At 41.6% G+C, this 108149-nt stretch overlaps 3 protein-coding genes across 4 annotated transcripts in view; 2 read left to right on the top strand and 1 right to left on the bottom strand.

Moving 5' to 3' along the window:
• Nucleotides 1-30796: 30796 nt before the first annotated feature.
• LOC147326259 (uncharacterized) lies at nt 30797-34443 on the bottom strand. The gene is made up of 3 exons (XM_086297779.1): nt 34406-34443; nt 31372-31830; nt 30797-31121 (listed from the first exon to the last, which is right to left on the bottom strand). The coding sequence occupies exons 1-3, from the start codon at nt 34441-34443 to the stop codon at nt 30797-30799; spliced, it is 822 nt and encodes a 273-aa protein (XP_086153905.1).
• tnca (tenascin Ca) lies at nt 32918-92070 on the top strand. 2 transcript variants are annotated; one of them, XM_086301405.1, is made up of 30 exons: nt 32918-33203; nt 53402-53603; nt 59847-60408; nt 60912-62225; nt 62585-62848; nt 62940-63055; nt 63539-63692; nt 65234-65503; nt 65700-65885; nt 65997-66086; nt 66229-66492; nt 66986-67384; nt 68163-68612; nt 70117-70392; nt 76215-76487; nt 76638-76913; nt 77019-77291; nt 80146-80454; nt 81518-81790; nt 82048-82170; nt 84698-84841; nt 84947-85066; nt 85153-85296; nt 86516-86646; nt 87447-87579; nt 87972-88123; nt 88319-88415; nt 88503-88664; nt 90945-91108; nt 91306-92070. In XM_086301405.1, the coding sequence occupies exons 3-30, from the start codon at nt 59931-59933 to the stop codon at nt 91414-91416; spliced, it is 7146 nt and encodes a 2381-aa protein (XP_086157531.1). In that variant the 5' UTR covers nt 32918-33203; nt 53402-53603; nt 59847-59930; the 3' UTR covers nt 91417-92070. The 2 variants fall into 2 exon arrangements, with proteins under 2 accessions (XP_086157531.1, XP_086157530.1); XM_086301404.1 differs by lacking the exons at nt 66986-67384; nt 68163-68612; nt 70117-70392; ... (3 more) ...; nt 80146-80454; nt 81518-81790.
• A 13617-nt stretch (nt 92071-105687) lies between these two features.
• Nucleotides 105688-108149, top strand: part of LOC147326257 (uncharacterized) — a 3441-nt gene continuing 979 nt past the window's right edge. Inside the window, exons 1-2 of the mRNA XM_086297778.1 lie at nt 105688-105781; nt 107974-108107. Coding sequence (XP_086153904.1) covers nt 105688-105781; nt 107974-108107 — 228 coding nt within the window. The remainder of the gene's footprint in view (nt 105782-107973; nt 108108-108149) is intronic.

The following is a 108149-nucleotide window of genomic DNA, read 5'->3' as shown; positions in this document are numbered from 1 at the left end:
GACTTTTTAAAGTGTTCTCGTAATGTGCCAAACTCAAATATTACCTCCATGTATGAACACTGTTGTACTGCAAGTTGAATTTTATGTTCTATGCTAAAATATGGTGCCAAATATGTTTCTATTTAATTTTTCTATGAAGATGCGTGTGTGAGATTTTAATATGAGGCGTCATTACTTCTGTAAGCACCAGAGGAGCTGATTAATACTGTCCCATTTAAAATGTCCTCAGATGAGGTTTCTGAATGTAAGCTTTAATTAAGTTGGTTTTCCTTTTCAAAAAACACACAACAGCCGTTCTGTCTTGTGATGCAGTTGACTTGAACCAACTTTTTTTGTGCACTTTCTATCGTTTGTTTGTCCAGACAGGGTATTTTGTTGAGCGATTTATGTACCTTGAAATCAGAGCCATATATATTCTGATGTTGATAATTGATGTATTATGCTGAAAAAAGGACATGCAGTATGTAATAAAGCGTGGTGGTTTCAGCCTGTGTTGATTTTTTAAAGTGCATCTTTAATAGAAAGTATAGAAAAAAGAGCATTTTGAATCTTCAGTTAGCATTTTGATAATCAGCCTTGCCATTTTTTAGGGATAGATATTCTAGATAAAGTGCTATGGGTGGAACACTGAGACTCGCCTTGTTAGTGAGAAGCAACAGGCTAATCAAATGCTAGCTTTTCACACACCAGAACTAAAGCACAATCTACTGGAAAGTCCTTATAACACTGCAGCCCATTACATTAGATAATCCGATCGCAATGCTCCAAAAGGCACCGACAGCGCAAACACAGAGGAGAGCTCATTGACTACAATTAACAGAGGTGAGGCCTAGTGGACACCAAGTAGCTGTAAAAGACACAGCAACTATGACTCGCTGGAGGGGGATTTGCACGTCAGTAGAGATCACTCTGTGTGGAGTGGTTGTCTGATGCCACTAAGCACTGCTGTTTCAAGCTGAAAACTGCTGTTAACTTAATAAAAGAGAAATGATTTCGAAAAAGAGAAACTCTCATCCGAATTCTCTTCAGCTTATTTTTATCTTGTTGAATTACAGTTAAGCACTGGGGCTTCCATCTCATCTGCAACAGAAAGACTTGCTTTAAAGGGTTTTCTGAAGAAATGTTGTGATAACGGTTTGGCTTTGCAAGTTCAATAGAGAGGGACAGTCACACTTCCATGTGAACATATTAATCCTAAACAGACTTTCATTCACTATGTTGTTACAACCTGTGCTACATGATGAGCTGAGTCACTTTCGCATGTTTATCCTAGTCTCCAACTAAAGGAAGCTGGTTCCTTTATTCCCTGTGCTATGCAGACTTTCTTAGGCTGATATTTAGAATCTACTCTATCAGAATATTTGTTCATTATTTTTTAAATTGGATTTTGCACGTTGTTGTTGCATTTTGGAATGATTTTGTCAAGGCTGCCGGGGCGATGCGTGTGGTGTCGGAGGAAAGGACCCAAAATGCAGGCAACGACTAATGATATGAGTGAGAGTTTATTTACAAGTGGCAGAGTGACAAAAAACAGGCAATGAGACACGAGAAGCTACTGAAGAAACCTAAACTGGGAAAACTAAAGCGCAAACCTGAAATCATAATAAAACCCACTATATACACACACACACACACAAGGTAATCAGGCAATGACACACAGGAGGGAAGCACAGCTGATCCTTATTCACAAGCTGAACACAGTGATAACAGACACAGACCTTCAAAGTAAAACAGGAAATTCATAATACAAACTCAGGGACATGAACAAATCACCGGGGACGACACAGGAAATAAACCTTAGGACTGGAGACCCTGAGAATGAAACCTACATACATGAAGAAATTAATATCAAATCAGATAATAATAATAATAATAATAAACATAATGACAAACACAAAACCCTGGGCCAACGACTCAGCAGCATAACAGATTTTATAACAACTATTTAAGTTAAATGAGTCAGATCCCTTTGGGAGCCAGCCTCAAGTGGCCACTAGAGGAACACTGGCTTCATTTTTCAGCTCAGAAGAAGTGTTCTGTTAGACAGCCAACTAACTGTATCTTTACTGTATCTTTAAAAGTATTTAACAGTATAACAGTATGGAAAGTGTGGTGCATAACTTGCGAAGGATGGTAATGCAATGTAAGCTATAGTAGATGATCAAACAAACTTAGTTTTAAATGAAATTTAAGATCAAATACGTCTATTTAAATAAATACTGATAATCATACCTTTCATGTACTGAAATAGTTCCTTCATCCCTGAGAGTAAATAAGCAGATAACATTGTTACTGAGTGAACAGATGAGATACCAGTATAAAGTAAAGTTATAGTGGTTCACTATTCAATTCAGTTCAATTCAATTTTATTTATATAGCGCCAAATCGCAACAAAAGTCGCCTCAAGGCGCTTCATAGATACAGAGAAAAACTCAACAATCATCAGTGGGAAGGAAAAACTCCCTTTTAACAGGAAGAAACCTCCGGCAGAACCAGGCTCAGGGAGGGGCGGAGACATCTGCTGCAACCGGTTGGGGTGAGAGAAGGAAGACAGGATAAAGACATGCTGTGGACGAGAGACAGAGGTTAATAACAGATATGATTCAATGCAGAGAGGTCTACTAGCACATAGTGAGTGAGAAAGGTGAGTGGAAAGGAAAAACTCAATGCATCTAGAACTAGAACCTCATTCACACTCAGAAATAACAGAGTCATTTTTTATTATTATTTATTAAATTAATCTTAAAATAATTTTTATTATTATTGTTTTCCTAAATGCAAACTCATCATGTCTTGCTCCAAAAGCAAGTTCCTGAATGTACTAGAAGTTACGTGGATCTCTGCTCACTAGAGGGCAGTATATGACTTTCAGTTAATTTCTCTATGTGAGCTCTTCACTCTCCTTAAGAATAAGAGTCTTAGCAGCAATCATTGCACTATAACAGGCAGGGTAATTTAGATCTGACTCTTATCTTTGAATAAAGCCTTTCATTGCTTTAGGTAAACACCTGGGACATTTTCATTAGGTGTAAATTATGTACACAGGACAGTTTGACCCACACGGTACATTGTGCAAAGCTGAGTGCCTTTTGCGTAACCTTTCGTGCAAAAGAGAACAAATCTATTTTTGTTATATTACTTATGTCATCAATGTGATCTGAAGCGGTTGATGAGCTCTGAGTCACACGGTGTCAAGGAAGTAAATTGACGCAGAGTGGTTACTTTGACAGGATGTGGCTGTGTGTGAAGATGGGGACAGTCATTCAGTTATTTCTTCACACCTTGAGCACAGAAAGTAAAAAAAACTTTCTGCAGTCTTTTTAAAATCATATTACAAACTCCAATGCAATTTAACCCACTGCATATAGATCTGTTTATTTTAACACATACATAAATCTGTGATTATAATTCATTATGTGATATATATAAAGCGGTCGGTTTGTTTTTCCAACAAAACAAATTAGCTATGTTTAGGATTTTCATCTGTGATATGGAATTAGTTTTTATTTGGATGGCAAAGAAGCCTGTTAAAAACGTTCATGGCCTGCTCAGTAACTACAAAGTATCCTAAAACAAGCCCATGGCTTCATCCCTCCTCCAACATGCTTGACAGTAGATATGAGGTGTTTGTGCTCACTGTGCAATATGGCCAGAAATTTAAAGAACAATCATTCATGCTTTTGTGCAGCAGTTCCAGTGTTGCGATGCTCTGTGAGTTTGGGGGTAGGCCATTAGCGCAAGGACATTAGTATAGTCATTAGAAGCAGCAGTAATTAGCAAAATTAGCTTCTGCCACCTTCACTGTAATATAAATGTCTCAGTTTTGTCCCTTTTAGATTTGATGGAATCCTCAATTCCTATTGGTTCACCTTGTCAATCTAAGTCATCTGTTTTCTGTTTGTATAAATATCCTCCTACTACTATATATAGGCAGATTTAGGGCCTTTAAAAGTTGTTGTTTCTTTGACTGCTACTATCCAACCTGTTTATCTGTTGTGTGTTCATTTATTTTGACTTTGCAGTGATACTCTGCATTGATTGGTTGCTTACACAACTCTTCAGTGTGAAGGGCTCCAAAACCATCATTTTTAAAAACTCACTTTGTATTTGCAGCAGAACAACAGCACAAACTAGAGTAGCCCAAAGACAGGTTGTACCACATATTTTTAACCCCTGGTGACGATAAATAGCTACAACACGGAGAGTTACAAAACTGTGTTTGTATTCTGCATATGTTTATGACTTTTTGCACAAGTCTATGGATTTCAAGTGTTTTTTTCTGAGAAAAACATGACAATAATTTAATGATTGTATCCTTTAAGGCGTTGTTAATTGTCAAATATGAGCCACAGTATTATTGTTTTTTCTCAGTAATGACAGCTCCTCATGTCTGGTCTGGTTTCAAAACACAAAGATGGTGATAACCAAAATCCTGAAGCTGAGGTTTCAGGAAGGGAATTCACAATCAGATGAGTTCGCATTTGCCACGTCCATCTTTTATATACAGTTTATGGTGAGACAGCAATGATGGTCCCACAAAAAGCGTTTGTGGTGTTCAGGAGTTTTGACAACATATTGCTGGTTCATTTAAATCTGACGTCTGATTGAAACTATTACTGCTCTCATGAATAATTTAATTTCCTGGTTTTGTTGAAATAGTTTCAACATTTTCCATCCATTCGCTTCCGCTTATCCTTTTCAGGGTCGCGGGGGGTGCTGGAGCCTATCCCAGCTGTCATAGGGTGAGAGGCAGGGTACACCCTGGACAGGTCGTGTCACAGGCTGGGTCTCCGACCCAGCACTCTGAGTTTTCTTTGTATTTTTTAATATGTTATTAGTTTGTGTTATTTCCTATTTGCCTTTAGTTTAGGCAGTTATTGTTCCTGGGTTTTCTGTGTTTTGGGGTTTTGTATTTATTCATCACGTATTAGGTCTGTTAAGTTGTGTTGTCATGTTTAGTTTTAGTATTTCCTGTTTTTATTCTGACAGTGTCATGTGTTCTTTGTTCATTGTATTTAGCTTTCCTCTCCTGGTCCTGTCATTAGGTTTATGTCAGTCAGCTGTTCCCCCATGTGTCTCCACTTCCCCTGATCACCTGTATTTAAGCCCTTTGTTTTCTGCATGCCATTGTCGGGTCGTCTGTTTATTCTGCCCTAGTTCTAGCCTGGTTCTGTTTATTTGACCTCAGTCTTAGTTTCGGTTTTTGTCTGTTATGTATTATTAGTCTTAGTCATGGTCTTTGCTTGTTATTTTCCACCACAGTCATAGTTTAGGTTTTGGTCTCAGTACCGTTTTAGTATTTAGTTTCTTAGTGTCTTGTCAGTTTACTTTGGTTTCCTGGTTTACTTCTGCCGTCATCTAATAAAGCCTCACCTTTCTGTTAAAACCTTACTACTCCTCGTCGTCATCTGCTTTTGGGTCCTGTTTCCACACACATCGGCGCACCCCGCCGTGACAGGTCGTCAGTCTGTCACAGGGCCAACACACAGGGACAGACAACCATTCGCACTCACTTTCACTCGCACATTCACACCTAGTGGTAATTTGGATTATCCAATTAACCTATCCCCACAAGCTGCATGTCTTTGGACAGTGGGAGGAAGCCGGAGTACCCGGAGGGAACCCACGCAAACACGGGGAGAACATGCAAACTCCACACAGAAAGACCCCGGCCTGATGGTGGAATTGAACTCAGGACCTTCTTGCTGTGACCACCGTGCCACCGTGCTGCCAAAAGTTTCAACATTTTGCACCTTTATTTTAAATGTAATTACATTTTGTGGTTGTGTAGTTGCACAAGCATTCTGATGGTGAAACAACCAGGATGTAGCCACATGTAGAGTTGGGACTGCTAACATAACACAGTGTGGAAATATCTCCTCAGTATGTGAACCTGTGATATAAGTTGTCCTTACTTCTCAGTGGGTGACAGGAACACAGATGGAAAATCAAGGAATTGTTGACATATAAAATCTGCTTTTCCTCCCGCTTCTCCTTCTACTCTAAGGTGAAACTGTAAGAATGGACACTAGCTTTAGTAATAAGAGTAGGTATCCTGTCTGGCTTTTTGTACAGGATGATGATGTCTGCAGATGTCTCGTGTATGATATTTTTGCTCATTTGCCAGCTCCTAATTAGTGCATGAGCAGGTGTTGTAATTCTCCCATAGTGGGGCTAAATATTTTAGCAGAAAACCTCCAACTCTCCTGCAAACTTCTCTCGGGTGTGCCAAATGAGTCACTGCTTCCTTCTGATCAGGTTTGAAAGATGAATGGGGGCTGTCTCTGGGCGTCCTCCATTTCAACCACGGGTAGTTGGAGGCTCTTCGTGTCGCTGTCTGTTGTGGTGGGCTAGTGGAGAAATGGTGGAGGTGGCCATGGTGGACTGCGGTCATTAATGAGTCACTGGAAGAGTCTGGTGGCGCCACCATTATTGTATGATGGTGATGGCGGTGGTGACACACTGAGGCTCTAAAGAAGGACGCAGACAATTGTTTCTCTGAGAAGATTTATCTGCTTCGTCCTTCTGAGCCTTTTCTTTAGATTTCTTTCTGTCCCTGCGTTGTGTCATATTTCTACACATACAATGTCTTCAGGTGATTTTCCATTTTAGTAAAATCTTTTCTTCTCATTATTTTTCCTCGGCTTTTATCTTTTATTTTATGGCCTTATATTTTTCCTTCAAATAAACCACATTTGGATATATGAAACCTACCTCTTCATTGGGGTTTTCCTTTACCAAACTCATTTCCCATACTCACAGATTATCTATCTGGCATCTTAATCTCTGCACCCAAACCAAATTTTAGCAATTTATTTCAGGTCTTTCAGCTTTGAGGACAGCATGGTCTGTTCCTGGAAATCCTGGTGTGATGAGACTGTCTGAGGTCTAAGAGGTTAGCCATCTTCAGTGCTCAGTTACAGGCTGGAAATTAGGTTTTTGTAAACCAGCAGTCCTTCCTGTCCTGGATGTGCACATCCTCATCACTGAAGGAGTGGCCACTGGTTTGTAGATGTAAATAGATGGTGGAGTACTGGCCTGAAGTAGCTCTTCTGTGTTGTGCCATTCTCTTACCAAGAGTTTGGTTTGGTTTCCCTGATGTATAAGTCACAGAAATCCTCTTTGCACTGAGATACGTACACTGTATTGCTCTGTTACTGGTGGGTGACACGATCGGGCTGAAATTTTTGTTGTAACATGTTTTGGGGTCACAGAGATGCAGCGTTTTTTAAAAAGTATGTCAGCTGTTCATGCTGTTGCCGAATACCATGAAAAAGTCACATGGGTTTGTGCAGAAATTTATGGTGCAGAAATTTATGATGAGTGAAAAATAACCTAGCTTATAAGTGCAGTGTTGCAACAGAGACCTTTAACCGACAGGTGTTTCTAAGCTAAACAAAAGCAGCTGTAGCTTGCTCCAGTTAGTTTACAGCAGTTTAATTCCCCAGAAATTCACAAACCATCATAAGTCAAAAAGAAATGGGGATGAACCTGAACCTAACCTGTATCTTTAAAATAACAATACTATCCTAAATTAAAACATGGATATCCGCATGTTCTGTTTCAGACTTGGCTTGAATAAAACAGACAAGACAGATCATCCAGTTTAAAGGTAAAGCCAGACAACACAAGATCAAGCAGTACATTAAAAGCTCAAACACCTCACCACTTTGGAACGCTTCTTTGGTCAGACATTAAACACTGATGCCAGCAGCATGCTTCAGACTAAACAATCAGAGTAACAAATATGTTATTTGGTTTCATGGAATGCACTGATCCCCTGTGAGGGGTCACAGGCTCGATTGTTGGAATGACTGTTAGTATTAAACTTTGTGTATAGAGTTTTATTGACTTGCATTGTCCACATTTCTTCTCTTTGTGTGTTCCATCAGTCATTTTCATGGATGTTGACTGGATAAAATAACTGGTCACACACTTGATCTATAACATGAAAGCTAATTAAAGACTGTCTGAGACAAAGAAACTCAGTTAATTCCAAACAAAACTGGAATTAATTCATCTTTGAAACAAAAAGCTCTTGAAAAAATAAAGGTTTTTGGTATTTCAGCCTGTGACAGAGTGGTACAGGGAGTAGTCAGAAAAATGGTGGGGGCATGGAGGACTCTGTGTTATATTTAATTCAAATGAGGACCCAAATGCAGGAACTGAAGTAAGCAAAACAAAAACAAAAAAAAAGAACATTAATAAAACTGGAAGGAAATTATCAAAAGATACTACAGGTCAAGTGCAGGAAAGTACAACAGAAGTCCATGAAAATATAAAAAAGTTGGGTAGAGAGCACCATATTTCTCATATTCGTTTTGAGGCCTGATCTAAAAGATGAGCTCTTAGGTTTTGGTTTGAAAAGTTTGCACTGTAGAAGCTGTGAGAAAATCTTGCTTTTGAAAGTAAATTTAAGTGAATCAGAGACCCCTTTTTGTCTGCAAGAGGTCCGTTCTTCAAGGACTATACTTTAGGCGACAAATTTTGCCATCAGTTTCCACTGCATCCTAAAAGAAGCTGGACTCCAGCCTCACTAAAATGCCTTGCAAAGTGAGTAGCCAGGCCACCCAGTTATGTAATGGTAACTTAATCAGGCAAACAGCGGGAAAAAATGTCAGCAAATATTAGCCTAAATTAAAGTGTGACGCTAAGCTGAAGTACTTAAATGAGCCAAAAGGTATATAATTAACTACTTTGCCTGAACTGATGTTTGTCCCTTTGATCATTCTGCGCTCTCTCTCTCTTGCCTAAACATACGGTTAGGTGTTTTGTGCTTTTGCCTGTAATTGATGGAGACATGCAGCAAAGGGTGGATTCCACAGCGCTCATGCTCTCCTTGAGTCTACTGTGCTAAGTGTGAACTATAGTTAGGGAGGAACCAAAATGACTCAGATGAAAAGATCAGTTGCAGTACTTGGTGTTACCGCAAAATACAAATGAAGTTGAAATATTGCCTCTGATTTGAGTTATTTAAATGATCTGCATGCAAAAGACTCATTTTGGAGCCACATTGAGGCATAAGTTGATGTACCTGTTAATCTAGCCATTTTCTGATGCATCTCTGGTTTAAATTATGGAGTTAGTGAGGCCAGTAGGAAAGTGTAATGTTTCCCCCACATTGGCTTGTTTTCATTGGCTTCATGTTAAATCCATGATCATGTTAAATAATCAGGCCCATTCTTATTTTAAAGACCTCATAGTACCATATGACCCAAATGGAGCACTGTGCTCTCAGACTGCTTACTTGTGGTTCCTAGTGTTTTCTACTTTATAACTACTAGTACTTCTATTATTACTAAGGCTACTACTGGAGGCAGAGCCTTCAGGTTTCAGGCCCCATTTCTGTTGAGCCAGCTCCCAGTTTGGATTCACAAAGTGCTTTGAGGTGATTGTTGTTGTGATTTGGTACTATATAAATAAAGTTTGATTGACTTGAGCTGCCACTAACAGCAGTTCTCCCTTGCTGAATAACAATTCAAGACTATGACAGGTGGAGTCTAAGAGGTGAGTCTTTGCAGAGAATCTATTCTTCTTAAATTCAATATATTCAATACAAAAGTTTATTTGAATTCCTAATAAGCAATTATATAATTACTTATTTCATTTGTTTTAACTTTAAAAACAATGCATTCAGTGGACTGTGTTACTTTTAGCCAAGAAACACTCAGAAAACATGTTGGGAGGTTTTGATCATTTGAGACATTTTTTCACATTTTTAAATTTAAAAAAATGCATCAGTTCTACAAATATAATTTTAATGTAGTGCTTTTAAAATGAATGCTTGAAATGGAAGCTATCATAGCGGCTTATTGATGACCTTAACTTTTCTACGATAAGCACAACATTTAATGCCCTTGCCTGTGTGTTAATGACGAGTTTTTACACTTCAATACATATCAGGAAATACGTGGTTTGGCAACCATTAAAAAAGTTATTTTGTTCCATAAGCAGACCTGAAATATGGCACAAAGCGCTCAGTTTAGAAAAGAGCTTCAAAAGTTACTCCTAGGCGGCTTTCAAGGGTTAAATAATTAATGAAACTACTGAATGTAAAAAGCTGCTCAGTTGACATCATGTGCAATACTTGGCACTCCTTTGTTTATTTCAGCTTCGGCAGCTTGTTTGGTAGTATGGTTGGTTTTATGTGGAAGTGGATCCCAACATTTCCCTCGATGATGCACAGAAGGTAAGCTTTGTGTCATATACGTCACCTTCTTTGCCTTTGTGGGGCGGTCGTGGCTCAAGAGTTGGGAGTTCGCCTTGTAATCGGAAGGTTGCCGGTTCGAGCCCCGGCTTGGACAGTCTCGGTCGTTGTGTCCTTGGGCAAGACACTTCACCCGTTGCCTACTGGTGGTGGTCAGAGGGCCCGGTGGCGCCAGTGTCTGGCAGCCTCGCCTCTGTCAGTGCGCCCCAGGGTGGCTGTGGCTACAATGTAGCTTGCCATCACCAGTGTATGAATGTGTGCGTGAATGGGTGGATGACTGGATATGTAAAGCGCTTTGGGGTCCTTAGGGACTAGTAAAGCGCTATATAAATACAGGCCATTTACCATTTGTAATATGAGGCCAACAGTGCAAATAACAACAAAGCCTCAATAGTCCCAGTTACAGCGCTAACACAGAGAGACAGACAACCATTTGCACTAGTAGCAATTTATATGCCGCCCTTGTGGATTCCTCTTCTGAAACTAATAGTGACAAACCTATGGGAAAAAAATAGTCTATTCCTTTTGACCTGTATTGTTTGCCCTTTAAAATTTGAACATTTACTTGAACTGTCATGGTTGAAGTCATTGCGACACTGAGAAGAAGACACATTTCCGTAATAGTCATCATATAGGTATGCCTGGACTCTGATGTCTGTTGGCAGTCGGTCTAATGGGGATTATAAGAAACACCTGCAGTTCTTCTGTTTATTTAGCATTCATACTTTTGAAAGACATATTTCAAAGCAATGCGGTTAGAGCAAAGGACACAGTGGAGCTGCCAGGAACAACTGCGTTCAACTGAAAACAGACTGGAATGGGCTAAAAGTGCTATTATTGTCCTCACATTAATGTGCTGGAGACATCCAGCAAGTCAGACACAAACCAAGTCAAATGGTAATGTGTGTGCAATATGATCAGCAACATAAGCAAGACAAAAAAACATCAGGGGTGTCAAATATAAGGCCTGGGGGCCAAAATTGGCCCAGCAAAGATGCCAATCTGGCCATCCGAACAGCTTTGCATAATGTGACAAAGGGCATGAGGACATTTTGACTTTTAACTGTTTGTTGTTTATTATTTGTTCATTAAAAAAACTGTTTAACTACTACAACAAAGTAGTACAGTAACAGATAGCCATATCATTTTTTCAACAGTTCTACTGTTAAAAACCATGAACAAGTTAAGTCTATGATGAACTATGTTTCTATTTTATAATTACACACACTCTGAGTAATGAGCTTCCAGAATTTTCTATGTAGTTTTAAATACTTATTGCATATTTAAGCCCAAAACAGTCAAGCTGACACATTTCTTCATTCTCATTCACTATATTGCCAAAAGTATTCCTTCATCTGCCTTCACAAGCATATGAACTTGAGTGACATCACATACTTAATCCATGGGGCTTAATATGACGTCGGCCCAGCCTTTGCAGCTCTAACAGCTTCAACTCTTCTTGGAAGACTTTCCACAAGGTTTAGTGAGTTTGTGGGAATTTTTGAGCATTCAAAAAAGCACATTTGTGAGGTCAGACAGTGATGTTGGAAAAGAAAGCTCCTCTGATTCATCCAAAAAGCGTTCTGTTGGGCTGAGGTCAGGCCTATGCGCAGGCCAGTCCAGTTTTTCCACACCAAACTCACTCATACATGCTTTTATGGACCTTGCCTTGTACACTGGTTCACAGTCATGTTGGAACAGGAAGGGGCCCATCCCCAAGCTGTTCAGACAAAGGTAGGAGCGTGACATTGTCCAAAATGTCTCCTTTTACTTTGTTCTTTTTACTAAGGGGCAGAATCCATCTCCTGAAACCCCCCCAACCAAACTTTACGCATGGCACAATGCAGTCAGACAAGTATGGTTCTCCTGGCAACCACAAAACCCAGACTCAGCCATCGGATAATCAGGCGAAGCGTGATCTTCTTCGTCTTCACTGCTCCAGAGTCCAATAGTGGTGTGCTTTAAACCACTGGATTGTGCTTGGGGATGTAGGGCTTGGATGCAGCTGCTCGGTCATGGAAACCCATTCCATGACAATCTCTACGCACTGTTCTTCAACTAATCTGAAGTCCACATGAAGTTTGGAGCTCTGTAGCGATAGATGCTGCAGATGTCGACAACATCTCAGCATCTGCTGACCCCGCTCTGTGATTTTAGGTGGGCTATTGCTTCATGACTGAATTGCAGTCATTTTCAACCCCTTCCACTTTTTTTATAATACAACTGCCAAAATAATATTTAGTAATGAGGAAATTTCACAAAGAGACTTACTCCACAGGTGGCTTCCTATCATGGTACTACGCTGGAATTCCCTGAGCTCCTGAGAGTGACCCACTCTTTCACAAATGTTTGCTGAAGCAGTTGTTTCAGTCTGACCGGTTTCACTGGTCGAGCCCACTCAAAATCAAAGTGTGCTGTATGTGGCCCACAATGTAAAATGAGAAATCAAGACATCTCTGCCCTGTAGGAAATCACCTTTAATTGGTTGCAAAAAACAAAAACAAAAAAATAGAAACCTTGTACACAGCACATTGTATGTTCTTTGTGAAGATGATCTGTGGATTTAAAGATCATTAAGAAAAATAATCTACACATAAATTCAATGGACGCTTCATTAGGTACACCTTAATTTTCCATGGCATCAATTTAGTAAGGTGCTGGAAACATCGAAGATGTTTTGATCGATACTGACATGACAGTAAAACACACTTTCTGCAGTTGCTGCAGATTTTTAGGATGCACATCCATGACGTGAATCTCCTCTTCACCTCCTCTTCCAAAGACTTTTTGTGAAGTTTTGTGACATGGTGTGTTACCATGCAGCTTACTGACATGATGTTCAAAGTGTGCCAAGAAAACATCTCCCATACCCAAACCATCGATACAAGGCAGGTAGCATGCTGTTTGTTATTCTACCATCTGAATGTCGCAGAAGAAATTGAGACTCATCAGACCAGGTTAAGAGTTTACAGTCTTCCATTGTCTAACTTTCTGATCTGATCAGTGTTCTGAGTAGTCTGTTTCCTTTTCTTAGCAAACAGGAGTGATACCCAGTGTGGTCTGTTGCAAGGTTTGAACATGTTGTGCACTCAGAGATGGTCTTCTACATTCCTTGGTTGTATCGAGTGGTTATTTGACTTACTCTTGCATTACTATCACAATGGCCGTACTGAAGCAGTTTGCTTCACTGTTCTCTGATCTCTGGCACTCAGAAAACAGTCACTCTTCTTTTTTTCCTGTCCATTTTCTGTCAAACCTAGAGATATGTGGGAAAATCCAGCAGATCAGCAGTTACTGATCTACCCAGACCAGCCCAGCCACCAAACCCTGTTCAAAGTCACGTAAATCACCTTTCCTTCTCATCCTGATGCTCAGTTTGAGCATCAGCAGGTTTTCTTGATGACGTCTTCATGTCTTAATGAATTAGATATTTGGATTAACAAGCAGTGGTAGGTGAACGTAAAGCATTCTAGCAGCTAAATGTGAAAAGTTCTCAATAAAATGACATTGTGGTAATGACATTTTTCAGGAAATAAAAAACCCTGCCAAATGGTAGCTGGTACCAGATAATTACTAACAAATCCTTTTTATAACAGGGCTTCTGTGTAACTACATTTTATTTTTGTTCTTTTTTGCTTTTTGTCACCATCACCTTCTTCAGAACAGGCCATAAACCCAGGTAGTTTCTGCCGTTCTGTTTATAATGCTCTTGAGATATTCTAACAATCCTGCCACGTTAGGTCATTTTAGTTTCAGGAACATTTACAGACTCTAACATTGTGAGCTTCTGCTGCACGGAGTAGTAACAGCCACCTCCCCCAGTCCACCCCACTCCATCCATCTCCCCCTCTCAGTATGGGATAATCAGTTGTGTTAAATCACAGCCTGTCTTTCCTCTGTGTTCACTGTCAAACAAGATGACTGAGTTCCTCGAGGACTGGACCGCAGCTAAAGTAACCCAAACACAGAAGATCCAGATTGTTTGGCTTTAATAATTCACTTAATTCTGAGAAAGGGAACATACATGTTTTTGCACATTACCATGTCCCACACTGACTAAAAGCTTGTTGGGATTGAAATTGGGTCACTCCCTGGGGTCTTATCAATACATAATTAAAAAGACAGGATACAGTCACACTTCTTGTGCACTCTCTGCACAATGAACCACTGTGGTGTGTCAGGAATTGCTGTTGCATAGTACTGGGTTAACAATGGCACACTGTGGCATAATAACTTTTTTAAAAAAGCACCCCACTTTTACAGCGAGTCTATGGTTTCCTCTGAACACTGAGTATTTTTTAACCAGATGGAGCCTGTGTGCTGGGTAAGAGAAAAAGACACGAAAGTCAGTCTCTCGCACGTAGAAATACAACAGGATAACATAACTCGTGTTTATGGAGATTTGTCTCCATAAACACAAGTTATGTTATCGTGTTTAGAATATTGCTCTTTCCAAAATAGCAGTCTTTCACCATGAGGGCTCCTGCAGCTTCCAGGAATGGACTGCATTTATTGGTGTTGCTGGATCAAGTTGTGTTGTTCAACAATTTCCTGACTCTGAGGGTCATCCGGGGGATCCTGGGGCTTTGTTGTTTTTGGAAAGACTCCTGGAATTAAGTGAGGGAAGATTTATGGTTCGATCTTTTATATCCATTACGCAATTAATGAGATTGCCACGGGACATTCACACAGAGAGATATTGGTAAACAGAGGTCTACCTTCTACTCGGGTGTTGCATTAAATAAACTGTATCAGGGTGGCTATAAGATTTGTTCGTAAAGGAGTCTGTTGTAAAAACTGCACTTTTCAAGATTTTTAACATCGCCTAGTGGCGCTCATCACCCTGTAAGAAAACAACGAATTCAGGTATACAGGGTATTGACATTGCCACATGTTTATACAATCTGTAGTCTACTTTTGCAAATATTTATAAAAAGAATTGGGCACACTGCATCCAAGTTTGATACTGTAACAGTATCAAGCTGTTTACCATGGTTGAAAAAGTCAGTTTGTGAAATTCTTGCCTCCTAGAGGTCAATTTTCAACTGTAAGTGGTATCACTGGTACTGACTGGATCTGCAAGGAGAATGTTACCTGTCTGACTGCATGCAAAGAATAAAGTTTGGTGGAGGAGGGATAACACCATGGGGTTGTTTTTTGTTGTTTTTTTTTTGTTCCCTGAGGTTGGTAATAAAGGAAAATCTTATGTGTCAGCTTCCCAGGACATTTTAGACAATTCTATGCATCCAACTTTGCCGTAACAGTTTTTGGGAAAACCCTTTTCCGTCCCAGCATGAATGTGTTCCAATTCACAAAGCAAGGTCCATAAAAAAATGGTTGGATAAGTTTTGACCGGCTCACACAGAGCCCAAAAAAATTCCAACAACACACTCCAGGATCTTATGGAAGCAAATGCAATGCAAGAACAACTCCATATTAATATGTGTGGATTAAGAATGATGTGATAAAAGCTCATGTAAGTGTATTGTATAGGGGTCCCAATACTTTTGTATAATCTTTCACAATAATCATAAAGAAAATAATTTGGTTGATTATTTTTTTGTGTAACGAGGCTTCTTGGCAATAAACCTTATACCGTTGGAAAACCTGTTTATTTATCCTTAAATGGCACCACATTTGTGGGTTGAGCAGCAGAGTTGAGAATGTGGGATGCTCCTATGAAAACTGTGCAGTGGTATCAGTTTGAGTGTTTCTCCACTTAATTGATCTAGCAGGCTGGCTTATCTGATCAGTGTCAACTTGGCCATATCAATTCACAGCAACTTATAAACAACTTTATAAACACTGTTTATGTAGAGAGGTTTGATGAGAGGGTACTTTACAAAATTTAGAGAAGCATTATTACATCATCCCAATCAAAAAGCCAAAAGTTCTTCAGTAGCTGAGACTGTTTAGATTTATTTTTTTGTAGTTTTTCCCCATTTCCATTTGAGGATATCTACTAAAACTGTGTCCAACACTCATTGTGTCCAACATTCATTTCAATCTGTGGAGCTTTTGAAACGTGTATGCCATATTTTATCCAGATGTATGACCCTGATGGTTGTGTATAAAAAACTACAAAAGTTTGAAGATGAGCAACAGTGCTTCGGGGTAAGAATTCTTTCCTGAATCCAGTGAACCCAGGGACCCCGCAAAGCACTTTAAATAGTTTCATTTTAGCATGTGATCAAATTTTTCCATGAATTAATACAGTTGGAATTGATACAGACAGTGCTGGGCATCAAATGGCTACATTGTGTCTCTCTTCCACAGCATGTTTTTTATCCTGTCTTCCTTCTCTCACCCCAACCTGTCACAGCAGATGGCCCCGCCCCTCCCTGAGCCTGGTTCTGTCAGAGGTTTCTTCGTGTTAAAAGGGAGTTTTTCCCTCTCTCGCCAAAGTGCTTGCTCATAGGGGATCATATGATTGTTGGGTTTTTCTCTGTATGTATTCTTGTAAGGTCTATGTGGTGAACACAAATGTGCTACCACATTTTGGTAAATTTTATTATTTTTAAGAAAAACATATGTCAGCAATTAAGACAATTATTATTTTACATTCATTACGTGTAGTCCATAACAATTGAGGAGAGTAAAAGTGAGAAATAATAAGCGGAACTGTTGACACTGTAGTCGTTCGCCCGCGGTTGCCTAGAGTGGACCAACTTCCTGTCCTCTCAGATGCAATTCGGGAAAAGACACAAGTGCTCCTGTGATTCTTTCTCTGAGACTCTACCTTTATTTTTACAGATTTGTATTCTTTTTGTTATTGTGGTCTTCACATCTGGGACCCGTAACAAACTGTGGGGGCTCGTCCGGGATCTCTCCTCTACAGTCGTCGAGGGCAGATCCAGTGATACCAGAACCACGACACAATCGTGACAAGGCCGTTACTCCAGCCAAGCCAGCGAGTAGGTGTCCAGGTAGTGAGGTGAAAAGGGGACCTTTGCCTCGACGTGGAACCGTACTGCAGTGAGGGGAGTGTGACGCATCCTGGTCACTATCGAGCTGAAGGATAATCAGAAATACATACAACATGTCGACCGAGAGAAAGGAACTCGCCTGGAATATCAGGAGACGCTTGTTTTCACTCCAAGGTCAAGACCTCTTCGAACTCGCTAAGAGCCTCGCATCAGAAAACAAAGACACTACACAGCTCAGTCAGGATGATAAAGAAGGTTGTATGGACTATATCACCTCCTACATGCAGTCAAATACACTATTGCAACTTGAAGATGAGGGCATGAGTCATTTGTTGACGCTGAATGATTTGATTAATCTGGTCATCCAGGGAAGTAATCCTGCCGTGCAAACAGCTGGTGAGAATGAAGTACATGCCATGCCCAGTCCACAACCATCTAATACCGTGCTAGACCCACAACCGCCGGAAGATCCACCAGATATATCACCAAACCCCTATGCAAACGCAGAAACACAACAGTTAGAGGAGTTGAGGAAAGCGTATGAGATACTGGGTGAGAGGCTAAGACTATGTGGAACTGTAAGGGCCCAGTCACCTGCTGTAGCACGCCAGCAGAGCAATTTGCAACCACAACCAATCATACAGATTAGCCCTAAGCAGCCAGTCACTGTAAGAGACCTTTCGTACTTGCCACGCAGAGAATTCAAAGTGTTTGGAGGACAGATTGGAGACAACAGTTCCGAAATCAGCTACAACAGTCTCACCAAGCAGATTAATGAAGGAGTTAAAGAAGGATTTGTGGAGGCTGAAATTGTTCGAGGTGTGTTGAGAATTGTGAAGCCTGGCACTTTCCGGGACATGTTAATGCTCAAAGATGACCTGTCTCTCCATGAACTTCAGGGCTTTCTGAGGTCTCATCTCGGAGAAAAAGCGACAACTGAAATGCTCCAGGAGTTAATGTGTGCTAGACAAAGTGAACAAGAGACGCCCCAGCAGTTTCTGTATCGCATAATTGGACTTAAACAGAAGCTTATTTTTCAGTCGAAGCAGGCCAACACTGAGATCTCCTATGACCCAAGAACTGTCCAGGAAGTTTTCCTCCACACAATCTATCAAAGCCTGGGGGCTAAGTACGCAGACTTGCGACAAAGACTAAGACCTCTCACCTCAAACAACAATGTCACTGACGAAGAGATTCTTAGTGAGGTCACAAAGATTATCAGTGATGAAAATGAACACCAGCGAAGGTTAGGCCAAGTCGCCCGCCAAAAGAGTGCACAAGCCCAAAGTGCTGGGATCGAAGCAAACGACAAGATAGCCAAAGAACAATCCTCACCAACAATCAAACAACTTGCCGCCCAAGTAGAGACTCTAACTAACATGGTCGCCAGCCTAATTAAACAACAGGAGGCAAAGCCTTGCCAGCTGTCCCCACAACCACCTCCCAACCCGCTTTTCCAAACCCCAGCCAACCCCAACAGACCTCCTCAAAAGAAAGCGTTCCTTTGTCCAAAGTGTACTGAACAGAACTTGCAGGACTGTAGTCATTGCTTTGTATGCTGCGAGTCAGGACACCGAGCGGTGGGATGTTTAAAGCGGACCAAAACTCAGGGAAACAGGAATCAGTCTCTGTCGAGGGACAGCCAGAGGCCGGCGCAGAGTCACTGTACTGCCTCTGCTATGGTTGGGCAGTCAGCTAAACTCCTTCCCCACATCAAGACTCTGATGACACGATTCCCGGTTCACAGGTTTATTGACACAGGGAAAGGTGAAACTGTAACAAACAGTACAAGGCATAATCACTGTACTTATTCACCATGTACATATATAACGATGAAAATATATTAACCCAGTTTTTTAATATGTCAACATGCAATGTTCATATGAATTACTTCCCTTTTTAAGTCAAATACAAACATCAAATTATGATTTTAACAAGTCTTACTATAATGAATGCCTCCAATACGTTTGTCATTCCCCTTTAACTAGCTCCATAAGCGATTGCTAGCTTAAACTGCATAAGATTGGTTTTATCATTAAACTTACAAAAAAATGAACTTACTTGAAAGAAAGTGGTCTATACATGCACATAAAATATAAAACAAGTCTATACATACCCACAATGCTACCAAAGGCATAGGATGTATGTGGATGCCACTGGATTTATCTGGCTAAGGCCACCATGCTGCACATGCCTTCTCCTTAATTCACAGACTTACTTCCTGTTTACCGACGACATCATGTCCTATTACAGACTACAGGTTTTAAGGTGGCACCAGAGAGTTACAATTGCATATTTAAACATTTACCAAATCCAAGAAAACAGTCTACCTTAAAAACTTTTGATATCAGAACAGTCACAGTCCCAGCCAGTAAGGTCTTCCTCTGCACAGCTTACTACTGAGTGTGCAAGACGTCGCAGTAAGCTAAAAAGAAGGCAGCCAAAGCGAGACCAGAGAAAGCAACAGGTAACCTCTTGCCAAAGTTTAACACCAAACAGCTGTAAAGTCCCCCTAGTTGGAAAGAAAAGCCTCCTCAAGTGTTTGATTGGTGGCTATCCAGTGACAGTGTTATTTGATTCTGGCTCACAAGTGAGTTTAGTGGACAGACAGTGGGTTCAGCGGTTTATTCCTAACTATCAGGTGCGACCCCTCCAAGAGCTGTTAAATGATGGACTTGAAGTTTATGCGGTTAATGGACAAGCAGTTCCTTATGATGGGTGGGTTGAACTTACAGTCACTCTTGCTGGTCACGAAGATCCCAATCTTACTGTGCAAGCCCTTTTCCTTGTCAGTAAGCTGTCACTCCCTCAGCCCCTCCTGGGAGCGAACGTGCTTGGCGCCATTATCCAAACACAAGAGTCAGACCGAGAGGCCAGTGCTTTATTGTATAGTCTCCTACGCAAAGCTTTTGGTACAGACGAAGAGCAAGTGATGGCTATGGTAAACTTCATACAAGTACCACAAAGAGCAGAATGTGACCCAGCCACAGTGAGAATTGGGAAGAGCAATGTGACCATTCCTGCTGGAAAAGCAGTCCAAGTGTGGTGCAGAGTACCCCAAAGTTTTGACATTTGTGACCCCCTGGTGCTGTACGAACCCGACGAGAACACTGCCTTGAGACACCTGAGTGTTGGGGAAGGGCTCCTTGAGATCAACAACCCTCAAAGGCCATTTGTTAAGGTCCCCATCTCTAACCACTCCAAACACGAAATAATTCTACCGAAGAGAACAGCCCTGGGTACTATTCAACATGTCGCTAAAGTTATTGAGGCAGACCGACCCACAAACACATCAGAGCTGACTCAACCCACACAGAGCCCCATCACCATAGCTGAGGTGAGCGCAGCCACCCCTGTTTCTGAACTGTCCACTGAGTCATGGCTACCCCCAGTTGATCTTAGCCACCTGAGTCCGGACCAACAGAAGTCAGTTGAAAAGGTGTTAAGGGAAGAGTGTGAGGCGTTCTCTCGTAGCAGCACAGACATAGGCTGTATCCCTTCACTACAAATGGAAATCAGGCTCAAAGATGATACACCAGTCCAGAGGGCTTATGCTTCTATCCCTAAACCCCTTTACAGGGAAGTGAAGGAGTATATTCAAGAGCTGATTGTCAAGGGATGGGTAGTGAAGTCACAGTCGCCGTATGCTGCTCCAGTCATTTGCGTAAGGAAGAAGGATGGGTCTTTGCGTTTGTGCATCGATTATCGTCTCTTAAACAACAAGACTGTGCCAGACAGACACCCACTCCCCCGGATCCAAGATCTCACAGACTCGCTAGGTGGTTACAGCTGGTTCTCGATCCTGGATCAGGGTAAAGCTTATCATCAAGGTTTCATCGCAGAAGGCTCAAGGTACCTGACGGCATTCACTACCCCGTGGGGCCTCTATGAATGGGTGAGGATACCCTTTGGACTGTCTAATGCCCCAGCAGCCTTCCAACGGAGCATGGAAGAAATGCTTGACACCCTCAGAGACGAGTGCTGTATCCCTTACCTTGACGACGTGCTTTGTTTTTCCAAGTCGTTTGACGAACATGTCCAAGTGCTACAGAAAGTCCTCCAAGCCCTACAATGGCATGGTGTAAAGCTAAAACCCGAGAAGTGTGAGCTGTTCCGTAAAGAGGTTCGCTATGTCGGCCGATTGGTATCTGCAGATGGAGTAAAGGTGGACCCCAAAGATACCGAGGCAGTACAGGCACTCAAACACAAAAGGCCACAGACCGTCGGAGAAGTCAGGCAGCTTTTGGGATTCCTAAGCTACTATCGGACATATGTGCAGGACTTCTCCCGCATAGCCAAACCGTTGTATGACTTGCTCCAAGTCCCGTCCAACACACTGCCACCAAAGCCAACTAGAGGCAGAGCAAAACACACTCAGCAGCCTTCTCGAGCCCTGATACAGTGGAACAAAGAACACCAAGAGATCCTTGAGCGCTTGATCGACATGCTCACTCAGCCACCAGTGTTAGCGTACCCTGATTTCACCCGCCCTTTTATATTGCACACGGACGCATCCCAGAGAGGCCTTGGTGCCGTCCTATATCAGAACCAACAAGGCAAGATGAGAGTGATTGGGTATGGGTCTCGCACGCTCACACCTGCTGAACAAAACTACCACTTGCACAGCGGAAAACTAGAGTTTCTCGCCCTCAAGTGGGCAGTTTGTGACAAGTTTAAGGATTACCTCTACTATGCTCCACATTTCACCATTTTTACAGATAACAATCCCTTGACATATGTCCTCAGCACAGCAAAACTCAACGCAGTTGGACACCGTTGGGTCGGACAATTGGCAGATTTCCACTTCGACATCAAATACCGGCCGGGAAAAGTAAACATTGATGCAGATGTGCTGTCACGTTGCCCACTTGACATTGAGAGGTTCATGGGAGAGTGCTCAGAGGAACTGTCGGAGGAAGCCGTATGTGCGGTTTGGGAAGGGAGCAGAAGAGCGAAGCAAGGAGACGTAGCATGGATTGCAGCCCTTAACCTCACCGCACCAAACCTACCCCTCAAAGAACCTCTACAGTCAATCAGTCATGACCAACTTGTACAATCGCAGAGAGCAGATCCAGCAATCGGAAAAGTCATTGACATGGTAGAGAAGGACATAAGACCAACAGAAGATGACAAGGCTGACACTAACACAAAGAGACTGTTGAGAGAGTGGAGTCGGCTGCACATGGAGAATGACCTTCTCTATAGAAAGACTACAGGACGCAAGCAGCTGGTCCTACCTACTCTCTACAGACAGGTAGCTCTCACACACCTCCACAACAACATGGGCCATGTCGGCGTGGAGAAAGTCTTGAACCTGGCTCGAGAGCGGTTCTATTGGCCTTTCATGAAGAGAGAAATTGAAGAGTACGTCACAAGGAAGTGTCAGTGCATCAAGCAGAAGAAGCCAACGACACACGAGAGAGCACCCATGGGTAGCATAACATCCAGCTCCCCTCTTGAGCTTGTTTGCATTGACTTCCTGCACTTAGAGTCTTGTAAAGGTGGGTTTGAATATATACTGGTTGTTGTAGACCATTTTACCAGGTTCGCACAAGCGTATCCCACCAAGAATAAGGCCGCAAAGACCGCGGCAGACCGCCTCTTCAATGACTACATTCCCAAATTCGGCTACCCCTCCAAGCTCCACCACGACCAGGGTCGCGAGTTCGAGAATAAGTTATTCAAGTCCCTAAGAGAACTCGCAGGCGTTGGTCACTCAAGGACATCCCCCTACCATCCCCAATGCAACCCTACTGAAAGACTGAATCGCACCCTGTTACAGATGCTGCGTACACTGGGAGAAAAGGAGAAACAAAATTGGAAGGAACATCTACCCCATGTTATCCATGCTTACAATTGTACCAAGCATGAATCGACTGGCTTCTCTCCGTACTACCTCTTGTATGGTCGACACCCTCGTCTTCCAGTAGACCTTCTCTTTGGTCTCATGGCAGAAAACAACACTGAGACACCACATGGGTATGCAGAAAGATGGAAAGGGAAGATGACAGAAGCATACCGCATTGCAAATGCAAACAGTCAACAGTCAAGTTCCAAAGGCAAAGCAAACTATGACAAAAGATGCAAAGGAGTAATGCTACAGGCAGGAGACCGAGTACTGGTACGAAACCTGAGTGAAAGGGGGGGCCCTGGCAAACTGAGACCCTACTGGGAGCAAACGGTCTACATTGTGAGGGAGCAAGTGGGCGACAACCCCGTCTACAAAGTGAGTCCAGAGGCGGGAGGCCGTCCTGTTCGCACCTTGCACAGGAACTTGTTGTTACAAGTAAATGACTTGCCAGTGGACATTATCCAAAGTCAGGCTACAAGACCACACAAGAGAAACAAGAAGTCCACCGGAAGACCAATGACACCAAAGCCGAACCCTGACACAACTGACTCGGAAGAGGGTGAACCATTGTACTGGCTTGGTGTACCCAGATACCCTCGAGGGGGCCATTCTCCAGTCACACCAGTTCCAAGTGGAGCGCAACGGAGCTCCGGTCCAAGTGAACTAGGACAAGTCTTAAGGGCTCGTGTCCAACCTAGAAAAAAAAGTGCCATGGTTCCGGAAGAGGATCTAATTGTGTTAAGAGACCCAGACCTACCTCAGCTAAGTGACGATCAGGAGATGCCTCAGGTTCAAGAAGAAGTTGACGTCACTGAGTCCAGTCCTGATCCAGTAGAGGTTCCTGACCCAGAGCCGGAACCCAGGGTGGAGCCAGGGGATGACATCCATCCAGAGCCACCATCTCATCTTAGGCAGTCCAGCAGGCAGAGACGTCGCACCACATTCTTCACCTACCCATCCTTGGGTCAACCAGCCTATCAGGCTCATCCTGCGGTGAACACCATCAACGTCCAGCCTTCGCCATATCCTTCCCTCTACTACCCTCTTCTCTACTCCCAACCCCCCTACCCCTCTCCCCTCACCCTTAGCCCTTACTTACCTGTTTCATATGTTGTTCCTTGCTATTGAATCGAACAGAAATCTCAGGAAGAAGAATGCCTGAAGTCTAAGGACACCTGGGCAAGAGGAATATTCCAGGGACTTCTGTAAAGAGACTTTGTTAGTTTAAAGGTTTTTTTTAAATTCAAGTTAAGTGTCAGGAGCCACTTTTGCTGTTGGGGAGCGTGTGGTGAACACAAATGTGCTACCACATTTTGGTAAATTGTATTATTTTTAAGAAAAACATATGTCAGCAATTAAGACAATTATTATTTTACATTCATTACGTGTAGTCCATAACAATTGAGGAGAGTAAAAGTGAGAAATAATAAGCGGAACTGTTGACACTGTAGTCGTTCGCCCGCGGTTGCCTAGAGTGGACCAACTTCCTGTCCTCTCAGATGCAATTTGGGAAAAGACACGAGTGCTCCTGTGATTCTTTCTCTGAGACTCTACCTTTATTTTTACAGATTTGTATTCTTTTTGTTATTGTGGTCTTCACATCTGGGACCCGTAACATCTACCTTACAATATAAAGCACCTTGAGGTGAGTGTTGTTGTGATTTGGTGCTACATAAATAAAATAAAATTGAATTGAATTTTCTCCATTTTGCAGCAATAGCACAACATGTACGTATTTATGCAGGAAAATGATTCTCAAATGTGAAATGCAGTTTTTCGAGCAAAGGATCTCTGACCCATTGTTTTCCAATCCTGTCAGCACTGTCTGCTGCAAATGTAGCAGAGCAGCATCACAACTGAACAGATGGTGGAGCAGTCAAATGATGTCTTTGCAGCAAGATGCGATTTAGTTTGTGAAACACCTTGCCAACAGGTTAATCTACAGTGACTCCATCATACATCCCGGGTCTATATATGTATGAGCAGACATGTCAATAACATTACTGCCAAAGTCATGCTTTTATACAAAAATCCCCAAATAAAGAGAAAGCTTCTGAGAAGAACGTCATGCTTTTGCATTTGCATTAGTTTTGTTTCAGCTTTCTGCACAAGTATAATCCTGCCTGTATAATCAGATCATTATCAGAAGATTGTTGGCAGCCTTGTTTTCCTCTTAAAAACCTGCTCAACCTTTTACCTGGTCTAGTTGATTCCTTCTGAAAGTAAAGGCCTGGTGTTGCTGCAAACATTATAAACCATAGTTCAGCGCGGTGTCAAACATCTGATTGGTGCCAAGTAGGATGCTCTTCTATGGTTAGACCGTTTACAGCTTATTTAAAAATACACAGTAAAAGCACTGTTGTCTGCAACTTTTAGAAACAAATGATGCTTTGTCAGAGGGTTTTTCATGGAAACAACCTCAAAAAATAGAAACATTAGCCATTGGGGATTTTTGATGAATTGAGTGAATTGAGGGCTGTTGACTACAGATCATTGTCTGAATATTACAAGACAAGGGAACTTACTGGCTTAAAAGTTATTTTGTGGAACGACCTAACAATGGACATCATCTCAAATGGAGCATTCAAAGTTTCCAGTTGTTCCCAAGATTAGCTTATGGCAACATCAGTTAAAAGGCAGCTGGCTCAACACAAACTGTTTATGCGTTTCCATGATTTTTCTCTCAGGCAGGGAGAATCCCGGCGTGTGGTCATGGTGAACTCACACTGCTGAGAAAGCTAATGTACCATGCTGCTTTGTCAATGAATAAAACCCAGTTACAATGGGCAAACTATTTGCTATCCAACACTAATCATACTTACTAGACTGCCAGCAAATATCTGCAGCAGCGTTTCTTTGCACCACATATTAAGAATGTCACTCTTGCGCATTTAATTTGTCCACCACTTTTGCCAAACCTTCCTCCTTGTTTTCCCATTTTTCGTTCAATTCAATTCAATTTTATTTCAATACCAAAACATCACAACGGTAGTCCCAAAATGCTTATATTGTAAGGAAGAGAACTCAGACAACAGTCAGACCATCTGGTATGAGCGAGCACTTGGTGACTGTGGGGAGGAGGAGCTCCCTTTTAACAGGAAGTGACCTCTACGGATGCTCAGGGAGATGAGGCATATGACGCGACATGTGTGGGGGTGATGGTAAAAAGAAAAGAGAAAAGGACAACAAACAGGACAAAAAAGAGAAATGCAGGACAGAATAGAAAAAAAAAAAACTAATGACATGCAATAATGGCACAGAAAAGCACAGGAAGTGTTCAGTGCATTATGGGTAGTCTTCCAGAAGAGACTTCTTGTGCTTTATTTTCACGTAACTGAGCCTATAGCAGCATAACTTACAGATGCTGGTTCCACAGTAGACGGGCCTGATAACCAAAGGACTTGCCTTCTATTCTACTGGAAACCAGAGGAACCAGTAAGCCTGCGATCTGAGAGCGAAGTCCTCCTTTAGGGATAATATAATCGTTATAGGTCTTCAATTATGGAAGAAGTGTGACAACTAAGTGACTTGTCCTAAAAAAAAGACCACAAGTATGTGCTATGTCCTAATCATAAAAATGCTGTCAGTTTAATTCAGATGAACAGCGCTATTATCTTTACAGTGTCTGGAAAACAAATGGTACCTCCGATACCTCTGTTCTGTTTTCACCCAAAACGAAAACAGAAAACCAAAAACAGCACAACCTGACGTGCAGCTCATTAGAAATTTTGGTGACATTGGGCCGATGCAGCTATTGTGACTGTCCAGTTCAGTATTTTCTATGCCTCGTGTTGATTTCCAGCTACTTTTTCCACCCTAGTCTTTGAATCTATCAGTGAGAGAATCATCATAATACAAGCAACATGACTTGGACTTGATGGAGTGTATATAGAAGTTGAAACACACACACAGAAACACACTTGTTTTACTTGTTTTTAACAGCTGGAACCACAACGATGGTAATGACATCAGCCACTTACATTGTAGGCTCGAGAATATTCCCTGCAGAAGTCTAAATCAGACTTTACCATGTATCTTGTACAATATATTTCTGCAGTAAGCAGGAAAGCAAGCTCCACTGTCATGTTAAACTGTTCAAAATGTTCTACTTCAAACATCGAGAACTTTGACCGCTGGCCTGCAGGGCTGACAAAAGTGATCAAGACCTCGGGCTGAAAACTCCAAACTTGGAAGCCAGTTTCTATCCAAGTGGACATGTACAGTGTGTATTTAAACAGTCAAGCATTTAAACAAAACTCAAGTTTGTTACGTGTTCCCCCTAATAGCTCTACTGATCGAAATTTCTTAAATGTGGCAAAGAGGTACATTTTTGTGATGCATTGATATAAAAGTACTGGAAACAATTCTGTTAGAATGTCCTCCCTGCTCTGTGTTAGGACTGGCAGACTCTGAAGCAAGACGAAACACAGGAAGTCAGTTTAAAGTGTTTATGTGCACTACGAACTGTGGACTAAACTTAAGAGGTTGTAGGAATCTGAAGTACAAGAGTGCACCTGGTAACTTGGAAACAACTGGAAAACTGTTATCACTAAGTGAGCTGAACGACGCCACCATGAAGAGTGATGGAAGGACGTGGTGGAGAGCTGGTCCTGTTACACCGCAGGTAGGTGATGAGCAGATAGAGATCAGGTGGGCGAGTAAACACAAAGGCAGCATACACTCACATGTAGGAGAGACAGGAAGAGAGAGAGACAGAAAGTGGCAGGTCTATGGGGGGACCATAAGAATAATCGATGAGTTTTTGCATCAATCCTTGGCCCTCCCATTGTTGCTTCCATGATAGAGGCTGTTGGAAAGCATGACAGCAGGATATAGTGCAATTCCTGTGACTAATGCATGGAAGTAAAGTTGAAAAAGGGACCAATTGTTCCTTTTAGGAATATGAAGTCAAACATTACACTCAGAGGTAAAATTCAACATCTTTGGATTTCATGTAAAAAGGAAACCCATTAAAAAAAAGATTTATTCATCTGCTTTAGATAACCCCTGAGAAGCACATTTACAGTAGAGAGAAAAAGGAAAATTCTTAGTTTGCTCCTGGAACCTGTTCATTATCCCAAGTTTTTGTTTTTAAAAGGGTACAGTGTACTTCCCAGTGCCCTTTATTTGTCCTGACCAACAGAAATCAGTCTAAACATCCAGCTTTACCTTTGACTCAACTAAGAAACAAAAAAGAAGAAATGTTTAACGCAGGACATCAGGAACACATCAGTTACATGTTTTAAGTTAAATAAAAGGTATTTTATTTGCATATTTAATCACATTTTTGATAAAATAATTTTAATATTAGACAAAGCTAACCTGAGTAAATCGAACAATGCAGTTTTTAAATAATGATTGCATTTAAATAATAAAAACTATCCAAATCTATCACATTTAACCACATTTTAAGTTGAGATTAATTTCACTAACCATGATTACTGCTGATTATTGCCAGACCTGCTGAATCAAGAAATCATATAAAAAGAACCTGTTTGAGAAAGTGATGTAGGCTCAAAGATCTCCAAAGACAACATATTACAGCACATCCATACAGTATATCACTACGTAACCAAAATCACCAACATCTAACAGTCTGGAAAGGGTTACACAGTAATTTCTTAGGCTTTGGAACTCCAGTGAATCACAGTAAGAACCATTATCCATAAATGGAGAAATCTGGTATAGTGGTGAAATTCCCAGGAGTGGACAGTCAACCAAAGTTACTCCGACAGTGCATTGACGACTCATCCAGGAGGTGACAGAAGGACCAGAGCAACATCTAAAGAACTGCAAGCCTCACTTCCCTTAGTTAAGATCAGCGTTCATCATTAAACAAAAAGAAAGAGACTGGGCAAAAATGGCATCAAAGGGAAAAAATTCTGTGGATTGATGAGATAAAAGTTCTGCTACATCTGGCATAAACTAACAGCATTTCATGAAAAGAACATCAGACCTACAGTACAACATGGTGTTGGTAGTGTGATGGTTTGGGGTTGCTTCAGGATCTAGACAACTAGCTGTAACTGATGGAACCATCTCTCTAGAAGAAACTCCTGAATTTCCGGCCATTATTTGTCCTGAAGGTCAGGTGCACTTGAGTTATGCATCAGCAAAATGATCACTGTCACCTTGAGTCCACCAAATTGCTGCTCGATTGTTGGAAGATGTTTTCTTAGTCCTAATAGATTTCTTCATAATTTGATTTATTTGCCAATAAAAGTCAATTGAAGTCCACCCACCCACCCATCCATCCGTCCATCTGTCCGTCCGTCCATCCATCCATCCATCCATCCATCCGTCTGTCCGTCCATCCAACACCCATCCATCTGTCCATCCATCCATCCATCCGTCCGTCCATCCATCCCTCCGTCCCTCCGTCCGTCCATCCATCTATCCATCCGTCGATCCATCCATCCATCCATCCATCCATCCATCCATCCGTCCCTCCGTCCCTCCGTCCTTCCATCCATCCCTCCGTCCATCCATCCGTCCGTCCGTCCGTCCATCCATCCCTCCGACCGTCCATCCATCCATCCATCCATCCGTCCGTCCATCCATCCATCCATCCATCCATCCATCCATCCATCCATCCGTCCGTCCGTCCGTCCGTCCCTCCGTCCGTCCCTCCGTCCGTCCCTCCGTCCTTCCATCCATCCCTCCGTCCATCCATCCGTCCGTCCCTCCATCCATCCATCCATCCACCTATTCTCTTCCACATATCCAATTCAGGTTTGCGGGGGGACTGGAGCCTATCCCAGCTGTCTTAGGGCGAGAGGCATGGTACACCGTGGACAGGTCACCAGTCTGTTAAAGTATGAAACAAAATCTGTGCTACTGCCAAAACTTTTGTTTTGACTGTATTGAGTGTCCTGGAATCGTGTCATGATACTACTGTTGCTGTTATTGTTAGCAGCATATTTAGTCATTGGGTGGTTTCCAATCCCCACTGGATACAAGGGGCAAATTCTCAGCCCTGTATTTGACAATTTATTATGCTTACAATTTATTTTGTATATTTTAATTAAAAGGTCTTAGTTTCTAAACATGTTCATTCTATATTACCAATGGTAATTATCGGAGACCTGTTCTTTTACAGTTTTTCTCGCTTGGTTTGGCTCATTTCTTGAAACCGAGATGACATTCTCAAAACCATAAGGTCATTTGGCCAAACAGTCTTACAGTTCTGCCCAACATTATAGCTCACTAGCAAAATCAAATATCCTTCCCCAAACTCTTCGTCCATGCTTCAAAAGCAGATTCCTTTCCCATATAAAAGGTCAGTACAGTCAAAATAGCACAGATCCTTCTCGATTGCCTTGGCACATGTGCATTCATTTAGTGCTTTTGTCAAAATAACCTGGATGGTTTAGCACAACACCATGGATCGCCTGCAAAAGCTCATATCTCTCCCAAAAGAGTTTATCCATGTGTCAAAACTAAATATCCTTCTCTTATAAATAGTCAATGCCCCCAAAATGCATTATACCTTTGGCATTGTTTAAGCACTGCAAGTCAAAATGCTTAGACGTTTTGTCACTGAGGCACAGGTCTAGCAACAGAATACCACTATGAATAAAACTAAAAGATTCTACATTAAAATCAGCCTCCAATAAACCACTCATACTCAAGGAAACTGTAAACATTTTTATTCGTACAAAGAAATGTTAACATTAGAGAACATACTGTGAAAAGAAAACATATACAGGATTCTGTAAATGTGAACAGTTATAAACACAAACAAAAAACCAAAACAAACTCTAGCCTACCATACTGTAAATAAAGTTTCAGAACTATAGTACAGTAATATTTTCAGTGGTCGCCATTGTCACCCTCTCTTTCCTGGCCACCATCCTCATCCCCCTGGCCATCGACGCACTGCTCTCTGTCAGAGTTTCTCTCAAATGGTACCCTGTAAATCTGTTTCATGGTCATCTGATGTTTCTTCAATACCCGGTCTATTGTGGAGATGCTGATAGAGTTTATATTTTGGAACATTACATTGTCTAGCAGGATTGCATTACGAATCTGTCTCAGTGTGATGGCATTATTTGCAATGACCATGTTGCATATTTCTCGTCCTTGTTGTTCATTTAGAAGTTTTCTTCTGCCACCCAATTGAGGCTGTCGTCCAATCCTAGACATACAAGTCAAAGGTCAACACTGTAAATTTGTTACAAAATGAGTTACCAATGTAATTGTACTGCTGTTTTATGGTACTAAAAGTGTGATGCACTGCACAGTGACTGGAATACTATTCACAGTATTTTCTCCATTTTTTTTCTTTGTCATTTTTATAGTATCATATGACATCACATGAAGATATTACAGTACTCTAGGCCTACACACACACCAACACTGAATAGTTCAATAGCATAGTTCTGTACCTGTTTTCCCTGCGAAAGGTTTGGATGATGGAGGAGACTGTAGACCGAGGCACATTAGGCTGCACTCGGCGACCTGCCTCTGCCATTGTGAGGCGATGGTTTATAACGTGGTCAATAAGGGTGGCCCGGATTTCATCTGGGACATCATGGTGCCTCCGTGCTCCTCGGCCTCTTCCCCCTATTCCTCCACGCATTCTCACTCCTCCTCTTCCTCTTCTTCTTCCTCCTCTTCCTCGAGCAGGAAGTTGCTGTTGTACTTGGCAAGGTGCTTCCATGTTCACACTGCAAATGAAACTGGCCCCGGGCCAAGCTCTGTCTATATACATTTGGCAGCAGCCATAATCACAGACAACACCTGTCAGGTATCTAAACAACCTGTTTGATTGGTCATCTGAGATGTGGGAAACTGCTCCTTCGTTAGTTCTAATTTCACCTGATTGATTGTCAAGTACTGATATTCTTCCATGGTATTATATCTTTGACTAATTTTGACAGTTGAACAGACAATTGTGCATATGATGACTTACACAATGAAACCATGCTGATATGTTTTGGAGTGAGTAACCATTTCACTGAAAAATCAACTAATCAGTTTAGATCGCCAAGATCTATTTATTTGGAAAATGTGCTAAATGTGGGCTCATTGTGCTAACTGTAGCTACTTGTACATAATCATTTGAAAAGAAGCACAGAGTCAGTTGAGACATGTACTAAAGCATTTGCAATTTGATAAAACCAATGAAAAATGCCATTCTGTTGTGAACAATTGCAAGGTGGTTTGGAGATTTGTCCATGTTATTTTGAGAATGTCATCTCGGTTTCAAGAAATGAGCCAAACCAATCGAGAAAAACTGTAATGGCACCGTGAAGTTTAAAGGTAAACATCAAATCTGTCCAATAAAACTTTTTATTTGTTTAACAGGATGAAATTAAAGTGAAGTACAGGTATAACCAAAAGGCTGTTAAAACCCAGTAACTTAGTAATAAAGAGAAGTCTGGAATTTCATAAATCACTTGTTTTTATAGCATGAAAAGGCTCCCAACAAGAAGCTTTTTAGGTCATAGTTGCAATATGTGTGTTTGTAATGTTGCAAATATAATGTCTGTGTGTGATGCAAACCTAATTTTGACATCAAACAAGACTGCTTCTTATTTTGCAGCATACACAGTACACCAGATCTAATAAAATCAGTTGCAATAGTTTTTTTTTAAAGAAATAAAGTAACCCATATTTGCAAAACAGTAAAATCGAGAGGGATTCAAAAACCTGCAAAAGCAATCAGGTTAATAAAATCTTAACTGTCAACTCTGTCATCTCTGCCTTTTGTCAGGGAGACAAAAGATTTTACAGTAAATCCAATAAATGTAGATGAATGGCGTTCATGTCACTGTATCCAGACCAGCCTGCCAGCTCTAATCTCTCTCTGTCTGGGAGCACTGACCTCTTTTGTTCAGTTGATGGCTTATTAGCTGTATTGATTTTGGCTTCTTTACTTTACAGACCTCCTGCAGAGAGCCAGATGACCCATGCACATATCAGCTACTGTTGGCCACCGAGAGCACCAACAAACTTTACCAGTGTTTCTTGCTCAAGATAAATTCCCAATTTATTGATGTCAATTTTGCTGTTTTTTGCTTTGATTTCAAAGACAAAAGGGGGAGTACTCCACTGAAGACTGGATCTGGATTAAGTGTCTCCTGTTATACTGGATCATGTGTTACAGCCTTGCATGCTGTTTCCCCCCCTGCAGTCACTTCATTGATGGAAGCTTCTCACAGAGGACTCAGTTGCATCTGCTGCATGAGCCAAAGTGGCCAACACATTGTGTGTTGTAAGTACTGAGACTTTTCCACTCATTTTAGTGAATTTCAGACAAATCTAGGATAAGTTTGGTCAATACTGTGTCATATGTACAAAGCATCTAACTGAAAACACTTTTCTTGTCCCTGCTGTAACGCTTTCTATAGTGTTTTAAATTTTAGTAAAAGTATGAAAGCTTCATGGCCAGCCTGATTGATTTGAAGGACATCTGATATCTATAATATGCATGATATTTTAGAGTGATGTCATTAACTGAGTATTAAATACCGTGGCTCCTTATCTGCAGTTTTTTTCGTTCACACACACACACACACACACACACACGGTTTTTAGTATCCATGTAGCTGTTAGAAACATTGAAAAACACTTGTGCGTTTAGGGTTAGTATTATAGAAAAAATCATAAATGTTGCGTAACCCTCAGCTTTGTTTTGGAGTATCTGAGAATTGCAGTTGTCTGATCATGATTTATCTCAACAGCTGGTTGAAAGCAACATCTTTTCCCCGATCGGTCTATTTGAGATGTTTGTGATTTCCTCACCATGGTTTCTGAATCATGTTCTCCGTGAGGTGGAGCGCAGTTTGAGGCAGAACAGAAACTGATGTTTGATACAACCTGGAAAAACTGTCAGGGTTTCAAATTTTAATATCGCCAGGGGACAAACGTCAACAAAGAAAACAGACAGTTTGTCATGGTGATTCTTATGCAGACTGGTTTGTAGGCAAAAATTAAAGATAGATTCCAGTTTTAAAAGTAATAGATAGATTTCACTGCTTTTTGTTTCATAACAGTATTTTGATTATGTTAATAAATGCTTTGTCTTATGCATTCACTACTTCTGGAATGGATTATTGTAGTTAATTAGCATGATTTTGTCCTAAAACCTCACTGAAAAGCCTTCAGTTGATCAAAGATGCTGCAGCCAGAGTACTTTAGGGACTAGAAAGAGAGAGCTCTTTTTCTCATATTGGCTTCATAACTTAAAAACCTTATAGTACCATATCGCCCCATCAGAGCACTTTGCTCTCAGAGTGCTGGTTTATTTGTGATTCCTAGGGTATTTAAAGGTAGAGTGGGAAAGATAGCCTTGAATTTGGAGGCCTCGCTTCTGTGGAACCAGAACCCAGTTTAGATTCAGAAAACAGACACCATTTCTATCCCCCCAAAAGTCAAAGCATATATTAGCATAACTAAGGGATGGGCCAGAGTCACCTGATCAGATAGGCCTGATAGACGGGTCTGCCTCCCATTCTACTTTTAGAAACTCAAAAAAAAAGTAAACCTGCAGTTGGAGAGACTTGAACATCAGTCTTTGCTCTGGTATGAGGCCCTCAAGATATGATGGCACCTGATCATTCAGGATGTTGTACACTGTAAGGATTTTAAATTCAATTCACAGGGAGCAAGTAAAGAGAAGCCATAAATCTCTGTTTGTAGACCCCTGTTACGCCCCTAGTCTAGGCGTGTAGAGACGCACATAAGGTTGGAGAAGAGAGAGACAAATCCCCGCCCTGGTTCCCAAGCCAGACATCCAAAACCAGTTGTGAGTAAAAAAAGGTGATTTTATTTAAGGTAATGAAGCATAGCTCCAGGGTGAACCCAGGCCAAAATAATAAACAAAACCAACTAAGTCCCACCAGAGAAAACTAACTAAACCCTAAGAAAGAAACAGAACAAACAAATGACAATACTAACCCTCGCTCCCTAACCCGGAAAACAGGAGAAAACTGTTCCAAAGAAAAAGGTGGCTCACCCCTTCCGCTTCAGCCTAAGAGTGCCTAAGCACTAAGTTAATGCACCAAGAGCAGCTCTCACAGATCACGCTCACACAAATACACAGTAAAAGTATAGGCTGGGAAAACCAGGGTCAGGACCGCGTCGGCTGTCAAGCTGCCTGCCTGCCTGCTTGCTTGCTTGCTCGCTCGCTCGCCCCACTCTCTCTCTCTCTCTCTCTCTCCCGGGAGCTGTCAGAGCAGCTTTTTGAATGTGGTCACCTGTTCCATGGTCCAATCAGCTGCTCACTACTCTTCATTAGGGGAGGGACCTGTAAAGAGTCTTAAACACAGTAAAGAGACACAGAACAAAACAGCCCACACAGTGTTCTTATGGCCACAGCCGTAACAACCCCATTTGTACTCTCACTGTAGCATTTTGGATCAAGTGAAAGCTTTTCCAGGGAGTTTTTAAAACAAGAGGAATAAAAATAGTCCAGCCTTAAAGTAACATTTTTAGACTAGTTTTCAGCATAATTATAGCTCAAGGCACCATCTTCTCTTTAAGCATTATGTTTTACTCAAAAAGAGGACCCAAATGCAGACAAGAGAAGGCAGGAATAAAACTGGCAAGGAAGCCATTGGTTGCTAACACAGTTTACAACCCAGGAGACCAGAGGAGTGATTCAAATCAAGACAGGAGTGAAGGAGAACCCAGACAGTCTTAACAATTCATAAAAAATAAAAGAGAGCTATAAATACACAGGGAACTAATTGTGAACAGGTGGAACTAATGAATATGGGTGAAAACAATCAGTTCGGAGCAGTCGATCATAAGGAGCAGAAAAACAGGCACGGACAGGAAGTAAAACAACAAAGGCTGTGTGAGGAAAGCCAATTACCAAAATAAGACAGGGCACAATAACAAGGGCAATGAGAAGTTGATGCAGGCAAAGGAGCAGACAAAACAGAAACAAAGAAAGAAGTTGACCAAGAAAGAAACAGGATGTGACAGACATGACAGATTAATGGCATGATTTAACTCACAAAATAACATTGAGTGACCTATGAGTCACTCACTGCTTTCAGTGTACAAAAATGTAAAATGGTGACATGTTGGCAAATTCTTATCTTGAGAGGCTGAATTGAGAGTTTGGGCATTTAGGGGGAAAAAGACACCGAAGACCAAAAAGCATGTCAGAGTGGGCGCCTGTGTAAACCTATGCAGGGTTTGCCATGTGTCCCACATTAACTTCCTGTATGAGTAACCTCTACGGAAATGTTCCCACTCCTACTGTCACCCACATCTGAAGGCAAATCGTGCAGTTGTCGTGGTAACAGCAGATTGTTTTGGTTGGTTGCGGTGGGGCTTTCGATGAGGGAAACTGTGTCATCAGAAATTTGTCTTGTATAGGATTTAGGACTCTCTCGCTGACCTGATGTGGGTGGAAGTCTTCTCAAACAGCTCAAAAGCCTTGTCTTTTGCTAGTTCATGTGTACGGCTTCCTGACTTCCTGGAGCATCTTGGTCTATGATGATGGATTTCAGCATGCTTTATCAAAGCCAGTCTAGTGTGGTTCCCCAGCTGCACCAAGGCCGATCAGCAAGCACTCCAGCGGGTGGTGAAGGAAGCTGGCAGAATTATTGGAACAAGTCTGCCAGAGATCAGTAATATCTTCCCCACTCGCTGTCTGAGGAGGGTGCACAGTATCCTGCGGGACCAACATCACCCTGCGCGCCACCTTTTCCATCTGCTGCCCTCAGGGAGAAGGTACAGGTCTATACAGGCCAGAACATCCAGACTGGCCAACAGCCTGTATCCACAGGCTGTGAGGCTCCTGAACTCTCTGCCCCCCTCTCACGGACAATAACCATATCCAACTTCTTAATAGCAATGAACTGGTCTGCATTGGTGCATCATATCTTTATTCTCTTCCTCCTCCTGCCCCCCCCCCCCCCCTCTTTCTTAAATAGATAACTATCATATCTGATATCATATCTCACAGTACAATAATATTGAATGGGTTGCATTGTTGTATTTTGTCATGTTTCTCAGGTCTTTGTCTGAATTTCTACGAACATTATTGCTAAGGATTGTCTTATTGCATTGGAGTCACACTGGGTTAAATATGTACACTTGGGTTTTAAGGGGTATTTATTATTTTCTTCTTTTTTTTGGGTTGTATGGAAGCCCCAAACGCAATTTCATTGTTCTTGACAATGACAATAAATAAATAAATACTAAATACTAAATACTAATACTAATATGTAGCAATTTTAACTAAGCACATGCCTTTACATTAGAGAAACTTTATTTTTGGTAGGAATAATGGCTGAGTCTTTCTCATCTTTCTTGCTGCTTTCCTGGAAGTAGTGCTTGATATGTCACTAAGAAATATATTAACTGAAACTTCAAGGCCTTCATCCTTAAATATATACTCGCTCTCATTTCAAAACAATTATCGATTACTATGATTATCCCTCTTGTAAATATTCCTCATACGTGCCAGGTCATAACATGAGGTATTCAGCCAAGGATGTGCTTGCCATCCCACAATCCCAGCTGATGAGAAAGGATGCCCAGGTCTTTTATGTTAGAGCACCTACTCTCTGGAACAACCTGAGGAGAACACATTGGCAAACTCATTATTTTGTTATTTTATCTGTATTTTTATAAGCAGGCTTTCTCAGTGTTTCCAGTTTTAGTTACTTTACATCTTTACATCTGTATCTTGTAAAGTTTAAAGCTATTAATTTTAATTTCATTATGTTTTTCATGGAATCTCTTTGTGCTGATAGTCCTCCCACAATGTTGCATATCTTTTATTATCTGTCATTATCACTCTAAGACTAAATGACTTTATCTCAATTCGTATTTCCCAGAAATGATGACTTTCCACTGGAAACAGGACGAGATGACGGTATCTCATGTTTTATACGCTATGCTAATGAAACAGCTCCACATTAGAAATATCTCTACTGCAAAAGAGAAAAATATCAACAAACTGACACTTCTAAGCTGTTTGTAACAATAACACTGAAGTGTTTTTCACTCGTGTCCCATATTTAGTGTGACTATGACAGATGAAAAATATTGTTTATGAACTGTGAGCTTAATATTTGTGTGTGATGTGTAAATACTCCTTCCTCTTGACCTCAGTTTGATTGCAAATGTTTGCTGAAAACACAACACGTGGAGCTGCACGTGCAGCAGCTGCATGAAGTTGTCCTTGTGCAGGAGCTCATGCAGCATTTCTGGCAACACTTTATACAAATAGAATCAAGAGCCAAAAAGTAAATAACTTTTCAAGGAACTACTGTGCTGAAGTTGCTTCCTGCAGTACCTTTGATTTATTTAGTCAGACATACCTTGTGTAGAAAAATAGAAATTATACTTAAAGGATCTAATTGGCCAGCTGGGGATATGGTGGAAACGAGGAGTTGAGTCATTCGAGAGACTCAGAGTAGAGGTTAGCATTTGGATCTCCTTCTTTGCTTAGGCTGCTAGTCTGCCCTGGATAAGTGGCCCTGCCAGATAATCAGCTTTGGTCAGTCAAGTCTAAAGATTTTCAGGGTTTTTTATCTTTCCTGGGTGGGTGTCAGTGTGGCATGTGTACATTTATAAACTAATGACTATGATACCTTCAGTGATTCTGCCTCTGGTAGCTATTTCATCACTTCTGGGCCTGTTTGGATTGACAGCTGACATTTTTTTTCCTTTTTATAATTAGACAATGATGCACGTACCTGTGAGATTTACCACCAAACACTGATTGGGAAAGTATTTATTACTTGTATTACTTTTACCTTGATTATCATGAAGAACATTCAAAGCTCTTTTTTGGGATATTGGCTCCTTTTGTTCCCTTCGCTGTCAACACGATCCCACACTGCTTCAGTAATGCTTCTACTGCACAAACTGAGATCAGTTTGAAACCACTGCCAATCTGAAAGATTTATTGCATGGTGAATCAAAACCTGTGTTCATAATTCCATCAATTTGGAGAAAATCCCCAACGTCACTGGTTGATATGCAGCTCCAAACCACAGCACAGCCTTCACTGTATGTTATAGACGGCTGTAGACTCTCCATGTTGCCTCTCTCCTGACCTCTTCCGTACATACTGATGCTGATTCTGAACAAAATATTTCAAATTTATATTCATCACTTCATAAGACTGAAATGCTTTTCAGTCCAGTTCCTGTGTAACTTGGCGTACCTCTGCCTTTTATCTCTGTTACACTTCCTCATTAAGGGCTTCTTGACAGCCACCTTTCCACTGAGACCTTTTCTGTTGAGGCCTCGGCAAACAGTAGATGAATCAACCGAAGGGCCAGTTGCATGTCTTATCTGTTTCCTGTCTTAGGTCTTTACTGGAATCCTTTCTGTGTGATCTGCAGGCACCCTGCACACCATACAGAGATATGACAAGTTTTCATCTAATAGCTATTTAGAAATCAAAGGCAGGTTCAACAATGCTATTTTGTGTCTCTCAAACTGTGCTGACACTGCATCAGTGATCTGCCTCCTTAAAAATCAGACTTAATAAATAATTGATTTGTAAATGTTGCACAAAGTGGTGCCTCCTACTTCTTACCTGTGTTTAGCACAAATACCTCCTAAAATGTATTCGTAATCACCAGTTTTGTTTGTTTTGGGGGGGTTTTCTTCATAAATTTACATAGGTAGGATCTCCAACTGCAACCACAGTGAGTGGGATCAGTGTAATGGGTGTTTTGTGGGTACTTTGTCAACCCTGCAGGACAACATCACACTTCATAACAAACTAGCACATAAATGAAAAGGATGAAGGCTAACAGCTCACAGCTGGAAATATACAGAACATGTTGGAGACTGCCTCCTGGACACAGTAAAAAGACTTAAAGAGTCATAAACCCTTAAAACAATCTGTACCCACAGTATTATACAAAACAGCAAAGTGCGGTCTGAAAGAAACTACAACATGACTCAACAACAGGCATGATTTTTATTTTCTAAGCTAACAGAATATCTCCTTTATGTTGACCTTCATGCTGTTTACCAGGCATAAAATGATCCTGTAAGGGTTATGCCCAGACATATCGGTCCTTCCTGTCCAATGCAGAGACAAATGGGGTGCTGTGCTGCCTCAATATGGCGTGAGAGCAAGTTTGAAATGTAGCCCACTGTATCTACATGATGTATTTACTTTAACCTGGCTGTATACTTTAAGGCATCTGTACAGCAGAGCCACTGCTGACAGCAAGTGATGGCTAGCTGGCTCATCAGCACATCATTATAACAACAGGCTGACTGACTGTGGGGTGGCTGTCATGTTAGTGCTCCAGTATTTTATCCTGACCGGGTAAATTTATTGTTTGAACAAAGGATCTTAAATCATATCCAGGGTTAGAAGATTTAGTTACTGTTTATATGTCCCTGCTAGAATCATATTTGGTGTCATTAATCTTCATATTGAAGCATTTTCAAAGTTTAGAAAATTTCTCGTAGATTTAGCTCATTAATTTTTATTAGACTACTTCTCATATAATAATAACAATTTAAAGAATTGTAACAACTGCAGCCTGAGCTGTAGAAGACGTCACGGGAGTGAGAACAATCAAATTCGTGCTCCCACACATTTTCCGTATGTCCCTGTCCAAGTGGAGACCGCAGAGTTCCTGCAGCTGTGTGCATAAAAGAGCTGAGTAGCTGCTAACTAAGGCCAGACTGAATAGCCTCTGTGAAGACCAGCCATCTCCCACAGTGGGGAGATGTCAGCTAAAAGGAATGAGGCAGGCCTGCAAACCAGGGAGGCCCTGCTGGTTCAGAAGAGACTACCAGTGCTATAACTCATCCAGGCCTGTTTTCAGCTGTGTGCTGTAACTTCTATACACAATAGGCCCATAGCTTCTTCTGAACTATAATATTAACTCTACAGGTCATTAATAAGTGACTGAAATTAAGCATTGTAAGATTTAAATTTGAACGTCCTTTGTTCAAACTTGACAAATATGTGTTGAGCAATTTTTTTTAGGCAAATGTGATTCCAGTTTTTTTCTGTGGAGACATTAGAAAGAAGGGGAACTATATTTCCTTTTAGGTATCAAAAGCACTATAATTTTCATTTTTCACTAAGACATTGATCGCTCCCTGATACCTTAGATCATTATTTCAGATAGACATAACCAGTTTGATATCACCCATCTGTTTGTGGTTGTTTTTATGTTTCAAATATGAGCTAAAACCGTCTAAAAAGACTACTGGATCATTTATTTAGGATTTTTTTGTGCAATGAACACTGAAGCTGAAATGGGAGCCACCTGTCTCTCAAGTGTGGACATTTTCCTTAATTCTGCAGATTTGGACATTATACCATGACAGGCTACGGATGTGACTTGTATGTGGAGCACATACAGCATAAAACACGTGCTTATATCTTCCAGGTCAGAAAAATGAAGCCAATGTGGAAGTGTCTTAAACCTGAATTCTATCTGAAGATCATATGGTGATACCTGGTTGCAAATCTTGGTCATGCTATGGAGGATTATCTATGCTCTTTGGATAATGACTGGTCAGTCACAAACTGTTGAGCAAGAAGCTTCACAGCAATATCCCCAACCACTATTTTCTGCAGGCAAAAAGGGACTTTGTAAACCAGTGGGTGATGTCATGATAGCTACATCCATCTTTTACACTGTCCATGGTTTTGGAGCCAACTTTAAGTGGCTATTAGAGGAACTGCAGTTGCTGCCACTTCATATTGGTTTCATTTTTCAAAATATTTGGTTTGAATTTGTGGTGTTGCTTGATCAGCACTCTTGATCAGCAAAGACCTAAAGCAGGGAGGAAAAAAAGGCAAGTTTGATGAGCAGGCGACCAGTCTTTGAGTCTGACCCGTGGCCCTTTGCTGCATGGCTTCCTCTTTCTCCCCCGTTTTGTCTCAGTCTACACCATATATATCTAAAAAACTTAGGTGGTTACCTAGGTGGTTTTGTTTGTTACCTTTCCCCACAAAAATACAATGACAGTAATTAATATTTCAAATTTTAATAAACACATTAAGTGTCTTAGTTCAGAATCCTTAGAAACTTTAGCTAAACAATTCTTTCTTAATTCTTCATATTCTAAATATACAGCTTATGATGAAGAGGGAGTCGTCATCAAGTGACTGAAAGCTTCACTTTCACTTTTTTTGCCTTGAAAGTTTCTCTTTGCCTTACACAAGTTACTGCATCTGTATTTTTTTTTTTTGTAGATATAATATTGTATGAATAAGAAATCGCAAACGTTGTGTCTAAGCATCCTATCTGAACATTTTTTGGCATGGCCTGTGGAGTCTCCATGCTTCTGTTCTCTTTAAGATAAAGTGAATATCTGATTTTACACACAAATGTCTTTGGGGTTGCATTAGGAATTCGGTTGCATCCAACGTTAAAAAAAAAAGTGATATGTCAAACATGCGGAACTACGCACTGTGGAAAACCCCTGTGAATTCAGGAGCAGCTGGCTGTAGTTCACTTGTATGTATTTTAAAGCAGTGGTAGAAAGATGGTTTCGGAAAGTATGAGCTTTAGACAAATTAGGAAAAGGTAAGTGTTAAAGAAAACATCTGCACAGCTTGTCCTGATAAGCTTTTCAAATTAATTTACCTCCTCCAACTCAAAGATAAATAAAGGCTGTGATAAGGGGGGGCAAGCGGACATTACTTTGGTCCAGTAGGTTGTTTAAAAGTTGGAAGCTCCGCTGTGCCAAACAAGTATTTTAAACAGAAAACAGAGTCTTAGCACTGCAGCTGGCATGAATGTCATCGACACTCTGGAGAGGATTACAGTTTAGTAACTAACATAAACACCAATAGATTATGCCAACAGTCTTGGCATAAGTGCGTAACATGATATCAGAGTTCACACATTTACAGCTTCATTCTGGATGATATTTGTCATCTGGGACTTTGGCTGATGTTTTGGGACAATGTGTATTGCTTGTTCTCAAATCCGAAGAAGATTTATTAATGGAAAGAAAAATCACATTTCCACTGTCTTCTGGAGTTGGCAGGCTTTGCTGTTAATATGACAATAATGCTGTGCAAATGTTTGGAATAATCCATGCTCGTGATTTTCAGAAAAATACATCAAAGAGAAGCAATGATATTCAGTGCTTTGTCACTGTTTGAATTATTAAGTTATTTATAGTAAAGCAATCATGGCAGCCGCAGCCTACGGTAATGACTTCATTTTAAATTTCTCAGAGGATGATGATATCTGCTGCTCAATTTTCTCCGTGGCTTTCAGAAATCTCTTTTTGTGGTTAATAAACCCCGAACATCTCAACTTTACAGCAGCGAGATCACTGAGGCATGCAGCAGTGACAATAGACATTCCTAATGCAGTCGGTGCATGTCATGTACTTCTTTGTCTGTTTTAATTGGCAGATATTTTCTTTCCCTTAATAACGAGAACTCAGTAAAACCATTAACTCAGGAAGCTAAACTGATCAAACATGAAAGTGAAGTGAAATCGGGTGATGTCGACTGCAACGGCAGATGTGTATTTCTCTGTAGTTTTATTGGAGTAGCTGTCATAAGTGACTATTTGAATTGAGACTTATTATTTGGTATGATTAGACGTGTTTTTATTAGTCATGCCATGACTCCTGGGACTGTGAGCTATTGGATGGATTGCCATGAAATTTTGTTCAGACATGTAGCTGCTAAGCATGCTATTCCTAAAGTCAGAGTAGTTTTGTAGCATTGTGAACATGATGGCATGCTGCGGTTTAGCTCAGCACACCGGGCTGGACTCTTAGGCTGTGTTTGGACCTGTTCGCTTGTGATCTTCACAGTGGGCTTAATAGAGAACAAGTGCAGACAGCTGGTGAGACATTTTGGGCACTACATGGATGCCATTTTTATAGCAGCAACCGGAGAACATATGCACCACACGTGCTATTATGTGCTACTATTTTTAGACAGTAAGAATAAATACAGTACATACATCTAAGCACACATAAGTATATTTACATTTACTTGGGCTGAAACATCTTGTTAGTGGACCCAAGTGCAGGATGTAGAGGCAGGTTAAACAAGAAAAAGTGATCAATTATTGACTGATAATGGAATCCACGAAGTAAACAAAGAGGCATGAGAGGTAGACACACGGAGAACAAACAGCTAATCTGACAACTGATAAGGGACAAGACCACACACAAACTTATAAACACACACACAGACACACACACGGGGACCGGGTTTTAGGGGCCTTCGGTAAGTACAATCAAACACAGGGCAGAAAGGGACAGGAAACAGACACCAGTGGAAACAATTATGGAATCAGAGGGACGAGAAACACCGAAACCTTAATCACAGCACGGAGACAAAGAAAAGTGGGAAGCACTACTTGATTCATTCAGAGCACTTTGTTTCACTTCAATAAGCACTTCGGGGTTTGGTATCTTGCCCAAGAGTTAGTTGGCATGCCAGGACTCAAACCACCAACCTTCCAATGAGGAGATGACATGCGCTACCTGCTGAGCAACATCTACCCTGTCGTAAATGAAGGAGAGATGTAGTATCAAGGAAAATATGAACACGAAAACCACAAGAAAGAATAATGATTAAGTTAAGATAGCCAACAAAACCCAACAAAAACCATGTCAGCCATCAAAGTAGTAAATATTAAAAGAAGATGATAATTTTTGGGTTGCTAAGCAGTTGCCAGGCGATCTAATTATGTGTGATGTCGTGTAATATAATTTTTGTACATAACAATATATGGGATGCTGACAGTTAATTTCTTTTGACAGTGTAACAAATGCTACATACATGTGCATATGTATCCACTGTTTTATGAAATTCATTTTTTCTTGTAGTCTCCTGTAGCTCAGCCCGAGGATCGATACTGTGTATCACTGTGATCTGACTTAATAATACTGCTTTGATGAAAAGGGATTGATTAGTAATTTCATCATAACTGCAACAACGGCAGTGATGACTGACTGGTCACCGATCTCAGTAAGCCTATCAGACCCTGAGGTTGATTAAGCACCAGCTCCACACAGACAAACACAGCTGGTACATTCAGGACATATCAATGACCCATGTCATTAATCCTTCAACTACGCTAATGTCTGGGCCTGCAGATCCTCTAATCTGTGAGGAGCAGAAGCTCATTAGAGCTATTACAATGAGACAACAAAGGGAGGTGATCTCCATCCAGCCTGTCAGTTTAGTGTCAGTTAAAGCTGCTCTCAGCAGATGTTGTGGCAAGCCTCAGGAGTGACCTAAAAGAGGTTAGTAATGCCTTCAGAGCCATATTAGTTCATGTTTATGTGAGCTTTGACACCTCTGGTCTGCTTACTGTCTGCACATGGCCGGTAGAGAATCCAGTGGCCACATGAGGACGGATCTTTTATAGAGGCTTGTCACTCTTGTCATCAGTGTTAATAATAATAATAATAATAATAATAATAATAATAATAATAATAATAATAATAATAATAATAATAATAATAATAATAATAAATACAGGATGCAATATTAAACAGTGTTTTTATGTCTTTAGATGCTTAATTTTAGAGCTGCAAACCAACAGCATTTACCTTTTCCTGCAGTTCATCTGCTGTTACAAGCACCTAACTGCAATTATTTCACCTTAGAAATTCCCAAGTCATTCTTCTGATATTAGCCATGAATGAACCAGCTGTTGTCATGAAATAAATTGATGGCAGATGGAGCTTATTAAACGTTTCCTGCAAATGTCACTGGGCTGCAAGAGTTATAGCGGATCATAAAACTAATGAGGTCATCAAAGAGTAAGCTTCCCTATGTCACTATGTTTACGAGTTACTGACAGTTTGTTGATTATAAATCCGGGAAACCCCCTCTGGAAAAAAACCTTACAATCCGATGTCTAGATAAACAGATACGGCTCAGCAGAATATTAGACTTTAACTTGGTAACAGAGCATAAACACTGAAACTGGCAACAACCTGAATCACAAAGAGTATAAAATGTTCTAGATTATTTTGTTCCGTAAGGAGGCCTTAAACAAGAAGACTTCCTAACATCGCAGCTAAAATAGATTTAAAAAAAACCAAGACTTTGGAAGACCAAAAGATGAGACCACGGACATCTCCAGCCCACAGAGCCACGGGATGCTCAGAGTCAGTGTCAGCCTGAGCTGTTTATTGCACTATTTCAGTGTTTGCTGTTTATTATTCCACTTGTAGTCTCACAGTATCTCAATTTCAACATTTTATAGCCTCTATAGACCACAGTCTGTCAGACTCGGCCCCCACCGGTCCAGCACCATCACACTCAGCACCGGGTCTCCACAAGGATGTGTTTTGAGTCCCCTCCTGTTTACGCTCTACACATCCGACTGCTCCCCTACCCATCTCTCAAACACCATCATAAAGTTCGCGGATGACACCACAGTGGTTGGACTCATCTCAAGGGGGGATGAGTCGGACTACAGAGATGAGGTCAACAGACTGACTGAGTGGTGTTCAGTTAACAACCTCCAACTGAACACCACGAAAACTAAAGAACTTATCTTGGACTTCAGGAAGGGCAGAGCAGACCCGGCCCCACTTTACATTCACGGGAGCTGTGTGGAGAGGGTACACTCCATGAGGTTTCTGGGCGTGCAGATATCTGATGACCTCTCCTGGACTGCAAATACTACAGCGGTGGTTAAAAAGGCCCAGCAGCATCTCCACTTTCTGAGAGTGCTCAGGAAGAACAACCTGGAGGAGAGGCTGCTGGTGACATTTTACAGAGCCACCATAGAGAGCATCCTAACGTACGGCATAACAACATGGTATGCAGGGTGCTCAGCTGCAGACAGGAAAGTACTGCAGAGGGTCATCAACACAGCCCAGAAGATCACTGGCTGCTCTCTGCCCAGCCTGGAGGTCACTGCAAACTCTCGGTACCTCAGCAGAGCTGGCAATATCATCAAGGACCACTCTCACCCCAGCAACCAACTGTTTGAACTATTACAGTCAGGCCGACGGTACAGGTCACATAAAACCAGGACAAACAGATTCAGGGATAGCTTCTTTCCCAGAGCTATCACCGTAGTAAATAAGCACAAAAACAATTGAACCTATTCCATACCGTCACTGTCATTATATTATGCTGCTATTCATACTGTCATTATATTAATGCTGCTATCCTGTATATATTGTACATACTATTGTTTGAGTACTTACGATTGTTTTTTTTGTACTTTTTATATTTTACATTTATATTTATTATTGAAACTTGCACCAAGGGAGTGGCACTCCAATTTCGTTGTACTCTGTACAATGACAATAAAGGCTATTCTATTCTCTCAATCATCTCACAAACCACTACTAAATGTGTTACATTGTTTTGTTTAGTTTTTTGTCTCAGTGAATCAGAGAATTTTTTGATAAGAATGTTTAGAATAGATACAAAGTGATAGAGGGCTTTAAATGTTGAGTGCAATAATTCTGGAATAGTTGAATCTATTTTTGGTGTTTTTTCAACTTCTATTAAACTTAGGGATTTGTGTGAGGTGTAAATATACATGTGGGGCTTTGTCAGGTCAACAGACTAAGTCTGTTCTTGGTTGGTCTATACTTTGAAATTATAGTGTCCTTATTAGCAAAGGTATCCAGCATAAACTATATTCCAAAAGTGGAACAAGGCAATTAGAAAGAACCACTAATGAGGACTGCTCATTAATCTTAGTCAGTGGTGAATCAGACCCTGACTGTAGGGGTTCAGGCTGAACTTTACTGGTAGCGTGACTGGCCTGAGTTTAAGGCTAGCTAGTAAAATCAGGAAAATGCTGCATAAAGAAAAAGTACTTAATTAATCATGGCATTATTTTGACACACTGTAGTCCACTTTCAGTTTTAAATTGTGACTCCTTAACCATTTATTTGCTTTGTTGTTCATTTTACGATATGATCCAATTTAATGCTAATGGTAGTTTTATCTTTACAGTTTCCAAGTTAAGACTTATGAACTGATTCCTTTTAGGTAAGACAGAGGAATCAGTTCATAAGACAGCGATTACATCGCTGTCTTAAGGTGGGACAGGAAACATTTTGCTTCTCTTTATGCCAGTTTCATTGTTTAGATTATAGAGAACTGGACCGAGCAGCGTGTCAGTATGAATGTTCAGTCTTTGGTGACTTCTTAAAGCAGGAAAAAAACATGTCATTTGAAGAAGAGATAATAATACATAAAAAAAACTCCCATCCAGTCATATCTTGTAATGCTAGGAGAAATAAAGGAACCATAAATTTAATGAGCTAAAGCCAGATAGTAATTGTTAATATTATCTTTATAATTAACTCTTCGGCTGATAATACTAAAGAAAGTTAGATGTGTGTTTTGTCGGAGGCCACACACAAAGGACACAATGATAATATGTTATTGTCACACAGCAAATGTGGCACTTAAGGACTGACGGCTTTTGTTAATCAGAAGAGCTCATAAAAATGTAAAAACCCACCAATGCCAAAACAAAACTTATTTAATCTTATGAGTTGAACCGAGAAGCTGAAGCTTGTATAGTTTTGGCTTTTTTGAATAAAGAAATGATAGCATTAATCAAAATCACACCAGATTATTGTTCTGTCATGGAACCAGTGTTTTTATGTACTTCAGCCAGTAATCACAGGATGCTTTCTGTGCATGTAAGCTGCTGTTCATTTGTTTTTTTAACCTTAATTTTAAGCTGAATTCTGAACATTTACTTAAAGCTCAGAGCATGTTCTTAGTGTCGTCTATACTATAATTTGACCAAAGTGATGATGTTGTGAGTTGTTATGGCCGTGCATAATTTAAAGCTGTGTAGGTGTGGCTGTTGTGGTGACAGTTCTCTTGTCCGTCAGTTGGTTAGTCCAGACTGAAAAACCTTTGGAAGCACTGCAATAAACAGCTGTGGTTGGACCTCAGTGGGTGATTTAGTGACTGTGGTCCCTGACCTTTCTCTTTGAGCCACCATGAGATTCCCATTTGTGGTTCTGAGAGAACAAATATGAAGTTTGTTACTGATAAATCATAATTGTTACTGTGAGGACAAATTCATTTGATGATCTCTTGGCTTATTTTTAACTGATTTAGGTTAAGCTAGTAAAAAGAAGCCAAATATGCTTTGAGTAAGCAACTGTTAACATGATAACCTGAAGTGATGAACTTTATGTGCCTGCTAAACATTAGCATCCTTGCATTGTTATTACGAGCATTATTGTTATTACGTGTTGGCCTGCTGACATTAACATTAAGTCAAAGCACAGCTGGTCCTAAGTACAGCCTCACAGAGCTGCTGTGTTGGCGTCTTGGAAGTCGGAGACATGGTTGTTTAACTGTTTTGATCCATTGGTGGCAGACATTCTTCAGTTGCAATCATAACGGACATTTGTTTATAGTTTCCGTAGCAGCGGCTACCAAACGTTAAATGGTTTGTGCCTGATCCAAATGAGCCGTATTGCAGTGTGTAGAACATGTGAAACACATGTGCAGTCTTAAATTAAAGGGGACCACAGTGTCAACTATTTACTTCATTCCACAGACATTTTGTCCATCTGCACGGTTCCCCTTCAGACCAAATCCCTGGGGCCTTTTTATGCTTGGGAGAAGATTTAATTTTATGAATGCTGATAGATTTATTGAGTTTCTCCTCAGGCTGTGAGTGGACTCTCTTCAGCATATATTTAAACTTCCTGTTGAACATGTAAATATTTCCTTGCATCACAGGATCTTGAAGTCCAGACATGTCTTCTTGTTCCTTGTCAGACTGTCCTGCAATGAAAAGTGACAAATCTACTTTGTGCCATTGTAATAATCCGGGTTTATGGTTTTAGTCCATTAACTGAACCCTCTGAGGTTCCCTTTTCTTCTCAGCAACAAAGCCAGACCTACCTTTATCGACTGGATTTTGTTTTGTTTTGCTTGGAGAATGCAGATGTCTGTTTCAAATCACATTTAACATTTTGTTCAGAAATGTAAACACCATATGGAGCTGTAATAGTATTGCACTGTTGTAAGAAAAGCAAAAAAAAGCCTCACAAATCAACAATTCATTTATACACGAAAAAGCAGCAATGTTGAGTTGCAATGAAAAAAATAATTTATCCAAATGTTATTGTACATCAATATGAGTCTAGTATCTCATTTAAACACAGTAACAAAGAAGATGAGGTGAACCTGGATCAACAGACTCTAACATCCTTCATATTTTTTAAATATAATTTATATAAAATTTATCTGCAAAATTTAGATTTTTCATTTTTTTATTTGTAGGATATTTAACTTGCACAGTAAAACGTCTTGAGGTGACTCTATGACTCAAAGATGACTTTGGGGACTGAATTGTGGGTAAAATTGAGGCTGCAATGCTTCAAACCTTCAAACTCATTTGCTACCCGTTGAATATCTGACTGCTGGTCTGGGATTGGCAGACACTCGGCTTTAACACAACTCTCAGTTATTAATGACTAGCTTCTTGCTAGCATGCAGAGACTCACAAAGAACTGGTATCCTATGAGCAGACAGAAAGTGTTTTTCCTTTCTTCCCCTTTTTTGAATCCCGTGCCGTCTGGCAGGTTTGCAATCAGAATTGCGATCTGAATGCACGGTGGTGCCAAACACATTTTGCTTTCACAAGAACTCCTGCATAGAATCTCTACAGGCTCCTCTTGTTCTTGGGACTCTTTACTATGTTTATTTATTCCTTTCTTTTTGTGTTACTTCAGCTATTGCATTATATGTGAAATAGTATGACAATGTCTATGTCAAGACAGGCAAGAGACAAAAACAAAAGAAGGAAAAAAGGTAGCAGACAGTGATGTTAATCTCCACTGCTCAGATATTGAGCCTCCATCAACCATTTACTTCCTTGGCTGTAGCTCAGGCGGTGGAGCAGGTCATTTACTGATCGGAAGGTTTGTGGTTTGATCCTGGCTCCTCCAGTCTGCATGCCAAGTACCCTTGGGCATGGTACTAACCCTAAGTTGCTCTCTGATGCATCCATCTGTGTATGAATGTTAGAAATCTTAGAAGAAAGTGCTTGTGTGATTGGGTGAATGTGACACGTAGTATAGAGTGCTTTGAGTACTCTGGGAGAGTAGAAAGAGCTACATAAGAATCAGTCCATTTATCATTCATCCACACTAACTGTTTTGTGTTTTTTTTTTAATTCTCAATTAACACAAACGATATAACCTGTAACATGGAGAACATGACACTTCTCAAATATGCAGACGACACTGTCTTTGTGGTGATTCTGACAGTTTTGCATGTTCTCATGAAAACAGTGCTTTCATTTTTATAGTGTGCTACGTCCCTGTAAAGGAGTCTTCATGTTCATTCACCTAGTTTAAGTGTGTCTTCTTACAGGAAAATAGAGTCTTTCACTCTATTAATTGAGCCTATATGATGGATGTGAATAAAAAATCGTAGCAAAGCACTCAACACCTGTGAGATGCCTCTTTATTTGCGCCGCAATGTGTTTCCTACAGCACAGGCTTTGCCAGTGAGTACTTATCACTCACTGTGTTTACTGGACAAGTGGAAAATGATTGCACTGGCTATTTCAGATATTGTTTGGAAATCGCCTTTTCATTGTGGGAATGCAAAACTGTGATTGTGGCTAAAATTTTAAATGAATTGTGCAGCCTACGGATACGTCTTTCTGAAACTCAGAATGAAACATAAAAAGAAATTCTATAATGGGTGCTACTGAGTGAAGACATTAGGAAAGTGTTTACAAAAGTCAAGCCTAAGTACCATTTTCTTATACACTTTGTAGGATTTAAAAGATGCGTGATCTTGACTGTGCACAGATATATTTCAAAGCTCACTGACCTCAAGTGCTGCTTAGTGTTGTGTAGACCAGCGGTCCCCAAGCTTTTTTGCGCCACGGACTGGTTTATGTCCGACAATATTTTCTGGCCTTTAAAGTGTCGCAGATAAATACAACAAAATAAAACCAGTACTAGTACCCAAAAAAGAGAAGATTTATACATAACACAGGGGGAAAATCCAGGGAAACCGAGTAAATGAAAAATGATTTTTTTTTAAAAATGATACAAATCATAAAAAACATAAATTTCACACCCGTGCCTCAACTCTCACAGCCCGTTACCAAACGACTCATGGACTGGTACGGGTTCGTATTTAGGCATATAGTGAAACAATGATGCTGCCAAAGCATAACTGTTTGATAGAAAGTCAAAGAATCTCCAATCTCAATAGTGGAGGTGTTTAGAGTCGGAATAACAGCAGTAGCAATAATCACTGAGATACAATATTTTGTTTTGGACTGACATGACTAATGTATCAGTGAGCTATCCCTACAGCCATGCTGCTAATAAAACCTTTAAATAATTTAGTCTTTGTATGATGTAACCCATTTCTGTCATGTCTTCACAGAATGTGTCCAAGTAGAAACTCAGAACATTATCATTCAAAGGTTCCACTCACAACAGACTGCAAACTGTATATCTTAACAGTCCCACGGACTCACTTAAAAGATTTAAGCCGATTCTTCCCTTATCCTCATCTAATCATATTAAGATTAAACTGTGGAAGCTGCTTCCATATGCTGGCACATTGCTTTTTCTCTCCCTGGGCTTCAGTTATTTAGTCTTTATATAGTTTATATTATATTTATATATTTATAGTCTTGCAGTTATTGCATTCCTGTCTGTGGTGACTGCAAGATACAAGATGAATTCCATTAACACATGTTTGTTTCTCACCTATTCAGTTAAATGTGTTAAATGAATGACTTCATATGAAATATATGTGTATGGTAGCAAAACACTTCCTTTAAGAGATTTCCTCCACTGTTTCATTTTGACTTTTATCCATCACCTTTATTATATAATTGGATAGATACCGAAAGTATTTAATCAGAAATCATGTATTTTGTTGATTTTTCTCATCTTTGGTTTAATACTCTAACAGAGCTGGAGAAAGACTTGTATTTCAAGGAGGATTAGAGTGAAGCATGGAAATAAGTGGAGACTGACGATGGAGGGGTAACATGAAATGACAGTTTGAGCATGCTGAGCAAAGATTGGGATTTATTTTTGCAGCCTTAATGATGTATGAGAAAATCATAAATCATTATTGCAAAGTGAGTCTAGTTGAAAGCTACTGTCTGTCTGCTGTCTACGGTCTTCCTTCACTTTCTTCTTATTGCCTGGCTTTCCCCTCTAATTTCCCTACACAACCACAAGCACCGCTCACTCTGTCATGACTCCCGGCTACAGTGGCATCTCATTTAAAGGAAGCAGACCAGCCCTTGTATCCATCAGTTACAGCAGAGGGAGGGAAGACGGGGCTGTGAAGGGAGGGAGAAAACGACTATTTAAGGGCTCGGGTTTAAAGCAATGGGAGTCTGACCTAAACACTCCTCACACTTTAAAAGACATTTCCTCCCACTCTTTCTCTCTCACTCTCTCTCGCTCTCTCTCTCTCTCTTTCTCACTCCCTGTCTCCCGCTTTTCACTTACTCCCTCTTTCAGCTGAACCCCAGCCTGAGCTGTGAACTGTGAGGGAGGATAAAGAGCTGGACTGACAGAGCTGCCACCTTGCTGGAGAGGCTGTATGACGGAGCAGTGACACAACAGAGCGAAGCATCATCTTTTTTCTTGGCTTCACTAAATTTGTGAAGACCCGGAGGAGCACCTCATGTTACCCGTGGGGGCTTGTGACAAAAAAAAACAGGTAAGAAGATCTATTTATGAATTTCTCTGAGTAAACAGTTATTTGAAAGGTCAGTTTTCTCATTTCCTTTTGTTTTTAAGTGAAAGTAGTCAACTTGCACGAGTGACGCATACTACAGAACCAAAAGGCACAATTATTATTTATTGGAAGTGCATTCTTGGTGTATACTGCAACTTCTTCCTCTGTCAGACTCACACAGCAGCCAGTGCTGGGAGCAGCGGTGATGACTGACTGCTGTGGGAGTGAACATGTGGAAGAGTTATCCCAGGCTTTGATCGCCTCCGTAGAATGGCCAGCGCACTTTGTGCCAAAAAGAGACCCTTGCAAAAAATGTTGTCAGGTTGTAGATCAGTACTGGGAGAAAATATAAAAATAACAGCTGTGTGTGTGTGTGTGAGTGTGTGTTTCTGCACGGGGCCAAAAAAATGCACAAATATCCCTGTGTCTGGTGAGGTTTGCAGCCTGATGATTCATCATATTACTCTGGGCAATGCAGTTCAGACTTCATCGTGCATCATTTTTCCACCACTGAGATTAAATGAAAGGAAAAATAGGCGATGCTAGTGACGTTGCCAGCATGGGTAAAGAGAAATCAAAAAATTACATCCTTCAACCACTCAGTCCATTAGCTATGCTTAATTGAAATTTAAGTCAAAGTCAGTGGTTTTAACTTCTGTTTCATCCTTTGTGTGGTTTGAATCACCAGTTCCAGTCCACATTCAGCAGAAAGGAATATTTCAGCTGAATGAGATTATAATCATTCAGTTCCTCTGATGTGCAGTTTTATCCCCCTCACCCACGCTACTTCAGCTCATACCTAGAAGGCACATTGTTTCCCATCATATACAGCTATAGCTATTTAGGAGAGTATTTTTTTGTATTTTCTCTGCTATGTGCCGTGTGTCCTGGGATGATTGTGTGCAGCCGAGTGAGAAAGGTGTCAGTGTCAAAGGGACAGCTGGTTTAATAGCCGGAGCTCCCAGAGGGCTCATACGACACTGTTCCCCTCTACATGACTTTGACACACAGAGTCAGGGGTCATAACTCATGCCTCTTTAGTTTATGTAAATTATATTTTGGTTCCTGTTTCTTTTTCTGTCTTTCTTTGTCAAGTTTCAGGATTCATTCGAGCAGCTGAAGGTTAGCTAGAGCAGTGAACTGGGTTTAATGAAAGTCTTTCCTTCTTTTAGGTTAAAAGTCAACAAGTTAATTTATACAACACATCAATAAATCTATGTTTTCTATCACATAACTGCAGGCTCTGTTTCAGGCCTGTGACTGTGTCAGAGTGTGAGACTTTAACACTGTAAATCTCCCACACTGTCTAAAATCAGGTATGTTGCTAATAAGCGGGACCGACACAGATGGTTGTTTCTGTTCGTGCCTGTTCATGGAGGAAATATCTGCTGGTAACATGCACAACAGTAAAATGCCCACGCTTCACTCACTCACAGCAGATTAACTAATTTAAAATGACACATTTAGACACTTGCATAGTATTTCCTCCATTTATTAACATATATAACAAAGCACATATCTGCATTTAAGAGCATGCAAAATCAAAAAATTACTTTTTAAAAAATTTTTATTTTTGCAGAGACAGAGTAACTGCTACTGAAATTGCTGAAAGTCTGCATTCTAGTCAGGCTCACCTGCAGACACAGTGAAACTGCTTTTTGGTCCCACAGGATAATATCTGCCATGCTGCAGTGGGAAACTTTGTAATCTGCTAATGAGGTGCTGCTATTTCTCTTACTGTATCAGCTACATTAACTACTCTAATTACCTTTCCTGAGATGATTTCCAGCTGTTTCTGATGCTGTCGAGAATCGGGCTTTGTACTTTGTAATGTATGGAAAAAATAGAAATGTTAATATATCGCAGATGAACAACTGGATGCACTCGTTTCTTGTTGACCACTGACTGAATCCTGACACAAAGCTGTCAACCACAAATGTTTTCCATACGGACTGTGTCCAGACTTGCTACACATACAATCTGTTAATGGCTGCTTGTGTTTAGCATTAAATCTGCATGCAGTAGCACTTTTGGCTCGCCAAATGTTGAGCTATTATATGGACATAAGACGAGAACCTCATTGCCTTTATTTCAGTTTGACTAGGCAAAACAGATGTGATCAGCCCAGGGCCAACATTCCCAGTTTCTCTTTTCCACGTGGGAAAGTTCCCTTTTAGCTGCCAGCATGGGGAAAGGATACTAAAGCTACGGGAACTGGATTATAGCTTAGTGAACAGGTTATATTTATTTCAATTTTCTCTCTAAATTGTCTTCCCATGTCCCATAGTCAAAGGAGATGTCCTTGGTCAACCCCAGGGCTTCTCTGAATGATGTGTTCTTGGCGTTGTACTGTAAGCACTACCGTTCTCAGTAGTTTAACAAAAACATCAGGTCACACTTATATAAACAAAGTTTCCGCTGGTTTTGAAAAGTTACAAAAAAGAAAAAATGTGCTGGCAGTTATCTTTTTAAAAAGCCTTTGAAGTTATTTCAAGTCTGAAATTTAAAATGTAAAATTTAAGTTAGTGTTAATGTGCACATAATTTACAATTACTGATATATGAGTGACATGTCAGAGCCTTTTGCACTTTCACAGCTGCCTCATGCAGCTTGCTGCACGTTTTCTGCAATCCTTCCTGGCTAAAAAACTATTTACTATTAGTGCAGTAGAATTTTTTAGAACCATTCCTTCAGTACAAGTAACAATAAAACACAATGAAAACACCTCACAACATGTAAAACTCTATTAGTGGAAAACGGTACATATTTTTAAAAATAAAATACTTTGCAGAAAATTGTGTTTTTTTAGCAATGTTATATGGATTAATAAATATATATAATAACTGCTTTAGAAGCTTTAGGTTGAGCTTATGTTAATAATTTATATTTTGTTTAATCAGCAATCAAAAGGATCCTGGGAGGATCATGTATTTGTAAATAAACACCTGCTAATGAGCTCAAACACAGATTTACAGCTTGATTTTGAAAAAAGTATATTAAAAAAAAAATTTAATGTAAAAAGAAACAAATAAACAGGTTGTTCAAAATTAATTAACAATTAACAATTATTTTAATTAATTTAATTAATAATTGAGAATATTAATGAAAAATAAAGGTGGTGTATGAGGAACACTGTTCGTTAAACTTTTCTCATAGATGCTAATTTTAAAATGCTAGTGGAGCAAAAACAAGGCGTTTCTTGTTAACGTGCTGATGGAGTTATTAAAAACATTTTCACACTGTATTCTAACTCTTCTATATATTATATATACATATTGGCCAAGCAGTCACTAAGTCATTTCTAATGCTACTTCTATTACCGCATAACCCACTGATGCTAGCTGATCTCAGAGCTTATCTACTATGCTCCCATCAATCTCCCATTAGAGACAGATGGAGGACTATGAACGCACATCAACCAGAAAAAGGTGTTATTTCCCAACTTGACAAGCTCAAGCGATTGATAATGGAAAGAAGACCTTTGCAAAAACTGAGGTGCACTACAGATTCCTGTGGAATTGGACACAAGCGGAGTTAATCCTGCTTCCAGAGACTATTGCCAACTATAGCTATATGATGGATGAATGCAAACAGGCCAGAAGCTTTAACGACAGAATGTTGTTTGAGATGAAAGGAGAAGGATCACTTTAACTTTGACATTTTAATTGATGTCTGTTTTTAGATCTCGCTACACAAGCACTGCGTGCCTTGCTTGCACCTCTTATTTTAAGAATGTTTTTTCTGCTCTGTGCAACATGGAAAAGTGCACCCAGTTAGAAGAAATGAATCAAAACAATTTATTAATTCAACTAATTAACTTCAATTAGTCTTACAATGAAAAAGGGTTACCAGCCAGTATTTTCTTAAAAATATGTTGAATTCCTCTGCTTATTATTTCAAAAAGTCCATATTGTACAGTTATGTTAGTGACAGTGAGCTACCTGTGGGCATTATCAAGAAGTTTGTTTTTTTTTGCCAGACTGACTGTAAATTACAAGTGATATGTGTTGTAAAGGTTTCAAGAAGTAGATCACAAACACATTGTAAGACCAAGAGTTCAGATTTACAACCTTAATCGTAACCTACCTTTATCCTGCCGCTCACCAGATGTGTGAGAGCCTCGTAAAACTTAAGCTGGGATTTTATATGGGCGTTTAAACAGGTAAGATGAAGAACAGTGAAAATGCTGGCAGGGGGTGTGGGACAGAAGCCAGGTCAGGTCAAAGGTGGTCATGATAAAGGAAAGGAAAGAGGACCGATGAAAAAGCCCTACCTTCAAACCTATATCTCTGAAGTAGCAACATTTTTACAGCCTTTGTATTGCGTGCGACCATTGCGATTTAAAGATAGCCATGCTGCCTGTCATCTAAGTATAACAATAAAAAACAAGGGAAACATTCAGCTATCACTGCAAAAGTTTTCAAACTGTTTTCACTGTTTCAAAAAGTCCTTGACGAAAGCCAACAACTCTTGATTCCTTTACCAGCTTATTCTATTTTATTGGTTCTTCCCAAATATAAAATCTTTGTGCTTCCTCACAGGAAGGTTCAGCACAACCTGTAGAGAGTCCATCATATTTTAAAAGAAATATATTCAAATTTTACTCTCAAAGTTAACACGCACATTAACAGTGAACCGCTTGATGTGCAATAACAAGGAACTATAATTTTTCTGAGCTCAGATGACATCTTGAGTCAAGGTAATCCGGTGGTTATATATTTTACTGTTACCCACCTTTAGATTTTTCTACAAAATTGTGAGGCAGATTTTGTTCTTGGTATAGGTCTCAATATTTTTTTTGTGTGTGTTACTGCAAGTAGTTTTATGTATATCTAGGCTTTCTTGTGTTGCTTTAAGAGGATGAGGATCAGCCACAGGTGTTTTGATTTTGTGTCTCAGAGGATAAAATACTTCTTGGTCATAAATATATGAATGTGCAGTCATGGCAACCCTGAGATCCAGCAAAAGCTCAGCTGAAGCTTTTCTGAAGATACTTTCCGTTATGCGATAGCTGATCATTGTGTCAATAAACAGTTTCCAGAAACTCTCGGGAGAACATAAATCCAGGTGCACCACATGTCTTTTTAAGTCCATAACTGCATTTTTGGAAGTAATTTTTCACTGGTTTGCATGTGCAGGTTTGCTACCAATGAAAGAGTCTGGACAAAATCCTCCTGTGCTGCCAGAAATGCAGCTTCTTTATAGAGGTATTGTTTGCTGCCTCCCAGGTGTGCCAGCAGACAAGCGTGTGAACCTGAGGGCCTATCTGGATGACTTGATTTGCTGGCTATTTGTGGATGCAATGATTATTGACTGATGAGTGAAGGAATTTAAAATCTAAAGCCTGCAAATGCAGTTAAGCAACAATAACACAGCTTTGAACTATCATAAAACTCCACGAAGGAAGAATTTTTTCCAGTAATGAGGAAGAGTCGGCCACTGTGGGCTATTATTGATTTTCAGTATCTCGTGTGAACTTAGATCATTTGGAAACTGATCACTGAGTAATCCAAGAGGGCTTTCCCACGCTGAGGAAGAAGCTTGTCATTTTACTCCCATAAATTATAGTGCTGTTGGTGTCCAGATACCTAATTTTATGTGGACACTAGAGAATTGGGATTATAATTTTTTGAGTAAAACAGCAGATTTTTTACATTTACACAAACACCGTGAAGCAAGTTGAAGGACACCTGCGGATTATTTGATAATAGGGTTTTTTTTTAAAGCAGGGCTTTAATAAAATATTATGCAAACTATGTACAAGATTATCAAAAATGATCAAAAACTACATTTATTGGATATTTATTTTGACTGTTTAACACCAGCAAAGCAAAAACGATGAAAAAACAGTCCAAAAAATAACTGCGTCATATCCTAAATCTTCATGTTGCACTGATTTCCATCTCTCAAGCTTCTGTCTTTCTCTAAACAAGACAAAACTAGTCACATGTAGTCAACTTACACCAAATCACCAAACCCTATTCGCATGTACAGTTGATAGTTATGAAAGACAGGCATTATGAAAAACTGTTTTAAAAGACTTTGTGAGGCATTGAATGTTGTGGATGGCTTTCAATTCGTTAACATTTCATCTCAATTGCTGGTTTGTTGTAATTAGAGCAGGTATAACACGGTTCTTCAGATGTTTTCTCATATATTTATTAATTGTGCTACAAAGCATTAAATACTAAATTGCTGTAACAATGTATCTGTCTGTCTTTCCAGAACATTCACCGTTAACCAGGATTGAGCTTTTGTCTGAGGTTTGCACGGATATTTATTTCACTAATAAAGCGCTACACATCTAACATGGGTACACAAGGCCTTCTGGGCTGCGTTCTCCTAATCACTTGCCTCACCTTATCAAATGCTGGGCTTGTGAAAAAAATCCTACGGCATCGACGACAGACTTTGGCATCCCCTGAAGATCAAAACATAACCCTCCCGAGAGCAGATCATCCTTTGGTTTTCAACCACGTCTATAACATTAATGTTCCTGGAAGTTCCTTGTGCTCAGTGGACCTAGACACTACAGAAAGTACGCACCTTCATCCCAAAGATGCACCAGTCTCCTCAGGCCATCACATGACCGAGCACACGCTCGACGGGGAGAACCAGATTGTCTTCACTCACCGCATCAACATACCTCGGCAGGCCTGCGGTTGCACCGACCACTTGCCCGGTCTAAAAGCCCTCATGAGCCGGCTTGAGATGCTTGAGGGAGAAGTTTCAGCTTTGAGGGATCAGTGCCACAGTGAAGGGGCCTGCTGCAGTGCTCAGGTCAAAGGTAGGTCTAATTTTTCCATCACGCTGTGTCAGTCACATTTGCCCGTTAGAGCCAGCAAAGTAAAACAATCCTTTATTTATCAGACCCTGCAATGAAAAGTGCTTTGTAACCCCACAAGTCTCGTTCATGAGTCACATCTGTTCCCTTCATCTGCTGAGAGTTCTTTGGAATTTAACGTGGGGGTGTAATTTTAGCTGTACAGTAGAGGACACCAGCTCATCTATTAACTTTGCATGTTTTTTTGTTATTTTTTGGATCAGTAAGGGATTACATAAAGTTTTGTCAGTACCAATGAAAGCAAGAAAACAGTAGCTGCTAAAATAAGCCGGAATAGTTTGGCATTTTAGGAAATACACATTCGCTTATGCATCTGTTGGCTCTTCATAGCATACAGAAAAGTCTTTCTTCACTGCCAACTCTCAACAAGAAAGTCAAAAAAGCATGCTTTCTCCAAATGTCAAGCTGACTGCATTTGTCATTGTTATGCTGCATTTTTTTTAAAGGTGAAGTGGGAACAAAACCTTACTGTAATGGTCATGGAAACTTCAGCGCTGAAACCTGTGGCTGCATATGTGAGCCTGGCTGGAAGGGACCCAACTGCACCGAACCCGAGTGCCCAAAGAACTGCCGGGACCGAGGCCACTGTGTGGATGGAAAGTGCAAGTGCTTTAAAGGCTTTGCTGGAGAAGACTGCTCATTTGAGGCCTGCTCTGTGGACTGCAGCGTGCACGGCCAGTGCGTGGGTGGCGTTTGCGTCTGTACGGATGGTTTCTTTGGCGAAGATTGTTCTCAGAGCAAGTGCCTCAATAACTGCCTAGGCCGTGGGCGCTGTGATGACGGAGACTGTGTGTGTGATGAACCGTGGACTGGCTTTGACTGCTCTGAGCTTATCTGCCCCAAAGACTGCTACGACCGTGGACGCTGTCTGAATGGAACTTGCTACTGCGATGAAGGATTTGCCGGTGAAGACTGTGGAGAGCGCATCTGTCCGAACAACTGCCGTGGTAATGGTTTCTGTGTCGATGGCCAGTGCGTCTGCACAGCTGGCTACAGTGGAGAAGACTGCAGTCAGCTCACCTGCCTGAATGACTGTAACGGTAGAGGAACCTGCTTCAGTGGGATGTGCATCTGTGACACAGGGTATCAGGGTGAAGATTGTAGCCAGTTGGCATGTCTGAACAACTGTAACAACAGAGGCCAGTGCATAAATGGACAGTGTGCGTGTGATGTTGGCTTCCAGGGAGACGATTGCTCCGAGCTGTCCTGTCCAAACAGCTGCTTGCACAGGGGGCGCTGTCTCAATGGTCAATGCGTATGCGAGGAAGGCTTCGCTGGTGAGGACTGCAGCATCCGCACATGCCCTTCAAACTGCTACGGCCGTGGAGAGTGCTCCGAGGGGCGTTGTTTATGCCACGCAGGCTTCACTGGTGAGGACTGCAGTGAATTGAGCTGCCCCAACAACTGTAGGAACCATGGCCGGTGCATCAATGGTCAGTGTGTCTGTGACGAAGGGTTTGCAGGAGAAGACTGCAGTCAGAGAGCTTGTCCCAACGACTGCCTGACCCGCGGTTACTGTGTTGACGGAGAGTGCATTTGTCATGAAGGCTATTCGGGAGACGATTGCTCCGTGCTCACCTGTCCAGATAACTGCAACAACAGGGGGCGTTGTGTCGACGGAAGATGCATGTGTGAGATCGGATATGAAGGAGAAAGCTGTGCAATGATGAGCTGCATCAACAACTGCCAGGACAAAGGGCACTGCGTGAACGGTCAGTGTGTCTGCGATGAGGGATACATCGGAGAAGACTGCTCACAAGGTAAGAGTCTCTAGACAAAAAAAAGGATTTGACAGTTCACAATTTTAGAAAGTTTCCATGTGTTAACTAAGTGCACCATAAAAGCAAATGCAGAGTGATGTAATTTCCTTCCGTTCTCAAAATTCACTCACCACTCTTCTTGAAAGAAACTATTCTGGTGAATATAAAAGAGGGTTTCGGTTTTTGTGCTGCCCTTGTCTGTACTCGGTTTGTGCTTTTTTGGCAGTTCTTCACACCACAGCCAGATGTGTGTCTGGAGTTTGCATTAGCTCTACGTGGTTGATATTCACTGACTTGAGGGCCTGAGAAAATGTCTAATACAACACCCTCAGCTGTTTTTTTTTCTTGATTTTTTCCAGTATCTCCTCCAAAGGACCTAACTGTTGGGGAGGTCACCAGTGAGACTGTCGGCCTGTCCTGGAACAATGAGATGCTGGTCACAGAGTACCTCGTCACATATGTGCCCACAATTCCTGGCGGTCTTCTCCAAGAGTTCACTGTGTCTGGAGACAAAACTGCTGCAACTGTTAAAGAGCTTGAGCCTGGTCTTGAGTATCTGATTAATGTCTACGCTGTTCTGAGTAACAAAAGGAGCATCCCTGTGAGTGCACGGGTGGCCACAGGTATGCCATATTTGTTTCTGTGTTCATTTGCTGTGAATATGGTTAGAAAAAGATACTAGACATTTATTAATTCTCTCTCTGTCCCCCCTAGACCTTCCGCAGCCAGAAGGGCTAAGATTCAAATCAGTAAGAGAGACCTCAGTCGAGGTCATTTGGGACGAGCTGGACATCCCCTTTGATGGCTGGGAGATCTATTTCCGCAACATGGTGAGTCTCCCCATCTCTGCTGAGGACTTGCCTGCATTTTATTAACCATCAGGGGAAAAGTCAGAGGTGATAAGCTACGACAGCTTATTGAAAGTCTCAGCAATACAAGGATTTATTTTAGTGGTAACCATTGAGGGATGTTATAGAACTGTGGCTAAAACTGCTGCTGAGATACCAAGGCAAAATCCAACCAACTCTTCGAAAAGGAATGAATGTGTCAGCTGATAAGTCCTTTTAATATTCTGTAGCCTTAAAATGTGTTGTCCTTTTCTGACCTTCAAGCTCCTGCTCCTGCCTTTTTGTGCCTTGCATGAAGAAATATACTGCCTGCGGTACACTAAACATAGCATAACCTAAACGGTAATGAAAATGCTAAAACAGAGACACCATGTTTTAATGCCAAAAGCTGATTTTCTCACAGCAGTCAAGTTTAATGTAAATTTTCTACTTTAACTTGATTTGCATATTATGTAACTTTTACAGAAAGAAGAAAATGGAAAAGTTTCAAGCACCCTTCCACCCTCTCAGAACCAATTCTTCCAATCAGGGCTTGGACCAGGACAGGAGTATGAAGTCTCCATCAACATCATCAAGAACAACACCAGAGGACCCCAAACAACCCAAACATTCACTACCAGTGAGTTTCCTGCACACAGAATATTTACAGTCATGCAGTTTATGGCTGCCTATCATCAACTCTCGACCATAATCATCACATTAGAGTCAGAGAAGATTTTAATTTTCCTGCACTATGTGGCAGCTATTAGTACTTTTGCACTTTGACTGTGTCTGCAATGTGAGCTAGAGTGAAGAAAGAAAAGAAGAACTACAAGAAGAAATCCCAGGTGGCTCTCCATAGTCCATCTAACAGATTCAGGGTAAAGAGTAATAACTCAAACTAATTGAAGCTGAGCATAGCATATCCATGTCATAGTTGTTTTTTTTCTCCTCTTCCAATAAATCTTTTGCTCTTAGCTCTCGTCCTTGTCTCGTTGAAACTTTTATTGCCGAGTTACTCCATACATTAAGTTATGAAATGGTTCCAGTTCCTTACGCCATCAATATGGCACGTCAAGCCAGACAACTTCCTTTGAGCATGGAAAAATCATTTAGTTAACAGGACTGTGTTGATGGACTCTCTGGGTATCACACCGTTTTGTTTCTGATGTCATTTATTTGTATAGGCTGAAAGTCGACACAGAGGAATGATAGAAGCGAGGTTAAACTTTTCATACCCTTGTACCCCCAGTGGTCCTTTTTTAGCATGGATCCAAAATATGGAGGAAAAATGTCTCCTCCACATGTTAACACAGGAGATTTGTCAGGTAGTGACATGACGTCAGACTTAAAGGGAATCACATTATGTTTCATAATGACTTTTCCTGTTGTGGTGGTTGATATCCAAGTTGAGTTATGCAAGATGTATTTTATGTTTAAACACGTACAAACAAAACAACGATTAACATCTCTTTATCCAGGTTTTCTTTGTGAATTTGTATTGTGTATTTTTAGATAATGAATTACACATACAGAGACTGATTAAATCATTGTTAGAGACATTTCTCTTCTTATTGACACCAAAGGTAGACACAACTTTTTGGAAAGGTACTTTTTAGCTTGCAAGATGACACTAGAAGAGATGGACATAGCTTGCGGTGCCATGAATTGGTATTGATGTTACCGATTTGGTGCTGTTTTTTTAGCCAAACATGAACATATTTGAAACCCTAAGCAGTTGCTTGGTTAGCAAGCTACATGTATTAGCATCTTCTATGACTTTATGATGCCGAAATACCTTTAATCTTCAGGATAACCAAAGTGGAAACCAGCAGTGATACTTAATATTTTTGCACTGACAGTGCTAACTTGCTGATTTTTAGCAAAAGTGTTCACCATACTCAACAGCTTAGGTTAGCATGATTAGCAAAATTAGCTAAATAGAGCCAAATATACAGCTTACATTGATTACAAATAAGTTATTATGTTTGAATATTAAGCTAGAAAAAAATAACCCCTGGATGCATCAGTTTCTAGGACAATTACCACTCTTCACATTTTTTGTCTTTCAGTGAATCAGTACCTCTGTTGTGGTTAGATGACATCACGTTTCTTCATGCATCTTTTCTCCCCTCTATATCTCATCCAACTTTCCTTCTCTTACCAAATTGCCCAATCTAGAGATTGATAGCCCTCAGCAGGTGGAGGTGAAGGATATTACGGACTCCTCGGCTCTGATCAGCTGGTCTCAGCCAGTGGCTCCCATGGATGGAATCACCATGTTTTACATGCCCAGCTCTGACCCTTCAGATGAAAATCGTGTGGATATATCCCCCCCAGACAAGCAGTATAGCATTGATGGTCTGAGGCCAGACACCGAGTACACAGTGTCGCTCATTTCCAGGAGTGGAGACATCACCAGTGACCCTGTCACTGCCACATTCACTACAGGTTGTCTTGTGATAATAACTGTATTTTCTGTTTTGGTTCACTGTATTGTTATATTTTGAGACTTCTATGCATTTGTACACTACAAACTAGAGCAGTCTAATGTTGTATTAGTATGTATTTAAGGTTATTGTATGATTGTAGGTCAACAAGTGTCAAGTCATTACATAATTAATGAAAGAAACTCTGTTTATGTAAGCACTGGATGCCCCCACGAACCTTCAGACTGTGTCCCAGACAGACAACAGCATCACCCTGGAGTGGACCAACAGTGAAGCTGATATTAGCAGCTATCGGGTAAAATACAGTCCCATCTCTGGGGAAATTCATGGTGAGGAAGTGTTCAAGCGAGGACCAGGCGATAGCACACAGGCTACCATCACCAGTAAGTATCACATGGATTAATACAAATTAAGCTTGACCACACACATGCAATATCCAGAATTGCATTTGTCACCCAACATGGATATTTAGCTTCCGTCTTTCTGCACCGCAGGGCTAAAGCCAGGTACAGAGTACGGGATTGGAGTGACTGCTGTGAAGAATGAGAGAGAAAGCCTCCCAGCTACCACAAACGCAGCAACTGGTGAGAGACACTGCTGAACAGCTGTCCAAACACTCCTCCTTCACACCGCTTCATAAACACACAGACAGATAGGATGTGTTGATACAAATTGAGTGGTGAAATGACACTAATGAGCTGTTTATCTACCTCATTTTTCTGTCAGACCTCGATCCTCCCAGAGATTTTGAGGAAATTGAATCCACAGAGACGTCTCTCAGCGTCAAGTGGCAGAAACCTCAGGCCAAAATCAGTGGATACAGACTGGTGTACATCTCCAGAGACGGTCAGGTTGGGGAGGTGGGGTTCCCAGCTGCAACGACTACCTATCATTTGCCCAATCTGACTCCTGGGATGAGCTACACCCTTACCTTGACTGCAGAGAGGGGGCACAAAAGGAGCACACCCGTCTCCCTGTCTACATCCACAGGTGGGTAGGGAACCATTTTTCCACAGTTTAAATGAATAGAATGAATAAGAACGCATGCATTTTTAGTTAAAGGCTCTGTTACGTTCTTCAGGATTTCTTCGAGGAGCTAAAGTTAAAAGGATCTACAGACAGGTTCAGCTGTTGGAGTTCAGGGGTGTCAGCATCATTAATTCTCTTTTAGCTTACTGTTCATTGGACAACCTGAGATTGTTGCTCTCCACTGTAAAAAGATCCATCTCCTATTCTTTTTTTAAAATTAATTAAGATTGGTTTATAGTAACAGCTGCGTTTTTTGCATATATAATGCTAATCGCAGCTTTGTAACCAAGGCAACCAGGACTGAAAGCTTGAAAATGATCATTTGTGTACATGTTTAGAAATACAAGTAGAGATTTGCTGGCTGGAAATAAATCTGCTCCCGACCAGCACCAAGAAACTATTATTTCATCTGTTACTAAACGATGCTTTCTTGATTTTCTTGTTTTCCTTGTAGCCTCTTTCACATTTTATTTAGCTGACTCAGATGACCGTGAGCTAGCGACTCCTACAGGCTTGGAGGACAATGTCATTAGCTTTGTGTATCTAGACCCCTCCGAGTCCCAGTTTTCTGGGACCGAGCCTGAGGATGAGCCTGGAGTGCTGACTGTCTCAAGTGTCACGTCTGATGGATTTGATCTGTCATGGAAACTAAAGGCTCGTGGTGTCTATGATAGTTTTGCACTAGAATATAAAGACACTCAGCGATTGTGGGACATGAGAGAGGTTCAACTTCCTGGAGATGCCCATGGCTCTAGAATCCATGGCCTGACGGCATCGACAGAATATCTAATAAAACTTTATGGAATAACAGGTAGCCAACGAGCTGCGCTACTTGAAGCTGTTGCAATCACAGGTATAAGTCTCTCTTTTAGGGTTTTTCAGCTTCTTCCTTCAGTGGAAGCTTTTGATTAGAGGCCAGACTGATATGGCTTGCATGCTGGATTCTTTGTTCCCAGATTTCACAAGACTTTTTTTTCCACTGAAACCATCATCTGCATAACCTTTGGCATGAGTCCATTTGAACCTAACAAATGTCTCTGTTTTTACAAAAACCCATCTCGTTTGATTCTTTGGTTCCCAAAGTTCAAATGCAAGAAGAAATCCACAGTGGCATCAGTGTCTAGCCTGGATTATTAAAGCTATCAAGCACACTGGTTTTCTACTGAGCTGGTTGTCCCAGTTTCTTCTTGTACCTGAGCTTTTAAATTAAAGCCTTGTCCCATCATTAACCCCGTTTAGAGAGATGAGTGATTCTCTAATAGCAAATTAAACTAGGTCGCCTGCATGTCTCATGACTAAGACTCCTGAGTTGTGTTTTACAAAAGCCGAAAGAACGTGGCTGTGCATGGCTTCAACTTAATTTGAAGACAACTGTATACTTTCACACCAGTGGACTATGCAGAGTCTTCAGAAAGTTAATGACCCTGCTTCAGGTGTCATTAATGCCTTAGCAATGGCTTGATGATTTAGCCGTCATAATATATCCATGATTCAGGTAGAATAAGGACAGCATTTTGTGCAGAATTATTATATTTTTATGTTAACCCATTGTTTTTCTTCACATGATCTTTTTACAGTTTCCAGCAGAGCCAATAAGAAATTCATTCTTTAACCTTCTTTTATTCACTTAGCACCCAAGCCCACATCTCCAGATGTGCTTACGCTGAGTATCAAAGATGCCTCAACGCTCCCACAGTCTGTTCCGGATAATGAAGCTGTTCAAAACCCAGACATCCTCGATACTCTAAATAATGAAGTAACTTCCACTTCTGATTCTGGCGGGATAAGCTCCGGTGCCGAGCCTGACAGCTCAGGCTTGGACCTACTCGGGGATCTCACAGTCAGTGTTACCGCCACTAGTGTAAAGCTGGCATGGTCCGCGCCCGATGAGGCGTTCGATAGCTTTTTGGTGGAGCTTACTGCTCCGTCAGCAACAACGCAACCTCGTGTGACCACGGTACCAGGAAATATGAGGAAGGCTGAAATAGAAGGGTTGTCCCCTACTACACACTATGATATTACATTGCAAGGGCTGGTGGAAGGGGAGCGATCTTTACCTCTCAGAGTTTTTGCTACTACAGGTACATGGAACAAATATTTCTTATTGTAGCCCTTCATCTCAATCCATCATCATCATATCTTTTATCTCCTATGTCTGAACATTTCAGAATGGTTCAATCATTTCTTTTTCCACAGATACTTCATGTTTTATTGTAAAAGATAATCCTCATTGATCTAATCTTGTCTTTTGCTGAACTTTTAAATCCTCACAACAAAGTATTAGGTCCACAAAAAATCTGAGATTTTGAGATTTAATGTGCATTTAACAAAGAGACTTCTAATTTTGAAAGTTGTTTTTAGTTGAACTTAAACGAACAATATAAAAGTGATGTCAAATGAAGGAAAGTTCTAACATGTTGTTGGTAGAATTTGTTAAAAGTTAGAATACTTCAAATTATATTAAGAATATGTTATTTAATTCTGATAATGAACTCAAAATTAAATATTAGTATTCAATTTTGACTCTAATGTCAAATATATTGTAAATATACAGTATACTGCAATATATCAAATATACAACATTCAATACTTTAATATCAAACATTTTAATTAAGAGTGTAAAACTTTTTTGAAAAATTATTTTGTGATTAAAATGATTAGAGTTTAATATTGTTCAATATTTAGGAATTTTATTTTATTTTTTTATTTTATTTCACAAGTCCCTCAAAGGACTCTTACGATACTAAAAGTTTGATGCTTTATTGTGTTTTTATTACAACATGATGATGTCAGCCTGTGATGTTCATATGATATATTACTTGATATGGCTTCTTGAAATATTTTAACTTTGTCCTTGGGCGCTAATAGTAAAGGTCAAGGTCAAATGCTTAGCCAATCTAGGTACTAGTTTTAAGTCAATCCTTAAAAAATTCTGCATAATATTAAGTTTTTACTGATTTTTTTATATATGGCATGACCTTGACCTTCACCAAAAATGTGCTTAAGCTATTATTGGTATCCACCATTTGACAAAATTTCAAAATAATATCTTGATAACTGTTGATGTTAGACTGCTAACTAACAAACAGGCAGACAGACAAAAGACAAGCAAACAGAACCAATTACACATTTTCCGCCCTTCGGTGGGACAAGAAGATGGGGAGAATTTAACCCTCCAGTTTTGTGCACCCCACCCCCCTTACTTTAGTGTTCCTGGTCAAAATTGAGCGGTCTGTTTTAAATTAACACAAACATTTTTCACCACGAAATTCAGTTGAGTGGGCCCTACAGTTGGTTGTTCAGTAGGTCATTCAGCCAATGGGGGGGGAGGTTGAGTGTATTCCCATTCATTTGCTATGGCACCACAGATGTAACAAGGATGATTAAAACACTCAAAATTCAATGAAAGAGGTGATCATCACTTTTATGTGTTCAAGTGTTTGCAATTTTATCTCAAAATCTGAGATTTTTCCCCCACTGTGCTCCTCATACTCCTGATGTACTTTTTTTTTTTTCGCCTTAAAATGAAATGCATAATCCATCTTCCTGTCCAGCTGACCCCAGTCTGATATGTCTATCTACCAGAGATGCTGACGCCAATGGTGGTGAACCTCACCATCTCTGACATAACATGGGATGGCTTCACTGCGTCCTGGAGCCCCACGAGTGGGGACTTTGACAGCTTTGTGATTGAGGTAACAAACCTGGAGAATTTTGCAGAGAGCCAGAACCTCACTCTGTCCGGAGACGCTTTGAGCCTGGGTATCTCTGGGCTGAATCCCAACACCAGCTACATGGTTGGCCTGTATGGGATGTATCAGGGCTCCTTCCTTGAACCTGTGTACAGTGAAGCCACCACAGGTACCTGCAACTTGCAGCGTTGCAGCCTTTTGTCCTCTAAACTGTCCTTCTTTTCCATGAATAATTTCTACTAAAGTCAACATCTGTGAAGCATACACATAAATAGCTCTGTTGTCTCACTCTCAATGGAGCATCTTCACCTCGCAGCATGAAACAAGAACATCATGATAATAACGCAATTGTTGTTTATGGCCTCAATGTCCAACACCCTGGACACAGTGCACTTTACTGCTTCATCTTAACCAACATGCCGTTTACCATTCCTCACCCTCCAGCCACTGATTCTGTCTAGCTGAGAGAGGGCAGGGTGATGCGTACATGTGCCTCATCACTGACCCAAACCCCTTGACTTACCTCCGACTGATCCCCTTATCCCAAAGTGCATGAAGCCCCCCTCTGCCATCCCTGCATCGTGGTCCGGTCTGGCGCTGATGTGCTGCAATGATTGCAAAAGCAAACCAATAACTCTCAGCCTCCCCCGCCAGTCATACAGCAACAGTGCGATAATCTCATATCATCTCATCAGCCCTCATTCAGCGTATAATTGATTAACCATGACCCATCATTTGCCCGTCGATGTGCAAGCGCTCACAGTATGCGTGAGTATCCATGTCATCTTTCAGTTTGTGTGAATGACGCTGGGGTGGTTTTGTGGATTCTGATGAAGTTTATTTTCACGGAACATCAAAGTAAACACAAGTCATTTCCTTTTGGACTGCTAGGTGGCAAATGATTAAATCTTCTTGTCACTATCAAGGTAAAAAGCTAATAACATAAAACGAAGCTAACAGTAGCATCACCTCGATTTACATCTGAATTTTGTTTTTAGTGCATGCTTGCATGTAAGGACTATATTTCCTGCAACATGTAAATGAAGTTTAACTAGCTCTCTAACTCATCTGCTTTGAATTGCTTTGATGCCGCGTTATGCTTTGAATTGATCAGCATTAACATGCCCAAACCATGCTACATGTGCATGAAATCTGCTTAATCACATTTTCAAATTTAAGTCAGTGATTAACAACTCAAACTTGCAGGTAATTTTGAAGGCCTTTTGAGTTTCTCTCCTTGGCTTTACATGTTGCTTATATTCAAGGTAAAGAAAAGAGTATATTTGGTTTCCAAAATTTTTACAGTGACACAATTCTCTTAATTTTGAACACGGCTCTACAAGCAATATTAAGGGACACACTGGGATACAATTCAAACACAGACTTTCAACTTTAATTTACAAGGTGAAACAAGAATGCTGCATTGCCACAGCTGAGAAATCACAGCCATTTTAATGCGCAGTGCTTTTTAAATGTTGAGTTGAATTGCTTTCATAGTATTCTCCGTAAAATGCTATCCAATCAGCTTTGCTGCATTTGGCTGAATCACCGGAGACAATAAAGCTCTGCATACTTCAGAAATTGTCCAGCTGCTTCTGTGTTTGGTCACATTAGCAATAAACACGTCTGGCCTGGTAGCTTTAGAAACCATGCATGGCTGTACATACTCTCTTCACTGTGTTTCTATATGTTTGAAATCATCGGGTATCTCCATACGCTTTCAGTTTTAGAAGTGGTCCGGCTTTTTTTGGAATGCAGGATACGGGTGGATTTTTAATATTTACCTCATCATTCTTGTTCCCCTTGAATTAAATTTGAAAAGTCTGTGCTTCAGTTGCCTCATGGTTGTGTATTGCAAACCTATTGCGGTGGCAGCCACAGTGTCATGAATCGCTGTGCGGCAGGCAGGAGTTGGACCCAAAGTGCAGGACTCAGGCTCAGGGAGGTGAACTCAAAACTCAGCTTTATTTGCTGGCAGGGGGGGGAGGGGGGAAGAAAAAAAAAAAAAAAAAAAAAAAAAAAAAAAAAAAAAAACCACACAAACTAATCTAAACTGGGAACTTGGAAAACTCAGAGAGACACACACACACACACACACACACACACACACACACACACACCAAGAGGGACGACGCGACACTGACTCAGAGAAACACAGGGTTTAAATACACTGGGAAGTAACGAGGGGAATGAGACACAGAAGGAGGGCACAGCTGGGAGAAATCAGGACTGACGAGACAAGCAAAGCAGGACGCATTCACATGAGACACGGACCATCAAAGTAAAACAGGAAGTATCACACAGAGACGCAAACTTGACACAGTGGAGACAGCAACTAAGAAATACAGAGACATAAACCATAAGGCAGAGGTCTAAGAACCAAAATACACAGGGAAATACTCAGCTGGGAACACAAGAGACTAGACTAGAGAGCGTAACAAAAAACCAACCATGAGAACATAATGCACAATGCAGAGTGACAGAAAACAAGAAACTCAAACATGCAAAGACACAATTACACAGAACAGAGGGGACACAGAGAGACATGAAGGGCAAGGGATCAAAACTAGAAGCCATAGAATAAATCACACACAAGTACAATAATACAAAAATCACAAAGAACTAAAAACGCTGGGTCAGGAGACCCAGGACCGTGACAGTACCCCCCCCTCAAGGGCTGGCTCCAGACAGCCCAAACACCGAAAGACAAAACCAAACAGAAAACAACCCAGGGCGGGCGGCGGGGGCCCAGGACGGAGGGCTCGGAACAGAAAACAAAAGAAGAGCACGGCAAACACCGGCACCCAAGAAAACAACCAAAACAACCCAAACACAGAGCAGTTCAGGGGGCCGACCGTGCGGAAGGCAACGGCGGAGACGTGGAACCAGTTCAGGGGGCCGACCGCGCGGAAGGCAGCGGCGGCGGCGAAGGAGACGACGGAGCAGTTCAGGGGGCCGACCGCGCGCAAGGCAGCGGCGGCGGCGAAGGAGACGACGGAGCAGTTCAGGGGGCCGACCGCGCGCAAGGCAGCGGCGGCGGCGAAGGAGACGACGGAGCAGTTCAGGGGGCCGACCGCGCGCAAGGCAGCGGCGGCCCCCCAGTCTCAGGCGTGCTGGCCATGGCCTGGTGGGCACAGGACCAGACGAGGACGCAGACTCGGAGGCCGGACCAGACGAGGACGCAGAGGCCGGGATCGGCCCAGGCGACGCTGAAGCAGAAGCACAGGCTGGCCCAGGCGACGCTGAAGCAGAAGCACAGGCTGGCCCAGGCGACGCTGAAGCAGAAGCACGGGCTGGCCCAGGCGACGCTGAAGCAGAAGCACGGGCTGGCCCAGGCGACGCTGAAGCAGAAGCACGGGCTGGCCCAGGCGACGCTGAAGCAGAAGCACGGGCTGGCCCAGGCGACGCTGAAGCAGAAGCACGGGCTGGCCCAGGCGACGCTGAAGCAGAAGCACGGGCCCCTCGGACCCTCCAGCGGAGACGAGGAGGTGCTGGCTGGGCTCACTGGAACCCCCAGCGGACGAGGTAGATGGCGGCACGGGAGCCGCGGAGTGCTGGATGAGCTCATCCGAGCTTCCAGCAGGAGCCGATGTAGAGCCAGAGAGAATTGGGACCCCGGGCTCAACGTTAAGCTGGCTAGAAAACTGCACTGCTACGGGGAACTGGGCCAAAGGTTCAGGTGCGAGCTGAGCTGCTGGACACACGGGGACCTGAGCTGCTGGACACACGGGGACCTGAGCTGCTGGACACACGGGGACCTGAGCTGCTGGACACACGGGGACCTGAGCTGCTGGACACACGGGGACCTGAGCTGCTGGACACACGGGGACCTGAGCTGCTGGACACACGGGGACCTGAGCTGCTAACGGTGGAGAAGTAAATGACTGCACAGGGGACTGAACTGATGTCTGTAGTAACGGTGGTGGTGAGAGTGGAGTAGGTGGTGGAGTTAATGACTTCACAGGGGAATGAACTAGAGGTAGTGACGGTTGTGGTGCTGGTGGTTGAGTGGGTGACTGTGCTAAAGGAGGCTGCACTGGGGAAAGCAGGGCTGCACTGGAGGCTGCACTGGAGGCTGCACTGGAGGCTGCACTGGAGGCTGCACTGGGGAAAGCAGAGCTGCAGGAGACTGCGCTAGAGACTGCAGTGATGGTTGTAGTGGAGGTGTGACGGGTGGAGGAGTGGCTGAAGTGGCTGAAGTGGCTGCGGGTCAGGCGGCTAGTGGCTCAGCTACAGAGCATATTAACGGCAGGGCTATGGGTTGAATGTCTGACTGAGTAGCAGCCTGAATGGCTGGGTGTAGTGATGGTGGTGGTGGAAGGGAAACAGGTGGTAGTGTGGATGACGGAACTAAGGGCGACTGAGTGGCAGACCGAACTGATGACTAAAGCGATGGTAGAGGTGAAAATGGAGCGTGTGGTGGAGTTAATGGCTGTGCTAGCGGGGACACAGGAGACGCAGCTTGTAGCTGGGCAGCTAAGAGAGCTTCAGGAGGCTGGGCAGCTGATAAACTGTTCACATTACCATCCGTAGCACAAAACACAGCCCCTGAACGAATAGTCCCACGGTTCGACACAGAAAAAGAGTCCTTACTCACCACAGCCGGCGATGTACAAGTCTGAATGTCCGGCTGTGGGGTGGCGCGCTGGCGGCGTGATCGTCGTTTCTTTTTTGATGATGGCTCTGACGGGCCGAGCGGCTCCACATCCGGCCCTTCAGGCAGGTGGGTAGTAGCAGCTGGGGGATGAAGGTGGAGCTCGTTGTGGATTAAATCCTGTTCGAGTGGGTGGAGCGCACTGAGTAGCCAGGGAAGACCAGAGATTAAACGCTGTAGTTTGGTTTCCACAGCACGGCGAAATTCCTTCCCCTCATGTTCAAGCCACAGATGCAGGAGTCTTTCCACGGAGTAGATAATGTCCAGACGCAGTTCTTCTGGTGGGTTGAGTGCTGCTGGGTCCATATCTGGTCGCGTCGTACTGTCATGAATCGCTGTGCGGCAGGCAGGAGTTGGACCCAAAGTGCAGGACTTACAGACTCAGGGAGGTGAACTCAAAACTCAGCTTTATTTGCTGGCAGGGAAAAAACATACAAACTAATCTAAACTGGGAACTTGGAAAACTCACAGAGAGAGACACACAGGGAGATCCACACAGCAAGAGGGACGACGCGACACTGACTCAGAGAAACACAGGGTTTAAATACACTGGGAAGTAACGAGGGGAATGAGACACAGAAGGAGGGCACAGCTGGGAGAAATCAGGACTGACGAGACAAGCAAAGCAGGATGCATTCACATGAGACACGGACCATCAAAGTAAAACAGGAAGTATCACACAGAGACGCGAACTTGACACAGTGGAGACAGCAACTAAGAAATACAGAGACATAAACCATAAGGCAGAGGTCTAAGAACCAAAATACACAGGGAAATACTCAGCTGGGAACACAAGAGACTAGACTAGAGAGAGTAACAAAAAACCAACCATGAGAACATAATGCACAATGCAGAGTGACAGAAAACAAGAAACTCAAACATGCAAAGACACAATTACACAGAACAGAGGGGACACAGAGAGACATGAAGGGCAAGGGATCAAAACTAGAAGCCATAGAATAAATCACACACAAGTACAATAATACAAAAATCACAAAGAACTAAAAACGCTGGGTCAGGAGACCCAGGACCGTGACACACAGTTAGAATTGTGAAGATTGTGTTTCTGTTTAAAAAATCCTGAATCTAATTGTGTTTAAATAACTGTGGTGCAGGATTTTTGCTTTGCGTTTAATGCAAAAAAAAATACATGCATGTATTTAATCACAGCTTCTCAGACTGTCAACAGTTACTGTTGGTGGTGGTGAGCGTCCCGTAACGCTAAATGTATTCCTTTCTAGAAAAAGATCAATTTCTAATCATTTACTTGTCATTTAATAATAACATTTTCTGCATAAATGCCTTGGTGACAATCTAATCATGGTTTCTTTCTTTAGTGAATCAACCAGTGGTTGGCAAAATATATATCATGAACTTAACGTCAGAGAGCTTTTCAATCCTCTGGAATGGCACTGAAGGAGAGTTTGATGGTTTTGTCCTGGAGATAATTGATTCTGATTGGCTGATGGAGCCAAAGGAGTATAACATATCCCATGATGTAAAGTCCTATGATGTCACAGGGCTCAGGCCCAGCACTGATTACATAGCCTACCTCTATGGAACGTACAAGGGATCCAGAACGAGTGCAGTCAGTATTGTTGCATCGACAGGTAATCGGTTTTATGTGTATCAAATCATTAGTCTCCAAGAGAATTGTTGTTACCTTCACTCTAAAGTTGACTTGGGTTTTAAAGTGACAAATACATGTGTTATCTTTTTTTTAATAAATGCATATATTTTATATTTTCTCTCCCCTGTAGCTGAAGAGCCTGATTTGTCCAAGCTAGTTGTTTCTAACATTACCTCAGACAGATTCTCTCTGTCTTGGCGGACAAGAGAGAAGGCTTTTGATAAGTTTATAGTAGAAGTCAGAGAGTCTGCTTTGCCCTCGCAGGCAATGGGGCGCGCTCTGCCTGGAGATGTGCGCTCCACAGTAATGGCGGGGCTCAAAGCGAGCACGGGCTACAACATAAAGCTGTATGCCACTGGTGTTGATGGCCAGAACACACAACCCCTATTTGCTGTAGCTACAACAGGTATCACATGACTTGCATTTCTTGACACTGGACATGCCGCCTACATTGTTATGTACATGTATGCAGGACGACATAACTGAAAAGCCATGTTCTTTTTTTATTCAGAGGACATCCCACAGTTGGGGCCCATAGCTGCTTCATCTGCGAGTCCACATAACCTCAGCTTGTCCTGGAGCACTGTGTCAGGTCATTTTGATGGCTTTGTTATCCGAGTCAGTGATTCTGAGCAGCAGTCTGAGACACTGGAGTTCAGATTGCCTGGTGATGTCCGTAACATTACAGTCACTAACCTGATGGATGCTACAGGCTATGATATTGAACTATACGGTATTTCTCATGGGCGTCACACCCCCACAGTGTTAGCCCACGCTGTCACAGGTACTACGTATTTTACTCATATCTTTTATTCTAATACTTCAAGTATACTTTTTTCCACCAAAACTAAAAAGGAATTTAGCTCCTTTTATCAGTTTAACTTAGCAGAATAATTAAATGAATTCAATATGCAGGTCAAAATCCCAAAACACCTTAAGAGCAAAGCGGACATGCATCACAAGCAGCTTTTGGGTTTTTTTTCTGACGCTCATAATCAGCAAGCATTTGTTGATGCTTGAAACATTCATAGTCAGTTTAAAACAGATGTGGTGTCGAACTCCAGGCCTCGAGGGGCCGTGTCCTGCAGGTTTTAGATGTGTCCTTGATCCAACACAGCCGATTTAAATGCCAAACGACCTCCTCAACATGTCTTGTAGTTCTCCAGAGGCCTGGTAATGAGCTGTTCATTTGATTCAGGTGTGTTGACCCAGGGTGAGATCTAAAACCTGCAGGACACCGGCCCTCGTGGCCTGGAGTTCAACACCCCTGACTAGGGAAACCAGTATGGAAGTGCTTTAAACCTGCATTCTATTTAATGGCCACCAGAGGGCAAACCATCACGTTTCAAAAAGCCTCAAGACTCAATAGGAAAATGGCACAATGCCCTCTTCCTGTATGAGTGCAATAAACCTTTTTACTTAAAACTTCTTGGGCTTCAAGCCATTCTGAATATTTTACGCCCATTTTGAAAATAATGGTCATTCAAATAGTGAGAAAGAAGGATAATCGTTTAGGATACGCTAACAGCTTGTAATGGATACATGCACCTTTTAACCATCTTTCACTCCAACTTATTAAACAACCAAAGAGCTAGACAGAATTTAGAAACCCAACTCTTAACCTTTTCCACCCTAACCGGAGAAGTTATAAACCATTTTTATGTGTTAATAATCATCCACCTGGCTTGTCCTCAGAATTTGAAGTTGATTTCTTTGACTTTTTATCTGATTTATAAAAAGTTCAGATAAAACAATTATTTCAGGCAAGTTTAACATCCATGTAGTTGTTCAAAATGACAGCCTCATATAGTTTTTTATTAGGTTTTAGTGGCTTCTCTCAAAGTGGAGCCCTCCCACGCGCCACGTTAATGTTAGAGAGGAAATATTATCTTACTAATTTAGAAGATCTTTGTTTGGCCTCAAAATAGTTCTTGTAAGAGTAGCTGACAAACAGTTAACTGGTCATTTGCAAAACAATGGTTTATTTCAAGAGTTTCATTCAGGATTTAGAGTGCATCATAGCACAGAAACAGAGCTACTAAAGGTTTTGAATGATCTTTTTATGGCCTTTGACAGTGGGCTCATCTCTGTGCTTGTCCTGTCAGACCTCAGTCCAGCAATATTTTAAAACATGTGCAGGTATTAAAGTTACAATGCTGCAGTGATTTAGCTCGTATCTCTCAAATAGACTCCAATTTATTCAACTAAATGGCTAGTCTTCTTCCCACAAAGACGTTATTCACAAAGGATTTTTTGCTGGGACCAATTACATTTACATACCTATTATTAGGAAACACTGCATACATTTTAATTTCTATGCAGATGACACCCAGGTTTATCTAAATATAAACTACAGACTTAAAGGTATGGATGACCTCTAATTTCCTACTTTTAAATTCAGATAAAAATGAGGTTATTGTAGTCATTCCTAAAACAGATATTTGCGTTAGATGACGTTACCTTGGCCTCCAGTAACACTGTGAGGCACCTTCAGCATGCACATTAAACAAATGTAGAGGACTACCTACATTCATTTTCACAATATTGCTAAATTCTGAATCATCCTGTCTCAGAGTGATAAAGCTAGTTCATGCATTTATTACTTCCAGGCTGGACTTTTGTAGTTCATTATAATCAGGTCACTCTAAAAGCTCCTTCAAAAACCTTCAGTTGACCACTGCAGTGAGAGTACCCATTAGGACGAGAAGGAGAGAGGATATTTCTCCCATAATAGCTTCTCTTTGTTGGCTGTCTGTTCAGAGCTGAATTTAAAATCCTTCCCGTCATGCGCAAAATAACAATAATGAATATTCAGGCCCTGACATATTTTAACCCTAACAGAGCATTTTGCTCTCAAAATTGTCCCCACAGTTTTCAAAAGTAAAATCGGAACCAGAGCCTTCAGCTATCAGACTTTACTATGGAACCAGCTCTCAGTTTGGATTCAGTATATAGACACTTACTCTACTTTTATTAGGCTTAAAACCTTATAGTTTGGGTCAGGTCAAGTTAAGGAAGCTTTGGCTACTGGGGGCTTTCAATTAAGCATTGAGGAATAGGGAATAACACCTCCCACAACCAACTGAAAACCAGTTAGGGAATTTGCATTTTTCTCTAAGACCCATGTAATTTGGGCTTCAACTTCCAACAGCACTGGAATACTTATTTTTTTCCTCAGCAACTATTGGTTGCCAGTAGAAGTCTCTAGGACTGTGTTACTGGGGCCTTAAGTGGCTGCTGGCTACAACCGTCTGTGTCAGCATATCTGCCAGTCAAAGTGAGCAACGTACGTGCAATTGTCATGAAGAAAACCAATACACAAAGACACCAAAATTGCATTTGTTTCGTGCTCTAACTCAGTCTTAAGTGGCCATTCAAGGAACTGCATTTTTTAGCACTTCTGTGTTTGCCACTTTAGATAGTGTGAGGACAAAGTACTAAATTATGATGCATGCTAGATTTGCCCTTAGTGTGTTTTGGCCTATAACTATTACCTTGTAAAAGAACTGTGTCTGTATTTGCTTTTGCAACCATTGCACACGTTATCCTCCTAATGAAGTCTCGTCCCCCTCCTGCCCTTCCCCCTCCCCCCACACACACTCCTTCCTCCCATTCAATTAAACCCACATTCCTCTCAGCTCCTTTGCCTAAAGTGGAAAACTTGACCATTTCCAACATAACCCCCTATGGCTTCCGTGTGTCTTGGGGGGTGAAGCATCAGCTACCGCAGGATAATCTAACCCCCTCTAGTGGTGGCTTCAGCCATTTCCACATAGTGGTGACAGACTCTGGCTGGCTGCTGAAGGCTCAGGAGTTCACTGTGCCAGGAAACCAAAGTCACCTGGACATCGGGGGCCTCATTACCGGCATAGGCTATGAGGTCCGACTGACAGGGGTGTCAGAGTCAGGGCTTCTCTCTCGGCCTCTGACTGCAGTGGCTGTGACAGGTACAACTCAGTGCACTGTAAGCCCTCCTGTCTTACTACAAAGTCCAGTGTCTGACTTTGTTGAAGCTACCATGGGTGTATACGTGTATAACTATTATAACCATTTCAGCTCTGCAGTTTCACTATCACAACCTGGTGCAGTTCTGTGATATTTACTAATCACTGATATTCATTTCACGCAACAAAAGACATTGTGTAACAAAATTAGCCTGAGGACGGATACATCTAACTCAGTGCCACGTTTTGATGGTGAGACTTCAGTTCAGTACTCTTACCTAACCCTAACTCAGATGACCTTTTTTTCCAGTATGACCTCACTTTTCCTTGGTTTTAAGCATCTCCTTGGTATGCAGCTGTGTCACCGAGAGGAAGAGGTGTTGAGCTCCCGTCTGTTTCTTCTTACCTCCAAAATATGAGCAAGCACATTTGTTTGTCTTCATATTTTAAAATGTGTTTTCCTTCGCATTTTTAATCGCTGATAGTCAGACAGATATCTATGGACAAAATCCAATTATTGCACCATGTTACTCCCTAGTGAGGCTGGTTTGTAGATCAGGTTCAAACTCCCTGGATGGATATGAACCACTCAATCGAAAATGACATTTTCATATGGAGGAAAACACGGATAAATCAGCAGATATTCTGAGCATGAAATGTCTGTTGATTTAGCTTCTAATCTCGTTTGTCACCTGCCATTACTTTTAAATGCACTGAATGCATCCAGGCTGGCCTTGAGGACGCATTTCAACAAGTGTATGCTGAAATCCTTCCGAAAGAATCCTTCTGTTGACTGACATCTACAAAAAGCATCTTGTCTTTTCATTCAAGCGTATGCCTCTGTAGTCCATGCGCTGTATTTTTTACTGATTAACACTAATGGATGCCTAAGCATGGCAGATTGGTGGCGGTGGACAAGAAGGCCCTCAGGCTGGAACCTAATCCTGTCTTGCCCGATTTCTGACCTCTTCCAAACTGATCCCTGTGGGTGTTTCTCAGAACGTGATGAATATTGCTGGGAAATCACCAGACGCGCTGCAACGTTAATGTTTCCCTGTTTAACCAGAGGCTGAGCCAGAAGTGGAGCATCTCTTTGTCTCAGACGTCACAGCTGACAGTTTCCGTCTGACGTGGACTGCCAATGAAGATCTGTTTGACCGATTTGTGATCAAAATAAGAGACAGCAAAAGGTTAGCCCATCCTCAAGAGCACAGCGTCCGTGGCGATGAACGAACCAAGGTCATAACCGGACTTATGGGTGGCTCCGAGTATGAAATCGAGCTTTACGGTGCCACACTGGATCGACGTTCCCAACCTATTACAGGGGTTGTTCAGACAGGTATACTGAAAAACTGTAGAGTGTGCAGTCTCATGTTAACTACCAAACTTTCTGAGTTTTCAGTGCGACATTCGACTTCAGAGAACTCAACCCAGTGTCCCACTAATCATCTTTATTCCTCTGGTTTCTTTGAAACTTCACGTCTGTCGAAAAACGTCCTTTTGGGAAAAACTGTGTTTTCACATACTTACTTACGATACTTACAGTTTTTACTTTGCTTTTTTGCTCTCTGCGCAAATCCATTTGCTTTTTGCTAGGCCTCAGCACTCCCAGAGGACTTCACTTCTCTGAAGTGACTGACTCTTCAGCCGTAGTTCACTGGTCCATGCCTCGCTCTCCGGTGGATAACTACCGCATCACCTATGTGCCATTTGAAGGAGGTAAGAGGTCAATCATTGTTTATACAAGTTACATTTAAGGTTGAATTTAATTAAACAGTTTTAATTTTAGCTTCGTTGTTGTGTCCGTGTTCATCAGATATACTGATGTTGACATGTCAGAAACATGCATGTGATAATATCAAAATTAATCCACTTATCAGTTCAGTTTCACTTTCTAATTTCAGAAACAGACTTTCAGTAACAGCGTTCACTTCTCTGTGCAGCTCTCACACAGTCAGAATGTGAAGAAGAGCGACTCTCTTCCAGATAGCAAACCCGCTAAACTAGGCTCAGTGTAACGCTGCTAAGCACTGGAAACAGGCGGACCGCTGAGGACTTTATTTGCATGTCATTTGTTGTGTGCTCTTGTGTTTCCATACTGTTCGAACTACAGTAATGGCTGGCATTCTGTTAAAATACTGCTGTGCAATGCACATTGACTCACAGGTGTGATGAATTCTTAATTCTGTACAGATCAGTGACATTTATTAATGCTTATTTGGTCGAGGTTTTTTATTTATTTATTAATGCACCGTTCAAGATAATAGTGAATTAAAATCTTTTTGATGTTCTGTTGGTACTTCTGGTGCGTTACCATGCTAATGGCGTCACACTGGCAAACATTTGGTCCAGTAAACAATGAATTTTATACATTTAAATGTATAAAATATCAAAAAGTCTATAGATATCACTTTTCAATAAATCTGAAAAAATGTATCAACTCCTCTGACATCAGTGATACTGATGCTTTTCTAGTCTCTGGAAAACTTAAATTTTCCATGATTTTTTAAATCCATGTCAGTGACATTCCCCATCGGGCTTAGGAGCAAAACTTCTAACATGCTAATCTAAGATTGCAAACATTGTAAATATCTTGAGGAAAATTCTTTTACTTTATTCAAGAGGATGGTTCTTTTGTTTGAAAACGTGTGCTTTCATTTTCATCTTTAGCTACTCAGTGATCTTCCCAGAACTGAAATGATCCCTCCCTGTATGCAGATTTGTTCTGCTCTTGCTCAAAGCTGCACGCCTGCACTCAAGTCACATGCCTATCATGTGCTGCTTGTACAGAGTTCCTGTGCTTCTGCTATAGCCCTTCATCCTGCCTTTCTTTCTGACAGCTGATTGGTTAGTGGGCTCACCAGATGAAATTAAGGCCTTTAACAGCATGTCCTTGGTTCAATCACTGGTCAACCTTTTACCATAGTTCAGTGACAGAGTCACATAGTTGTCGAGCTATTCTAAAAATGGTGCAATATGTTTATTGTCAATGCAAAATCTGTACAAGAGGGAGCTATATATCAAAGTTCAGAAAGAAAGGAAATATAAACCCTTTTCAAGGTAAAATACCTGCTCAGGCTAACCGGGAACGTCTCACTGTCAACATCATTTGATACTATTGGCACTGCACTACTTGGAGATTTTTCATCTTATAAAAATATTTTTTTAAGAAGACCAATTTCCAGCTCAATATTTTTTTATCCACTCTGCCAGAGTAGTTGTGCATGATTCAGTTCAATATAATAGTTATTTACTTGATGCAGCCCCTCAGTTCACCCAGTCTGTGAAAGAAGGTCCCTTCCCTTTAAGCCAACTTTCTTTCAGCAGGTGGGTAAGGTTACTGTTTAAACTGTCACAACCTGCTAATCGAGCCACTCGCTATGCAATCAGTGAGACTCAAGAGCAGACACACAGCGTTTTGTGCAGTCTGAAGTCTGAGCCTTTGACTCACAGGGATTACTTACAAATCACACATTATTGCACACATTATTAGAAACTTTAGCCATATTTAATATCCATCAATGGAGCCCACTAATGAAATATGCAATAAATCCTCTTTAATGATTGTTGCTTTTATTAGATAATAACAGATAGAAAGGAAATACCAAACAAGGTATTATTAATAATAATATTAATCAATTTTATTTAAGAGCACCTTTCAAGACACCCAAGGACACTTAACAACAGAATAAAACACATAGTGTAACAATGACAAAACGAAGAAAAAAGAAAAATATTTTGTATGCATGTATTTAGCTCTTGTGTCACGATTCATAGCACACAAAGATGATTTGTGAGTACATGAGCATGGATGAGAAGCTGAACACAGGAAATCTACGCACGCCTGATCTACAGAGTACAGACATGCAGTTTGGAGCAAGAGCAAATTTGTTTTTAGCTGCTAGTTTTGAGGAAGCTCACTTCATCATCATAAATCATAAAATATAGGACCATGCTCTTGAGTAATGAAAGTAATACACTATCATTAGCAATACGGCGCACTGTGATTGCAATCAGTTTGTCATTTTTTAGTTGACGTAAGCATTTATCTCAGCCTTACAAAGGCTTCTCTTGGCCTCAATCTCCAGTACTCAAACATTTATCACCACCCACCACAAAGTACGTGAAGAGCTTTAGTACATCTTGTTCAGTACAGTGGAAATACACCAATAGATAAAATCTGACACCTCTTGACAAGCTTGTCTTTGAATCAATAGTACATGTGTTTGTTCTCTCTCCCCCACAGGAAGCCAAATGACATTGACTGTAGATGGCAGCGTGTTCGAGGCTTTGCTTCCCAATATGATTCCCGGAAAGACGTACCAAGTAACCGTCAGTGCTCTGAAGGGTCTGGAGGAAAGTGACCCCAGCACAGACACTGTGACCACAGGTTGGCTTTTTTCTCTTATGCAGCCTTGACTCCGGCAATACTGGAGTCAGTTAAAAATGTACTGACCCCACACGTTTTCTCTGTGATCTTCCTCGTGCCCCGCAGGTTTGGACAGACCTCGTGGTCTTACTGTTATCAATGTCACGGACACTTCGGCCCTGTTGCTGTGGCAACCATCTGTCGCCACTGTTGATGGCTACATCATTACCTACAGTGCTGATTCTGGTGTGTCTCTGAGTTTAAACGAGCTTGCTTTCTGTTCATTTTAACTGACTTTGTATTGATTGCATAATTTAATTCCTGCCCTATAGTGTCCCCAACAGTGGAACACGTTTCTGGGAACATTGTGGAGTTTGAGATGAACTCCTTGGTTCCAGCAACCCACTACACCGTGGGAGTTCATGCTATGAAAGAAGCTCAGAGGAGTGCTTCTGCTGTTACCGAATTCACCACAGGTAAACACAGAAAGATGTCCAGATTGTATAAAAGTATTGCTTAATATAAAAGATGGGGAACACTCTATAATATGGCCTGTTACTAAAGATGTAATTCCCTGGAATTAAATGGAATTTCACTGTATTTTATTTGAAATTCTAATTTAATTATACAGTCCCGGTCAAAAGTTTAAGACCACTGGAAAAATGGCAGAAAATCCTATTTTGCATGGTTGGATCTTAACAAGGTTCCAAGAAGAACTTCAATATGCAACAACAAGAAATGGGAGTGAGACAAAACATGTTTTTGAGCATGCAATTTATTGACAACAACGCTTAAACTGAAGCAGGCTGCTTTACAGCTGATCAAAAGTTTAGGACCACATGCCTTTAAAAGGCCAAATCTGTGCAAAAATGTGGATTCATTGTCATTTTTTGGCAGGTAGTCACACTGTGATGACGTTCTCATGGCAAAGACAAAAAAACTTTCCTTTTTTGGACATAGTTGGGTTGTTAAACTGCATAACCAGGATCTCTCGCAGTGCGCCATCACTGCTGAGGTGGGACGCAGTAGGACAGTTATTTGGAATTTCTTAAATGATCCTGAGGATTATGGAACAAAAAAGTCAAGTGGAAGACCCAAAACAATTTCACCAGCACTGAGCCGGAGGATCCAATTGGCTGTCTGTCCATTACTGGTGCCGACTCCAGCCCCGAAACCATAATTTGTTCAATGTCATTTTCTGTAACTGTAGCAGTTCTTAACATTACTTACACATTACTTCAATTTCCACAAATTAAAATTATTTCTTTGTTTCTTGTTAAAGACTGACTTGTTACCACATTATTCTGGTGTACCTAGCTTTAAGAATTTGTATATATAATTACATTGTAATTTCAAACAAAATACAGCAAACTTCAATTTAATTACACCCATATTTCTGAGCCATATTATGAACAGTTTCCTGATGTGTTTATGGTCTCATTTGCTAATTTAAAGTCTTGTTTTTGTAATTTAGGGGCCTCATTAGAGTAAAAAAAAAGATTAAAAGTAGCTTATTCTTCGAGGTGAATCTGCCTGTGATTGAAAAAATCCTGCCATAGAAACATCTGGTTTTCCCACGTCTCTGTCTATCTTTTATATGTAGTATATCAGCGTCAATATAACCTTAAGCAACATGCGCTGATTTCTTAACCACATCAGCTGTACCGAATGATTAATGTGATGCTGTATTTGCAGATGTGGACCCTCCTCGCGATCTGATAGCTATGAATATTCAAACTGACAGCGCCACTCTGAAGTGGAGACCACCTCATGCTGCTGTCACTGGATATATGCTCAGCTTCTCCTCTGCTGATGGAACAATCAGGGTACGTACATGCCCGTGTCATTTCATCGTTTGACAACAGATATGTTTTGCCGTGTTTCTCCAGTTTTTCTAACTGTCGTTGAAAGCGCAAGTTTCCGATCATTTAGTTATGCTGCAATAGGCCTGGGCTGCAGGGGGCTTCCCATAATGCTCTGAGAATTTCTCTTTTCACTCTCCATTTTGCATTTAGTTACTCTTCTCCACAGTGACTTTTTTGTCCTGTTTCCTTGCCTTGCCTGAGACAAAGTCTGCCAATGTCTTCCTGTTAAAAGGGGTTTTTTTTCTTATCGCTGTTGCAAGGCTCCTTTGCTGAGAAAACCTTTATTTGTGAAATTTAAAAAGTAAAATCTGGAGCTCTGATAGATTGTTAGGTCCTAATGTGCATTTTGCACAACATTTCAGAAAACAGAAAAAAAACACAAACAATAAGAAATGATATCATGATGAGTTCTGGATGATTTCCAAGAGCTGCATGCCCTGAAACAGAAACAGACACAGTGCAGGATTCCTTCTCCTTTTTTTCACCATCTGTAGTTTATGAAATCCAGCTTATCAGTGTTCTTTGTTAAAATATTGCCTTACGCTTGCAATCTCGTCTTCTTTCTTTCAGTTTGAGGGAATAGTATAGAACAAGGAAATGACATCAACCCATCGTAATGCTCTTGGGTTCAATCCATTCCAATGTTCATGGTGTTGTCATGTTTTCTGAAATGTTTCTGTGTCCTGCACTTCGAGCCGCTATAGTAATCAGTTAAGAAATGCCATTGGTGTAAATAATGTGTGTGTCTTGCATGAATTCAGGAGGTGATGCTAAGCCCAACAGCATCATCTTACAGCATGTCGCAGCTCACTGGCTCCACGGAGTACAATGTGAGACTGCAGGCTGCCGCTGGAGCCCAGAGGAGTCGCCACGTGGCCACCGTCTTCACTACCCGTAAGCATTAAAACACACACAAACCTCTTCTTAATTAATGTGTACGTATAGCTGAAAATTGGGAGCACTGGACTTGTCGCTGCTTTCTCAGAAGTGAAGGGTTTGGCTGTTATGCAACAGTCCAGATGCACATTAGAAAGAGATCTTCTAATGTGCATTCCTTTCATTTGCACTGATATTGGAGCCAGATCACCTGTGCTTGTTTTTCTTTCTGTCTGAGCTCCAGATGGAATAACCTTCTTTCTCCTTTGTTTGGCCCTCCCCCGTTCCGTAGTTCTCTCTCAGGATGCTATATACAGCCTCATGCTTTGTTTATTTAACAGGGACGAAAAATAAGTGAGCGCATCCTTCAGGGTCTCTAACGCGATGCCTTTTTAATATGTGCTTTTCAGTCGGACAGTTGTACAGACGCCCACGGGACTGTGCTCAGATATTACTGAACGGAGAGACGACCGCTGGTCTGTATACCATCTATATTGGAGGAGAGGAGAGCCAGCCCATCCAGGTTTACTGTGACATGACCACAGATGGCGGAGGATGGCTGGTGAGGAAATCAGCCTTCTGGAATCCAAATAAAGCCCGTTTCACACCATTATTCAAGCTGAATCCTGATGATTCTGCTTATGTGGCACCTGTTTTTCTGATGACAAATGATAGACAGCACCACAGTGGCCTTAGCCTAGCTTCTTATGATTGTCGTGAAGCTGTTTTGACACTCATGAGAGTCGGTACTCTTCAGGTTTTCCTCAGACGCCAGAATGGAAAGCTGGAATTCTTCAGGAACTGGAAGAACTACACGGCTGGCTTTGGTAACATGAACGATGAGTTCTGGCTGGGTAAGCTCGCTCATTCTGGAGCCGTATTTGCTTTCTTTCCCTCACTCACTGCCCTCCTGACTCACACATATTAAACTTGGGTTGTAGGTCTCTCCAACCTCCATAAAATCACATCTTCAGGCCATTATGAGCTGCGAGTGGACTTGAGGGACAACGGGGAGAACGCCTACGCGCAATATGACAAGTTCACAATTGCAGAGCCAAGGACACGCTATAAAATCTACATAGGAACATATAGTGGAACAGCAGGTTGGTATCACTTTAATGAAATAGCCTGACATGTTGGGGAGTACGAGTATTAACTTTGTACTTTAACGTTAGACAAGAGAAGGGTATTCACTCTTGTTTCCTTCCAGTAAGTGTAATAAAGGCTCAGTTCAGTTGAACCTCTCAGAATAAGCAGATTTTTTTTGTCTAGTTTATTTAATGAAGCCAAATTTTATGTTTATACTGTCAATATTTTTTTGACTCACAGCCAATTAATTACAGAGTGTTTGCTTGAAAGATTACACTAATCCAGGTTGGAAAAAAACACTCACTCTGAGTGTCACAATATAAATTTTTCTTTTTGTTTAGCACTTTTGTTGGTTGCTCGATCTGTTCTGATGACACAGGAGAAATCCCTGAAAAGAGCATTTTGATCACCTTCAAAGGATTTAATAACCACGTGAAATAGCTGGCTCGTCAAAACAAATGGAAACTTCATAAAAGCTTTTATTGTTCGCAGCGCGTCTTCTGCTCGTAACTCCTCCTGTGTCAAAATAATGTTCCATTCTCGTCATATATTAACACTCGTGAATGTAGCTTTTGGCTGTGAAATGGAGAAACACCACTGGTGCTCACAAGTTCTTTGTAAAAGTTTGGCTGATAGTTTGATTCAAATATGAACACACAGAGGTCTGGATCACACCCACTGATCCGGATCAGTGAGTCTGAGCCAAGACACGAGGGCACTGCACTGAACACAACTGTCTCAGCAGCTATATCGCCCTCTTTAAAGTTTAATAAAGTGAATATAGGGACATAAAATCTTATGATCCTGAGACACTCAGTGATTCAGACGTAAGCACCACGAAAGATAAGATAAAACCAGATAAGATAAGAGGCTTTATTAGTCCCATTGTTGGGAAATTCAGATTGCTAGAGCAGCAGAACGAAGAGACCAGGAATAAATAGATGAAACAACAACGGAAGACAAATGTAAACTATACAAGGCAGAAGAAATATTATTTACATATATATATATGGATATGTAGATGTAGATGTGATACAGTGATACACTTGGCATTTCAGAAATATGTACAGTGTGTGGTGCATTTTCACGTGTACAGTCTGACAGCAGCTAGAAAGGAAGACCTCGGATATTTCTCCTTTGCACACCGTGGGTGCAGCAGCCTGTCACTGAAGGAGCTGCTCGGTGCTGTCAGGGTGACCTGCCTGGGGGTTGGAGGTGTTCTCTAGCAGGGATGACAGCTTAGCCATCATTCTGCTGTCACCCACCACCTCCGCTAGCATCCCAGAACAGAGCTGGCCTTCTTGATCAGCCAGTTCATTTTCTTCCTGTCTCCAGAGCAGATACTGCTGCCCTGCAGAGCAAACCATAAGTGAGGGTCGATGCAACCACAGAGTCATAGGAGGTCCTCAAGAGATGCCCCTGCTCTCCAAAAGAACCGAGTCTCCATAGCAGATACAGCCTGTTCTGTCCTTTCCTGCAGATGGCCTTTGTATTGTTAATCCAGTCTAGTTAGGGTGTTAGGTACTTATATAAGTCGATGCGCTCAGCATCCATTACCTGGATGTTCACGGGTGTAAGTCGAGGATGTTTGTACCTGATCTGTAGGCGGTTCTCCTGGTACCCGTCAACAAAGTAATTTCTCTGTACTCCCTGTTATCAGACCAACAACTGCTGAGTCATCCAAGAAATTTTGCAGGAAGCAGTGATCAGAGCTGCAGGTGAAGTCTTGTGGTGTATAAGGAGAATAGAATAGAACTGTTCCCCGAGGGGCGCCTGCAGAAGACCCTATCAGACACACACTTCTGGATCCTTACATACTGATGGCACTATGGACTACCTTGCCAGGTAGTCCAGGATCCACGTGGTGTTGGTTGACACCTGTGTACTCCTGCTTGTCCCTCAGGATTGTGGGTACAATGAAAAAAGACATAATCTGGAAATACTAGAAAATGTGACACTATTCCCGTTTTGATCACATTTTGTCTGCACAGTTTATTAAAAAACAACAACAAATAATTCAAAAGAATTTTTTGGGGAATTTTTTTTTTTTCAAAAGAAGTTTTCTGTCTTAAAACCTTGGGTTTATCTTTTGAAGTACAAACAAGCTCACAGCTGTTTCCTTAAAGACATAATTTAATCCTGCATTTTAAATCGTGCAATTTCGACAGTGACGAATGTTCTCATTAAACTCTTGGCAATAAACTGAACGTATTTCCTAGAATGTCAAATTATTTCTAAGAAAAGTCACTTTTCATCAGACTGCCTTAACTGAATAATACTCATTTGTCCACCAGGTGACTCCATGACCTACCACCAGGGTCGGCCCTTCTCCACTTACGACAATGATAACGATATCGCTGTGACCAACTGCGCCTTGTCCTACAAAGGCGCCTTTTGGTATAAAAACTGTCACCGTGTCAACCTCATGGGGAAATATGGCGACAAAAGTCACAGTAAGGTACGAACGCTTTCACACGCATCGCAGAAAATGAAGTGGTAAACCATAACACGAGCCATAAGCAGTTGAATTATCTAATGAGAAAATCAGATTTTTCCCAGTGAAACTTGCTCCCTGCTCACTGCTGGATGTGCAGTTTAGGAAAAGCTGATGATTTGTATTGTTTGGGGGGGGGGTTGTTGTTGTTTTTTCCACAGGGGATCAACTGGTTCCACTGGAAGGGCCACGAACACTCGATCCAGTTTGCAGAGATGAAGATAAGGCCGGCCAACTTCAGAAATTTTGAGAGCAGAAAAAAGCGATCATAGACTCATCAAGCCCTCTCTCCTTCACACCTCATCTCCAGGCATCAGCATCTGTGCTCCCCCATCTTTAAGACACTCTCGAACACTCGAACACTCGAACACACGAACACACGTACAGGCAGTCACACCACGCTGTGACTGAGTTTTCAATGTGGGGAAAGACCCTGGAGGATCATTAACTGGGGGTTTTTTGTTGTTTTTTGTGTAGTTCTCCCGTGTGTGATTGTATATTTTTGCATTCCCAAAGAGAGTAGATGCTAAGTTTGATTCACGAACGGACATATATGTGTTGTTGGGACCAAACACCTGTAGAAAAATTTAAGTAAATTAATTAAAAAAATTAAAAATGGATCTGAAACGATTCACTGAATCAGTAACATGTCAAAAGGCACATCCCCTGAAGTCATGCATCAGAGCGTTCGCCTCATCCATCTCAAACGGAAACACTGACCAGGTTAGATGCATCACATGAAAACTTTAAAGCTTAAAAACTTAAATATTGTCATATGTTTACTGTACAAATCCACTTATCCCATCCCCCAAGAAGCTATTGAACTCTTGCTTGAATTTTGATTTACTTATTTTGATAGGAAAACAAAAAGACCTGATGCTCTGTAACCTTCAATACAAATAAAAGAAGATGTTAGTTTGATACAAGCGTGTGGTGGCTCTTCTTATTAGTGACCAGCTGAACCACGTCCACCCCAGCAGATGGCGGTGTTTGCTCTGTGCAGTACTGCACAGGGGCGCCCTGTGTGTTGCTGCTAAGTGCAGCTGAAGGACTAATATTACCAGGCAGCTGATGGTAAGTGTTAAAGATTATTCACAGTGGCCGTGGGTCTTAAAACAGTAAAAAGCACCAAATTTTAAAGGTCTTAAATTGCATTTATTCTTAGGTAGAGTAGCTTGGAAAATAACAGCAACATTCATTTATCAGGTGTAGTAGCAATTACTGTTAAACACAGCTCAGAAGGTCTGATAAAAAGTGTTTCATTGTTAATAAAAAAAAGGGGGGGGGGGGGTTTAAAGACATGACTGGGGTTTGGTCTTTCTTTGATTCAATGTGTTACTAAAAGATCTTAATTTTAGGTTATTACCAGTTTGATGCTATTATAAATCTTTTTTAAATCTTTGCAGAAGGGCGTTTTGCTTTCGGTGACTACATCTGTTCAACATGCCAAAGTTTAAAATGTGGTTTATCTTTTCTCTTTTGCAATTCAAGGCCTTTGGATCCCCCCCCCCCCCCCCCCCCCCCCCCCCCCGCTCCAAGCCACACAAGGTTTGCAAAGTCAATACCTTTTCTGCAGTTGTCATCAAATCCAAATTTGATCGCCTCTTAAAAAAAGAAAAAGAAAAAAAAAAGACTTTGGAGTTGAAAGATTTGACTTTAATGAGAAAATTCAGTTAAAGATAATTGAGCCACATGCTCTACTTCCTGTCAAGGCTAGATATCTTTTTTCAACATTAGCACGTGGCCGAACGATCCGACCCTTCCTCGCAATCTGCAGCCACTTCTATGTCCTCTCTGCACCCTCTGGCACAGTTTGTTTGTTTTGCAGTCCAATTGAATGGGGACATTTTGGCCTCTTGCATCTGATCCTACAAGGGAATGATCGAAGAAACAGCTTCTGAGTATTGGTGTCCATGTCAGCCTTTGTGTGTGCTCACTGAAGACTGACGCTTTCAGTTGTTGGAAGTTTAGGATGTTGGAACTATATGTTTGAATATTACAATTAAGCATGCAAACCCCAGGACACGAGATGTCGGCTGGCACAGAGCTGGGAGTTTTCCATATTAAGTTCAAGATTTAGAAATAACTTCTGACCTGGATTTCTACTAATGCATGCTGCTAATATCTCATTTCATCCTGAGATGTTTCTAAATAAGGGCTCCACAAGTTGGACGTCCTTGTAATCTATCTCCAGACAGACTAAAGTGCTCAAGTAAAACCTTTCCAGGGATCCTAGTCTTCACTCTTTAGGAACTTGTGTTTGTCAATAACAGGCTAACATTTCCCATGGCAGAAGGGCTGATTGCAGACACAATAATGCAGATATTTTCTCAGATAGTTTAAGTGTTTACATCTCTGCCTGAAATCTGTCAGATTTTATAGAAAGCTATCCCAGAACAGGTTTAGCTTTCTACTGATGTTCTGAGTTCTTCAGGCTCTGACGAAGGAGATAGCAGGAAGTCCGCCACTTTGTTCCAGACTGAGATACTTGAGACAGTCAGAAGATGGATTGGTGTGAAATTTGTGGTCCCAGGAAGATAAAAAAAAAAAAACATTATTCAGAATCAGAATACTTTAATAATCCTTAAGGAAATTATGTGGGTTACAGTTGCTCCAAGACAATAAGGTAATAAGACTGAACTAATTAAATAATACAGGGTGGGCCATTTATATGGATACACCGTAATAAAATGGGAATGGTTGGTGATATTAAAGTCCTGTTTGTGGCACATTAGTATATGTGAGGGGGCAAACTCCTCAAGATGGGTGGTGACCATTTAGAAGTCGGCCATCTTGGATACAACTTTTGTTTTTTCAATAGGAAGAGGGCCATGTGACACATCAAACTTATTGGTAATGTCACAAGAAAAAACAATGGTGTGCTTGGTTTCAATGTAACTTTATTCTTTCATGAGTTATTTACAAGTTTCTGACCACTTATAAAATGTGTTCAATGCTGCCCATTGTGTTGGATTGTCAATGCAACCCTCTTCTCCCACTCTTCACACACTGGTAGCAACACCGCAGGAGAAATGCCAGCACAGGCATCCAGTATCCATAGTTCACTTTACTCAAATAGCACCTGCAGTCCCAGTCACCAGATTTCAATCCAAAAGACCCAGCATCTTTGGGAAATGCAGTCAACAAGTCTGCAACAACTGCATGATACTATCGTGGCAATATGGACCATGCTCTCTAAATAATAATAATGGATTGGATTTATATAGCGCTTTTCAAGGCACCCAAAGCACTTTACAATGCCACTATTCATTCACACACTGGTGGAGGCAAGCTACGGTTGTAGCCACAGCTGCCCTGGGGCAGACTGACAGAAGCGAGGCTGCCATTTCACGCCATCGGCCCCTCTGGCCAGCACCAGTAGGCAAGTAGGGTAAAGTGTCTTGCCCAAGGACACAACGACCAGGACAGAGAGCCCAGGGATCGAACCGGCGACCTTCCGGTTACAGATACGCTTCCCAACCCCCTGAGCCACGGTCGCCCGAAAGAACGTTTCACTTTATTGAGTCTATGCCATGAAGAATTAAAGCAGATCTAAGAGCAAAATGGGGGCTCAACCCACTATATCCATAGTACTTCATGCCAATAAGAGTATTTCTAGGAAAGCTTTTGTTACCTGTAAGGGTCTCTTTAGCTTCCAGCATATCAGTATCAGAATGCGGCCTGGTTCCTCCACTGAGGATTTCATCTGAGGCCTCTTTTTCTTGTTTGTCTAAAGAAGTCTAAGGACACTAATGTACACTTAGGAGTGTGCATTACAACAAATTCATCCCTTGATCAGACAATAGTATGACCAGGTCAGTCTTTCTAATTGTACTGGGTGTAAGAGTTTGGAAGGTAACCTTTCCTAACCCTTGTTTGGAAGTGTTGCCTGCAGAAACCTTCATCTTCTTAAAAAGAACAGGTCAGCATGTCTTAGCTTTGCAAAGTTGCATCTGTGCAAACCACAAGATAACTGTAACTATGTGAAAACCAACACTGCTGAGCATTGTTGGTTTTCACCAACAATGCTCAGCAGTGGCAATGGTTGGTGAAAACCAAACACAGCATATCAGCACAAACACATCATACGGGTGACGATCTTGGCACCTTGCATTCATTTAGTTAAGCATGAACTCCTCTGTATACCAAAATATTCTACAGTCAAATGTATGAGAGCTAAAGTCTGGCTCAAATTGAGTCATGCAACAGGACAACAATTCCCAGCACAGCAGGACAACTACAAAAGAATGGCTGAAAAAGAAAAGAAACCCGATATTGCAACAGGCCAGTTAGAGTTCAGACCTCAACCTGATTGAAATGCTGCCGTGTAACTTTAAGAGAGCTGTTCTCAAACCTCTGAAATGAAGCAACGCTGCAAACAAAAGCATGCCAAAATTCCACAAAGTGACAAGACTGATAAAGTGAGAAAATGAACTAATGATAAATTCAAGTTATTGCTGCTAAATGGTGGGGCATTTTTCACAGGACTGCACAGATTCCTGTAAAAACTTTGTTTTTCACATGACTCCACATCCCACAGGGTAATGCATACACCCCTTCAACAGAGACTTGCCTCAGTACATGTGAACCAAAATTAGCCAAGAGTTCTCAGAACTGTCATGCAGTTGTAGCACATTGTGATACTCTCAGTATTTGAACAGTGTTATATCACTGTTTGTTCAAAGAGCTGTCTCAGATTTACACAGCCAGCTCTCTCCTGCTGATGCAATGACCTAAAAAATAACTGGTTTCTATTCAGTAAACAAAAATGAGCACATGATGTTCTGTTTTATGTAATGTTGACTGTATAATTTGATTCTATTTTCATAGTGTGCCCTATGTGAAATATTTTCTGCAAGCAACATGAAGACAGAGCTTTTACTTCATGAGGTCAAATGGGAGCCAAAATTAAAAAAAAAAAAAAAAAGGATTTCTGCATGTGCCAACTGAGCAAAGGTTACTGTGTTGCCTAAGAAAATCTGTTTGCATTAATCACGCCATGCGGCCTCACTGAATCACTCTGGACTGTCATAAATCAAGTTTTTCAAGGAAACTTTTCCCCAAGAGTGTGTGCTATATTTGAATTGGCTCTGCTTTCAGTGCCGAGTCCCTGGCACTGTGCGAACATGTATCTAAATCATCGGCCACAGTCCTTTCAGTGCTCAACGCACTACTTTCCACTCCTTCTCTGGACATATGTAATTGAAAAATAGGTAATTTTATGCTCTGTCTGATTCTTCTACATGCTGATGGAACTCCTAAAGCTAAAGATGATGGTGGCACAGCACTAAAAATAAGAAAGCGCATACACAGGAAGTTTGACCTAAAGCTCATTGTAGAGCAAATGGACATGATAGACTGCACCTGGAGGTGTCCACAAACAAATTTTACACAGAAGACAATTCACACATTCCTGCACACTACAGGGCAAACATTACTGGACAGTGATTAATGCCGTGTTGCTGAATTCAAGCAGCACGACACAGCAACACTGCAGAGCCTTTAGACTATTGTCTCAATAATGGTAGTGTGCTGGTTTGTTACTGACCTAATTTAAAAGGTTTGTGAAATGTGTTTTGACAGTTTTATGAGTTATACTATTTACCTGAAATGCAAGAGTGCTAACATTGATCAATAAACTTCAAACCTAACAGAAATTTTAGTTTATCAAATGATGATAAATAACAAGGAAATGCACAGATCGGGTAAAAAGTAATGCATCTGTCCTTAAAAGGTTTTCAAATTAGGTAAGTGCAACTTGAGATGAACAACAACATAAAAACGAAGCCAAAAGGCAGACACAGTGTGTGAAAAGCTCAGTACACCCCATGACTCGGTAGCTTGTAGAAGCACATTTAACAGCAAAAACTTTACAAGTCTCCTACACTGTTGTGAAGGAAGTTTGGCCTCCTCTTATTTACAACATTGCTTCAGTTCATTGAGGTTTGTGGACATTCATTGATAGCTCTGTTAAGGTCATGCCGTTTCAATCAGGTGGAGGTCTGGACTTTGACTGGACCATTGCAACATCTTGCTTCTTTTCTTTTAGCCATTCTGTTGTAGATTTGCTGCTGTGCTGTCTTGTTGCAACACACTATTTCAGCCGAGCCTCAGCAGTCTAGAATACTCTAGAATACTTTGGGATTGATTTGGTTCATGGTCGACTCAGTGACTGCAAGATGTCCAATTCATCACTGCATTTTGGTCTTGCCTGTCCAAAGAACATTGTTCCAGAACGCCGATTACAATTTGTTCAGATGCAAACCTGCTGACGTGTTCTTTTTAGAGAGAAGAGTCTTTCACCAACTCTTTCAAACAAGTGTTTTAGTCTTTTTTCTGCTTGTACTGTCATGACGTTTAACATTTAACACACTAACTGAGGCATGTGGAAAACGAGCCGTCGCTCTTGGGGTTTTTAATGCTGAATCACACTACTTATTAATCTGTGGCTCTCTTCCACAGCATGTCTTTATCCTGTCTTCCTTCTCTCACCCCAACCGGTCGCAGCAGATGGCCCCGCCCCTCCCTGAGCCTGGTTCTGCCGGAGGTTTTTCCTTCCCACTGTCGCCAAAGTGCTTGCTCATAGGGGTTCATATGATTGTTGGGTTTTTCTCTGTATGTAGTATTGTAGGGTCTACCTTATAATATAAGGTGCCTTGAGACAACTGTTGTTGTGATTTATATAAATAAAATTGAATTGAACTGAATTGAATTGAGTCTTTTGAAACCTACTGCCTTTTAGCATGAGCGAATTTCAATTCAGTTCAATTTATTTTTTTATTTTTTTTATTTTTTTTAATTCCTCCATAAAGCTAGGACATCTTACTATTCATCACTGATTGATAAAAAGAAACAAAGCCCAGGTTTTTTTTCTGCACTGTCGTCAGGCTGACAAAGAGTGAGAGCTCTGTTGAGCTGCATATCCCTTTAAACTTAACCAGCAATGCATTCATCTATAATACAATATATCTGTCTGCCAGAAAGGCAAATGCCAGATACTGTTATTACTATAATTATTATTATTATTAATAGCAGTAGTGGTAGTGGTATTATTATTGTTATTGTTCTTTCAATATCATTCCATGGAACATGGAACAAATCCATCTAAGTCTCATTCATTAAAGTGCTTTGAGAATAATGGTGCGAATTGAGATGAATTAATTCACAGCTATTTATGTGCAGGATAATCCAAGCAATACATAACATTGTGGAAAAATAATGACATTATAGTCATTAATCATTCTGACTATGCCCTGATGTCTGTTGGCACAACAGCGCACACAACCATCTGATGCGTTACTCAAATTAGAATGTAGAAAATAAGACAGAGCTTAATACGCCGTGGCTGGCTGAATGACCTCCGATGTACATGAGATCATGCTTCGGGGGGGTTTCTGCCTATCAACGTGGAGCATGATCTGCTCGAATGGATCCCTGTTTCACAGATTAACAACAGAGCCTGTTTAGTTAATCACTGTGGATTTGATCAAATTTATAGATTTGATGCTATTGTCCATTTTACATAAGCAGAGTAATTACATGAAAGCCTCGAGGCCAGATGTCTGACCTCTGATTAAAAGCCAAGAAATCAGAGCTGACAGTTACATTAAACTGAATTATTTGGCTGCACGGTTGCAGTTTTAGTCTCTTCCGTCCTGTAGACAGTGGCTTTCATTTCCTTCTTGTTCCAAATTAAGGGATCTGTTAATCCTTATGTTAGTATGGATGCTAGTGCAAAGTCATCCCTCCTTCATTTTACAATGAGAGCATTAAAGACGAAACACATTTCATTAGATTGCTCCAGATGTATGTCAACTTGGACCTGAGCCTAAGAGGATTTTAGCCGTGCATATTGAACCGCACATATAAGCTACTCAAGTGGTTTCAATGCAGTCCCATATAGTGCTGCTTTACCTCATCAAGTTGCCATCTGGACTTTTAGGCAACAAATGCACTGGTGAAATATAAAGTATGTGTCATGTATGCACACAGAATTTTAATAGAAGCTATAAACCTGATTTAAAAGGCCAAAGAGATGTTTTACTTTGCTGTACTTACATATAATGGTGGCATATACATATAAGTGAAATGTTTATATCATGCTACCAACCTGTTATATGGCTAACACACAGACAGACAGCCATTCACACTCACATTCTATGGCCAAATTAGATCCACCAGTTAACCAAATCTGGTGGCACTGGGATTTGGGGAGGATTCTGGACGACTGCGAGAACCCACTGAAACCCAAGGCAAGGATGCAAACTTTTTAAAAGTGATTTGAATCCTGGACCTGCTTGCTGCGTGGATTTTTTTTTAGACCAAGGGTCTAAAGGTGCTGCAACATGAGGCATGTAGAATATGAGAAAAATTATGTTTGTGTTTTTGCACCTTAAACACAACCTCGAAGGCGTCAAAAAATGTAATAAGCATAAAAACAAACCTGATTGTTTCCATCCTTACAAAGAGATAGATGAAAGTAATTAATTGCTGCTTTTATCTATAGTGTTGCTGAATACTACAGCCAGTTAGTATGCACTTTACATACACAGAGGCTGAAAGCAGGGGTATCACTCTAGAACATGTTTGTGCAAAGTTAACAAAATGTACTTACTGATGTATGTGAGCTGCATCGTAATACATAAACCATCCATCCATTCTCTCCCACTTATCCTTTTCAACGTCACGGGTGGGCTGGAGCCTATCCCAGCTGTCTTAGGGCAAGAGGCAAGGTGCCCTGGACAGGTCGCCAGTCTGTCACAGGGCTAACAGATAGACACAGACAACTATTCACACTCACATTCACACCTACGGGCAATTTAGGGTTACCAATTAACCTATCCCCACTAAATGCATGCTTTTGGACTGGGGGAGGAAACCATAGTACCCAGAGAGCACAGGGAGAACATGCAAACTCCTTATGTTCCACCTGATGGTGGATTTGAACTCAGGACCTTCTTGCTGTGAGGCAACAGTGCTAACCACTACATAAACCTAAATATTGGCTTTTTTGTTGTTTTTTTAATATATAAACCTAAAACTGGAATAATAGTTGGTTGCAAAGACTGTAAAAGATGATTTTTTACTTACTGATTTGTGGACAGCTTTATGGCTGCCATCACCACCTTACTTGTTTTATGCCTGAAGTTTCTATATTTGATGAGAAGGTGGACCGCTCACTAATTAGTTATTGTCAGATAATTGCATTGAAAATGCTCCAAAGTTACAAAACCATAAATATTTTGAGAGGTCCAGCCTAGGAGACTGCGAGGGGTTACCACAGTAAATTTTAAATTCCCCCCCAAAATTAAACAGATAAGTTAGATGGTTGTTATGAAGATGGAAACATGTTATGAAGAACCAGGGTGTAAATCTAACATATTTTCTCCATACAGGATACTTTACAGGGTACTTTAACATGATCAAAAAACAATAAATAAATAAAATAAATGAAAACCAATTTATTTTACTGCTCGACAGTCCAGTGAAAGGTCAAATTCTATACTAACCAGCTAAACTAGTAGCACCCAACGGAAGTCCTGCCCTAAAATAAGAGAGCAACAAAAGACATAATGTCAACCACAGCTAAACGTATAAATGTGAACAACTTAATGCATGATAAAAAATACATTGAAAGAAGTCGATCCTCTACATTATTTTGTACCTTATAATAAATCTCCTGCTTGTGCGATTGTGTACCAGTGTACGGTCCTAAATCCACGCCTTGACTTTGTTTCATTTATACTTTTCAAATCATCTCTGAAAATCCCGGGATGATATTTGCTTTACCTGCTCGTATTCCCCTCCGTCGCGCTCATTTGAGGAAGGTTTTAACTCTGCAGCTCTGACTGCAGTGACATAACATCCCGGCTAAGAACGGGAGCGCACAGAGCTCGGTGATGGGGATTACGGCTCATTCTTTAGAGCGCTCGGTTTATTTTAGGGTCTGACTGGATAAAACAGGATTAGCATCACAATGAATCTACAAGCATTCAAACTCAGAGGCCGGCTCCTTCGTGGCCTTTGACATTTGAAATGCTTGTAAATCCCCATCTGTGTTGTGATAGTTAAACATAGATTTGATCAGCTGTCATTCCAGCGAGGAGCCCATTTTTGATAAGTGCTCGTCTTTTTTAGAGTCGCAGCAGTGCTGACAGCTTTTTATTTGCCAGCATATTTTCTCCATGACAAAGCTTTAATGCAAAGCAGCTACTGGTCCATGCAGTCGTTTTTATATGTATTGTTCTGGGTGGTGATGACCTTTTACCTCTGAAGTCTGCAGCCACACTGGCGGCTCTCTAAGTAGTTGAATAGTTTATTATAGCCGTTTCCGACATCTATGCCAAAGTCAGAAGTCGGAAGAATAATGCTACGATGAATCTTCTGGGTAATGTGAATGTGCAAAACTTTAAATAGCATAGGTCTTGGGATGCATCACTGCATATTTTGATCTGCTAGGAGCAGAGATCATAGTAGTTAGTAAGATTCACCCTCTGGGAATCATGAATGTTTGTACACCGTTCCATGTTAATCCATCCGGTATTTGCTAAACCGATTGAAAGATTTGCAATCTGTAATTACTGATGTGCATGTGATAGAGCCGCCATATATGTCATGTTTAACACTGGAGAGCGTTTGCTTTGTAAAAGTAGACATGGCAAACTAATACTTGTTAATGTGACTCGTAATAATAAACTGAACGTGATAAATCTTGAGGAAAAAAAGGGAAGCGTTATTGTTGGCAGAGAAGCTTTCTATCTTTCAGCATCTGCTCCTATTTTCACATATTCTTGCTCCCAAGCTACAGGAAACACTGTCTCTCTAATGCTGGCCTCAGAGGAGCAGTTCTCATTCCACCCCAGGTCAGATTATCAGCAAGGTTACAACACAATTTCTATCACCTTGCTCTCATTAAAGAAATGCATCATTCTGTTTGCTTTTGCCAAGAGTGAGGACTGTTGCACTCAAAGACATGAAGCTCTTCAAACAAAGATGGAGTGCAGGTGAGACAATTGGTTATTACCTAACATGTACTGCATGCAAGCCCTCGAGTCATTTGCAATTTGTTTCAGTATACTACCTGTAACAACTCACTTCACCCTGCTTTCCTTTTGGCCTGTTTATGTGGCAGGTCTCATCTGCAGGTATTAGAGAGGTGGGGTGGTTTGTTTCCCATCAGTGACATTGCAATCCCTTGGCCCAGTGTGCTAGTGCGCTATAAAAGTTATTTATCTCAGGGTCTTCTCCCCAAGATACCGCTTGGATTTTGGCTTCCGTACTAAACAATATTTTTTTGTGCCATTTCTTCATCCATCCAGTGGTGTAAAGCCATCCAGTGGGATGGCTTTACACCACTGAAATTAAGTTCTTTCCCTGTGTGCATCTCCCTTTTTGTCATGGCCCTGCAGCTCTGTCTGTGAAGACTGGGGGCTCATCCATCTAAATTTGATTAGTTTGTGACCGTTTTGTTATGGCGTTGTTGGCAGGATTCAATTCTGTTTGCTGCATCCTTTTTCTTTTTTTTTCTTTTTTTTTTTGCCTGTCCCGTTTGGCTCTTTTGCCATCAGAATTGTTGTCTAAAGGCAAAGAAAGATGCCCAACGGATTTACTTTACCAAATTGACCATCCCAGCCTTGCCGTAATGGTCCATTTGATTCACCTTTTATTGTTTATTTTATTTTCACTTACTGAATACGGGACAGACTTGACTGGGGGAAAGAAGGGGAGAAAGAAAGAGGAAAAGAGAAACAGCTGAGAAGAGGGACGGGGGAGAAGGGCAAAAAACAAAAACCAACAGAATGAGCAGAAAAAAAAAAAGAAATAAAAAATGCATATATCAATCACCTGGATCACCTGCTGAGAAAGAAAAAAGAAAGCAAGCAGAAGAGAACAAGAGTAATAGAATAAACAACATCACAATGATATATGGGAATATGACAGTAAATACTAAATATTAAACATTATTGTGCAGCACATAAGATCAACAGAACACAGTGTGCTTTGAGGTAGGAGCCAAAAAGGGTGTAGTTTGTGGGTGTGATCACCCGTGTGTACACCTGTGAGCATGGACGCGCTTGTTTTTTTAAAAGGTTCCTTCATGTAATGATCTGCTAGAGGGTGTGGGGGGGCCACAGCCCCGTCCTCCAGGGCATGAAGCAGGTATGGAGGAGATCAAAACTCCAGACATCCAGAGGCCCCCAGAACACAAGAGACCAAGGAAGACCAACAGAGGGGCAGCCGCGCCACTGTCCCAGAAAGAGCTGAGGAGAGTTCCAGATGAGGGCTCACTCAGCAGCCGCGGAGCAGAAGCCAGGGGGAGTTGCAGTGACGCGCCCGTGAGCTCCGCCGGCAGCCAGCCGTGCCTGAGTGACCGAGCCCCAGGCCGAGAGGCCGGGGGCACCCCACCTCCGAAGTGGCCCGAGCGAGCCCCAGGCTCCAGGCCCCGATAAGCGGCCGCTAAGGAGTGAGCGGCCGCTTATCGGCATATAGACATCCTGACATATAGACACAGAAATACAGGCACACACAGATACAAACATCCATTCCCACCCTCATGCTCTCATATGCACTTACTCCACACTCAACCAACGTGGAGACAGACATAAAGAGACGCTGTACACACGATCACACTCCCCAAGCGTACTCTACAAACCGGGTCTAGGTACCCTTGCCCCTGGAGGGGGGAACTGCACCCAGACCCAGGTGGTGTTACCCTTTTCCCTGCGGTGGGGGGAGGCAGACCGCCCCGACTCCGCAGCAGCAGGGAGGCCCCACACTCCAGACCGCAGTCGGACGGCCAACTCCTCCTCCTAGCCCCCCCGCTCCAGCAGGTCGCAGAGAATGGGGGTGAGAGAAGACTCCAAACCTCCCTCCACCCGCTCATTGTAGTGTTGATGCATGTGTGTTCTAAGGTGCATTTAAAACCCAGGAGGGCATGGAGCTACCTGCCAGAGAGCAGCAGGTAAGCGCATGGTCCCTCCTGCTAGCCCTCAATGTCTACGTGTATTCAAAATTGAGAGGTGGGCAACGACGCCAGGGGTGAGGTGTACACCCTGATGGTACTTTGGATTCCGTGTATCGTGCCCACCCCCAAGATCCTATATGTATGTGTAATGAGAGTGTGAGTAATGTGAATGTCTAAGTTGTGGGATAAAATTGAGGCAGAGGCAGCCAGAAGGGGACGGGGGGGGGGGGGGGGGGTAGCCTCCTCTGCACCCTGGTGACATACCCCTACTCCAAGGTCCTGCATGTGTGGGTGGTTGTGGTGGAGCGGGAAGAGGGAGGCAGCTGGAGATGGGGAGGGAAGGAAGGGAGGGGCAAGTGACCCCTCCCTGGGGCCAGCTCCCCCGCTGACCCCAGTAGGCACCCCCATACTCTGCGACCCGCCAGGGAAAGGGGGCCCAGGCCCATCCAGACTGGGGCCCAGTGCAGCAGCGCCTCCCGGCCCCACAGAGCCCGGGACAGTCCACCCAACCCCACCACAGAGAAAACTGCACCCACCCCACCATCCACTCATCTTCCAGACTACATAAGACAATAAACACCCAGGCTGAGATCTTCCTCCACCTCTCCTGTATCTCCCCCTCCTGCAGAGAGAGCTCCTGAGGAGAGGAAAGCTCCTGCAAGATGTGACAATCTTCCCCACCAGTTGAAGAGCCCCCCAGGTGGCTCGATGCACCGGCGGCACCCTGCTCCAGGGCTGGGCCCCCATGCACCCACCCGCCCACAACCCCGGCAACACACCAACCAGGACCCAAGCCCCCGAGGCCCGGCCCGGGCCCCAGCCCGGAGACGGAGCGCCCCCAGAACCTCACGCCCATCCCGGACCCACCCAGGGGCAGCCAGGCTACCAGGTCAGTAACCCACGTCCGTCAGCACAGACCCTCCTGCATCCTTTTTCTAGGAGAAGCTGGAATTAAGTCGTTTGAATTTGCTCGGTTAATTTGAATCATTTGTCTCAGTTTGAACCTGCAGCTGGTGTGTGCTGACACCTGGACAGGCATGAGCTGTTAGCTGTGACTACATGGTTCTCTAGTGTGGTAAGTCTTGGTTTCTGTGGAGTCTCCATCCGTTTTGTTTTTGTTAGTTTGTTTTATTTAAACTTTGGTGGGGTGTGCGGTCTGACATTTGGCTCAAACACTTCCAGAGCTGTCAAGTGTGCAACCAGCTTACTCATAGCCTAACCTGGTTACTGGGTTGAGTGTTAAAATCGCCCACTGTTAAACTCAATGAAGTGGGTATGTTGGTATAGGCATGTAAGCAGAGGGAGAGTTTCCACTTTTTTAAATAACCCGGGTTTGGGTTTTTTTCTTTTGTATTTTTTCTCTTCCTGGGCCTTGGGCTGTATGGCACATATAGAGGAATTTGCTGCTGCACTATGAGCAAGTTTTATGCATCGTTGCACTATAGAATATCTTTTGAGAGTTTAAGAAAACTATAACTTTGATTTTGAGTGGTAACAGTAGTGGAGTAGTCGACCTCTTTCAGTTATGTCATACAATGCATCTCATGCTGAAAGGAACACCTCTGTGGCATTGACTGCTATGGTCATAAAAGGAGAGAAACTCATCCTATCCACCCCTGACTTCAACCCTATTGAGAACCTTTGGAGCGTCCTCAAGCAAACGATCTATGAGGGTGGGAGGCAGTTTACATCAAAACAGCAGCCGTGGAAGGCTATTCTGACATCTTCTAAAGACATTCAACCAGAAACTCTCCAAAAACTCACAAGTTCAATGGATGGAAGAATTGTAAAGGTTATATCAAAGAAGGGATCCTATGTTAACCTATAACTTGGCTTGTGACCTCCTAATGCTCCAAATCCAACAAATGACCATTTTCAGTTCTTTACAACCAATAAAATGTTAATTTGGTACAATGCATTTTCATTTTTTTTATTTTTGCAAAAACATTGGGAGGTTTGTTCAATAACATTTTAGTTGTGCTCTAACAGTTGATGACTTGAAAAGTATATTAACTTTTATCTGCATGGACTATGTAGGAAAGTCAGCGACAAATATCATTTGTATAATAATTTGGAATATCGATGACCTGGATGACTGAGAACCTTCACAGACATATTGCCGTATATTTTGGGAGGAACACCTTCAACTGGTGAGGGAGTATGAAAGGGAATCAAGGAAATTCACATTTTGGACAGAGAGGACAGATGGTTTGAAAGAGGAGTGAAAGAAGCATCTATGTCCACTGTGAGCGACCATCTTTGAACAGAGGCGGTGATTTACGACACCAACTCTCTGCCATCTATAATCCAGTTTTGAGATCCCTTCCCAGACGCCTTAACGCCGACTCACATCCTGGGCCATCTAATCTCAAGAATTCGCATGATAAGGTGGGGCCAGGTTTCACAATGAACTCACCCGAAACTCTGGCTGATTGGGACCCACGCCCAGTTTCACACCTTGGCTCAGGCGATTAGAGGATCATCAGGGGGTCCTTTTGTTTCTCTGTGAGGGGATACTCCCACTAGGTTTATATCTGGGACTCTCCACCATTTGACCTTAGAACTGAAGAAGCTTCTCGGATGAGAGGTGAAACGTCTTCAAGCAACTTAAAGAAGTCCAGACGCTTTTCTTTGCAAGCTCCTTTGACTACGATGACCTGGATGACTGAGAACCTTCACAGACAATTTGGAATATCGTTTATAAGATGTATGCAGCTTGCAGGTTTGAAAAACGTAATCCGCGTGAACGTGCATTCTTTCTAATGGCCTGCAGAGGGCGACTCTTATGATTAAAATACAACTTTTACTTCTAATGAGGTCTGTGTGAAAACAGTCCTTGGCTCTCCTGTACGGTGTATGTAGCCGCTAAGACTGGTGGACCTAAATCTTCACCACCACGTCTGGTATACATACAAGCGAAAAAGGGGAGTGGGTGGGTCAGCGCTCAGAGCACAGAAACTTAGCTGGCTTCAAACACCATTTATTTCCATAAAAAAAAAAACACAGCCAGAGTCACAAATACAAGATAAAATTCCCCGTATACAATAAAAATAGTGTTGCAACCCGCTAAAAACCCTGCCGGCAGAAATAACTATACAATATTAAAACAAGGCTAAATGAATGTTTTCCATATGCTAAAATTACCCTCCCATAGTCCCATAATCCCACAGTCCAGCCACACATGGGCAAATGGTCCTTATATGAAAGAGACAGGAGAGGAACTTCTCTTCCAGTATGGTAAAACTCGTCAGCAACAGACCAGGGAGGGGGCTCCTATCGCAGACCTGTCTCCTCCTGACAGCGCGTCGCCGCACAGTCCCGCCCCACTCCACACCTGAACACAGCCTCCCTCGTCTCACCGTCAGATGCAGGCAGAAGGGCATCCCTGCCCTGTTGTGCATTGCAGCCATCGCCACCCACTGTTGCCGTCCCTGCGTTGGGAGTGGATCGCCGAACAACTCGCGGCACCCCACAGTCAGGCAGCAGTTCCTTCCACACACGTGCGGGCTTGCACGCGCTCCTTTTTCTCCTGCCCACCTTTCGTGCGTCACTCTCCTTTGTCTCTGCGCTCGCTATCCCCTTTAACAGGTCAACCTGGCGGCTGATAGGCCACCTTGGGGAACGCCCCCACCTCACAGGTGCCTACAATTGACTGTTTAGTCCACAGTGGGTTAAAGGAACATGGTACAACATTAACACAAATACAAACATGAGGATAAAACCATGCAGTATAAATATCAATAAACGAACATGCAATATAAATATCACTATAAAATCATGCAAATAAAATCAACACTATGTACCAATACACAGATTGATAAAACATAAAAACACAAATTTCCGCTGTGTGACATGTACATTTTAGGACATCGTCAGGTCTCAAGAAAAAATTTGTCAGGTATCAGTTATCAGGAAAAAACACTGGACATTGGAATGCCCAGTGCAGTAGCAAATCGCTCGTGCTTCACTGCACAAGCTGGACCCACAGAGTCTGCTAAGGTTTGTCACTGCCACATTACATATGATATTTATATAAACCCA

This window comes from Aulonocara sp. 'chitande type north' Nkhata Bay, linkage group LG7 (assembly GCF_057382095.1).
Source record: "Aulonocara sp. 'chitande type north' Nkhata Bay isolate Kocher_YH1m ecotype deep benthic linkage group LG7, A_spYH_male_GT1.1, whole genome shotgun sequence".
Taxonomy (NCBI): Eukaryota; Metazoa; Chordata; class Actinopteri; order Cichliformes; family Cichlidae; genus Aulonocara; species Aulonocara sp. 'chitande type north' Nkhata Bay.
This window is presented reverse-complemented; position numbering and strand designations above follow the sequence as displayed.

Bases quoted from the DNA above. Each gene is read 5' to 3' on its own strand.
- LOC147326259 (XM_086297779.1), bottom strand. From the start codon at position 34,443: ATGGGAGGCAGACCCGTCTATCAGGCCTATCTGATCAG. The intron at 31,831-34,405 runs GTGACTCTGGCC...ATACCATGGAAG, and splicing joins TATCAGGCCTATCTGATCAG to AATATCAGTACTTGACAATC. The intron at 31,122-31,371 runs GTACAGAACTAT...TTGTATGTCTAG, and splicing joins ACCTTTCGCAGGGAAAACAG to GATTGGACGACAGCCTCAAT.
- tnca (XM_086301405.1), top strand. From the start codon at position 59,931: ATGGGTACACAAGGCCTTCTGGGCTGCGTTCTCCTAATCACTTGCCTC. The intron at 65,886-65,996 runs GTAAGTATCACA...TCTGCACCGCAG, and splicing joins CACACAGGCTACCATCACCA to GGCTAAAGCCAGGTACAGAG. The intron at 91,109-91,305 runs GTACGAACGCTT...TTTTTTCCACAG, and splicing joins GCGACAAAAGTCACAGTAAG to GGGATCAACTGGTTCCACTG.